This window comes from Onychostruthus taczanowskii, unplaced genomic scaffold (genome assembly GCF_017590055.1).
Source record: "Onychostruthus taczanowskii isolate IOZ18803 unplaced genomic scaffold, ASM1759005v1 scaffold11, whole genome shotgun sequence".
NCBI classification, from domain to species: domain Eukaryota; kingdom Metazoa; phylum Chordata; class Aves; order Passeriformes; family Passeridae; genus Onychostruthus; species Onychostruthus taczanowskii.
Window position 1 is genome coordinate 13,978,545 of NW_024497629.1, and position 144,179 is coordinate 14,122,723.

A 144,179-nucleotide genomic window follows, 5' to 3' on the forward strand; every position below is an offset into this window, starting at 1 on the left:
ATGGGGATTCTTTTTCTTTTTACTCCAAGAATGAAGGGATTCAGAAAAGCTGACTATTTTTGCAGCTTTTAATTTAAATTACTTTTTTTTCCTCCTATCTGCTACTCATGAAAAGCTCACAGTATTTTTGTGTCTCTGCATAACACATGGTATCTTTAAAGAGTGCTGAGCACCAGAGGGAAGATAATCCTACTTTTACCCGAACAGTATGCAGGTTAAAGGTAGATCTTACCTCAAATTACATCCTATACTCCTGTGAGTGGGCCCCACTATGAGCTGGTTTTGGGCGGCATTCACCCGTAGAAACTTGATTTTCTAGCCTAGAGCTGACCTCTCTTCAGTCAGCATCTGTAGGAATCAAACCAAACCAGTCAGATAGACTGCAGGGCTTCCAAGCAAATGAGCACATACCAGTTGGCCAGGCTGCACCTATGTGTGCTCTGCCATGTATTCAATTAAACATGAAAAAAGAACATAGGCATTTTGTCAGTTCCCTGCAATCTGCCCTTACCAGTTGGTACCACAATCACAAATTTTTAAATAAGTAGGCACTCCTCAATGACTTCCAGCTGTAATAAATGGGTCTCAGAAGGACAGAATAATTTATTCTGAGTTCTTGAGCCTTGAGCAACAAGTTTAGTTTGTTACACATCACATTAGACTGCCACACAGTCCAGGTTGCTATAGGGAATTCCATAACAAAAAGAATTGATACATATTCAAATAAAAACATCTTTAGTCTACTCTGCAGCCAAGGAAGGCAAAGCCTATTCATAGTCTCCTGATACTAGCTCAAAAAACCATCACTTTACAGACAGAAACATATAGACTGTTTTCTCATTACCACCCATCAACAGCAATGACAGCCTGACTGACAGACAATTTCAGTATTCCCCTAAGCCCTCTATCCTCAAACCAATACTTTACAGGTTCAGCATATCTATTACAGCAGGAAATATCCAGTTTATTCACAGGCATTTGCAATGCTGACCATTTTGTTCAAAAAATGGTCCCAGCATGGGATGTTTTACAGTGGCTTTCCCATCATGTGGAACCTGTAACTGAAGCCTGCAGCTTTTCACTGACATCTTCCCCAAAGGCATGTGAGCAATCAGGGAGATGCAGCCCATCTGATCTCTGTAGCTCCTTGTCAGAGGAGGTGACTGGTTAACACAGCTCTTCTAGGTGTCTAACCTAACCTGTGATTAGATTCAATTGGTCTAATATGAATGGTAAGATTAGGTAAGATTAGATCACTCCTGCACTTTCAAGGTGTCGGGGTCCGCTGTTATGTGTCTCTGCCCCGACACGGGGAAAGGTGGTTCTGGGCGGCCACGATTGCGAAGGATGAGTCTGGACTCTTAGATTTTTGGTCTTTCAGTTCTGTTTATTATCTCTTATCTACAAAGTTTTTCTCTCTCCCCAGCCGATGTCTGCTCAGCAGGACAGTCAAGTGCACTCTCCCCCGCCCACAGGGCGGCTGTATCTTTTATAGTAAAAATTACGTGTGACATATTTACCTTTATTACCCAATACTATTCACCCGTATAGACAAGTGCACTTTCACTACGAACCAATCTCCAAGTGCCAACATCACCACACAAAATGGAAGACATGAAGAAGAAAGAAGAACACAGGACCACGCCCTGAATCCTCCATCTTGCCTTCATGACCCCCTGTACCTATTTTTCTAAAATTTATATTTCCTTCCATAAATGTACCATTCACACCCAAGAAGCTCTCATTTCCTCATTCACAGGTTCTTCTCCTTTTGATGGATCGAAATCCAACCACCAAACCCTTTTGGCAGCATTCCAGGGTTTCCGAGCCCCCCAGGGGCTCCCCTGGTGTCTCTGCACATCCACAGTGATGTGCTGAGATCCCACACAAGGAACTGTGCTGTAGAAGCAGAGCCAAAATGTTCATCTGGATCTGATGATCTTCCAGTAGACAGCAAAACACTGGCTCAGGGAAGCACTCCTACAGGAATTTTACCCAAAAAGACATCTATTACAAGGTGGGAATTGTGACTTAGTGCTCCAACTGGAAGAAAATTTCAGTCTTGGCCACTCAGTGGAAGGTTTCATGTGCCAAATATCCTGTGTTATGTTCTGATCTTAGAATTTTCTTGGAGTGTATGTAGGCCTATAGCTGCAGAAATTTTCTGAAATTATCCTCCAGTGTGACACTTTTTCATGGAGTACAACAACTAAATAGCAGAGTGCAGGCCAAACCACTGGGCCATATAGGAAGGCTTAAGCAGGAATTAATTTAAATCACTATTTGCATCTAATCCCAAATGTAGGAGTTCAGGTATTTAATTGCAGTGCAGCTGTTCATGCCACTGTGCCAGAAGAAAAAAAGCATCAAGGTGGCTGGGAGAGCAAGGGCAGTATGGCCTCATGGGGTAGCACAAGGAAGAGAGGGGTGTATTTGGAAACCATTTGTATAGTCCTTCTGTAATCAGAAAAATAAGAGTTTGTAGTGGTCAGTCCTGCACTAAATCACTTTTTCCTTCTTCACTGCAAAAGTCAAGGAAAGGGACCCCACATGCAGACAGTGAACATCCTTCCTGTTGTGCCTGCTTGCTGGAAACAAGGACAGCACCGAAGCAGCTCCCAGTTCACATCCTGGCAACAGCAAGGCTTGCCTGAATACTTCAGCTCAAGACAAACACAACAGGATGTTTTAAGGCAACAAGATGCAAGGTACAAGTGCTTCTCTTCAGAACAGACTGTGCTGCTGAGAGGTGGATTTCACCCACCATCCTCAGGGGGACCAGACCTGAATCACACCGATGTAGCTGAGCACATCAACACCCCAGGGAATGACAAACTACTTCCATTCAACTGCTCAACACTAATTGCCCAAATACACACCTCTTACCAATGGCAACACACGGTTGCTTCTCATGTGTTGCTGCTCTCTGCTAAGAGTTGGACAATTTCATATTTAGTATTCCAAGATGAGTGGACAAAGGAAATAAGCAACTAATAATTTTGTCCTAGAGAATCTGGATAATTATATTTGCATTTGTATTTTTTTTAGAAGACCTCTGTAGCTGTGTCAGGTTAGCATGTTCTCTTGCAGGAACTCATTAATTTAAGAAAACCCATACCTTTAAATAATTTTTTACCAGATAGATGGAGAAATGGCTGATGGATCCAGATGGCTTTGTGATGCAGCTGTTTTCCTGCTGAAAGCAGGAGTAACAGACAAGACAGCAAAGGTTCTCAGCTTCCTTCCCTGCTGGGCTGTGCCTGAAAGTTTCTTTTATTTCTTCCTTCCTCTCAAGTGTTACTCTAGTTCCTGTTTTGACTAGGCTCTGTGTGCTGGTGTTTGTTCCTGTTTCCCTTTGGAAAGGAGCAGTTCACTGACTCCCCCCACGAGTGACAGCCCTGCCTGTGCCTTGGTGTTGTGGGCTCCGCCGAAGGTGCTCTCATTTCTGCCACACCAGCCCATAAAATACTCTTGCTCTGTCTTACAACTATTTTAAGCACAAGAGAGCTGCAGCTCTAGCACAGCTGGGGTGCTGGGCAGATTCATGGTGTTTTGAGCGGGTTGCTTTTCTGGTTTTTTGGTAGCTCCAAATCCCTGTCACATGGCATCTCACTTGCATTTTGGTGACAGTCCTAGCAAGAAAATAGGCTCACATTTTGATGTTTTACATATAGATATATAGATAAAACCCCAAATAATTATCTGTTCATATAGGGATATGCATGTGTATACATTTTCCAGGAGCTGTATGTCAGAGCCGTTGTTGATGTCCTGAGGTTCTGGATAAGTAGCACATGGATAGTGCCCAGGAAGGGAATCCACAAATCCTTAGCCTTGGAGCACTTGAGTTCACTGTCATTTAACCTTTCTGGCTCAGATCAGTGGCTCCATCCTCAGAGCGCCCTGAGGAAGGATGCGCTATTCGTGAAGTCCTGAGTAAAATTAAGCTGCAAGTTGCTCTCAGTTCTTTAGCTGCTTTTTACAGAAGTGCTGTCAGGTAAAGAAGTGGCTCTATAAGGTGAAGCAAGTGTGCTATAGGAAGTTCTGTAAGCTCTGCAATTGTGTATTACATTTATAAGATGCACAGCAGTGCTGTAAGGTGAACTAACTGGCAAGAAAGTTGCACTTGAATGGCTTGTGATTTCATGTTGGTCACAAGTAAAAAATACTGACTGGTTTTATGACCCTAAGTTGGGCCAACTGCATTGCTGTTTTTTGCAGTAGGTAATAAGAGTCCAAAATCAAAAGTTAACCTGAGATGAACAGTATGAAACATAGTGAGTGTCCCTTGTCAAAGACTATTTCCAAAGCCTCAAACATAGGTGATCCAGACTCCTCCAACATGATGATTGGCACTTGAAGACCATGACACTGAAGTAGAACACTTTGGCAAAATCTGCTGAAAATCATTGAAAAAGGTTTGTCTTGGTTTGTTGCTTTGCTTTTGTGGTTTTTTTTTTTGGTTTTTTGTTGGTTTTTTTTTTTTTTTTTTTGGTTTTTTTTTTTTTTTTTTTTTGGTTTTTTTTTTTGGTTTTTTTTTTGTTTTTTTTTTTTTTTTAAACACAATAATACATAAAATAAGAAAGTGAGCTTTTTTTTGCCTCAAAACGTAGCCCAAAAGGCTGCCTGTGGCTCTGGCTGGCCCAGCGCAAGGCCAGGGCTGCGCTGCCGGGCCTGTTCCCGGAGCCAGGAGCTGTGTCCCTGCCGGGCGGGCCTGCGGGGCCTGCCTCTCGCCTGGGCGGTGGGGATCGGGCCAGGCAGGCGGGATCACAGCGTGCACAGGGCCAGGCTGGAGCGGAGCTCCCTGCAGCAGGCAGCCAGGCTGCAGCGTGCACAGGGCCAGGCTGGAGCGGAGCTCCCTGCAGCAGGCAGCAAGGCTGCAGCGTGCACAGGGCCGGGCTGGATTTTTTTTTTTTTTTTGTTGGTTTTTTTTTGTTTTTTTTTTTGGTTTTTTTTTGTGGTTTTTTTTTTGTTTTTTTTTTTTTTTAAACACAATAATACATAAAATAAGAAAGTGAGCTTTTTTTTGCCTCAAAACGTAGCCCAAAAGGCTGCCTGTGGCTCTGGCTGGCCCAGCGCAAGGCCAGGGCTGCGCTGCCGGGCCTGTTCCCGGAGCCAGGAGCTGTGTCCCTGCCGGGCGGGCCTGCGGGGCCTGCCTCTCGCCTGGGCGGTGGGGATCGGGCCAGGCAGGCGGGATCACAGCGTGCACAGGGCCAGGCTGGAGCGGAGCTCCCTGCAGCAGGCAGCAAGGCTGCAGCGTGCACAGGGCCGGGCTGGAGCGGAGCTCCCTGCAGCAGGCAGCCAGGCTGCAGCGCGCACCCAGCACCGCAGGAGCAAGAGGCCGGAGCCACAGGCCGCGGGCCGAGCCCGGCCCAGCCGTGCGGAGCTGGCTCGCTCCCCTGCTGCTCGCACGGGCACCGGCGGGGCCGCTGGGCCGCAGTCCTGGCCACAGGCAGGCACAAGGGACGGGCAGGAGCTGCTCCTGCCACGGCAGGACGGGGGAGCACACGGGAGCTGTCGCCTGTCCTCCTCCAGCCACCCCGGCCTGCGGACACGCAGGGGCTGCCCCTCAATATGTAAACACGTGGAGCATGTAAATACACGGTGGTAACAGCATGTTATAAATGAAAAATGAAAAATAGCAAATTTTAATAAAAAAATATATTAAAAAAATTTATTTCGCGACCGTAATACAGTCTGACAGCCACCAATCAATAGGCCAGCGTATCACCCCCGGTCGGTGATATGGGTGGATGTGAATCTGGCCTCTATCGCACCAAATTCCCCTCGTCCACCATACACAAACACATTTTATTAATTATATGAAGCATAAATATGTGTATATATTTTGTCATGTAAATAATACATTTATATAATAACAGCTATGTAATGACTTATACATATATAATAATATACTACAGTATAGAGTATATTTGCAATGTAAGTTTATATAAGTAACATACATAGTCTTTTTATATAATATATATGTCATATAATAGATGTGTATTTCTATGTTTTATATTACTATGTTTTATATTTATACATTTTACATAATAACACGCATGTAATGTGCAATATATGCATTATATGCATTGTATGTACGTAATACAAGATTTGCATTGTTATTGTTAGACATAGTGCTATATGTATACATAAACCCCTCAGCTGAAATACGAGTGGATTTGTCAGATTTGGCTTGTGCCTTGCAGTGCCAAGCAGTTTTGTTACTGTCTAGAAAGACTGCAGAGTGATTCCTGAAGAGGAGGCACAAGGAGAGCCGAGGTGCCCTAATGTGCCTTTTTTAAAACTGCAAAAAGAGCATTAACACTGTGGTGACCAGCTCTGTATTTTAGTACTGGTTTTCCATAAATTGTGTTTTCAACTTAAATATATGGCTGGCAAGGACAGCATTATATGGCAGCTCTTTTAATGTTACCCCACTGTTGCAGGACATCCCTGCCTGACATATTTACCCAGATGTTTATTATTTTCTTTCTATGGATTGTGTTTAGTTCCCAGGAAATAATTCAGACAAAAATGAAATATTGAGTAAAGGTTTTCTGAATATGCCTCCTTCCCAGAGAGTGCTGGCTGGTAGGAGACTTCCCAGAGAATGGAGAGATTTATGTCCTGGGATAAAGACGATGCACATCGGCTTCAGAGCTGTGTGGCTGCCTCAACACAAACATCTGAAAATCTGATTATCTGAAGTGCTTGGAAAAGTGTTTCTTGCATGAATGTGCTCTTTCAGACTTTCAAGATAGCACCTATCACTTCAGTTGCCTCTTGCAGGAAGACATTACTGAGAATTCTCTAGAAAAAAGACAGTGATAGTTAGTATGCAAAGGATGGTGCAGGGGTGGTGGAGGTTTCAGATGGGAATTTGAGAAATAGCTTTGGGCAGCTGGGCACAGGCAGAAATGTGTAGAGACAGCCAAGAGCAGTGATTGATTTCCCAGTCTCCAACCACACCAACATTCATCTGATCGCACTGGTCTTTTTTTATTATGATTTATTTATTTATTTAGGGTGTGCTGTTCCACAGAACTGCTTTTAGGTGAATTTATGACAGCACTTTCAGTTTCTTCATTTAAATTGGCAGGAGTCTTTCTTTCTTTCTTTCTTTCTTTCTTTCTTTCTTTCTTTCTTTCTTTCTTTCTTTCTTTCTTTCTTTCTTTCTGTTCGTACTCTTAGAAGGATCAGAAAGTAATTGCACATAAAATGTGGATTGCTAAATAACATGTCCAATTTTTTCATTATTGATATTCAGAAACAACTCTACAACATAAGAAAAAATCCATCTGGAGAATTCAAGAGTTAAACACAAAATTATGGGGTTTGTAATGTTGATTTAATGGCAGATTTGCATGAATTTAGACCTTAATCCAAACCAAATAAGGCCAGCACCAGGACAGTCGTGGTCAGCAGAACTTCTCTGCTGCCTGTGGAGTGTTGAGGTGCAAATGATGAAAAATTTTATATCAGTTTTGATGCTGAAGGACTGCCTTGTCCAGTCATTCCCTCTGGTACCTCTGCAGGGCACTGACAAATTCAGTGGGGTTGAATCAGTGTGAGTAACATTTGAATATTTCCAAACTGATAGAGCAATGCTGGAGCTATTTAGGTTTGGAATATTTTGAGATGCCTTGTAGAGTTCATCCCACAAACTGCACTGCCTCCTGCTTTGTATTCTGTGACATCAGTCAGCTATTCCTTTGAAGGGATCTTATTAACAGACTCCCCACCCCCAAACTGTGATGTCTCATAGAGTCACGCTTCATTTAAATGTTTCTCTCTGACAGTCTGCCACTAAAGAGAGGTATCATTTGCTTATAGATTAATTACAAATTAATTACAGTGCATTCCCATATATTCCCCTGCCCTACCCCGAAGGGTATACCGCTAAGTGTAAAAAAAAAAAAAGCCTTTCTGAATGGGTCATTGTAGAGTTATATACTTAGTATTGCGCTAAGTGTATATAAAAACTTGCTGATGGGTTTTGTTACCTTGAATCCTTCCTATAATAACCACTCATCCATATGTTGCCAGTAGGTTTGACAGCGTGATGATGTGTTTATTATATGGGGGTGGATCTTGGCTCACAGTGCTGCCCTCGGACCACCTCAGAGGGTTGTTGTTACAGCTGTGGGGTGGTGGTGGGTGCCATGCTGGCTCTTCTCCCTGAACACACCCCAACACCTCCCAGTGATGTTGTAGCACCAGCACCAGCTCAATTGAGCATGTGGTCAGCCCTGTGGTTGGGCTGTAGCACCAGGACATGTGGGGAGGGTAGGGGTACATTTGCAGGCAGTCCCAGCCATAATACAGCAGGAAACATCTCTCACCTGGTGTTTTAACAGCTTGAGTTTGGCACACATTGGTGCCACTGAGTCTTACTGGGGATCGTCATTCTTATGGATGGTGCACAGTGAGGTTCTGACAAAAGAAGGCTCCTTGTAGGGAAAACTTCACTGGAGATATGGTGTCTCACTGCAGGACCTGAGACTTTTTGTGTCTCAGATCTCTTTTAGTTCATGGGTTGTTTCAACGCAGAGGAATTTTATAAGACTTGTGCTTCCATGAGGGACATTTCAGAGGAAGATACCTGAACTGTTAGAAATATTAAAGCAGTTAAAGAAATATATTGGTGACATAAGGATATGCACTTAAATCAGAACTTAGCTAGATGTTCTAAATCCAAATGTCCAAAATTGGAATGAAGGCCCAGAGTAAAGCAATAAACCAAGACACACTCTCTCCTTTTGTACACAGAAGTAATTCAAACACAAATCCATCACAGAAATCCTGTATCCTATCCCCTGTCCAGCTCCTGTGTATGGAGCAGGCTTTGGTCTGTGGCACTTGCGTATGTATGGGATTTGCAAAGCTGCTCCCCACACCTCTAGCCTTGGTGCAATTTCTGGTTCTGTATATTGTAAAGGAGCAAACTGGGGCACCACAGAAAGCCTGGCCCTCACATTTGTCCCGACCATTTCCTAGGGCTGCAGAACTTCACGTGTTCCTCCGTACGCTCTCCACAGGCATGTTAGCCAGCAGGGTGTGTTACATGCAGAGTTGGAGTGGGAGACCACAGCACACCAGAAGGAGCCTCACCCAGGAGCTTTTGCATCAATTTGGTAGCCTCTGACTTCTTTAAAGATATTTAGAGTTGTTTCAAAGTGACAAATATTACCTTATTCCTCATAAGTTTTTCCACATATGAGGCAGTTTTTTGGCATTGATATGAAGATGATTCATTTGTCTAAACCATTCAGCCTTGTTTTGTTCTCAGCTGGTATATGGGAGTCATATCCAGGCAGGCTCGCAATGAAGAATATACTTCATCTCTTGTCAAAAGGAGAAGTTAAATTTGCTAACGCTACAGTTTTCATAGGACTTAAAAGGATAAGCAGCTGGGGCTAAGAGGTGATCTATTTGCACTTGCAGGACTACACTCTCTTCCACTTCTTCATTTATCTTAAAGCAAAGATACAAGGGGTTGACCAAATCCTGACTTGTTCCTGCCTTGGGAAGGTTTCCTGATTTGGCAATAATTGTGTGTTTAAAAAAAAAAATTAAATGCAGGAATTTGCACAGGTGGGTTTGTGAACACATGCATGTAACAGGGGTGGTTTAGGACCTTGTCTGGAAATCTATCCTCAAATACCTTTCAGTGATAGATATTCACATTGAGGTGTTTCAAAGAACAAGGTTATGAGGCGCCAGAGATTACTTAAAAGGAACCATGAACATAATTTTTCAGAAGAGCCTCACTGGAGCAACGTGTAAAAATGATGTACAGGGAATCAAAATAGATCCTAAGGATGTGCTGAGCTCCAGACCTGGGTTTTTTTCCTAGTATGCTGCTGGCTGCAGGGCGGCTATGCTCACTCAGAGAGCTCATTTATACTGACTTCATGTTTTAGTGAGGGCTTGCACAGAGGAAATTACATTCACCAGGGCAAGGGCATGGATTGGATTTTACAGGTAGGATAAAATTATGCCAGTTCTAACAGCAACTATTTAAATCTCTCACCATGTCTAACTGCACAAGCTGACCAATATTTTCAAAACGCTGTCAAAAATAGTTTTGGTCTGATGTTTGCCCAATCCACTGAGTTTTTCTAGAGCTGGTCAGAAGAAGAGCTACATTTCAACAGGAGATAAACAGAAAAAATTGAACTTTTCACTAAGTATTCTTATCCTTTTTTTACTTGCATGTAAATTTGTGAAAGAAGTATAGTTTCTCTTCTATATTCATCTTTATGCTTCCCCCACACTGGTGCTATAGGAACAGTTCAGAGGAAGCCTGCATTAACATTTTGTCTCTTGATGATCAATAGGATATGAAATAAAAGCTCCACTCCTAAAAAGAAACCTGGGGTTTATGCTATTGAATTAACTTTACCTTAGGCATATAAAATATTATTTGGGTTGCATGATATTGAATGGTTGATACAGATAAATAAATCAGGCTACTGAATTGGACCATGTGCAACAATGAGAATAACAAAAGAAATCACATGTATTTCTATTCAAACACCAGAATTGGGCACAAGATGGACAAGGTGGCAAAAGTGAAAACTCCAGAATGGGAAGAAAAACAGTACTGAAAAGAATAGCATAAAATTACTATGCTTTTACCTAAAAAAATAACGGGGTGCATAGTTTATGAAGTTTCAGAGCACAGTGGTTATGCTAAGGATCAGAGATAGCTTTCCTCCCACATGGTGTGTTAAATGTCAGAAGTATGACTATCCCATGTACCCAAAGCTGGGCTCCTGCACCGAAACTGGGCCATCTTCACCTTCTGCTCAACAGGCAAGGTGGGGCTCATGCCATGGAGATTTACCTGAGGTGCCTCAGGGGAGGGCTTGCTGTGGGTGTGCAGCTGTGACCTCTGAGACCAGATGTCCAACGCTAAAGACTTGTCGTGGGTCCAGCAGCCCACGTTGGGGACATTAAACATGAGGTGAGGGAGGTGAGTGTAGGCGTGAGGCCTCTGCCTCCATCCACCTGCGTGTGTGATGGCAGACTTGCCAAGCTGAGCAGTCCTGCTGTGTGGGCCTTGCCTGGGCATGTGACAGGGTATGGCACTGGAGATAATGGAGGTTGTTTACCACTTGCAAACCATTTTCTACAGAGCACAGACAAAATCATGGCTCTATCTCAGAAATTATAATGGGAAGGAGAATTGATGACATTTGATACAATATTTATACTAAAGTTCAGTCAGTCTGTTCTCGGTGGTTAATTACATTTGGCTGGGGAGCCATGGGAAGAGTAGGGCAGATGCTAGGAGGTCTGTGGTTTAAAGTTTTTGTCCTCCTTTCCTAAGCTAGCTGTTCACCTACAGCCATGCTCCTGGTCCTGCTCCTGCTCCCTCGGTGTTCTTACACCCAGCTGTCCCACAGCAGGGACCTGCCTCATCCCCAGGCCTGCTTCTGGGGACACCTCTTGGGGCTGGGAGGTATCCAGGGCTGGGGATACAGTGCTCCTGGTTATGAGTTTGGTGCCACATCCAAGAGACACAGCTAAGACAGGTGCTTTGACTACTGGATTCTTCAGGATGAATGGCATCATCTGCTCCCCTCCAGCTGTGCATCCAGAGGCACCACCTGTTGAAGGATGAATGTGCTGGGAAGAGTTTTCCACTGTCTTGTGGGTCCTGAGTGATCAGGACTGTCCAAGCTCTGAGCTGATGGAAGCTCAGATATTTTGAAGTAGTTGCCTCAGCTGGAGGTAGTATCTTGCAGACCCACTGGGCTGCTCTGCATTGTCTTTTGTTCCTCCTGGCACTGTGGGGAGCAGAGGTTACTCTCCTGGCAGGGTACAGCTCATTTCCATGAGCTCAGGCTTTGTGGTACCTGAAGAAAGGCACCTCAAGTAGAAAGTCATGGCTTTGGCCTCAGTGCATGTACAAATGTAAGCCAAGCTTTGTTTTCCACCCCCACACCCCTAATATTATGGACCCTCTCCCACTCAGAGAGGGCAGAACAGCAAGTGATCAACTTTTCTGGAACATCTTTTACTAAATAAAACTGCAAACAGAATACCCATTTCCAGACAACCCTTGAAAGCACATGGCAGTGCAGCCATGCATATCTATGTTCCTGGATGCCAACCTGTGGCATGCTCCCTCTGGTGATCCTGCAGTATCAAGTGTTGGTTGCTGTGTTGGCAGGTTCCAGGATAACAGAGCACCCCTGAGCTTCCTGTCCAAACCAGCTGTCTCCAGCATAATTTTGTGGCACAGAGTGTGTATTATGCATCCACAAAGGCATTGCCAAGCAGGGTGGCCTTGGCTTTGCAAAGTGCTGTGACACAGAGCATTACAAGGCCAGCAAGAAAGAACACCTGCTTTTTGTGGGTCAGCAGAGGTGCCTTCTGCAGGCACAGTGTCCACTGTCAGGGCTGCTGGGGAGGTGGTCAGGTCTGTGGCATGTATCAGTCTTCCCCTCTCCAAGCTACCAGTTTGTTCACTCTTTCTATGCAGATCACATTTTCTGTGCTTCTTACTTTTGTAACTTTCTTCTGACCTCTCTTCACTTGTTGCACGTGTTCCTTGAAGGGTGGTTCAGATTGAGAAACAACAGTTTTGCTAGGTCTTCACCAGTGCTGGACGAAGCAAGAAGACTCCTTCACATACCTTCCAGCCTGCACCCCCTGTCCTGACATCCCCACGGGGCTGCTTCTCATCCCTGCAAGCCACTGCTGCCTAGTGCTTGCCTTGCTCCTCATCCTCTGTTCACACAGCTGATGCTGCTGCCAAAGCATCAAGTTTTGTGCTTGTCCCTCCTGAATCCCACTGAATCTGAGAGCACTTGGTAGGTTTTAGATCATTCTGAATTCTGCTTCTGTCTTTTGGCACCCGGAGACCTTCTGAGGTTGATGTTTTATGCATTCCCACTCACATACCATGAGTCATTAGTAAAAATATCAGGCAGCCCCCGTTCACAGCACTGTGCAGAAGTCCATTCTATAATTTTTTCCCAGACACTCAAAGAATGCTCTTCATTCTTTGTAGATTTTTGAATAAGGCCTGTAATCTCATTACTGAGGTTCATTTAATAGTGTTTTCCCCCAGCTTGCATGTGAGAATGACATTTGCCACCTACATTAGGATGCTTGCTCACCTTGCAGTGTTGTCTGAGAAGGAAACTGGATTGGTTGCACATGATTTATTCCTGATAAACACATTTGCTGCTTTTTATCCTCTTATTTTCTTGTGGGTTTGCAGATAGCTCTGATTATTTTTTGAGTACTGTTGAGTGGGTTTTGAGCACTACTAAGCAATGATCCTAGGCTTTGCCATTTGAAAGATTTTTGCCCTATTTTGAGTCTTCTGGGACCTCCGCCCTTCTTCAAGAACTTCAGCTATAACCACTAATGACTCTGTGACTTCTTCAGCGAGATCTTAAAGCACTCCTAAGGCAATTTTCTCAGGCAACAGAGACGGCTGTGGTCCATCAGAGTCTGGCACCCAGAGAACACATTGCCTGCATGGGGATACTGCCTGCATGGGAAGGGCAGCCACCAGCCCCTCTCCTGCTGCCATGGGCAGAGTAGAAAAGTGAAAAAAAGGAAATATTGTTACCTGCGTCTTGCAGGTGAGGAACTGAAACAACTGCTGGATTCCCTAATTGGACTCTAGTATAAAACTTGAGCCCTATTATCTGTAAATCCTCTCCCTTTCTCATCCTCTCTCAGTGAAGTGGATGATTTCAAATCCTTGGCACCAGTTCAGATCCGAGAGTGCAAAGCACATACAGTACTTTATTTACAGTGCAACAGAGATCTGCAGATAATTCAGCCTCAGTGATATTACACAATTACTTATAGATGCCTGTGTTGAAAGAAATGAAAATTATTATTTATTGAGAACTTCTCAGAAGTCCCTGGGATTAAAGAATGTAATAACATTCTATGTTAAACATTGTGTTAAGGGAAATAATACTTTAGTACATGTATTGGCAAAAGAATATTTCATTTAAAGGGGTGTTAGACTGCAATAAGTACAGAAAGTCCAACTTTAAAAGAGCCATGGTGATTGAGGTACAGCACAACTCACTTTTTAATCAAATACCAGGGATGACAGTGAAGCTCTAACTCTGAAGGTCCCTTCCCACCCAAACCATTCTGTGATTCTGGGATGACTGTGGCTTTGTTTCTTGGGAAAATCAAGTGTTAAGAGCCATGAATTTAGTTTGCTGTAAAAGTGAGTTGTTTGACCTGTGGCAGTGGGAGGTTTGACACTTAAGTGGATTGATTTTGTCTCGGATTCATCCTAACTAGCTATGGAAACATAAATGAGATGCCTGAATTAGGAGCACAGACACAGTAGGCGCCCTCCATGAGCAGTGGATAGAAATGTGTGCCTCTGGAGGGTGGACTGTCTCACCCAAGAACTGAGTAGCATTTGTTTCTCCCCTTTCTCCCCAGTGTCAATGGGAAGAACCTAAAGTAATTGTAATCCTACTTTAAATACTTCAGATGTTTTATGTTATGTCAGTTGATATACAAATTTCTTCGGTAGCAAAATAATGATGAATTAAATAAGACTCAAATGAGTATTTGAAGCAAATTTTACACAGAGCTGCACAGTTTTGAGCTGAACTTTCCTTTTTGATTGTTTGTTTGTTTGAGATTTGTTGGGTTTTTTTTGTTTGCAGATTCCAGTTCTCACCCAGAAATGATTAATTTTCTGCTGTTCCCTCCTAGCCTATGCAACAGACTGGGAAACTTGTTAAATTGCATTTGTTCAGCAGTTGAAATTAATTGTGGCCTCTTTGGGATTGCTGCATTGCATGGGCACCTCCTGATTTGGCCACAACTCATGTCCCAGGGCCAGCAGATGGCTCTGGTGGCCACCAGGCTTCACCCTGGCCCTCAGTCCACCTCCAGCCTGCAGCCTGCAGGCAATGGCCATCCCTTTGTTTCAGGGGAGCAGAAAGTGAACCATCTCTCATTAACTCATTGCAGATGAGGGTCATTTCCTGAAGGGCCCATCAAGACAGGTGGTTCTGGAAGGGACAAGAGTAACCAGACTGGGGACTCTGTTCCTGTAACAGGGAGATGGAGGGCAGGAGCTAGTGGGGTTGTGAATGAGCCTCATGCTGGATCCTTCAGTGCAGTTTTCTGGGTGCCTGCAGAAGGCATCCTGCCATTTTCAGGGAGGATGGTCAGTAGATACATGCCAAACTCCTGTCTAGCAGCTGCTGCTGTTGCTCAATGACAGTGCACATTGATGCCAAGGGCTTCATCTCCAAAGGAAATACAGAATGCCATTTGGGACCTTTTACTTCCCATGAGGATGCTCTGACATGGCATCTTCACTGCTCCTTTCATAAATGCTAGTCAGCCCTGGCACCTGGCAGGCTCCAGTACTTTCACCTCTCCAGTGCAAGCTTGCTCCTACTCGGTGCTGCTTCAGCTCTCTGAGGCTTCCAGGTGCCTTCATTTGAGAGGTGAGCCACAGGGGGTGGTCAGTTCCCAAATTTTGCTTTCCTTGTCCCATAAACAGCATCCTGCAGCTCAGTGACTCCCTCTGAAAGATGGAGCCTGGAAATTGTGCCTATGAATTCACTATCTATCTCAGTGTCTGTCTTCAATGGGAAACTGCTATCATTGGAACAGAATGTTTTTGCAGAGATAGGAATGATTTGTCTCCGCTGCCTTGAGCTTTCTGACACTGAGTTGTCCAGTCTATTGTCAGTACAGAGAGAAGCACTCATTAAATGGGAAGTTGTCCCACCTCTTCTAGACACCTCCTGAAGGGGATTAATTTTTTCTGGAGGTGTTAATTTTTTTCATGCACTGTGAACAGAACCTATGGAAATAACTCAGGCTGAATGTTTAATATGTAGTTTAGTGAAATAAAGGTGCAAAATCATACTCCAGTGTTGATATCCTATAGCAAACCTGGGCTTTTTAGTGCACTGCTCAGCAAGGAACTAATTAATGTGGGAGAGAAACCATGAAGTGGAATTCAAGCTGTATGATTTAAAAAGAAACAGCCAAAAAGTCTGCTAGTGACCCACTGAAAGTGGGTTTCTTTACATTCGTCCTCCTGTCACTTTGACATACACCTGAACTGAGTTGCCCAGCTAAACCACAGCTACCCAGAGCCTGAGTGAGTTGCCAGGTTTGCTCAATGGTTGTGGGAGCATTGGCTCATTACAGCCACCCTGGGATCTGTGTGGTCCCAGGCTCACTGCATGGATGAGATTTACAGCCCCTCTCACCCGGGGGGTGGATGCTGCTTCTGCTTCCCCTGTTCTTTGCTGAGTGATGCCATCCCATGCTGTTCTGCAAGACGGGGTCAGCTGAGGCCTCAGGGCCTTTTTTTTTCCATGGCAAGCAAAAGCAGGAAGATGCAGGGACACATATGCAACAGCAGAATTGTTACAGGAAAACTGAAAATAAGGTGGAAAGTGGCAAAAAACATTGCAGATACCTTCTGTGGGCAAACACTCACAGTGTTTATTTAGTTTCTCCTCTTGATTCTATGATATCAAATAAACAGCTGAATTCAGCTGGGGATGAAGCATGACAAATAATCCCTCAGGTGAGCTCTGGGGCTAATGAATGGGATGTAGCTGGCAAGTGATAGAAAAGGGGACTGCCAGTTACCTGATGAAAGAGCTCTTTGCCAGTGCTGTGCTGCAGATGAAAGCTAAGGCCCAGGGGCAGGTTGCAGGTTACTCAGGATGGAGCCAGCGGTTTGCACAAAACACTGCTGCAGAGTTCACCACCTGCATCTGAGCACAAGAGTCTGCTCCTGCTCTCTCTCCATTATGTGCACAGACAGACAGGCACACTGCGTCAGTCACAGCTCCACAAGCTTCAGAGGGGCCACAAAGCAGCTCTGGGAGCAGGAGACAGCAGTTGGGACAGAGATGTGGACCCTCACTGAAGGCTCAGCCATGCTCTGGTTGTCTTGGCCCAGAGAGGCAGCCAAGGGGCCCTTCTGCCATTGTTATTCTGCAGCTGAATAACACCTGGTGGAGCAGAGTACAGCCTCATGTACTTCCTTTTCCCTTGAGGCAGAGCTCACTTTTTAAAAGGAACTATGGCTCAGCTATGACAGGGAAGGCACACCGTGTTTGAGCTATTCCTAGCCAGTGATGATTCTGTTCAAGCTTTCAGCAATTTTGGATTTATGTGCCCCCATTCCTTTTGTGCCAAGAGTTTCAAGTTCCTGTAATCCATTACAGAAGAACAGAGAGTAAAGGACAAACCAATTTGTCATTTGCTTTTTTAAAAAAAGATTAAAAATCTTTTTCAGCAGCAGGGTAACTCTGCCTTGGCATTTCTTCCTTACTCTGGTTTAAATAACAGCAATGAGATACAGTCCCTTCCCCTAGACAGGAAAATTACAGAAAAATTGGAGAACCCTCAAACACTAGGTACCTAGGTACTTTGACATGGAAGAAAACCATCCCCATTCTTCATCACCTTCAGGTGCTGCCAGGTGCCAGGGTGGCAGTGCCCTCGTTAGGAGCTGTCTCTGCTCTCTGTATTGAGAGCTAAGGCTGTGAGCAGATTTGGCCAAACTTTCCATTGCTCGTGTCAGCTGAGCTGGATCTCACCTGTTGTTTGTTAATGGAAAGACATGGAAGCACCCACTAAGAGCCAATTCAAGCCCTCACCCTGCTTGGCATCCGACACCTCCTTTGACTACTCTGCAATGTCCCCCTTGCAGGATGGACCTCATCAGTGGCGTGCTGTGGATTACATGAGGTTCCTAAAACCTTTTTAAAAGGTGTGGATTAATGGTTTTATGCTCATAGAAAGGTCACTTTCAAGAATGATGCTAAGGAGGGGAAGAAATAGCTCTTTTTGGGCCCTTTGGGGCTGTTTTTTATGCTTACAAACACACCCACTGCAGACACGGGCACTGATTAAAAGTCAGCGACACTCCATAGCTCATGATTACACACAAAGTTGAAAGCTGAAGTGAATGTAGCCTTAGGAACCTTATTAATCTACTGTTTGATTAAACTACCTTTCAGCCTCCTTATTAAACTGCGATAGTTCTAGAAGAATAACAACAAAGTCATATGAAAGGCAAGACTGCTTGAGGGTGTTATTTTCTGTTGTCATTGACTACTCATAACTAGGAGGGGAAAAGGCATTTTATCCAAGGTGAGAAAAGATGTGACAAGCATTAATATCTCCTTCTGTTTGTTTTATCACTAATATATCTATAGGGAAGCACCATTGTACTGGGCAGGGAAAACCATTTCTCAGTTAAGTGTCAGTGGCCATGTTCCAATGGAGCCAGGGAAGTGAATGAACACTAACACACAGCTTTTCCACTGCCAAACCCACTGCACAACCTGCCATTGAAAAGGCGGTGCAGACACAGAATGTTTCAGGAAGGAAGCTCCCACACAGCGTCAATGCCCCAGTTTTATTTATTAATTTATTAATTTGTCAGTTACCACTACAGCAGCATCTGAAACCTCAGCTGAGGCCAGACTTCCATGAATCTGGCACTAGCAAAAATGCATGGTCTAAAATGAAGGGTTTCTGAGCTTGTTTACATTCTGTTCTCAGTCAGATACACAAATTAGGGGCTCAGCCCCATGAGAGCATTAGCACTACCTTGTAAGAAATGGAGCACCCACATGGTGTGCATCCATGATGGGTAAGGCAAGCTCATCTTCATCTTCTGGGCCTGTGGTATATTGGGAGATACACAATCTGCAACTCTAGAGATAAATAATGGTCTAGAGCAGCAGTTTGCAGAAAGATATTTTCCAGAAGGTGCATGAAATATGTCAGGCACTCCCTTTATATTATACTTCCCTTACTAGTGGATGAGTGCTACCTTGAGTGGCTGCCCTTAGTTGCCTGTCCCAGTGGAAGGAGACAGAAATCCTGCTTTAGATAACTGAGTACAAATATGTGAAAGAGCTTGAATGCTTTGTGATATTCACTAGCAATGCCACTTAGCACAGACAAGTCTCCAGTCTATGCTACATCTATTTGAAGAGTAACAACCATGTTTGAGCTTCTGGTTTTTTAATATTTTCATTTCTCTTGCCTTTAGGAGGTGGATTCAGGCATACAAATCAAACAGCTACAAAATCTCCTGTGATTCCTCCTCAAAGAGTAAAATAATTAACTTGATATATCAAGACATAATTCAGACTAGAAAAGTTACTTCTGTTAAAAGTGGATTAGTTGAGTTACGATTGTTCAGTATCAGGAGGTATTAACCTATATTTGCCTGATATTAGAAGTAAAACCAATCCAATAAATTTTATGAAATGGCTTTTAAAGTGAATTTGTAAAGAAGGTCTAATATTTACTAGCTTAAATAGTATTTCCACTTAAATATTCTTAGAAGCTAGGAAGGTACAAAGTAATTCCTGGAGGGTAAGTCCTCAAACATAACAATTTATATGCCAAATGAAATCTGTTGCTGGTGTTTTTTAAAACTAGGTAATGCAGCATTAACCTCCCAAAGCTCACCAGGCTCCTGACTTTCATCAGCATTCAATTGTTGATGAATTGCCAACATTTTTGAAGTAAAACCATATAAACAAAAGTACAAATATATTTAAAATGTAAATGCTTCTTTGGTGGAGATCAAGGAAAAGATTAAATACCTCACTCTGGCAAAGGATGTAAGGATGTTCCTTAAACCCCCTTTGACTTCAATAGGACATAAACATATGCTTGAAGTTTGGTGTGCTCAGAGCTTTGAAGAGAAAATTCACAGGCAGGTTTGGGAATTGCAGCATGGAGCAGTATCCTACTCAGGTTTTAGGAGCCCAGCCACATACTGAGCCTGCAGGCTTCTGTTCGATGTCTATAAACATGGCAAACACAAGAAAGGTCCAAATCCATGGCACACTGTGTGCAAGGAGTGGGAAAACTTAGCTAATAGGCACTTGGGAGGAAAAGGTTTTAGCTTGTCCTACTTGCCTGTTTGTAGCGGGTGCAGAGTGGGACAGGCTCATACAGCCAGCCTCCTGTGGGAGTCAGGACCTCCTGGGACCTTGCCAGTCCCTCAGGAGAGCGGGAGGAGGGAAGGTACAGTGCCACAGGCTCCATGGGAGCCCCTGTGCAGGTGCCTTTCCTTCCTCTGCCAAAGAGTGTTTGCTCTAACTAAGAGCATGACAAAAAGGGATACAAGACTTCAGCTTCCACTCATATTCTGGGCACCCTCCAGCCCATGGCTGGCTTCCAGACACGGGAAGGATGAGATGGGCATGTTGTTGTCACCTCCACAAGGTTTTGATACCTTGGTGCTCAACACACCCCAGCCTCACCTGGCTGAGGGAAAACCTGAAAGGTCTTCCAGGGAGTCACAGCAGTGCAAGACAAGGGCACATGGCTGTCTGTTGTGCCTGGCATGAGGTGGCAGATGTACTTCAGAAAACTGACATTTTGGAACAGAGAGGTGAGATACCAATGCCTACATCTTCTGCTGCATGCAGTCACAACTTTTCACATAAAGGTCATCTACTGCCCAGGCCCAATTCATCAGAAGCAAGTTAAAACTTGCCTGTTTTGCAAATAATTTCAATTACAGCTCCCTGGTGCTTCACTGTATGTTCCTGAGGCTCCTGTGGCCCCTACCTTTATAAAATCTCTCCACACTTAGTGTGCCTATTGCCTGTGTTGTCCTCCTGTCATTTTCACTGGTACTAGATAAAGCTTTCAAAACTACTCAAAACAATTCTCATGGAAAAGTACACATTTCTCGTGAGCATCATTTCCAATGGGAACATCTCAGTGGCCAAGTCATCATTTAATTTATTCTAGTATATCTTGTTAAAAAAATGTTATTGCACATAGTCTTCATCTAACAAAAGAGTTTGCATTAGCATAGTAATGGCCCTGAAAACAGCTAATGGTCTTACATTCATGTTGAATGGGAACAGAAAATCAGTTAACAAAAATGCAGCAGCCAAAAATCCTGTAATAGGTTAAAAAGCCATAATTATGGCATACTGAGAGTGGTGTTCGGGGGGGTCACACTATAGTCAGTCTCTGTGACTGAAGACTTTCCAGAGGTCTCATTCTTACTTTTGTCAAGGAGTTCAAGTATTTTGTTTCATTTCTTGTAGGTGAAAGCAGAAGATGGACTATTTCATTATGTGATTTTTTTTTTTTTTAATATAAACAGAAGCCTATATAAGATGGAGGCAATTTGTGACCTGGCACATTGAAAAAAAATTACCTTGTAGACACTGATTTTCTCATCATCTTCTAACAAAAGTTGTGGGGGGAGAATAAACATTTCTTAGAGAGGGTGAGAAAAAGGCAAACAGGGACAAGAACAATTAAAAAATAAAAACGTAAAAATTTCAGCCTGATTCAATTTGTAGTTTGTCATGTTGGAATGAGCAATCTGAAGAGTTCAAAATATTCAGCTGTGTAGTATGCCCCTTAGTGGTTGAATTTAAACACTGTTGACAGATGAAATAATTTTAAACACTGAAAACGGCCCCAAAATAATATTTGTATTTAGTAACCAAGAACAAAGGATTTTAAATGCTAACATATGCACATAAGAACCTACAAAGCCATGTTTACAAAAAACATAAGAAGCAGTTGGAAAAGTGCAAGCCAATAGTAAGAGAACTTTCCTGAATAAGCTATTGTACCAAACGAGAAGAAAACAAGGGAGAAGTAGTAGGGTAAGTAGAAGTTAGTAGGTAAGAAGTAGAAGGGTAAGAAGGTCAAACTCAATTTCTATTTTAATCAGAATGTGTATTATGAGATGAGTTGACTTTGCAGAAGAATACAGCCAGATATTGAAGTGTGCAACGGAACCCAACCCAATATTTTTACTGACACGTTCTAGAAGAGAGAGTTTCTGCACAGCTATGAAGTTACCTGGTCTGGAGCCATGGGGCCTTCCCAGCACCATAAGGCTGGTGTGGCCTGTGGCCATCTCTGCTGTGACAGAAGGCTGCCAGCTTGTGTTGCAATACACAAACACTGCTACTCAAAAGGCATCAAGAAATGTTTAAGATTCAATAGAGAAAGCTAGAGTGCACAAATTCTGTAATACCCAAATGTACAGTGCAAGGAGTCTATGGGAGATTAATTCCTTTTGTTCTAACCCTTGTCATGAGGAATTTATTGCTTCTAACTTCTTCTTTGCAAAAACAGTCTTTGCATTGGAGTCATTTGCAAAAGCTGCAGCGCAGTGACTCTCCCAGAGCCCAGCACCCACGCTGGTCTGTTTACAGCTACTCTGAATGCAACTGTATTTTATACCTTTAGATCTCTATGTGTACACTGAATAACAAAATAAATCCATAACATTTACTGAAAGTTTGTCTTGTTTGGAAATCCAATGCTTCTGAGAGCAGTTATTTCTTTTCTTTCTTGAAGAAGTCTGCAGTCCTTCCATCTATTTAACTTTGCATGTAGAAATCACGGCTGCAAAGTGTCTCATTACCTCCACACGGTAACAGCGGCAGCAACGCCACTCATCAGCAATATTGACATAAGCCTGGACTTCTGGGGTCACATCCCACCACAGCCTAAGTGGTCAAGGGGAATCTTTTTGTTTGAGTTAGCTGGTGTGTGCTATAGCTGGATATGCTGATCCCAAACACTCCCAGGAGCAATGCTGCCCGCTGCAGCGCTGTGTCTGACGGGTTGATAACAATCTTTGCTGCAGCTTGAGTCTGAGGGAGAAACAGAGCAAGTTACAAGCTGATTCAGCTCAGTGCAACACAAAAGAAGGTCTTTGGAAGCTACAAAACATGTATTTTTTCCATTCCATTTAACAGGGTATGATTCTGCTTTCCACTGAAGAGCATTTCACACAATCTATTGCATGTTTTGGAAACCCTCCCTTTTCCTCAGTTTGTAAAAGACAGGACACATTTCTTATATGATTTTCCTTTCAGTTGCTGCTCATTGATTTTGATGACTTTAATGGGGTTCCCTCTGGCTACCTGAGAGGGAGAGCTCAGTCAAGTGTGGAGGCTTAGGCATAAAGGAGAAAGAACTTCCTTATCTGTAAATAACAAAGATCTCCTCCTTCCAACAGATTTGCTACTAACACAGGACGTTCCCTTGAATGTTAGATATTAATTTGGGAAACCAAGTCTAGAAGGGATCACTAACATCCTTTATGACCTCCACAGGTAGCACCAGACCAAACGGACAAATTTTGACAAACAAAAATTTATATACATTTTGGCACTTTGAGTTAAAATACAACATGTGTGTTTCTTGGTGCTGCATTTGGTTTCTTTTTTGATAGTCTGATTTCCCAATGTTCGAGAGGTCAATACTGACTGAGGTTTCCTTATCATGGCCAGGAAGCTGGCTGAAGTGCTTCACTGATGGGTCAGCTGAGTCACATCCTTCTTTCCATTAGCATTTTCCCACTGCCCCAAACACACAAAACCATTGCAAGAAAAAATTATGGAGCAGCAGTTTCTGTTTAAGCACTGCAGAAGAATTAACTCCTTCCAAATATTCTGCATTAGGTATTCCAGCATGATACCAATTATCAAGAAATGTCATAATTCATTTGCTTTTCAGCGAGGATTAATTATTTTGAGTCATGTGAGTTAACCCGCAAGAAACCAGCATTCCATTGCGTTGGTCATACAATAATTTGAAATAAAATCAACCTGATTAAGAGAAATACAGGTATTTTTAAGATTAATTAAAAAAAAAATTCATACCTGCAGCAACCTTATATACCCAGGTGTCATTCTCCGGAGAGGAATAACCATGATTTCAGAGTCTTCGTTGAATTTCAGCCCCTACAGTCCTAGAACACACAAAACATTACTAAACCCCAGGCTGTTTTACAAGTTGGCCTCTTCATGAAACATAAGATTAAGCCTAATGCAGTTTCCTACAGTGCCAAAAGCACCCCAAGAAAGACAGCATGCAAACATTTCTGGCTCACCTGATGCTCCTTTCCCTCGAGCCCTTTCCATGCTCTAGGGCCCGGGGTATATAAATCCCTGCTCCGTTGCATAACCTGTCACATGGGATCTGTCTGCACTGCTCAGGTGTTGCCAGGGCTGCAGCCGTTCTGCCTGGGGCCAGGTATGTCTTGCAATATTGGGAAACTCTCTGGGAATGCCTAAAGCTCATTAAGAGAGCTGACCTCCTTAATAAGAAAAGGACCTAAGCCTGCTTTATAGATAGCACTGGACATAGGAAAAGGAGGTCATTATAGCATTTTGTGTCGCAGAGTGACAATGCAAATAGGATTGGATGGTGTTTATATAACTTAAAGCATGTATTTATACCCACAGGATGACCTGACTGGGTAGGAAGCTTAATGCAACCATGACCTAAGTTCAAAGGATGTGCTAATATAACAGGGCTATTTGGAGACACGTGTAAAAATAAGTGCTTTCTTTTCTGATAGCATTCCCTTTTACTCAGCATTATGCATGGTCTTGTGCATTTTTCTACTGCTAGTTCTTTAAAAATACCTAATCTGATACTTACTGATATTACTACATTTTGTTAACTGTGATCTCTTTTCAGTGCAGTGTGCTTGAATTCAGTTCTATCCCTGCAGTCAGATAGAACACTGTGTGAGAAATTGTGGTAAAAATACAATCTATAAAATTAATTTCTCCAACTTTGAGTAGTGTCCATTGATAGACCATGCTAAGAAAGCTCTTTTTTCCATTTTCAATATATGCAACCTTGCATATAGATGGCAAGGCAGAATTTGACTCCAATTGCATTCCTGCTTCTGAACATGCAGGGTAAGAATCTTCAGGTGTTGTAAGTCAGTAGAGCACCAATGCGCACATTGAGCCCACACCAGTTTTCATGAGAAGTGTTCCAGAGGTCAGTGCTGACTTGCACCCCTATAGTCATGCTATGGCAGCTTAAAGATCTCTGAGAAATATTCCTGCTGGAAGAGAGCAGAACATAATTCTACTTGGAGAAATAATCCATTCCAGGTATTCCACAATGATGCCACTTCCTCATATTCCTTTCAGCAGATGCCTAATTAATGTTACATCAAGAAACGTGCTTCTGTTTTATTCCAAGGCTCTGGCTTACATAGGACACAGGGGGCAGTTCTCATGTTCCTTTCACTGCACCATGTTTGTAGCACACCAGCCCTGTGGTGCACCAGCACCAACAGAGCAATGTCTCATTTAAAAAAACCCAAACCTTAGTTGAACTCATCCTGTAGCATCAATCATCATCATCATCAAATCATCACAGATGCTTTGGGTTAGAAAGAACCTTTGAAGGTCACATAGTTCCAACTCCCCTGCCACAACACCTTCCACTAGACCAGACTGCTCCTAGCCCCATCCTACTTGGCCTTGAATATGTCCACAACTTCTCCGGGCACTAAAAGCAAGAGATTGGGAACCTGCCAATCTGTTTGTTCAACATTTTTTTATATATATATGCAACCTTCACAGTGACCCCATGCTGAACCTTTCACACTGTATCCCTGATCTATAGGAAATACTGAATTAACAGGAAGTAATCAACATAAAATTGGGAGCTGACTAAAGTTAACAGGAATCCTACCAGTACCTGCCCTTCATAATTTGGGATGAAAACCTATAGCATGAAAAGTCAAAGGCCTTTTTCTTGTCTGTCACTGTATGCCCATGCCAGCTTTCCCAAACAGTCAGGAGAGGGCCTGTGCTTGCTGCCCAGAGAAGGACAAGGATAATGACGCAGTCTGCCTTTTTCTGGAAATGCACAGAACACTGAGACTTTCCTTTAAATTTGCAGCCTTGCCTACATTCAAAGGAAAACCTCCTTACTGAAGGATCAGAGTTACAGGAGCTGCAAAATTTCTGCCATTTTATGTGTAACTCTTTCCATTCAGAGAAGGGCAGGGAGATTCCAGTGACACAGTATTCAGGGGAGAGCTTTCCAAACAAGTTTCTTTGTGTAGAAAATAAAAGAGAAAGGAAAGAATATGCTTTGGCTGACATAGCTGTTTTTAAAAAAGATCTCTTGGCCATGTGCAACACAGCTGAATTGTAGAATATTTTCTGTAATTGCAGATGTTACCAGATTCTGAATAACATGCCCAAGAACTCTGAAAGAATAACCATCCTAGGCTGTTTCAGGAGAATTTTGATCAAACAAGGGATTGCCTCCATTCCTTTTGAAGTCCAAGCCTCTGAGAATTGAGTCCTGACTGCCAGGATGCAGAGATGAATGTGTCCCTTCTGGACCACAAAGACCTCTCCTGGCACAACCACAGGGAGCCCCGTGCTGTGCAGGCTGCTCTCTTCATTAATCTACTAATGCCTCCCCTGCCTGATGGAGGCTCTGTTTTCTAATAGGCATCAAGAAGCTAAGAATGCAAGTGGTATGCTGACATCCTCCCCAATATTAAAGACAAGGGATACTTTCAACTCAGCTGTCCATATTCACCACCTTGTGCTCTACTTCCATTAGGAGGACAAATCAATAATGAAATTACAAGTTTCTTTGCTGTAATCCAGTGCCTTTGGGACCATCAAGGGTTGCTTCCTCAAATGCAGCAGGAATCAATCACAGAAATAAATTATTTTCACACTCTTAAAAGACCCTTCTTGACTGGCACTCCCCAAAAAGCTTTCCATGCTGCCAATGATCAGGTCCCTGCCTCTCCTGAGTGTGGAGCAGGGACTCTCATGACAGCATCACCCATGTCAGCACTGCACATAGGGCTCTGGCCCCTGCTCTTCTGGCAGATTTTGAAGCCTGTGCTGTTGACCACCCTCAGACAAATGCCTCAAATTAGACAGTAATCATTAATGGACTTGTCACTTTCCCTATGTGCCCCAGACTTTGTTAGGTTCTCTTTCACAGGCAGCTGATCCTCTTGACAGCTGCGCTTTATGATCTTAGAGGTCTTTCCCAGCTTTAATGGTTGTATGATTCCTGCATCATAAGAATCTTCTTTCAGATCCTTAAAAATATTTTATCTTAAAATCAGAGTCATCTTCCCAATTTTCCTTGTTTCCTGTGCTCCATACAATGATTCTTATTTACCAGCTAATTTTCCCACATACTTCCTAGCATATTTATTTTTATCCTGAAAAGGGCAGCTACATCAGCATTTCCCTCTATACTAGCTCCAGCACTGGAAATTTCTCTTCAGGAGAGGGTCCTATCCTGCTTTCTTCTGCTCATCAGTTCTTGCTGTTGGAGACCCTTTTGGAATCTGGAGTAGCAATGGTGTATGGCACTCGAGATTCTGGATGCTAGCAGGCCCTGATCCCACACACACAGGAGTCCATTGCCTACATTTACCCTTTTTACACTGCTTTCTTTTTCCCTCATTGCTTTTTTTTTTTTTTTTTCTTTTTTTCCTTTTTTTTTTTTTTTTTTTTTTTTTTACCATCTACTTCTGAACACCATTTCAGCCATCCTGCAGCAGAGGGAGGGAAGAGTAATGCAAGATCAGGCGCATGAGTTAAACCACAGGAAGAGGTGGTGGAGGTGCCCAGGTGAGCAGCCCCCTTGGGCCTCCCCTCCAGTGCAGCCAGGTGACCAAAGAAAGTCCCCTGCAGAAAGGACACAAGCCCCTGGAGCTGCTCAGACTGCTGGTGGTGGCTCCTGCAGGTGACACTGATACTGCTGAGCTGTGTGCTCTGCTGGGGCTGCCGGGGACACCGACTGCCACACCCTGCACATGTGTGGCCTGGGCCCCAAACACAGAAGGAAAAGCAGGGACCAGGCAGGGGATTCTCCTGCTGCCACACTCAGTTCCTAAGGGAACCCACCACAGTCACATTAGTGGCTTTGCTGGGGCAAGGTTACCAGACTGACAAGGCGAGAGCAAGCATGTGACACCACGGAGGGGACAGTGCTGCCCCAGGGGTGGCTGGGGTGAGCAGCCCTCAGTGCCAGGGGAAGGCAGCTGCACGCCTGCAGACATGAGGAGGCTGCTGGCAGCCCCAAGGCACCCCAGGCAGGTGGCACATGTGCATGTTGGGGACACGCTCAGGGGCTTGGGGCTGATGTCTCACTGTTACTGCTCCTACCTGATGGGTACAGACTGCAGGCAGAACACTGCAGGGCACTGCCTACGTGCAGTCACAATTCTGAACAATAAACTGGTTTAAAGCAAGTCTCTCTGCTGGCTTTGAGGGCCATTAAGCTTGATTTACTCAAGGCTCTCTATACTGATACAGGGGCAGAATTTTAAAAGAGCATTTCCCATAAAGCATATACCATTTTCATTCTATACCTGCCGAGCAATATGACATTTGGAAGTCATAATTTTGACAACAATCCAGATATTTAAGTAAAGAAGTAGCTTCCAAAATTCATCATCCTTAAAAAGTCCAGGCTGAAGGAGTACATGGCAGAATTCTGAACCTACCCACAGCTTCCACTAACACCCCTTTGTGCAGGATAGGAGTATACATAAAGTGCTGTCACTGCAGGCAAATCGATAAAGTAAACCATATAAAGAAAACAAACCACCAAATCTTCCTCAACACACAGCTGTATGACTAATGCTAGGCTTTTTGACTTTAACAGTTATTAGATCTGAAAGCATGTCCTTGCAAATAATTATGGGCATTACTCAAAAATTAGAGCTAAGCTTAAAGTAATTTTGCCTTAAACAAAGGTAACTAAACTGCCAGCTCTGTTGGGGTAACAGGGCTGGGCACTGTTAGGTTATAGAGGGAAGAGACAGTCCTGCCCCAAAGAGCCCAGAGTCTGTGGAGAGGCAGACGATTGCCACCAGTGGAAGGAGCACAGGGAAAGAAAGAGAATGTATAGCTTGGCATGCACAGCGATGTTCTCAGCTCACAGTCAGACTGTTTCCAAATTTTTGTAGGCATTGCAGCAAAACACGGTGTAAAGGAGGGATGTGAAGATGATAAAGGAATTTTAAGATGGTAAGGGAGGCATGGAACAGGAACAATGTTAGTTGCATTGTTGAGTTACACAGTAGTATCTTCACAAAGCACAAAATCAAGGAGATGTATTGGAATACGTTGATGACAGAAGTAGGAAATGCCATCAATAAAAGAAGACTGCAATGCTGTGTAGATGAGCTATAGACTGCAGAGTTCAGTCCTCAAAGTCATCTAAGGTTACAGATACACAGCAGCAAGAGATTTGTGTTGCTGAGGCTTACGGAGTTACCATTGAAGTAGCTTAAACTATTCATTTATTTCCTGCTGAGCATTGACTCCTGCACTTCCCACAGCTCCACTGCCAGCAGTCACTCCTGTGTTTGCAGCCTGCCTGCCCACAGTGCTTTGATACCATTGAGGGACAAAATAATAGAGACTGACAAAAATGTCATAGCAAAATAATAGGGAAAAAATCGAATTCATTACAGCTATGGAGAAAGGAGAAATTCTTTCATGGAAGCAAATTTTATCAGAAATTTCTGCAATTTGTGTGTGTGAGAAACTACAGGGGGGAAGATCCAGAAGTATTTCCTAAGCAAAGGTAGGTAAGCATTTCTGGAAAAGCACAAAGGTACTGCTCCAGAAAAAGCACAAAGGTAGTGCTCCAGAGCTTACCTGGAACCCAGTTCTGTAAGCAGGGCTGGATCTCTCTCACCTAACTCCAGATAAGGCTCACACAGATGCCTGCCTTGGAACTAGTTGCTCTCAATTACCATTCTCATTTACCTATTTCAAATGTTTATGTTAAGATCAGGGTGCATACTGCTGGACAGACTCATCTAGGGATGTTACTCTGGGAAGGCTCATATCTAGCAGGCAGTGAACAAACTTCCAGCACAGGTCCAGAGTCCCAGTTAACCTTGGAAACAGTCAGTAACAGAGTTCCCTTTTCCTCACAAGTGCAATGCTCTGTCCTGCCATGTCCCAGGATTCAGCACACGCACTCTGTGAGCAGGGAAGTGCACTGAGGGACATGCAATGCAGTCCTGACAGCTTGTGAAGAAGGTGGGCATCATCCTTTAACATAAAGCTATTTTTCAGCTACCAAGACGCTGCTGATCTGATGTGGGAAGCCTATGGCACTCCTGTGGGTATATCTGGATACATGAGTTGCAATACACATCATTACTTAATGTCACCATCCTATTTTCTGGAAAAATCCCTTCACCAGAATTTCTCTCCTGGGAAGCTGAGAAGCCTCAGAGAAAAAGGAAAGCAATATTAGCTCATTTGCTTCTCCTGTGTTTTGCTGCTGTGGAATGTGGTGGGAAATTGTTTATCCAAGAGGTGATTGTTTCATTGGTTTCATGTGAATTGTTTTTACTTATTGGCCAATCACAGCCAAGCTGTGTCAAGACTCTGGAGAGAGAGTCACGAGTTTTTCATTGGTATCTTTTAGCCTTCTGTCTATATCCTTTCTGTATCCTTTAGTATAGTTTAGTATAGTATTCTTTAATATAATATAGATAATAAAATAAAAAATTAGCCTTCTAAGAACATGGAGTCAGATTCATCATTTCTTTCCAACATCAGGGCACCCCGAAAATACAAGAACTTAAGCCCACATGCACTCCTCTGACTGTGTGCACCACTTAGCTGTTTTTAATCCATACAGTAGATTATTTCTCGCTCTGAAGGAGACATACAATGGCTGCTGTTTTGCACAAAAACAAGGCATTAGGCTCTTTCCTGTGAACAATTTCCCATCTGCTTAGAAGCAAAGAGGAGCAAGCTTGTTAAGGTTCTCTCATTCTGCTCTACTCCCCAAAGTCCACTAAAATGGGTGTCTACATCACGACACCCGCCAGATACTGGCTCCCATGCCAGCATGAACATGTGTTCCTGGCTGGCCATCCCTAGTGGGTGTTTTTCACTGTGAGAGCTGGTATGAGAAATTTTGTTACAATGTGTGACAAGAACTCTTCATGTTGTGTCCTTTGCTGCTTCTGTGGCTGATGAGACTCAAAGCTGGACTCTCATACTCCATGTCCTCATAGGCATCCCTCATTCCATCTGCAGGGACTCATTCCAAGTCATGGCAGGTTTCATCACAGCACCCTGGATATCTTCTGCATCTTGATACACAGTGCACAGATAATGACCTGTGTAACCATTGTAACCTTCTCACTGCACATACACACACAGCCCAGGGTCTTTGGAATTTGAATTTGTTTGTAAAATGCTGGACAGATCATTCCCAAAAGTGCTGTATTGCTGCTGGGAAATTTTATCACGAGTAAAACTGCCCATAAGCAGATGCATATGCAACCAACTATTGCACAGGATTCTCTCTCCTCGTGTGTCTCCCACATTGCAACCCTGTTACACACACGCCAAGTCCCGAGGGTCACACAGGTGAGAGAGCTTAGGAAGCAGCCTTCTGACATGAAAGTCCAGGTATTTGGGTATGGCAAATGGGGATAGGAGGCTGGGCCTTTCATTCAATGCCTGTGAATGGCTGGATGGCTTGCAAAGAAGCGCCGTATTTTGTGTGTGTGAACAACCCTAACATACAGCATGCTGTGCCTTTCTGTAACTTAGGGATATGTTTCATTTGTTTCAGAGCACAGCCACAGTATGAAATTATGGGTGCAGTGGGCATATCTAGGGTATCAGGACTCTGGAATAGGATTCATTCTAAGAAGGATTCATTCTAAGAAGACACAAATACATTCAAAGCGTGACCACAATTTTGGTTCTAATTCTAAAGCACTGTTTTACAACAGAAGTACAACTTCAGCCAGTCATTTCACTGGTACTTCTCCGTGCCTTTCAAACAAAAGTTTCAGACAATCAAAATGTCTAAGTTACTATATTCCACATGGCTTTATAAACTGTGAGTAATGAATTCTACAAAAGCACCTGTTCCACCTTCTAAACAACCCTGTACAATCTGTTTGGAGGGGCTGGAACTTTTTCTACCTGTGATCACAATTTAAATGAATGTAGAGCTATTATGAAAACGTAGAATTTTACTGACATTCACCATTCCTGAATTAGAAAATGTGTCTAAACATCCAGAGGTTGTAAAGTCTTCCATAGTGGTCTCCTAGGAAATTTTCTTACATTTAGTGGCAGTGGATGCCTAGGCTGGTAACATCCAAAAATGGTTTCTGATTTAGAAACTGGAAATGCTTTGATTAATCCTGAATATATTTTGCAGAACTCTGTGTGTCTCCAATGCAACAGGCTAGTGAATTAGTCCACCAAAACCACAAAAGGTCTGTAAATTCCCTTGTAAGACTTTAAACTGAAATATAAGAAGATATAAATTACTTGAGCTTTCCAAGTTTGACAGAAAATCTTTCAAAGCTTTAAATTAAATCACATAGCTTTAGTGGGAATCTTGCTAGCTGAATTTTTTTTCTTGCATGCTTTCTGGTATGTTCCCTTGTTTTGGTTCCTTGCAATTGCCTTCACATTGCTGATTACACGGGGTTCCCACTCCGTACCATCTGTTGTCCAGTTTAAATGTTCTGGTCCCTTAAACAGACATCTATTAGTTCTGGCATGGCACTGTACAGCATAGTTGTGGCTATTTAACATTACTGGTAGTCTATTTTGAGGCGTAATCCTGGCAAAGGTACATGTCTTATGTTGTGAAGTCTCAAGGTGAATACTGCAAGTTTCTTTCATCAGCTTCAGAACAGGGTAAAAAAAAAAAATCTTTGCAATAAATATGAAATGAAGCATGACAAAGACATTAGTCCAAAGAGCACACTTCTATAATATTTATTTTTTCATTAGGTGGTTTTTATTCTTATGTTGCGAATGTCTGACTGTGAGGCCAAGCAGAAATTACTAGAACAGAATTCAAATAATCTCTGAGTGGAAAACAAAATGAGGGTCAGAGCAGTGAGCATTTGCACTTAAGTAGGATCCACTGGACTTAGCCTGGAGTTCTCTCTTCAGAGATCACGTTTCCCAGGGCACAACCCTAACAGCTCACTAGACCAGATGGAATTCACCTAAGAGCTCTAAACCAACTGAAGGATGAAATAACCCCACTGGGAGCCGCAGTGTGTAACCTGTCCCTGGGAATCCTCTGGGTCAGGGGATGGGAAGGTGGGGAAATGACTAATTGTACAAAGGATTCCAGGGGTGATCTGAGGAACTACAGATGAGTGAACATGATGCCCTTGTTCAGCAAATCAGTAGAAGCCACATCAAGGAAGAGAATGAGCAGACACATGGAAAAATATATTGGGAAGCACTCCATTAAGCATCCGTAAAAGAAGACACACTTCATAAACCTACTGGCTTTTTTTTTTTTTTTTGAGGAATTGGAAAATAAGCAAGCAAGGTGTATTAAAGCACATTTTTACAACTGGATGGAGTAAAAGAAAGCTCTTAAAAAGGAAGTGTCATGAGCTAAGAAGATCCTAATTTAAATTAACGAGCAATTTAAAAATATGAAAAAAAAGTAGGAATATGATTTTCCCACTGGAAAGAAATCACCAACACAATCCTTTGGGACTTTTTGGCAGGATCTGTGCTGCTCAGCAAAGTCTTAAATGACCTGGAAAAGGTGATGAATAATGGGAGAACAGAGACTGCTGATTCCATTACAGTTATCACAGGGATTAAAATCAAAAGCTGACTGTGCAAAGCTGCAGAAAAGCACCATGATCATGCACAACTTGAGATAAAATGGCAGATAAAATTCCACATAGGATATCGTGGAATGGTGGACATAATTACATAAACTGATAAGATCTGTTCATAAATTTAAAAAAAAGATACCATGAAGATGTCAGCTCCTTACCCAGTGAGGGGTCAAAAAAGCAACTAAATTATTTGAAAAGGACTAGAAAACAAACCAGAGCACACTTCAACAAATATGTGGTGAACCAGCACTTTTAATAACATGGGCAATTTTTTTTCTCTCATCTTTGAAAGGATGAAGAAGATTTAGAAAAGTTACAGGAAAGAGCAAAAAAGGTACAAAGAGAAGTAGGAAAAGTTTCTTTACGAAGAATCTGCAAACAGGCCTCTTCAAGTTGCATGTGTCCTTCCACTCTTCTTTCCTGCTTCCCTCCTCTCATGTTACTGTGTTGTTACCAAAATTTCCATAGTCTTCCCAGACAAATCAAGGGTCAAAATACAGGTTGTTGGGATTTTCTCATCTAACTCAGAAGGAGTTTCCTTCTCCAAAGCTGAAAATGAATGTAGATTCACTGCACTAAGATACAAAGGTTAAAAAAAAAAAAAAACGATATCCTTTGAGATTTTACCTCTTTCCTGCATCACAGACTTGTCGACAAGATTTTTATGGATTATCAGACATTGACTTCTCCATTTGGATGCAGAGAGTGCTTTTAGAGCAGAGCTTCTCCATGAGTTAAGAACTGCTGTGGTAGACTCTCCCACCTGGAAGTTACTTTCAGAGCTGACTGTAAACTCCCCCTACTTCACAGCTCAAAGAAATCTCAGTCCTCTGCTTTTCCCTGATGGTGAGGTGGTAGCACTCTTTAAGCATGTTTCACTCTTACCTGTCATGTATGGGAAGCTGGAGTCAACTTCATTTGAAAATCGGAGTACAATTGCCAAGGGGTGCACATGCCCGGATTGCTTCATCTTCAAACTTAACTTCTGACTAGTTTTGAGTCGGATGGAAAATCACTCCAACTTCAGAGATGTGTTCGTGGACTTCCACTCATTTGAGTGAGACAGACAGTTACTGAGCAACCCCCTGCTTCAGTCCTTGGATCATACCTATTCAAAGACCTGAGCATTCAGTTCAGGAGGAACGGGATTCATGGGCTGTGGGTGGGAAGCTGCCCTTTGCATAGGTTCTACAAAGACTTTCCAGGAAGTGCAGATCAGTGCCTTCCTATGAACTTATACACAAAAGCCTTTTCCTGCTAGAGATGATTTGTTTTTCACAGTGTCTGTAGAAGTGTCCAATTATACAGATTACACAGATTTCTCCTTTGCTTGGTTCCTCACAGCCTGAAGCACTCATCTTCATTAACTTAGTGTCACATATTTTAGTGAGCATCAGAAACCCAGTGGAAGGCTGAGTGTAGCACTGTAGAAAGAAGATTGCTAGTCACTATAAAAATGCAAAGCACAACCAAGAGAGGGTGCTTTAATTTCAGATAGACAGCTGTAAAATTGCTTAGCAAAGATAGTTGGAAATTTGCGTGTACTTCTTCCCAATTGCAATGCAGAGGTGAATGGCTGTGTACTGATAAAGCCATCTGTCTTGTGGGTGCCTGGAGGAAGCCTTGCACCAAAGCAATATTGCCAGTTTTACAGTTAATATCCTGGTGCACAATACTCTTGAGCCGAGAGCTGGATTGCAGACATTTCTGCCTTAGGGCACCCCAGAGCACAGCACCCCCGTTGTAATGACTCTTGTTCAAAAGCTCAGCCTGCTGGATTGGCAAGGGGATGAGGAATGCTGCAGGGCATAATGCATTGCCAGCACACCATTCCAAGCACTGAGATAATACTGAGGTCCATGGACTCAGATTTGAAGCCAAAGAAGAGAAAGAACAACTATCAGTGGAATGCTTTGGTTGGGTAGGTTTATCAGGTGGTGTGCATATCCTGGAGTGCTGGTTTTGACTGGGGTAGGGTTAATTCCCAATAGCTGCTTTGGGGCTGTTTTGGATTTGTTCTGAAAGCAGGGTTGATAATTGTGTTGGGTTTGTGTGGCCATGTTCTGGTAATGCAGGGGCTACAGCAGTGGCTTCTGTGAGCAGCTGTCAGAAGCTTCTTCCATGTGCAGCAGAGCCAATGCCAGACATTTCCAAAATGGAACCACTGCTGGCCAAGGCAGGGCCAGTCAGGAATGATGGTAACACCTCTGTGATAACGTCGTTAAGAAGGCAAAAAAAAGTTATTGCACAGCATAATAACAACAAGAGAAGAGCAGAGTGAAAATACGTAAGAGGAACAGCCCTGCAGACACCGGGGTCAGTGCAGAAGGAGGGGCAGGAGCTGCTCCAGGCACCAGAGCTGAGATTCCCCTGCAGCCCGTGGGGCAGCCCATGGTGAGGAGCTGTGCCCCTGCAGCCCATGGGGATCCACAGGGATGCAGAGATCCACCTGCAGCCCATGGAGGAAACCACACTGGAGCAGGTTTGCAGTGGGACTTGTGACCCTGTGGGGGACCCCGGCTGGAGCAGCCTGTGCCTGAGGAACTGCATCCTGTGAAGAGTGACCTGTGCTGCAGCAGTTTGGGGAGGACTGGTGCCTGTGGGATGGCCTCACATTGGAGAAGCTCATCGAGAGCTGTCTCCTGTAGGAGGGACCCCAAGCTGGAACAGGGGAAGGACTCCTTTCCCTGAGCAGTAGGAGAAACAACCTGTGATGAACTGATCATAACCCCCATTCCCATCTCCCTGCACTGCTGGGGGAAGACGTAGAGCTGGGAAGGATGGAGGGGTGGGAAAAAGTGCTTTTAAGATTTATTTTACTTCTCAGTATCCTGCTGATTTTCTTAGTAATAAATTCATTTAATATCCCCATGTTGAGTCTGTTTTGCCTGTGATGTTATTTGATGAGTGATCTCTCCTGGTCCTTATCTCAACCTGTGAACCCTTTGTTATATTTTTTGTCCCCTGTCCAGCTGCAGAGGGGAGAAAGAAAGAGAATTTGGTGGGTGCCTGGAACCCAGCTGGGGTCAACCCACTACAGTAACACAAGGATATTTCCACTGTTGCTGAGCATTGCTCCAACACTCAAGGCCTTTTCTGTTCCTCACCTCATCCCAGCAGTGAGGTGACTGGAGGTGCAGTGCTGGGGGGGGGGACAGCTGATCCCAGCTGATGCAGGGGATTTGGGGTCATGGTCAGTGTGCAAAGCTGGGGGAAGGAGGAGGGGACCTTTGCAGTGATGGTTTGTCACTGTTACACATGAGGGAGCCCTGTTTCCCTGGGGATGGCTGAACACCTGCCTGCCTGTGTAAGTGATGAATTCATTTCTTTTGTTTTCCCTGTGCATGTGGCTTTTGCTGTACCTATTAAACTGTCTTTGGAGTGTCCCTTCTGCTCTTCTGATTCTTTCCCCTGTCCTGCTATCGAGCAGAGGGTGCTGAATGTGGTTAAACCACAACACCTGCACATTCACAAAGAATGACAACAATTTATGAGCTCAGGAAAAAAAAAAAAAAAAAAAAAAAAAAAAAAAAAAAAAAAAAAAAAAAAAAAAAAAAAAAAAAAAAAAAAAGCGCAAAATCTGGCCTAGTTTGGATTTCCAAAATATAGTTTATGATTTTTGTATAATTTTAGTCTTTTTTCTTTGGTCAGCTTCAAGCGAAATACCATTCAAGAGACTGCTGTACAAGGCAACTATGAGTTTGGGACATCAGTGATTCCTGTGATTGGCCTTGCACAACTGGAGCTGCACCAAGGTTGACAGAGAGAACCCATAGTTACTTCTCAAAAGACTAATGATCCTTTTGGAAATACTTGCTCAATGTCATCTCATCTTTGTGACTTTTACTTCCCAAGTTTTCCACTGCTCTCATTTGAAATTAAAAGTCTCAGGTTACCCATGAGAACGCTGTCAAGCACAGAGCACTGTGGGTCTGTGGCTCACCATCACAGCCTACAAGGGAAAAGCTACACTTGTGTCTCCTCCTCTCCTGTTCACACCACCTCAGCAACCCACTGCTGCCTGCTGCTTGCCAGGATCTGCCCATTTTCAAATTCTCACCCTGTGCTACCTGCAGGGTTGTTTGAGATCACTTCTCATTTTGCAAGGCCTTGCAAGTTATGGAAAAAAGTTCACGGAGAGGGGACTTTTAGAAACACAACAATCAGAAAAGTCTTCATGCCTCAGGCAGCCTGACAAAGACACCTGAGCGGATTTGGCTTGATAATGAACCTTGATGTTTTTTGGTTATGGAAAAAAGAATCAGACTGCAAGAAAGGATAGTACCAGGACATTTTGACAGAAATACTGCTTTTGTCCCCCTAAGACTTCTAGGGTAGGGGAGAGTTAAGGAACCTTTTGGAATCCTGCAAGGCATTGTGCATTAGCAGTGAGCCAGATCCTGGGAGCTGAAGGTTCTATGCTGTTCATCTGCAAGGTCTTATACAGCCACAGCTCAATTAATAATTGTGATAAATCCTTACATTGATCTTATCTTGGGGTTTAGATAGCCAATGCTGATACTGACATTTAACATGCCTGTGCTGCAGCCTAGGAATCTGCTCAGACAACTGCTTCTGTAAGGAACTGAACATTTACATATCCCACTATAAAACTGTGAATGCAAATTCACAATCACACTTCTACATCTCAAATGTGTTTTATTCATCAGCAGTTAATGAACTCATTGCAGGGATCTTTCCTCAATTACCAGCCAGAAGAAATGCAACACAACAGATAATACAAACAATAGACGCCTTTGTAACTGAAACTGTGGATCATGCCTTGCAGGAAAAGAAAAAAATATTAATGTTCCCTTGATGTTTAAAAATAAGGAATCTTACACAACCACCATTCTTAACTAATGCAAATCATTCCCTGCAGAGCAACAAATTGAAAACACCTAAGATAAACTTGAGAGGCTATTTACTTTGAATATTTTTCAGCTGTTCTGCTTCCCCCTAAACATATTTTAAAAGACAATTTTAGAGGGTTTTTTTTGTACAGTGTCTTTAGTTTGGGTTCTTATCCTTATCTGAAAAACACTAAATCATGTTTTTGAAGAAAACTGAAGAAACTTAAGTTGTTGACAACTATTACATCTAGTGCCACATGACTTTCTGATCAAAACAAAAAGCACATAATATAATAAATACATGTTAAATACATTAGAAATCCACTAAATTATTTCAGTTTTCTGTTTTCAAAAAGAAGGCACAAATATGGAATCATGACTGAATAATGTTATTTCTCTTTGAATCCCATAAAGATTAATACTAGAAATGAACATGTTTAGCATTTTTACTGATGATATGGAAGAAAATGTAATCATTGCTGGTAAAATCTGCAGCTGTCACAAAGATTAGCAGATAGTCAATACTAATGAAAGCAGTACAGGCACACAAAATGATCCATCATTTACTAATCTAGACATACTAAGAAAAAAAAATTCAAGTTAATACACCCAAACAGAAAAACTAACATTTACAAAAATGAAGTATGGAACCAAGTACTAAAGGATAACAATAAATTTCATGAGTACTTCTCTACCATTAAAAATAATTTAACATGGTCTTCCTATACAATTCTGTGTCAAGAGGTTGATTCAAAACCAATGAAACAGTGAATACAAAAGTCAGCACTTCTGAGATTTTAAATGAATGCTAAGTTTCTGTGCTCAGTTCTAGCAGGCTTGTTCCCTAAATTGTGGGAAAAAAGGGGACACAATGTATGAGGGAGCCACAAAACCAAGCTGGAAGCTACAGAAAATGCTTTAAATCAAATAGTTTAAAGAGATAATACTTACAGTGACAAAAAGAAGGTTGCCTTGTAGCTTGATTAAAAAACTTTCACAGAAAGTAGTGGCTAGTGAGGGACTACTTAATCTAGTGAAGAAAAGTATACCAAGAACTAATGGCCGAAAGTCAAATCTAGACAAATTGAAATTTAAAATAAGGCACATGATTCTAAGCATGAAAGTGATTGAGTACTGGAATAAATGACTAAAGAAGGGGCTAAGTCTTCATTCCTTGATGTCCTTAAATCAAGCTGGCCTGTCTCTGTACATGACTTGCTTTAGCAAAAACCACAAATTTTGCCTTCGTCAGACTGGTCTTCATCCTGAAGTAAAGGGAAAATTTATGACCAGAGATCTAGATGGGGTCAGAGAAGATAATCTCATGTCCTTTTCAGTCTTACTTTCCACGAATCTATCAATTTACTGAATGAGTATAGAGAAAAAACTTTCTGACTTACTTTTGCCATCTGGATAACAACGTGATCCATAGCAAATTGTAAATCATACAGTAATAAATGTATGTCAGAAGCCATCAAGATGAATATATTCTTGCAATGCCTTCTAATTTAGAAATTTAGAGTTATTTAATATTTTACACATTAATTTTATTCTGGGTAATTGAATCAAGGTGAAAGGGTTAAGCAGACAGGCTAAATGAAACACTGTGCCATGTACTTAGTTTAATATGGTTGGAAAAATCAATGAACTTTGGTCTGTCAGCTTGCAATCACAGATTTAATTGAATAACATGTCAAGTATTTTAAACTGTTTACGAATGTAAATAGAATCCAGCACTATAACCATGGTAATAAGCCAAGCATCTTTCCCTGAATTCCAATCAGATTTGAACATGACCTTCATTTTAAGCTCCCACATGCCAGAGATCAAACAGTTATCATTATGTTTACAGAGTTCAGTGATTACTCACTCCTGTGATTCTCAAGAAACCATATTTGGTATTGATTCTTTCTGTAGCATCCAGGTAATGGTTGGTCAGTTTGATATTTCTAGCAATGGTTACTCTTTCTTTGAGCATTTATAGTCACTTCCACTTGATTATTATCACTGGAGGGGGAAGGAATCACACAGCAAACTTTTACTGAGTCTGCCTGAGAAATGGTGGAGGCTTAGTGTACAATCACATGCACAAAGGGAACAAGAACAGGAGAAGCATCTCCTCAACTTGTGTTGTGTGAACTCCAGGCACAGCTGTACAATAGCTCTTTACCCTTTTTCTCCCTTCCCTTTTTATCATTCCCAGGCAGTAGCTTCCCACAAGAAGACATGAAAGCGTGAAGGAGAGGGGGTCACAGCCCTGTCCAAGCTGAAAGAGCTTGCCACTGCAGACCAGTGTCAGGAGTAGGTAATGTTGTGGCCATGCAACATGCATTCTTGTCCTTTTCTCAGGTGCAGTAAATGATCTGTTTTTTCATTCGTTTTTTCTTTTTCCTTTTTTTTTTTTTTTTTTTTTTTTTTTTTTTTTTTTTTTAACCAGACCCAGATGCCTGCAATGCAGATGTTTTTATGACTAACCTATTTACGTTTTCATACAAGTCAACATAAAGCACTAAGTTCTCTCATTGGTACTATTGTTCCAGTTCTAAAATACATGTCTAGCAGCAGTCAGTTATATCCAGCTATTTAATCCCAGTAATTAGGAAGTTCTTTAGGATAGGCAGTTCAGATGGTAAAAGCTACACTGTAGACATCTGAAGTCAGAAGGAATGACTGCTTGTTTCCAAGCTCTCCTTAGCAAGGTGCAGAAGAACACTGCCTCCAAAGCACCTGCTGGGGAGAACCAGGTCCTCACTTTACCAGACTGATCACGTGTGCAATGTAAAATTATGAAGCCGCTTTAAACTATCAGCAGCCTTGCCCACAGGTTCAATCACGTTCTCCATTGTAGACAGCTCAATTACATTTCCTGAGCACACTGTCATCTCAGAGGTGATGGAACTGGCTGCACTGGTGCTGTGCAGCAGAGCAACCCTGCATCAAACTGCTACTGATTTAGGAGTGGAGAAAACAGCAGAGAAAACAGGGAGATTGACGTGGGAGTACACAGACGATAAGGCAGCATTAGTCAGCACAACAGGCAGTTGTCCTAGCACCTTACTGACCAGGCTTGGGGGTTTGGCAAAGGTTTTGAGCAGAATCACAACAAAGCAGAGCTTTAAAGAAGGAACAAAAGACAATGGAAAGATTGCGCTGTACAGTTGTGGAAAGCACTATGGGGAAAAAGCACAAATGTGTAAATCTCAAGTATGGCAAATGGGTGATGGAAATTAATACCAGAGGCTGACAGGGATGGAGGGATCATCTGTGCACTGAATGAGGGATGGAGAGGACTGGCAAAGATCTTGAAAGTGAAGAAAAGCAGCCCCTATTTGATGCAACCTATAGCAGCATACAGCTGATGCAAAAGAAAAGTTCCTTCTGTTTTTGTGTACTCCTCTTCAATCTTAGATTACACTTTTTTTTTGTCCATTATATATCCCCAAACAGGATGTAGCCTTGCAGTAATATTGTAAAAGAGAACTACAGCTTGCTTATAGACTTTATCAGAGTATGGAGTTCATTAAAATGACTACAGACTACTAATTATACAAAGTTAAGCACTCAACTTAGAGAATAGCCTTATTAAAGCTATATATTTGACCTTCATTGACTATGGTGCATATGCAGTTTCAAATAATCATTGAATATAGTTTTTTTACTAGATTCTTAGAGACAGTAAACAAATACAGAATCTAAATTTCTCTTCTCTAAAATATGTATCTCCCCCTCCCCTCTGGCCTGCATACATTGAACAGTTTAAAAATACATACAAAATTTACTCAGATGCAATGCAGAGGATATAGCAGTAAAAAGTGAAGCTTAATTAGCTGCATAACCACATGCAATACAGCCCTCCTTAGGAGGAATCCAGGGCTGATGCAATTAACTACAAAACCTGCACAGCTAAAACCTGAGGTTTCCCTAAATTTTAAATGTAAGACATTTTCCCAATCCTACAGATGGCCATCTTTTGCACTACCACTTTCAATTATTATACCCAATGTGCAGCATACTGTACATGCATAACACACACCTCTTTTCACTCCACGTCTGTGGACTGGTTTTATGATATACATGGCATTATTAGTAGGTGAAATAAGTTTTCTTTGGTGAAAGACAGCTTAAAAATCTTCTGTCTTCATGCCGTCATTCACCATTTTTTCCTTGGTTTTTTTAGGTTTTTTTTCCTAAAGTTACTTTTTTCCCCAGATTTCAGACATTCAGCCTATTGAGTAGCAACTCCCTACATGAGTGCACGAGAGAAAAGCCAGCTGTCATGGAAAACACATTAAGGAATTTATAACTCTGCATGACTGTAAAGCACTACCTAAAATATTGCACCAATTACAAGGCAGTAAAAATCTGTAACATTAGAGATTGATTCCCATATTATATATCCACAAAGGAGAAAAATTTAGGTCTTACAGGCAATTTTAAGAATAAAACATGTACATATATAGAGGTAATGGCTTTGAACTCATACTCTTGCATACAAGTGAAGTGACCAGCTTATCCACTACTACAGACGTCTCAAGTGACTTCAGCCCCTGTGGTCTTCCTTGTACATGCTGGTAAGGGACAACTGCCTCTCAGAGCAGATTTCTCTCCCACTGTGCTGCTGCTCCTTACTTACTGTGCACTGTTCAATAATGTAAACCAGAAAGTCAACCCCTGAAAATACATGAAGATTACTTTCCACCTGATCCTTAAACTCTTCCCACTCTTGGAGTCCATGTAGGTTTTAAACCCAAAATCTTGAAGTTCTGTCTTCACAGAAGTTTGAAATATGCTAATAATAGTGTATGTGCAGTTTAGCCAGAAGTATTCTGATGCAAAATCCACTTAAAAAACTCTTCTATGTTTCAGTAATTCCACATGATGCAGCACATTCATTAAAAGGAATGATGCTGAAGAAGAAAAAAATTCAAGGCCATCTCCTTTACCATTTATAAGTTTAGCATGAAAGTCTAAAGGGATAAATATTTCATTGCTATGCTGAAGGAGCCATGTATAGTGAAATGAAAAAGTGTTCACTTGTGGATATTAATTTAAATTTTTCAGTTTTCGTATCTCAGCCACATTGTGATACCGCTGCTTAAATAAACCTGAGAAACTGTAAGGAGATTGAGCACCATTTCTTTAGAGAAGCCATGTAGAAGAGTGACTTGGTATTAAGTGTGATGTATGAGATCTTTTTGACTGCAAACAGAATGTCAAATATGCACCTGCTGCCATTTTTAGTACACTGCCTAATTTAAATTACGAGTAATGTCCATTTCTTTTGCTTTTAAACTAGATCTTTCTGGTGTGTTCTTTTGTGCATTGCTTTTAGGTGTCTTCATGCATGTTGCAGATCAGCACACCACTGTCTGACACATTTGTTTCAGAAACAAATACACTTACGTAACTGCATTTATCTACAATGACAATCTACGATTTATCTTCTTGAATTTGGTCCAATTTTCTAAACTCTTAGCATACTTTAACCTCTTCATAATCCCTGTTAGTGCAACTGTGGCAGGTTTGGTAAGTGTGAGATTCAGCTCCTCTCACACACAGGTCATGTGCAAAGACACCAGATATCACTGACTAATTGGCTATACTCAGAAAATGCTCCTGGGCTTGCTTAGCTGGGGCCAGCTGGTTTCTGAACAGAATGTAAGGCTCTTACAGTGGTGAAAGCAAAGGGGAAAAGACAGACCGACAATAATCTTTTATCCATTATTATCTGGTTCAAGCAAAGTACATTTTTGACCTGTGAACTTTTACTCACTGGAATAGTACAAAATTTTTCCCTGCTTTAGCAGTGAGGCTGCACCAGATGATCCCACTGTAGGGATCCCTTCCAATCTTACCCATTCTGTGCTTCTGTGAAAATATTTCTGGTTGGCAAAGATATTAAAATCTGTTCATCTATATGTAGCTATTCAAAATTCAGTTTAATTTTAAAAATCACTTTATTATTGATCAATCTGGTCTAGTAGAAATTGTCCCTGACCATGGCAGGGGGGCTGGAACTTGATGACCTTTATATCCTTTCCAACTCAAACCATTCTCTGATTATGAGAAATAGCCAAACACTGAAAGAGAAATAATAAGTAAGAGAAATTAAAGCAATAAACAAGGCTGTGACATGAGTGCCTGTGAGATGAGTGTGTGAACGTGTGGTAGTGTTTTCCAGGCTGGACTTGCTGGTGTGCAGGAGAGCCACAGAGCAGGCACAAGGGCCCAGGACCCAGGGAGGGACAGGACTCTGGATGTCCTGCTATTCAAGGGATCAAAGGGCTGTGCAGTCAGTCACATCTGAGTGTTGTGTGTGTGTCCCTGAGCTATGTGCTTAAGTATTGCTACTGTCTGAACCTGGAAATGTGGAAACTGGAGTTACCCACACTGACATCCAGATCTCCAGGTACACTAACCTGGAATCCAGATGAAAAAGAGAAGGAATCTCCAGGTCTTGGGATCTACTCAAGGCAGCAGCCCTATAACCTCCCTCAGCACAGTCACTCAAGGAAATGCACTCAGAAAATGCAGACACTACGGTATTTTTGTGGTCCTAATTTGATCTCTTTTGTACTTACATTTCAAAAGTCTGTCTTTGATTACATGACCTTATTAATTTTTTTCATGTTCAGTGTTTAGGACAGATGATGCTTACCTAATGAGTTGCTGGGTATCCTTTTTTGCAGTTTTTAGGCCTCATTTACTGTGTGACATTCAAACCATAAAGTGAGGATGAAGTGATTAATTTCCCATGAGCCAGTTAAGAAGAGTATCTAGGTGCTTCACATTCAAGTGATGTTTTCTTCTTTCTCCAGATGTGGGACTGAGGCACACAGGATCTCAGTGAAAAGTCACAGCTACAGTTCAATTGTTACTGCAATTCAGGAGCATTAAAAGAGGGAACACACTATTAGTTTCTCCTCTCAAAGTGTGGTTTATACAACTTTCCTACCAGACACAAACCAAACTCAAGTTCTTCAGAGCTGCACAAAGCCCCTTAGCCATAAGAACGATTTTTCTGCACCTGAAATAATTTTGTGTATTACCAAACCCCTTTTAATTTCTTCAATTAATGAGGAAGAGTTATGATTTTACTTTTGTTACAAATTTTGAGCATCACTAAACCAATGTTTTGCAATGGGATACATCAGGCAATATAATGAAACATTAAAAACAAAGCAAAAAAACCCATGCAATGTTTGTATAGTCTCATCAGTAGTGTATCTCCAAGCACATGTCAGAGAAGTTAAATATGTTGCCCCTATCTTACCGATGACAAAGCTAACACATCTAGATGTAAGACAGTTTGCTCTGTGTCACCTGTCAGATGAATGACACAGCTGAGAGAAGAGCCTCTCACAAAGCACTTTTTTCTTCATTATTCCAAAACATGTTACAACCATGGATATTACTTACTGTAGTATCTACACTTGGATAAATTCAATTGTAGAAATATTAGACAGCAGTAGACAGATTACACAGTAATCACGGAGAGAGAACCCAGTACCACAACTTTGAAATCAGTGAAACCCATTGGATTGTAACAGGCTGAGCCATGGAGTAGTTCTGAAAATGCCTTCCAAGTTTCTGCATAATTCCAAACAGGACCTACATGACCCACACGACACACACATAGAAACGTATCTATGTCCACAGTTTAGTAGTTTATTCAGCAAAAATACATTCCTCAGACATAATGTTGCTTAGGTTTAAGTATAAAAAAATATAGTTCTGTTTTCCAGGCAAGCAGATATACAAAAAAGTCAAGAAATATAACTTTCAGAAAGGAATGATAAACTTACAAACAAAAAAGATAATACTATACTTCTTAAACAAAATACCAGATAGAGACTTTATCATTCCAGTCAAGTTCCTTATCCTAAAGGGAAATGTACATATTAATGCAGCTGAAGACTCAGGCCATACTCTTGACTAACCCATAACAAAAGTCACACTGTAGTTATACCTTTACTGTCTTCTGGAGTTTTTGTTCATTTACCTTTATTGTCCTTTGGAGTTTTTGTTCGTTTACCTGAAGGTGTAGAATGTGTATTGACACTGCTCTTCCTGAACAATTGCTAATTGGTTAAGAGTCTGTATATTAAATTTTAATCCTGTGCATATGGACACATGGATAAGGCTTTATTTCCTGTTCTTCACAGGAAGTATATCTGTAATCCAGTAGTGAAACAGAGATGTGGCTACTTTGGCATGATCTGAAACAGAGAAAACACATTCCTCCTGAAATACCTCCATGACATTTCTGAACACAGCTATTTCCATTCAATATTAATATTTTAGTAAAACCAGTGCATATGCTGGAGCTTAAAGACTAATACCTACAAATTTCTATATAAGCAGGTGCATTTTAAGAGGTCAGTCATTTGTATAAGACACAATTTTGCTCATATACTTTGAAATTTCCTATTTGTTATGATTCAATAATTCAGAAAAAATGAGATTGAAATGACATGATCATAGGGGCAAGGCTTCTTTCTGTCTGGAGAGTAGTTTCACAGATCATTATTTAACCTACAGTAGTACCTGGAAGCCCCAGTTAAGAATGAGTCATATTGTACAGATAGCTGCATTAAAGCCTCAAAATGCTATGACTCCTGTCTTTGAATTCAGAGATTACCTATGTGACTTCATTAATTTTTTCATTATAGGATTTTCTGCAGTACTTATCACATAATAATCACATTTAAGATGATTCTATAATGATTCTATAACATTATACTAATACAGTTTTCAAATTTCCTTTTCTTTGAATGCTCATTTATTAAAAAAAAAAACGTGTAAATTTCATCATTTTGGGGTCTCTGTATATCCAGTCTCTGCATTGTTGGCACACAGTAACTATATTTATTCTGGTCAGCAAAATGTACCTCCCCCTGCAATGAAGACTTATATAAATGACAATTCTCCAAAAAAAGGCAGTTAAAAGAAGATTCTAGCTCTGCCATGAGTGATAATTTCCTAGGCAACAAGGGAAGAGTATGTTTGAGATTTGAAACCAACCAACAAAAGAAAAATGTTAATAGATAACAGACTGAAGTTGATGAGCAGAAGTTCATAAATGAGTTCATAAATTAGGAGACAATGACTTTTTTTTTTTTAATTAGATCACCTATGCTTTAATAATTGATGTGAAATGGGAATTAAGCAGACCTCATTTGCAAAGCCCGTTTCCAGCCAGCAAAGGGAGCATTACTTCCAGTCACAGCTCTTCTCCTTTGCCCACTGCACTGTGGAGGACCATGAAGGTCTCTGGCTTCCTTTTGCTAATGGCCATGGACTTTCTATCAGAGCTCAGCAAAGCCCCCATCATGAGAAATCCATGTCTATGTGACTTCTAAACATTCTCTTCCGTGCACATACGGAAGATTTTTGGTAGAGGTAAGTACTTTTTGTTAACGACTACCAAATAAATGGAACCAGTAACAGGGCATTTTGTTCTCTTTTACAGCTGAGAACAATGACACTCTAGATAACCATGCTCACATGAACATTCTTGACCAGCCTCAGCTTTGTCTGGTCATTCATGTACAAGGTCAAAGGCAACTTGACAGAGCATTTGAAGCACAAAGTACAATGTAAGTGGATGGAAGATGACAACTAAACAGAACAACCAGTACCTCTGAACCACAGAGATTTTATTGCTTAAGTATTTTTTCTCATTTAAATAAAGAATTAAAAGATAATAGCTAATGTTAATTATTTGTGTGTCTGAATCTCCTTAGTATTTCCTTTTCCTGCAAAATTTATCAAACCCTACCATCACCCTTGATAAGAATTTCTTCGATATGACTGCAAAAATTGGGATCTAAGAGCTTAAGATAAAACAGAAATTTGTTTCTTGTTTCTTTTGGATACATTGTGATTTTCAATCTGAGTAACAGCTAAGAGATGCAAAGGAAATACCAAATCACAGTATTGAACTAGTGCTTTTGAATTTGTAATCTGCAGACCTGGAACAGCTCATGGCTTTATTCTAAAGCACCCTTATCACCAGTAGGCATAAGCTTGCCAAGAGGGACTTGGTAATCCCAGTGGACATTTGGATGAAACCATAACATCCATATAGGAGGAAATAAAAGACATAATGGTGTGGATAATTTGTAACTTTTACTAGTGGAGAATCTGCACTTATATGAAGAGATGCATCACTTCTTATTTTTTTCTTATGCTTCCCTTCCTGGAATTAAAGATAAAACTGAACAAAACATAGCACCCATTGCCTCCTTGATGATGGCATATAAGTAGAATCATAACCATGGGAAAAAGGGTTAACATACTGTTTCTTGAACTACAGGGAATAAAATGTTTATTTTGTAAAAATAATGCAACTTCCTAAAATCAAGGGTTTTTTTATCATGTTAATATGGAATGACAAGGTAATAAGACAAAATCACAAAATAATTAGAGAATACTATTATGTACTGTGTATTTTTAACTTCATAAACAACCCTAACTTGTCTTTCTATAATAAGAACTTGAATTTGTTGATACAACAAAGGGTCTATTAACAAATTCAAGTTCTTATTATAGAAAGGTATTATATTACAAAGGTCTTTGTAACCTCTTAACTTTCATCACCAGCTCATTGGGAGTGAAAACTAAAATATAAAAAACCCACACTGGACAAGATGACCTGATTTTGAGCCAAATGTACAGAAAAAGAAAAATAGTATAATTAAAGGTCTAATTCAAAGTAAAATTTCAGAGCATTGTATTTTCATTCACTAAACTTCTGGAATTGCAAATAGAATGTATTTTTTAAAGTCTGCTGAGGAAACTTAATGACTAGCAGGTGCTTAATTATCCTTTAATAATTTATAAGAATGTATTTTTCCTCTTTCTTATGTTGTTGTACTTCATGAATATCAAATAAACAACTATAGTTACACCACTGTGAACTTGGAATGAGATTAGAATTGAGCCCAGAGTGACAGCAGTTACTAGGGAAAAAATCAGCTGGAAGAGTAAACAATTCCAGGCTGTACCAGCAGAAACATTATTGAATGTTAAAAATCACTCAGAAAATTTTCTTTTGCTTTTTCAAGTGATGAATACATACATTAGAAAATTAGGGGTTTTAATTTGCTTCTGTTTTTTCTCTTCATTTTGACATTTCTGCTATCCAAAAGTAAACAGAGCAACGTTTCTCAAGGCTGCAAAGCCCAAAAGAACTCCAACTGTATTGTACAGAAGTTAGATAAGGCCTGTAAAGAATATCCTGAATGTTGTCACTTCAATTCCATTTGGATTTAATCAAGAAAAGCTGAACTAGTTCAATTCAATAGTTCATTCAATAAAGGGTAATAACATTTTCAAGATTCCTGCTGAGTTCTACTTGGTTTGCACACATGTATTACATCCAATGAGACTGTGATTGTAATTAAGATCAGAGATTGTAGGCTTGAAATGCACAGAAGGATTTCACTCCATGTATACGTGGATACTTCACATCCATCAGAACTTTAAGGGTTGTCATACCTCATATCTACTCTTAATATGTACTTCTCTAAGAGCATCCTTTTCAAAATATATCAGATCTGAACTCCACAGGCAGGAATTCTTTCATCTCTCTGTCCAACACACAGCACCCAGGAGGCTCCAGTCTAGGTGAGGATCTTTAGCCACTATCATGCTGTGAATTATTTAATGAAGTTACAAGCAGATGTCTCTCCTTTGAATGCTGTTGCTAAGCCTCTGATGGCTACAGTCTTAATTACACTGTTACCACACTGCTACCATCTCTGCTGTTACTCTTCAAAAGACAGAGTACGACCTAAAATGGTTGAGATTCTCTCATGCTGTAGCTAACTGCCCTCAACTCTGATTAAATTCTTTGGGAGGCAAGAAAATTCAGCACATCTTGTAGATTTTTGTCTGATGCTGAAACACAAGTTCTAATGACTGGTAGCAATGACTGTTTAAATGAAGACTACATGAAAAATGAATCATTATACCTCATGTGGACTACATGCTGATCCCACACTTACTTGAAGAACTATTAACTGTACAAGAAGAGACTCTACTAAAATTATAGGGGTTGTAATAGAGAACAGAAGGAGCCTGTGCCTCAGGCATGAAAAAATTTAGTAACACAGTAATTTTTCTTTTTATGAATGACTTCAGAATAATATTTGTTATAAAGAGTAAATTTTGGCATTATCAAGAGTATTTTTTAGAAACTTAAACCAGATGTTTATATTTAAACAAAACAAAACGGTAAATCAAAGTTTAGCTTGCAAAGTCTGTGTATTAAAGAAATCACGTGGTGACCAGGAAGAAATAAAATAATGAGTTTTATTGATTTTTATGCATGTAAAATTAATCCTTAGCTGGAGGACTGAAATCTCCAAGATAAACAAGTTAATTCCTGCAATTTAAAAAGTCTGTCATGAGAATGTATTAAAAATATGCTTTAATTATGATTAAATCTTAAAAAATTTCAGATTTAAAAAATATTGGTTTAAACCCTTGAATCATGTCATATTCTGTAGTTTCTGCAAAGTAAGAAAAGCTTCTATATTGATTGTAAACAAATGGGAAATAGGGATATCACTGTATTTTTGGTGGGAATTATGTCTTCATATCCTGTATAAGCATATATTTACTATTACATCATTATTTACAGCTTCCTAATTAAAAAAAAAATAAAGCTGTGTGAATTGTAATTCACACAAAATATCAGTGTGTGAACATGACTGAACAGTACCTACCAGGAGACATCATAGATTGTTCTTGGAATTGTTTCAAAGCATCCTTCAATCTCTCAATATCCTGTAGCAATACAAGGGATTTCAGCCGATGCAGATGAGTCACATCTGAGGAAGAGATGGTGCGAAACTCAAGACATTGTAAGAGCTCTTGGGCAGTTGCTGAATTTACAGTAGCATCTCTGCATTGTGATTTCTCTGCAAAGACAGTTAGAAAACTATGTTAAAAATATTCAGTGAACTCAGAGAATTTTTCTAATTACAATTTTTTTCCTAAGATAGCATCTTCCTTTTTAGCACAAATTACAACTAAATATCAGGTACTAAAGAGTAACTTGTTAAACATTTTTTGTTAAATATTAAAACAATGGTAAAGCAAAAACAACAAAAATCAGTAAGTAAAAAGGACAATAGAATTCATAATGACAGGAATGCAAGAAGAATCAAATTATTTTCAAAGTTAGCAGAGAAAGAAGGTGTGAAGAAGAAACTGTACTGTGGCCAAAGCACTGTGTTTTTGCTTCCTACACACTGTATATTATGAACTGCACAGACATTTGGAGAAAGAAACAACTCTGTGGAACTACTGCAAAGTACTTCTGGAGGCAAACCACTACTTTGTTATTGCCCCTTTATGTTTTTATTTAAAAAGCAACTATTGCAGCATGCAAGACCACAGAGAAAGTGACGTGTAATGGGTTGACCTTGGCTGGATGCCAGGTGCCCATCAAGGTGCTCCATCACTCCCCTTCCCAGGTGACAGGGCAGAGAAAATGAGATGAAAAACAGCTCACAGATTGAGATAAGGCAGTTTGCTAAAAAAAACCAAAGCCACCAAAAAACTCAACCAAAACTACCAGATGTTTGCAGACACATAATTAAAGAGGAAGAAGGGTTTATTCTCTATGTTTCACCAGCAAGTGATGTTCAGCCACTTCCTGGGAAGCATGGCTTCAGCCCATGTAGTGGCTGCTCTGGAAGGCAAACATTGTAAAAGAACAAATGCCCCAGTTCTTCCTCCCTCCCTTAGCTTTCGTATCTGAGCTGATGTCACCTGGTATGGAATATCCCTTTGGCTAATTTGGGTCAGCTGGCGTGGTTGTGTCCTCTCCCAGGATCTTGTCTATTCCCAGCCGCTTGATGGAGGGGAATGTTGGAGAGACAGCGCTGATAGGATGCCAGCACTGCCCAGCAGTAGCCAGAACTCTGGTGTTTTATCAACACCTTTCCAAAGCACTCTGAGGGCAGCTGTGCACAAATGAGCTCCAGTTCAGCCACACCCAATACAACTGTTTATACAGCATTAAACCATGAATTCACTCTTTCATTCCATTGCCCCTTTAACCAGACTCCCTTTAATTCTTTTTTTTTACCAGCAAGACACCTGAGAAGTACAGAATTTTCCCCATTCAGATTTTTAACATATGTACTAGAAGTATATTCCAATGTGACCATTTGAAAATGCAGCTAAAAGCAATGCCTTCCAATTTTATCTAAAAAAAATTTGGGAGTGTTAAAGTCATTCAACTAGAAAAGGCAAACAGCCTAATGCCAGGTCTATATAAAAATTAGGATTTGCCTAACAAGAAAGTTAGTCACACTCTGATTTATAGATGTCATATCTCATCTGTAGAAGAAATTCCTTTCAACTAAGAGTTCCCCTCTGTGGATTCCAAGGTCCTCACTGGCTCAACACTCCAATCTGCTGGTTTGAAACTAGAGCCAGTCAGTCAAACACTACCAAAACCTGAACTTGACTTGCAGGAAAGCTGCAAGTTCAACAACACTTTCTTAAAAAATCAACATGCAACACAGCTGTGGACAATTAATCAGGTTTCTGTTCTGGGTCATGTACTGACGGCAGAACTTGAAGAATTTGCAATCTTGCTTGGTCACTACAGCAAATGCAAGTAGCTTAGCTTGCATTTACTTAGCCATATGGTGAAGTAGTAAAATTCTTAATTTTGGAGATGGAAATACCTTAGCCAGAAAGTAGGATAGATTTCAAATGCTAGGCTTAGTATGAAGACCTGATGCAGCAGGAAAATTTAACGTTAAGCAAAGAAAATTCTATGTATTAATCTTGAAAAAGTTAGCATGAAATCCCTGATGTCATCTTAACAAAGTTTTTACAGTAATTCTGTAACCAAAAGATGAATTTTATGGTACTTAGAGACTGACAGCACTGCCTCAAGATGTACTAATACAGGTAGGTAAACTATTTAATATTCTCCATTCAGCTCCACAGTGACCAATGAACATTGGATGGACCATTAGGGATAAATCCATGCAATTCTTTCAAAAAAGTACTAGGGAATGTGCATTGAGCATCAGTTCCCATTCAACTTGTTCACAAGCATTTTATGCCAATATACTTTCCTAGTGCCAATAGTATCTTCCCTGTTCTTGTACATACTGTTTGTCTAGATTTCCTTATAGAATTCAAATAATCTCCTGGGACACAGAGCATTCAGAAAAGTAGATTGGTTTAGAGATACTAAGCATGAGATACTAGTTTAGGATAGCAATTGCCCTTATCTGAAGTTCTCTGAAAGTAAGTAATCCTTCTGGATGTTTGCCTGCTGAGGGGAAAAGGAATTTTAACCACCTGTCCAAAGCGCATTTGAATGTTTATGAGAAGAGTGAGGAACATCATGTATATTTTTAAAGACAGAGGACCACAAGTTTTTCTATGGATGTGAATTCTTGCATATTCATGTACAGACCACAAAGTGGGACAAATAGTAGGTACTCACATGCCTTACTTCTTCTCACGTGCCTCTCTTCAAGAGAGACACTTCTTTAGTAGATTTGTCCCATTTTACAGCAGTAATAAATGCATATCCATTTTCCCCTGTGTGGTAATACTCATAAAAAGAAACGAGAAAGAGTGGTACATACTGTCAGTGAAATAAATTTGTTGTGTTGCCTGAAGGAAGTCCAGAATGCTATCTGCCTTTTCACCTATGTCTTTTAAGCCTGCTGCTTCTTCTTTGTTGCTTTTGTCAGGCTGATATGTAAAATCCACACTGGTAGTTTTTGTTACTAAGCCAGCTGCTTTCTTTTTTTCTTTCTGTCGCTTCTTTTTCATTTTCCTCTTTTTGTTTTTGCTTATTTTGGGACCGTCTGTTTGCTGCAGCTGTAAATTATCTTGAACAACAGTCTCTTGCATTCCCAAATCTGTTTGTTCTCCATGGAAATTACTAGAGATTTGTGAACTGCTCTTTTGTTTCTTCCTTCGAATGCGCTTTCTCTTGGTTTGCCCTTGATATTCCTCTTCTGCAGATTCAAAAGAGACATGAGAGCTGTAAATAAGAAGATCTGTAATAAGCATTTTAGAGCTGCATACAATGAAATATGACACCCTTCCAAATTCTGGGATACCTGAGTGGCTCTAACCTTACTTTTATGCTTACAATGTCTTTTAGTACTACAATGTCAAAGTCAACTTTTCTGAATGCATTAAAAAGACATGCTGTTTCCCCTTCTGCTTTCAATAAAGACTGCATCCTCCTTCATGCTACATACTTTACATCCCATTTACTTTCTTAAGGCAGATAATATGGTTCTATACAGAGTGAGGTCAAAAGAATGCCCAGTGCAAAAAACTAGTATGGGCAGACTGGGTGACATGACATAAGAGAGCCCCCCAGAGTCCCACATCACCAGTTGGTAGAGTTGACCAAGACCACAAGAAGAATGTGCATAATTTAGAATAAAAGATGATCATGTTTATATTGATGATATCCATTCATGACAGTGCTGTGCTTTAAAAACACCAGGCATACGTTTCTGACTCATCTCTTTTCTCCTCCTTAAACATTCTCCTCCTTTGGGATATCTTACTGCTAGCTCAGTTTTGCACATCAACTTTACAGGAAAAGCATGCAAGGCAACAGTGACCTTGGCAAGTAATCTCTAATCTCTTTAACAGCCCGCCTTAGTTCTGCTCCCTTGCTACGTTATCATTTCCTTACTACCTAATTCTTCAAAAGCCTCAGATGTCACAGGAAATAAGTGCCTCTTGCTCTTCAAGACAGCTTTTGTGCTTCTTTACTCAGACTTAACCCTATATACAAAGCCCAAGTTCTAAAGTAATCTTTGACCCTGATTACTCCTCCCACATACTCACTTCTGACAATTAGCCCCTCTAGCACTAGCCAAAGAAGATTTGGCTGGAAGCAAAAAACTATCTTGCCTCTGAGTGCACTGCTGCTGAAGTCCATATTCATGTCTATAAAAACTGCTGTCTAACTAACTGGAATTCCCTTATTCATGTTCTAACAAAATCCCCACACATTCAAACATCATGGATTGCAGAATGCCAGTTTTCTTTTATGTATTGAGTTTGCATGCCAAGATTTTGGTCACAGGGGCTACAGTGGTGACTTCAGTGAAGAGCTGCTAGAAGCTTCCCCTATGTCCAGAAGAGCCAATATCAGCCAGCTCCAAGATGAACCTGCTGCTGGCCAAGGCAGAGTCATCAGTGATGGCAGTAATGCCTCTGGGGTAACATAGTTACTCATATATATATAAATATATATGTAACACATAGTTAAGAAGGGGAAAAAAGTTATTGTGCAGATGCAATTGCAACTAGAGAAGAGCAGAGTGAGAATATGTGAGTCAAACAACTCTGCAGACACCAAGGTCAGTGGAGAAGAGGTGCTCCAGATGCCAGAGCAGATTCCCCTGCAGTCTGTGGTGAAGACCATGGTGAAGCAGCTGTGCCCTTGCAGCCCATGGAGGTTCATGGTGGAGCAGAGATCCTCCTGTTGAGGACCCCCCACTTGAGCAAGTGCAGGCCTGAGGGAGGCTGTGACCCCATTGGAAGCCACACTGGAGCAGGCTCCTGGCAGGATCTGTGGTCCTGTGGTGATAGGAGCCCACGCTGGAGCAGGTTTGCTGGCAGGACTTGTGACCCCCCAGAGGACCCAAACTGTGCCTGAAGGGCTGCATGCTGTGGGAAGGAACTAACGCTGGAGCAGTTCATGAACAGCTGCAGTCCATGGGAAGGACTCATGCTGGAGGACTGCCTCCCATGGGATGGAACCCATGTCAGAGAAGGAGAAGGACTCCTTTCCCTGAGGAGATGAAGAGCCTCATTCCCCATCTCCCTGTGCTGCTGGTGGGGAGGAGGTAGAGAACTGGGAATAAAGTTAAGCCTGGGAAGATTTGGGGGAGCACAGAAAGGTGCTTTTAAGATTTGATTTTACTTTTTACTATCCTGCTCTAATTCTGATTGGTAATAAATTCAATTAGTTTCCCCAAGCTGAGACTGTTTTGCCCATGACAGTAATCACTGAGTGATCTCTCCCGGCCTTTATTTTGTGAACCTTTACTAATATTTTCTATCTCCTGTCCAGCTGAGGACAGTAACAGAATGGCTTTGGTAGATGCCTGGCATTCAGCCAAGGTGAAAACACCACATTCTAATTTTTGCTCTATAAAGTTAAAACATTAATCCTTCCCTCGACCTATACCTGCATTCTTCTAAATTCCTTACAGTGCCCTGAGCCTAGTACTCTTATCTGGATTTACACCATTCTCTTAGGGTCAAAGCAACCTTGCTTGGCTAAGGCTGGTGTGATACAGGAGAAACATCTGAAGCCTAATGCTTGTTTCAGAATGATATGCATAATCTCCTGAACTGTCTCAGACATTCTCAGTGTGTTTGGCTTTCTCATCACTCCTCCCCCTAACCAGCCTTTGTCGCTATTTTCTCCATGGTTGGAGGCCCTCTCTTTAATTTCTGTTTCTTTTTCTGTCTTGAACTCTGTCAGCTCTGAGCCACTTTCTCTTTAAATATCACTACAGACTTTTAGTTCTTTAGCTGTCAGATGACTCACTGCAAAGCAATTTTCCATACTTTCAATGAAGAAGGCTGCATAAAAATAAATTTGCTGTATTGTAATTGAACACCACAGCACATTAAAGACACGCCAAACGCCACCCTGGACCCACAGTGTGGAATGTTTCGCACCCATGCTATTTGAGCTAAATATCTTTAAATGTGATTTAGACATATGGGATGTGGGAAAAATAACGTCTGTGTCATCCTGAAGGCATAAAATATCAGAACTGAAGGCAGATATGAATGGTGAAAGATGCTATAAACAAAACATCGGTGTTTCATCTTGAGATCTAATTTGAATTTTCATGGAAGTATTTGTGTTAAAATAGGTGAATTTCACTGCAAATATATATACATTGTTTTGCAAAATTTCTCAGCCCTCTGATGACCTGAACAGCACTGTTTGCTAATAACACTACTTTAATCTATGCTCTCAGCAAAACAGCCTAACTTGTTCTTTAAGCATCTGAGGTCCCCAAATCTCAGTGAAATTACAGCATGGTGTGCAGCCAAGCACCCTTCTTTGGTTTGAGATTACTTGAAAAAAAACAGGGCAGAAGCCAGGATGGGGCTTACGATAACCAATGTTTTGAGTCAAATCCAAAAGTTTCCTTATCCTAAGTAGCTCAGGAGCTCAGGAGAGCAGAAGGCCTGAAGAGACCACGGTGAAGCTGTCAAAAGGCAGAATGAATATAGTCTTCCCATGTGTAGGTATTGAGATAAATGCCTGACTGGAACGAAGCCAGAACTATGCTGACTTTCCTCCAACATAGGAGACAAATACAAGACTCTGCCTAGTTCTCTTGAGGAGCTAGAGTGGCAGTCCTTTAGCAATTTTGGTTATTCTTTGCCCTGTATTCTAGTATCTGTGTAGTATCTACTGTTCCATGTGTGGGAGCTACCAGTGATTCAACATCAGGAACAAATGCAATTAGATGCTTATGAATGCAAACCAATGCACACAAAAGGGATTAATTCAAACAGATCGCTGGTAGGGGTAAAGTGAGCTGTTATCAGCTCAGGAAAAACAAAAGCCATACCTGTGCATCAGCATGGAAAGCTCAATGAAAACATTTGCTCAGTTGGCATCAGTGATCACAACAGCTAACACCTCGTTTGCATACATAAGAAAAGAGATGGAAAATAACAGGAAAAATATTCCAAAGCTATTACATAAACCTATTGTACTATTCAAGCTTGTAGTGCTGTGTTTCTTAGCATAATTCCAGAACAGTAAAGTTTTGGCAGGCAAAAGGAGGACTCTCACAGAAGTTAGCAGAGAAAGAAATTCCAAAAAGATTTGTATGATTTGACTTGAAAGAGTAATAAAATAGACTTAATTTCTGCCTCCTCATGTGAAAACAAGATGACATCTGAGCTGTTTCACAACCTAACAGAAGAAAGTAAAACCTTTTTTTTTTCACTAATGGTACAGTTTGCTATAGATTTCCCATGCACGTGGCATGCAGAGGAGCCAAGAGAACTGCTTGTTCATATAACCAGCAAGGCTACCTGATTACAACAGCCATGCTAAAATATAAATGAAAGTTATACAAGAAACATACACTATAAAGTTTATGTCACAGCCCACACAATGACCTTAACAAATGACATATTCAGTGGGATTCGCCTCCCACAGCTTTAGCTGCCTGAAAATACTTAGTGCATACTTAGACCTATGCTCCCTCTGATAACCCAAAAGACACTTTCTTCTTCAGAAAGCAGTTTATCTCATCCTAAACCAGCAGGGATAGAAACGCAACCTGAAGGACTTATCTCTCTCTCTCCCCTTCCATTAACCACAAAGGAAATGGAGATGATGAGCTCTGACTAGATGCTTGCAACACCTGAGAAGAATCAGTCTCTTTTACGGGCAATATTGGTACACAGGAAGGTGTTTCTTAACATGAGTCTGCTCATCAGATGATTTTTACTAATAAACAAAATCCACTATTTTATAGAAAACCCCAAACAAGACCCAACTTTTGAACTTTTCTCTATATTTCAAGCCAGTAGGGAGGCCTGATAAAATTTCAATAGATACAAATTTGGTTCTAATAATTCTTCCCACTGACAGAAAAGATTTGTTATGACAAAGCCAAGCAATTCTAAAAAATGCAAGGAATATACACTATGCAAGCAATCTCAGTATGTTGAGTAAGTACTTATGCAACAATGATAGGAATAGCTTTTGAACCACACTAACTCTAGCCACAGCTATACCTACAGCTTGCTCTAATTCCACAACAGCTGATGATACTTCTCCTGTTCCATATTGGTCTGTCACCTCTCTTCCTCCTAAGACCTACCTCTGCTCCACAAATTGCTTAATTGATCACATAATCTAATTAACCAGGAGCAATTGACTCTAACCTGTTTAGTCTGCACTTGGTGCTCCTTCACACTAAGCAAAGTGTCTTCCAGATGGAATGCACATATACAATTTCCAGTCACAGTCTCAATTTCACAGGCATTTCTTTCAGCCTTAGTAAGAACCCCTTCCTCAAGGACTGTTCAGAGTTCTTCCTTTTTGGCATAGATTCCTTTTTGGATGCAGTTTACCACGCAGGTGGACAGTCACACTACCCTGACTGATAGTATGATATGGAAGTAGGGATGAGCAGCCTCAGAAGGTAAGTTAGAACAAAAAGAAAAAGTAATTTTCTAACAGCCTATCTTATCTTGTCTGAAAGATTTAAATGTTTTCTCCATTCAAACTCATGTTTCTTTAACAGAACAGAGGTATAAGTATGTCAAAAAGGAGACTTTAAATGAAACAAGAAGACTCTGTTTATACATGCAGCTTACTGAACTGTGATAATAAAAAGTCAGCGCAGCCAGTTTCTATCTTCAAAAAAACCCAGAAAACAATGAAAAATAATAAAAAACTATTGTCAGGAAGATACCCAATAAGCTAACTATTATTGAGTTCTATTATATTAGGAAGTTACTTTGTATTCATCATCAGACCAGCACAATGAAATTAAATATGAAACTTAACACAGACTAAGAGCTGACTTCCTCCTGACTAGACTAACCATCAGCATGAACACACTGCTGGCAACTCCATGATGGAAAATACAAGCTTCCTCGAGTTTATCTTTACTATTTCAGTTCCTTCAGACAATGACAGATGGAAACTTTGTGAGACAGCATCCTATAACACAGTGAAAAATCGGAGGTTGATTACTTAGGTGTCTGTAAGTCTAAGGGATACGAAGTTCCACAGTATGCAAAATGAAGTTTGCCAATGAGAATAAGCTGGGATTTTTGAATGCTATAGATTTTTTAAAATCAGGTCCTCCCTGAATATTATAAGAACAAACTTTTAGAACAGGGAAAAAAAAAAAAAAATGTATCGCATACTGAGGGAAACGGAGTCAAAGAATATCCACTCAGCTTGAGGAATCCATATAATGTGCTTATCATTACTCATGTATGGCAGCTGGCTCTCCTGCTTAAGTCCCATAGTTGGCTGTCTGGATGTTGCTCATTGTAATTCTGTAATTCTGTTGGGTTTTGGTTTTTTGGCTTTGGGTTGGTTTCTCTTTTCAGATGAAACAGGATGTATGCCCTTCAGATTTTTCAGCCAGTTTAAGCTCTCTTCTTCTCCTTGATACTGGATGAATCTTCCATGGTGTACCATGCAGTCAAAGCAGAGAGTTTAATTTTGGTTTAGGATCTTGTAAGGCAAAAACCAAATGTTATTTTTAGTGCCAATTAAGGTATTTGTAGCTGCAATTTGACTAAGAGCAAAAAGCTGTGGCTGGTGAATGCAATAATATGGAATGGTTCATTAGAATAAAAGCAATACTGCAAAGATCTCAGGACACAAAATGATGTTACTATTTTTTCCATTCTTTTTTGGGGAAACTGCTTCAAATAATTTGAAATCAGAGAAAGAAAACCCATTTAAAAACTTTAGAACTTCTATTAATGTGCAACACTTGTAATGTTGTAGAAAACTGCAAAAGACTGGAAGCTGTTTATGACTAGGACTCTTTTATTTTTTCATTCATACTATGCTTGTGTGCTGACAAGTCAAAAATTCACATAAAACTGGCAAATGTTGCATAAGTGTTGCCTACCACAAAGGAGTATTACCTCCTGGATTTTAAGCAAATCCAATTAATGCTAATGACAATAATCACTTAAAGGCAGATACCACTTTCTGCATAAGTCTTCAATCATAAATGTTCACCTGACTGTATCTATAGATGAATTTCTCTTACTCATCAGTTTAGTCAAATTCCTGCCATAGGACAAACTGTACTTGGTCACATCAAACAACTACCTACTTCTATATAACACTGCATTCAAGAAAACGTGAACTCTGGACTTACACAGAGGTGCAATAATGGTTGTTCTTTTGCACTTTTTACCCTAATAATTGCCATAATTTTGCTTTTTGATTGCTGCTGAGTGCTAAAATGTTGTTTTCATGGTTATTCATCATATTGTAAAATCTTACTCTTGCTTGGTAACAGCCAGTTCTGAGCTCACCATTTTGCAGGTGAATTTTGACTGGTTATTTTTTCCTAAGTACATCACTTGACAACTGTCTAAGATGTCTGTCCTTTTTGACAAATCACTCAATCTGGGATTACACTGCACCCAACTCTAGTCTTTAATGTGGACGATATCCACACAGCCATCAAGAAACCTTTGGATATCACTTCATTCTTCTTACCTGACCATCTATTGAACACAAGCCTCCAGCTGTGACTTCTGTTTTGAGAAGAAGTCACAGCTTCTCTTCATCTACTTATCTATTCTGGGGCATTCTCTTCATCTGCTTATCTATTCTGGGGCTTCATCTTTCATGTTATGTCTATGTGCCCCCTTTGGAGAGGAGCTTTATCAAAAGCTTGGTGGAAACTCAAGGAAACCACATCAGCTGTAGCATGATCCTTATCCATGTATTTCCTACATCTTCAAAGATTCTAAAATGTTTGTATGCTTCCTCTTTGCAAACCTTCTGTTTATCTGTCCAATTCAGATCACAGGTTATCAAGCATCCACAAATATTATTTTGCATCATAATTTGTGCTGAACTGCCTAAAACAAACAACAGGATAAGAGGCTTGTTGTTCCCTGGATGATTTAAGAACTGCTTTAAAAAACTGGCTTCACACTATCTAACCTCAAAGTCTCTGACCATAAGGAAACTTGAAAAGCATGTATCTATGCATCATTGTCAGTAATATGGACAATTTTTTCCCTTAAATTCTTTTAGAAAGTTTAGGTGAATAAAATCTGGTACTTGTGATTTTATTTTATAAATTTATTTTGTTGCACGACCATTAAATCACTTCAATTTCACATATCCTTTCAGAAAAGCCAGGAAGAAGTGCTGCATCATGGGATTCTCCATAGTATTTTTTCCACAGCTAACACCAATAAAAAGGATTTATTTAACTTCTCTGAAACAGGCCTCTCTAAGTACTCATTCTACACCAAGATCACTGGCTCAAAAGAGTGACAGACACATTGCTCCTGGTGCCTCAAAAGTAAGACCTATTCAGTTTTAATTCTATATAACATTTGCTCAAACACTCCCTCGCCTGTCTCACCACATTCTTACATTTAAATATGTTTAATACATCATCTGGGTGTGAATTCAGTTTTTAAAAAGACACCTACTACTTTCTAACAACTTCCTTTACTCTGTTGTCTGGCTCTGCTGTCTTTCTCTTGCTTTTTCTCAAGCCTGTCACGACAGGTGGTGGGCGCTGGCCTTGAATATCACATATGGTGTCCTTAAGTAGCTTTCATACCACCTGGTATAACTTCCTTCTCTTAGCTGACCTTTTTTAGGTTCTTTTTAGTCAGTATCTTTATTTTTGTGTAGTGTTCCTTCTTGAATTGTTGTGGATTGCTGTTTGTTTCCTGTTGTTTTTACAGCATGTTGAACCCAATGGTCGCTGTTGTGATGTGCATCTTGTGAACAAAACTCTATGCAGGATAAAGTCAAGGATGTCATTTCCTCTCACAACTTCACTAACCAATGTCTTGGTTATTTTATTGACTGTGTCTAAGATCTGAAATTTTTCACAACATCCTGATGAGACACTAAGGGAGAAACTGAAGATCCCATTACTGCACTCTCTGCTGCTTCTCTCCTCTTTCAGCAGTGAGTGTACCCAATCCCAGCTGGATACATGATCAAACAGAGTCTAAGCTTGCTTTTCTTTTTGGTATGTACAGTCAGTCCACACACACACACTGATCTAAGGCATCCAGGAGATATATGAAACTATTTTAATGCATAAATTAATTTTAGCAGTAATGTTTTGGGCCTTCTGTCACTTTATGCAGAAAGCTATCCTTGATGAAGCCCCCAATATTTCTTAGCTAGAAGTATTTCTGATACAAATTCTGTACCATTCAATGACAGAATTTTTAAACAAAAGCAAGTACTTTGACCTTTTAGTGATCCTTTATTGCTTTGAATTTCAAACTTACTGTGTTCAGTAATTTTGGCATTTTGGGGTGATGTGCAAACAATCAGACTCAGTCACCATTATTTATAGGCATATACAGCACTTTTCAAATAGGCTCAGTTGTGGTCCCCAAAATCATTAAGAAATATGTTGACTCAGTGAGGAAAATAGAGTAAAATCACAAAGCTGAGCATACTCACATACAAAAAAAAGACAGATTCAATGACAACCAGTAACTGTTTTGAAGGCTAGTAAATCAGAAATGCTCAGCCACAAAGACTAATTGCTACTAAACAGAGAAATCTTCTTAGTCTTTGGCTAAATAAGATTACATCTCTGTATTAGAACAGATAGCACCACTATGAATGGGAGGGGGAGATTTGTAACATTAATATTAAAAAAACTGGAAACATTTTAAACACCTCATGTCACATTTCTATTTTAAGCAGCTCTGTTTTGATTTTTTCCAAAGGATATGCAAAATAAATTATGAAAAAGTGGAACATTTTCTTATATACCAGTGAAGAGCAAAAATAAAAGCAGAACAGATCTGATCCAAACCCACTTATTTAAACCAAAAAGAAAGTCTAAGAAGTCTGTAGTAAGGTTACAAGCTACCTGTACGTCTTATTAGCAAATTCAAGATTCTTAAGGTTTCACTGGAATGCTGGGTTTGAAATCACAAGGAATGGTTGTTCAGTTCCACTCCTGATCCCTTCATAAAAGTAATCTTTCATCAAGTGGGATAACAGGCCACACAGTACAGGTTTCTGTCTTCTCAAAAACCTGGGATTGTGACTTTGGTAGGCAGTTCCTCTGTTCACAGGACTTTTTTCATTCTGGAATACTAAAGAGCTCACAAAAATCTTACAGCAGGTGAAATGATCAACCTCAGGAATGCCTTTAGGTTCTGTGAAGACAAGGGCCAAAGCACTGGCCTCTTGGAAAGCAGTTCTGGGAATGGGGGGTCCTCTGGATGGAGACAGCAGATGTCTGGCTCTGTAGTGGTGTTGGCTACTTCTCTGGCTGGGCAGCATTAAGGGAGACTGCAGGTGGTATTTTACTACTCACTCACCCCCTACAAGGGGATACATGCTATTTAGGACTTCACATAAGATTCATTTCTGCCATTAAATTACACTAAAGCCAGCAGAGAGAACTTCCACTGTACTAGCAAGTATGGTGACACAAAAAGTTGACAGAAGATCACCAGAGAATAGGCTGCAAACAGCTCAAAATAATTCAGGGCTTTCCATTTACTTGGCTTTTAACTTAAGCACTTTACTTCAAGCAAGTTAAAGTGTACAAAATTACTGCCATTAAAAGAAAAGGTATAAAAAAGGGAAATATAAAAACCTTGTAAACACATTTGAACTAACAGATATATAATCACAATGGAAGTTTATACTGCTTGTAACATAACTGCTAGAGGCACTTCCATTTAATAGAATTTATATATTACTATAAGAACGTATTTAATACAAGAGAAATGCCAGAGTCAGAGCAAAAAGGAAAAGCATTGTAGGTCACTAGAGAACACATTCAAATAATTTAATCATTATACTTTTACTTAGATGTTTTTCTGCATGTAAGTTCTTTTGCCAGAAGAACATGTAACACTATCTCTAAAACTTTTGCTGAAGTTCTCTATGAAAGTACATATGGTTTTATACTAAACAAAGTGTGAAGATTATTTCAAATGCTAACATTTCTGATTATTAGTGAATGTTGCATACCATTATGATTTCTAGATATATGTCAAACAAAATACTGAAATGGAATTTTTCCTTGAGATGACTGATTTATACATCTAAATTTCAAGCAATCAGTAAACCAATTTACAACTTGAAATTAGAAACACACACATAAATATATGAAATAAGGAAACACTGCATATTGTCTTTGATAATCTTTCATTTTTTCCTTGATCTATTCTTCTTCCCTTTCAGAGGAAAAAAAAGAATATCCATCCAATGCTGCACAATCTTTAGCACTAAAGGTTCCACCTGTCAATAGCGTATTCAAGATTATAAATTATATTTATAACAATAATAAATATTATACTTATATTTATATTATTATTTATAATTAGATAATTATATAACATATACATAATATTTACAATTATATTTATATAATAATTTTATTATAATTTATTTATAATTTATTTATAATTTTATTATATATATTTATATTTATATTTATAATTTTATTATATTTATATTATTATTTATGCTTATATTATATTTATATAATATTTATAAATATTATATTAAATATTTATAAATTAAATACTGTTTGATTAAACACAAAAAGCCCAAGAGACAGTCAGTAATGGAGTGTATTGGGTTTGCATGGCCAGGTTTTGGCAGTAGAGGGGCTACAGGGGTGGTTTCTGGGAGCAGCTGCCAGAAGCTTCCTCCATCTCCAGCAGAGCCAATGCCAGACAGCTCCAGGATGGACGTGCCCCTGGCCAATTAGAAATGATGGTAACCCCTCTGTGATAACAAAGTTAAGGAGAACTAAAAAAAAAAAAAAAACAAAAAAAACCAAAAACCATAGTCACAGTTGTAATTGCAGCCAGAGATAGTGGGGTGAGAACATGAGAGGAACAGCCCTGCAGACACCAGGGTCAGTGCAGAAGGAGGGGCAGGAGCTGCTCCAGGCACCAGAGCTAAGATTCCCCTGCAGCCCGTGGGGCAGCCCATGATGAGGCAGCTGTGCCCCTGAAGCCCATGGAGAACCACAGGGATGCAGAGATCCACCTGCAGCCCATGGAGGAGACCACACTGGAGCAGCTGGATGCCTGGAGGAAGCTGTGACCCTGTGGGAGGCCCGTGCTGGAGCAGGGTCCTGGCAGGGACCTGCAGACCTGTGGAGAGGAGCCCACACTGGAGCAGCCAGTCCTTGAAAGATTGCACCCCATACTAGAGAACTGTTACCCATGGGATGGACTTATACTGGAGAAGTTGATGAAGAATATCTCCTGTGAGGGGAACCCCATGCTGGAGCAGGGGAAGAACTCCTCTTCCTGAGCAGCAGGAGATACATGTGATTAACTGACCATAACCCCCAATTCCCGTGTCCCTGTTCCCCTCTGGAGAAGAGGTAGAGTTCAGAAGGAGGGAGAGGTGCGGGGAAGGTGTTTTAAGGTCTGTTTTTACTTCCCACTATCCTGCTCTGATTTTTTTTTTAATAATAAACTCAAATAATATCCTCCGATTTGGAGGATGTTTTGCCTATGACAGTATTTGATGAGTGATCTCTCCCGGTACTTATCTCAAACTATAAACTCTTTGTTGTATTATCTCTCCCCTGTCCAGGTGCAGAGAGGAGTGAGAGAGAGACTTTGGTGGGTGACTGGAATCCATCTGGGGTCAACCCAGTGCATGGAGGTAAAAGCACAATTTTCATCAGAAAGTGCTACAAAGGAGAAGAATACCAAGAAAGTCTGGCATTTTTTCTCAGGAGGAGAAAAGCTGGCAAAAAAAGACAAAATTAAAAATACATCCTGAGATGGAAGAACTCTATCACTGGTTTATTACTTAAAGTCTATCCCACTTATCCTTATTTTTATTTCTTAAGGAGCTGTAACAAATTAGTATTTCTCTCCTCTACAGTGTTCATCTATATACTAAATAAAGTACTGAACAAAGAATCAATCACTTCTTTTCTCTGGCAGATGAACAAGAAGGAGAGACATTATGTTCTTTCCAGTAAAAATGCCACAGTTCAGCTAAGGTATTAACTGCTGTGTAAAAGCTACCATAATGTTCACTCCCTTTCTGGGTTCACATAAAAAGAGACAGGCTCCTCCAAACTGAAAGTTTGATCCTAGACAGACTTTATTATCATCACTTACTGTAATATCACTAGGTGCCTCGCTCTTCTAATTATTCAAGCAGTTTAGTAGAGTATTCTCATATGCTTCAGTGAAGAGGGGAAAAAAAAAATCAGATCTATGCACTAATGTGCTGTACTGCAGCAGTTCAGGGTACGAAGTGTTACAAACCTGCAGAGCAGCCCTGGAGCCTGAAGCAGTTGCTGCCTCTCTGTGCTGATCTATTAGCACTGGCTCAATGCCAACTACATTACTATATGCAGATTTTTGTTCATATCTTTATATGCTTGGGCTTTCACAGCAGAATATTTGCTATTTTATATACCTTGTGTTTGACAAGTGCCTAGATCTGAGCATTCAATAAAGTCGAGTTCTCTGAGGAATGACTCTTAATAAAGGTGCACATTTAATTCTGATATCTTGTCTAAAAGTTAACGGAGAACTGATCTAAATTTGTCAGTTACAAACTAAGGTTTTTAGTATACTGAATGAAGGCTGGAAAAGACTATGGGCCATACTTGAACACTGAGTATTACTTAAGATGTCTTCACTGTATTTGCTGGTTCCTCTGGAAAGCTAGCTGAGTAACTAGATATACAGTTCCTGTATTTATTAATAGCCACTTTGCGTAAAGTTTTACAGCAAACTGTATTTTTTATCAACTCAATGTTGCTGCATGCTTTTTTAATTTTTGGAAATTTATCTTACATGCTATTTCATAATGGGAATAACAAAGCATTCTATATGTGAGAAGACTTGCAGTAGACAGTATTAGCTTTTAACTTCTCATCTTCAGACAGACCGTGACCAAAAAATAGAACAGAGCTCTTTATTTCTCCAGACTCACAAAAGATGTGTCCATTTCTAAGTACTCAAGAAATGCTGATATACTACTCAAATAGAGTGCATACCTAAATGTAAAAAGATTGGAATGGTTGGTGAACACACTGCAAACTTAAGCCATCCAGATAAGTACTTAAGTTGAATTTAAGACAGAAGCATGGAAGGCATTAAGCTCATTGTGCATTAAAGACTCATCTTTTTTTATTAAATGTATGTTAGGCTCTCCTTAAGGTGTGGCAACCATTTCAGGTACATTATATTTCAGATTTTTGCATCTAGCTAACCTACTATTCCAGCTACCAAACCAAATATTTTATCTAATATTATATCTGGCATTGTGATAGTGCAATGGCTATTTGCCGCTGAAAAGAAAATTAACAAAATAAATTCAATTGTGTGGTTAGCTGTGCCAGGATGCTGATATCCAGTACAGTGTTGCACTCACATGGTGGACCTGTTCCAAAACCACTACCAACATCTGCTGAGAGTAATATACTAAAAAATATTTGAATGGCAGAATTCCTCTCTAGCAGTCAGAACTTTAGGTTATGTGGCATTTTTCATCCAACTTTTACACACCTTAAAGTTTGACTTATCAGAAAATTAGCTTATGTTGTGTTTTCTCAAAGATCCTAACACTTATGAATTCAGCTTTTAAATATTCTTTTTAAGAAAAGGCAACTTAAGAAACCCTTTATTCGTGTTCATTCAATTAGATTGGTAAAAAACTGGTATCATCATCCCAACAAAGCAAAAACAGTTGCATAAAAGTGTTTCTGCATTCTCTCCTACTCTCGCCACAGCAAGATGTGGAGAGAGTTAGTCAGAAACAAAGAGCTTTGAGAAAGTAAGGTCACCCAGTTCTTACAGAATAGTACAGAAGCAGGCAGAACACAAAACTTCACCTGTCATTAGACCAGCTACACCAAGACTAGAGGTTCAAGGCTATTGTTTAAAGTATCTGCATTAAGAAAAGTAGTGTCAGATGCTGGCAGTGTCCCACAGGTCAGTGAAGGCCTGTTCCCCACTACAGCCCTACAGAGCTGAGCACTCAGCTCACTGCAAACTAGCAGACCCAGTCATGTCTGTGCTGTGCTGGTTACACCAGCCCAGAGGATGAGCACATTCAGATTTCAGGAGAGGAGTCTGTGAGATACAGCACCATCAGCTGGATAGAGCCAGAGATGCAGCTGTTGGAAGGGATTTGCTTTCTGTCAGGGGAGACTGCCTATTGGCCCTAATGCCTCCTCTACACCTGCACACGGCTGATGCAGCTGGGAAATGGAACTATTGGTACAGAGATGCAGCAACTTCGTTCAATCATAAGCTGCTCAAAGCAGCTGGGGATCCTTGGAATGCAATTCAGATTGTCTGCACTACATTTTGGCTAGATTATGGTAATAAATTTGTGTACACTGGTATTTCTATCTTTTGCTATAGCAATATCCATTTTCTTCAGCCCTACACAGGTGGCTGGAAAGAGGGTGAGTGAGGCTGATGCATGGCATGGGCAACACACAGCCTGTAATACTGAACAATGCTGAGCCTACAGTGAAGGCAGGAGCTTCCTTTCTCTCCAACAGCTTACAATACAAAAGGCTCTGGTGGAGTTTGCCCTGTTAGTGCTTTGAACTCTACTTATAAGCCAATTTCTCCTTACAGGGATAAAACGGAATGAAAATAGAATGAAACTAACAAAATTATTTAGCAAAGCTACTGTGAATGGGAGACTGATGGAAGATAATTTTCAAAGCTTCCTTGGCACAGGTTATAGTTGCATTGAGGGTTGTTCAGTACTTTCAAACTGCTATCTGTAATCTTTGCAGAGGGCAGTAATCAAAAGCAAAGGATATGAGATCAAGAAATTTCCCCAGTGGAGACTAAAAGCAGACAGCCTACTAGAAGCTATATCAATGCGTGGCTGTTATGCCTACAAGTTGCCATTGCAACTATTGCTATAAAAAAAGAAAAACAATAAAATGAAATCATGAGGTATGCCTGATTTTGACTTTGAACATGAGACAGCAGCATTTTACATATGTCATACAAAATACTTGCAGAAAGCTGTGTAAGAAAAAAGACAATACATGGTCAATACTACACATATTTTTTTTACTGTCTTAATTTTCCTTGTCCACTCAGCCACACTAAGTCCCTTCATGCTAGAAACAAACGTTCTACTCTGTTTTTACAGTGTCCAGAGTATTTGAACACCAGGGTAATATGAACGCAGAGTTCCTATTCTTACAAAAGGCTTTCCTCTTCCCCTGCTCTCTATTTTATTTTCAATTTAAAAACTGAAAATATTGCATTGAAACAAGTCTTGTTAGAAAGAGTAACATGGGTCCTCACAGCAAGAGGATGAGCCAGGGTCACCTTCGCACACATAATAATCAGTAAGTGTGCTGCCTGTCAGTGGATATTTGGCTCTTAACATGAAGGACAGCAATATTTTGCTGTGGTTCAATACCAACAGGTTCATAGGCAATAGCAGCAGTAACAGAGCAGTGGAGATTAGAATTTCGCACGCAACCAACTACACAACTGATAACCAAAATTAAAATATAATGTGATCAGAAATTTCCCAAGATCTACAAACCAATTAAATTTCCAGCTTTAACATGTGAGGAACTAAGATTCAGAACCATGAAGCACTTGCAGACAGAGATCCAGCTGCCTTCTGCCCTTCTCCTTCATCTAGCCCCATAATGACTTCATTCTGCTGCTCCATGAAGATTTAACTACAAAAGCTTAGGTCTTGATTACATTTTTATTATGAAACAAGGAGGTGAAAGTAGTCAAGCAGTGTCAGATTTCCAAAGTGTTGGGTTTCTGCTCAAGTGAAGCAGCAATTTTATCAGAGTTGGCTTTTTTGCTGGGATCTGAAGAGCTTGTTGGTGCTGTTCTCTATTTATTTTCCTTGCCCATCAGTTCCTTACTGTCACTATGACAACAGAAGCCTGTAACACAGCTGCAAGGAAGGAGAAAGGGGGAGCATGCTCCAGCTGAAGCGGTGAAGTGACTCAGCCAGTAAGGAGCAAGAAGAGGAAAATGATGTTCACTAGGGAAAGAGGAGAAAATAAAAAGCCACAGTGCCTCTTCTTTCTCTGAGACTCCTCTATTATAGCACAGGATGCTCAACAAAAATATTTGTCATCACTGTAATTTGAAATAAAACAAAAAGCAAGAAAACAAAAGTCAGAGGTAACGGCCCTAATTCCATCTCCTCTTACTATGAATACTGTTGCCTAAATTCAGAACCTACTTTAATCAAATTACTTTCAGACTTACGGATATGTAACGAGAACAGATTCCTTCTGAGATACCAACTGTAGCACAAAGGAATAAGAAAAGCTGAATGTCAAAGAACTACCACAGAATGTGAAGGAAATTACCTGAGTCAACATGTCTCATTAAACATGAACTTGTTGGTGAATTCTTACCCTGCTTAAACACACATCTCTCCTCTGGGATCCAGCCCAGCATCCTCACTACTTTGTTAAAATGGAAAGGCATAAACCTGATGTATTGGGTCTGCATAGCCATGATTTTGGTGGTGGGGGTGGGCTACAGGGGTGGCTTCCATGAGAAGCTGCCAGAAGCTCGCTCAGTGTCCAGCGGAGCCAATACCTGGATATGGAGCCATCCTGATGGTCAATCAGAAATGGTGGTAATGCCTCTGTGATAACCTAGTTAAGACAAAATCAAAACAAAAAAGTTGTTGCACAGGTGTAATTTGGGCCAGAGAAGAGCAAGATAAGAACAGCTCTGCAGACACCAAGGTAAGAATTCATCCATGTTGACTCAGGTAATTTCCTTCACTTTCTGTGGTAGTTTTTTGACCTTCAGCTTTTCTTATTTCTGTGTGCTACAAGTGGTGTCTCAAATGGAATCTCTTCTCATTACATGTCCAGAAGTCTGAAAGTAATTTGATTAAATTGCAGAAGGAGGGGCAGGAGGTGCTCCAGGCACCAAAGCTGGGATTCCCGTGCAGCCTGTGGTGCAGCTCAAGGGCATCCACCTGCAGCCTGTGGAGGAGCACACACCAGACCAGTTGGATGACTGAGAGGGGCTTGTGAGCCTGTGGAGAGAGGGGCCCTGCTCCCAGGCTGGAGCAGCCTGTCCTTGGAGGACTGCACTCTGTGGAAGAGTGACCAATGCCACAGTAGTCTGAGGGAAGCTGCTGCCCATGGGATGGATTCACTTTGCAGCAGTTCAGAGAACTGTTCCTTGTGAGATGGACTCACATTGGAGAAGTTTGTGAATTTCATATCTCTAATTCAACCTGTTTAGCCTGTGACAGTATTTGATAAGTGATCTTTCCAGGTCCTTATCTCAACCCATCAACCCTTTGTTAAATTTTTCTGTCCTGTGTCCATTGCAGAGGGGAGTGAGTGGCTTTGGTGAGTGTCTGGCAACCAGGCAGCAGCAACCCAGGTTGCTATGCCAGGTTTAGGGGTATGTTATTTTCTTTATTACAGCAACATATAGTAATGAAAGCTTATTTCAAAGGTAAATTTTGTTATTGAAATACTTGAGGCTTTTTTAGAAGCATGCAGAAACTAATGGAGGATCTAAATATGTACTTTATTTACAGTTACAAAAATATAAATCAGGGATCTTTAATAAACCATTAACATGCAGCCATAGCAAAAGTAAAGCATTACCAGTGTATCACATTGCCATGTATTCTTTTTTCCTTAATACATTTTCAGCATTTACACCCTTTCCTATCACCACACACAAACTTGAGCTAAATATCTGGGGCAGAATTCTTTGCCATCTAGCCTTCAAAGCCATCTTCCAGAGGTTTTTTTGGGAGTTTGGGGTGGGGGGATGTAGCAGGCACAGGGCCTGCAAGGCCTCTTTGGAGGTCAGAAGCCTGAGCTAGGAAATGCCAAGTCATGATGACTGGGCCTTAGAAGCCCCTCTCTTCCGCCTTTCAGACCCTGCTTATCTCTCTATAAGCCTATAGGTCACTTTTCCCTGACCCTTTCTATTGGACAGTTTTCAAAACCTCTGTAGGGTATAAAAACCCCTAATTCTGCCTGGTTCGGCAGAAGAGCTGTCACTGAGAACCTTCATGGGACACCCCTAATAAAGAATCCTGCGGAACCTTATACAGCGCTCCTCCTCTCTCTCCCTGCGTCTGCTGCCCGCGGCCACAAGCAAGCCAGAAGAGCTGATAATCACACAGAGCTGATAATCACTAAGAGCTGAAATTGCATGAGCTTGCTTGGCTGCCTGCAGCTAGGAATGGCTTTGGAGATCAGACTAAGTCTGAGCCTCCGCTGAGACTATCCTGGCCTCGGCAGTCCACCGGGCGCAGCCCGGCTGGAACCTACCGGGAGGGGGAAGCTGTGTGTGTGTATGCTTGTTTTGTTGCATTGTTTGTTTGTTTTGATGAGGTCTACCAACACGTTAATGTTAATGTCAGAAACTATCACAAAAAATACTGAAGACTTCAGTGACATTAAAAACTCATGATTTGTATCATGCATTCGGTAATAGTCCCATATGCTTGCGAATATACTGGCATTTGGAAAATGTAAATAGTTACAGATAGTGGTAGTCAGAAATTACTGGTTTCTACATTGTATATAAACCTAAATTAGTGAGTCATCCTTACAACTTCAACTGATAGCCCAGTCTCATGTTTAAAACTCTCAGTGGACAGCAGTGATTTTCTTGGTAAATTCTACACTCACCTTCAGGAGGTTCAGACTTGTTTGCTATGAAATCAAGAGAAGTGATTACTCCATTCTAGCTGGCTGCTTCATAGAGCACAGAATTTGCCTGCTCCAGGACACTGGTAGTCTGGAGATGTTTTCCTAAATGCCTACCCAAGTTACACCGTAAATGTTTATAATTTGTATCACATTCAGTACCCTAGAAATATTTCCAAGAATATGGCATCACACTAGTCAGCTTTTGCAATGCAAGTACATCAACAAGCATCTTCTTGCAAGCATACACTTAATTCCTTAAAATTAAGTGTGATAAAAGTTAAACTCATAACTAGAATTCTTGACAACTTTTAAATCAGGTATCACTTTAAAAAGGAAATCTTCTCCTGTTCAGATAGAAAAAAATTTAAAAATTTCCAAAGCAGTATTAGAGAAGTTGATTTAGGTCTTTCCTAACTTTTAATATAATTCCAGTGATGCAATCAACCCACAACAATGTCAGTGTACATAAAAACATTAGTGGATCTAGACTTTTGTTTTTTCTAAAAATTAAGCCAGATTTAACAAATTATTAAATACTTTATCTGACCTCTGGAAATAAAAGTAGTTATTTAATCCTATTCAATTTCAGAAAGAAAACTGTTGTGATTATGTCTATTAAGGAATGTTATTGTATCTATCAACAAATACAAAGTCTGCCTCAAGGTCAAGAGGATATTGAAGATAAAAACATCTAAGTACAGAATTCTTCAGCTATGGCTGTCCTACATCTCTACTTGTTTGTGGCATCTTTCACTGTAACTGATTCCAAAATGTCAAGTGCACTTAAGCTGAAGAAGAAACAGACTGTAGAGAAGAAAGTTTCTTAACCTCACAGACATCTCTCCTTCCGAACTATTGATTAATCTCTAAACACAACAACGTTTTGAAAAAGCTCATAATAACAACCTCAACAGAGGTGTCATTGTTACTACAGTTTGCTTTCTGATGATGACATCCACATGAGAATTCCTGAAGCTGTTGATGGCTCAGAAAAATCTGCCATTCACAAACTGGGAGCAATATACTGGTTTCTGTAAGGACAAAGCTAAACTACGGAATGTTACCACATATAATTTTATCATGCAAAGATATATTGTTTTAATACTAAACAGTGACATCCAAACTGGCAGATAATTAAAATTGAAACCAAAATTAACTAGGGGAATTAATCAATAAAAATTAAAAAGATTTAGCCTAACTATTAGAAATACAAAAAAGCCCAAACTACTATATACTCCTTCCTTGCTGAATTATTGAAACAAATTTTTTGTAGTAATAACTCTTTCACAGTATGTTTTCAACCTGCAAGTCCATGCCACCCTTACTAGAAATGGAAAGACCCACGCTAACAAATCTAACAAGAGAAGGAAAGACAAGTGAAGCTCAAAGTAAGAGCTATAAAAGTAGCTGAGAGCAGAACAGTAAAACTTTTTTTTTTCCAGCAAGTCGTAAAAAACAATCTACACATCTGTATATCAATCCCTTTCAGTTATTTATGCTATGACTTGAAATATGATTTGGTTCACCTGTGTAGCAAACACTGGCTATTGTACTAAGAGCAGTACTGCAGCATCTTTCATTATTCAGGTATAATTAATGACGTAATGAATTAGACAGGATTTTTGTTCATAAGAATCCTTTAGCAGGCTTGTTGTTCTATTAAAATAAGAACAAAACTGGAAAGAATTTTATTATTTTTAGTTTGCAAATGCAGAATACTTACTCTGAAACTGCCAGAATTCCCTCAATTAATCTTGTTATAAGCCTTGGATATTCTCACAGAAGTTGCCACAAGACTCTGGACAGCCAATGCAGGAGCAGCTGACAGAAGACATTATAAGACAACCAGATTTGCAGGAGGTTTTTCATAGCTTTTTCTCTCAGATATAAGATTCAGAAAAGCAATTGTAAATGTTCTTAAACTCCTTTGTTTTCAAGAGAAGTTGAGTTTATTTCTTGTTGAGTTCTTTCCTGAACTCTTTGGTTTGAAATAAGTAACATTGAGTACTGTTAAACATTTTGATTTACAGTTAAGAAGCCCTATGCAAACAATATTTATTGTAATATCACTAAGATAACTGTATATAGGAATAAGCTGATTTGGAATTAAAGCAGAAGACTTTTTAAATTAACTGTTTCTTGTAACTTTTGTCTACTGTCACACCCTGTGATTAATTTGGAAACATATCTAAAACACTGATACTTTATTAGTTCAAGGGTAAAAAACCATAAATACTACATGCAGTAGTGGAGTTTACATTTTTAAAAAGATGCTGTGAAAAGTGTGATACCTAAAAGATCTACAAATGTAACTGAAGGATTGAAGTAAGTATCTTAGAGCAATGCACAAGTGAACATGCTTAATCAAAAAGATTGATGGTGACTTGATTACTGTGCTTCTTTGTGGGAAGAAAATACTGGTTAATAGAGGCCCATCATTTTAATGGAGGAAGGCAGAAAAAGCAATTTTCAATTTTTTAAAAAAAAATTTATTCAATAGAGTGAGACCAATTAACTGTTAGTGCTAGAAAGCCGTGGAGCCTCTGTGACATCTTTGAAATGTGAATAGCTTTTTTTTTGGTTTGGTTTCTTCTAAACTCAAAGTGCTGAGTTCAGCACAGGGTAAGATCTCTCCAACAGGTACAGAAGATTAGGTTAAATGGTCTAATGATTCCTCTGGTTTGAAGGCTACAAAAAGATTCATAATGTTAGAGTTTCACAACTGGTGCTACCTATCAGTGAAGAAAGTTTGCTGCTGACCTTAGCTGCTTTAAACACATTGCTCCCTCGGTGTGCTTCTGTGAAGTATCACATTCCCGACCATTTGCCAAGAATGTTAGTAGTCAACGCATGATTCATAATAGCATCTCCTTAAAAACAAACACAGGCTTAAGCACCATTAAGTCTTCCTGAAATGGCTGCCTTTAAGCGAATCAAGATGCTACAGACATGTAAGAGACTACCTGAATTTTCTTCTCCCCTTTTGCTCAGAAGCTATTCAAGACATCATTAATTTCATCCTGACATAAACCTTAATGGAACTAGCAGTTTAAACAACAATAATAATGGAAAAACCCAAACTTATTTTAGAGCTGATGAGAAATTATTTTATTTTATGGTTTTAATTAACTTCAATTTTTACACCACTTCTCAAAACCAGTTAATGTTGAAATACATATTTTACTGACTGAGTATTTCAGTCTTCCATACAGTAATTTACCACAAAGGAATGTCAGCCATGGCACATCCATTCCTCTTGATGATCTTGTTATATTAATTCAGATAGAGTCATATTTGGCTTCTTTAATTTATTGAGAGGACACAGCAAAATCACAATGATGCATAACTGAAAAATTATAGTCCTAAAATAGAGTCATATTATTTTCATGAGACAACAATGAAAATTTGATAAACAATGAAATTAATTTTTGAGACAGATTATTTTTGGTTGAATTTCCACATCATTAATTCCCCTTAGTTCTGGGTTAAAAAAGGATGACACAGGAACCTTTTCTTACCCAGTACATAAACAATATGCTTACATTTTTAGGAAATACAGTGAAAGATTATCTGTTGCCATACAAAATATATCATATAGACAGTATCAGGATTAAAACACCAAATCTCCACTTTATGGAGCTGATCCTTTGGGAATACCTGGGACAATTCTAAACATAACACATTTATTTTATATATATAAAATATTCATACATACAGTCATGCATGGACCCTTTTTTTCTTCAGTGTCAAAGGTTCTCATTAGAGCTTTCCTTTATCCCTTCAAAAGATATAAATTTGGGATATACAACTAAACCTAGGTGAGCAAAGTAAGTAATCCATAGTGTGATTGCTTAAAATGCTCCTTTAATATTTTATGAGCACTGCCTGAAATCACAGACTTCATTCTGCAATAGATTTTGTGTATGCTTAAATGACATACACGAGTAAAGTGAACCATGTCCCCTCACCCTTGAAAGATCAGCACAGATCCCCAGTTGTGCAATCCTTATTTAGACAAAACAAATAAGGGTCTAAACTGCAGCAAGAAAGATCTATCATTAAAGGGTTGTGAAACACTAGAGCAAGTAAAAAAGGGAATGTAACAAAAAAATCTCCCTATAATGAGGTTTTAAAAAATAATTAGACAAATACCTGGTAAGACTAACATCTATAGTATAACATCAAACCTACCTTGCAAAAGAAGCCAGAGATTAAAAACCTTCATTTCAAATTTGGTTTTTCTTGATTCTATGAGAGTGCAAAGCCAAGTAACAAAGCAATCCAAAAGTAAGTCTCCCAGAATTCCAGATACTTTGTTAACTGTTTAAAATGTGGTTAAAACCCAAAACTCACTCGTCCTGAACAGTGAAACTGGGATCAGCTAAGAACATTCTCCATCCAACAGTTAATACTATCACTAAGCAACACCAGAACTCTAGTTACTGTTATCATGGTTGAGTACATTTGTTTTGAAATACTAATGGAAAATATTAAATCTAAAAAATGAGCAAATAAAGCCATTTTTCAATACTTTATCCACTGTAAAACCAGCCAGGTATTTATATGACTCTAAAAAGAGACAATATAACTCAATCCTAAATTCTGTTCTGCTTAACTGCTTTGCAATGTGTCTAACATCTAATTATTATACTGTATCACTGCAACATCTAATATGCACCACACATAATCTGATTTATTCATAGATTTTAAACAGCAGCTGAGTAAATTTGCCACAAAAGTTCCATGCTAATGCCAAAAGGATATATCTCGGTTGCAGCAGTGTTCAGTATGTATGCTAGTGTTTTATTTAAAAGCAACTTAAGCTCCTGCATAAAACTGAATTTACCTACAAAGTATTATGAAACTTCATTTAGTCTTATCAGCAAAACACAGAAGAGGAAGAAGCATTCCTCTAACATCTGAAAGAAAAGTACATGAAATAATAAACAGAAATTATATAGCATGGAAGGAGAGAAAAGATGTTTCAAGATCAGAATAAGCAGCTTGAATCTGACATGCTGAGAAAGAGAAACCCAGTGAACTGTCCAAAGACAGTTCTGCAACTAAACAAAATTAAGGGTAACCTAGAAACAGCTTCTGGATTCTAAACATGAATCCTATGTAACTGAGAGGAGTGCAAGCTAGAAGCTCTAAATTAGAACATCTTCCCATTCATAATCCAAAAACTATCAAGATCTACTCTTATCTTACTCTGATAAAGTTACTTCTTTGTTACTCAAAAATGGTCTTTAATTTAAACCACTGTACCCCAAGGAAGAACATTGTTGATGTGCCCTCAGTCACCTTGTATTTTGCTTCAATCCCCTCAGCTACTTTGGTAGCTTTCCTTGTATTCAGATTCTGACTGGAGCTCAGAACAGACTGTAGACCAAATATCCAAGCTCAAAATTCACTCCTGTGGGTATTGTGTGCAAAGCCAAGCAAAATTTGCCTTTCTATATCTGCAAGTTATATTTCAGGTTTTCCTTGCATTTAAGGCAATCTCCAGGCTGAAACTGACACTGTAGTTTAATAACTGCTGCTTATCAGGTGTTTTACTTTAGCTGCCTTACCTGGGTATTTTCTTTGCTATAGAACATCCCTAGTGGTCAACAGGGATACACAATTCTGGACAAACATACATCCACAGGAACACAGTAAGTAAAAAAACGAAGTTAATTTGTCTCGTTTAAGCTTGGGACTTCTTTCTAAAGAAGACAGAATCAACTGAATTCTGGTAACGTCATTCAGAAAACCATGTATTTAACTGAGGTCAACTTAGAATCCACTTTACAGATTCTGTGCTTCTTCTCTTGTATCCTTTGACAACATCAAGTATTGTTTCTGAAGTTATATGGTCACAGGTTCGCATCAGAAAACCTTTCAACATTAAAGGATTGGTATGTCCCCTCTACCAACTCCAATGATGAATACCTGTTCTGAGAGAGGCAAATTTGAAAGGTTCTTAAGCCTTTACTCAATTCCTCAGCACATCAAGGGTAGATGTAGTAAAACAGTTTTATCTAACATTTATCCTTAAAAATAATATGACTGTGAGCAGGCATAATTTGAGTATAAATGTCACTTGAGTGGGAGGAGCTAAAGATTTTGTCCTAAGTTAGGTTCTACGTAACTTCAGTAAGATCTGTGGCACTGCCTGGCTATCACCAAATACTGAATCTAGTCTAGAAACCCCAAATGATGGAAATGAACCCATAGGGATGTACATCCTCATTTTGCTTATGTTGCAAAACAGTGACACCCACTGGCAGCAATGGTTTAAATACTTCATTGTTGCAGTCTGAATCTACTTGATAAGAGCTGCTAAGAAGCTTCCCTCCTCCTGAAAAATTAATCACAGTAACAACCATAAGAACTCACCTGTTGAGTCAGCACTACTGCCAGAGTTTTCAGAAGCTGCATTACTAAGAGCATCTGAAGTAACTGCAACATAACCCTCTGGAGGAAGATCCACTGTGTAAACTCTTCTTGGAGACATAACTGTATCGTCATTATCTACAAAAAAGAAAACCCAAAGTATCTGGCTCAATATTGGTCTCACTACAGATTTTCTCAAATGTTTTCCCAACTACAGAAATAGGTGATCTTGAAAATCCTTAGAGAGGGTCAGCTGAAGAACTGAAATTATCCTATGACCAACAGAACAAATCTTGCAGCATCTACAAATAAACAAATACTCCATGGGTTAGTTCTTTACACCAGAAGCATTTCTTTTTCTGTTGTATCACGCAAATCTTCTCCCCTACCTTCAAAAGAAGCTTCCACTTACAGTGATCTTTTAAGAGAGACTCTAACGTTTTTTCCCATTCAGCGTGAGCAGACAATTTCTTTCAGAGCTGCTTCACAAAAGATGATGGCTGGCTGGCTGGATACAAGCTTATTAAGAAGTGACAGAAGCAACAGGAAAAGAATCACAAAACTGTGGTTTGTCCATTTGCACACTGGTTAGTCACAGTCTATACTTCTCTGAAGGATGCAAAGATAAAGGAAGTTTGAAAGTCACACTTGACTAAGCCTCAGCAGTGCCTGCCCCTGAGGACTCACCTCCTCATCCTGCTCTACTTCTTTCTGGGGCAGGAGGGGAAGTGCCAAGGGCCAGCTTTCTAACTATTTCATTGCACAGGAAACTATTTGAGTTGATGGCAGCAGTCTGGTTTTGTATTTTGAAAGGTATTTAAAAGTATCTACAAGAGCAGCAGTAGAAACCTCATTTGTTCACCAGACAAGAAGTGACAGACACATCTCTGCTCCATTTACACAAAGTCAGACCATACTTCTGCGCAGAGTAGTGACAACAACACAGATCAAAGATCAACCACAGAAAAAAGCCTTTCCAGAAGGCCAGGATTTCAGGGTATCTCCAGATGTTGCAATATAGTTTTAGATGGCTCGGTGTGAAGCTTTTTTAATATTGGATTGTTGGACTTTTTTGGTTCTGTTTGTTGCTGTTTTGTTGGGTTTTTTAACACTCAGACAGCTCCATAAGTCAGCAGAGACACAGCACTAGTATTTCCTTTTTGGGGGCACTGTGTCTCTTTAAAACACAGAGCAAGCTATTAAAATCATATCCAATAAAAACATTTTTGGCAGGTAGACACAATCAACCTCCTTACACCACAAACTTGTTAGAAGATCCCAGATGATCTAAATCAATCACTGAGGTGCAGCTATGTGCAACTACTGTTGGACTAACTCGTAAATATTTAAAATGGGGTTGCATCTGATAGATCCCTAATGAAAATTACTTCTTAATTTTTAATATGGAATTTAACTATGCACTGATGTGCCTCAGACAGCCTACTTTGAAAACAAACTATATTTCTGAACAGTCAAAGTACTTCTGAAAACACCACTGTTGTTTTCATCATGAGGGAATAAATTTGTTTTGAAAACACATTATAATAATATAATATTTTTCTTGAACGAGCCAGAAAGTTTCCAGTATTGATAATACTTACTTAGAGGGATAATAAAGGGAAAGAAATAAATAATAGAGGAAGATGAAGAGCAACTATGAGCTTTGGAAAAAATCCATTAAAAATTAACATGGGATATTTCTTCAGCAGATCCCTTCCATGTAGATGATGCCAAATCATTGAACTAGCAGTACCTGCATTTACTTTTTTCTCCCCCATCCAGGTTGATTAATGATGAAGTGCTAATTAGTGACAGTTTAAAATTATAAGGATGTATAAATGTTTAAGTTATTCCCTTCTGAAGGATTTCAAGTTTGCCCTTTTTTCCATTTTTATTTAGGCTTAAATATTTATTTTTTCTATATATATTTAGGTTTTTATTTTAGGTTTTATTTAGGTTTTTGTAAAACAAAGATGATCAGGAAAACACTAAACTTCATCTACAATAGCCTTGAAAAATTCAAATATTTTAATCATATAAGCAGTAACTATACTGAGATAATAACCTCCCAGACAAAATAGTTACACATAACAGAATTTGAGGGACCATCTGTAACACACAATCCTACAAGGAAGAACAGTTACAAATCCTTCTATGGAAATGAATGATGACTCAAGACTATTTTTTATTTTACCTCTTTAAATGGGAATCTCCAAATTACATATTTATTCACACCAGCTGCATCTTTAACAAGCTTGCAAGCTCATAAATCAAGAATTAGTCTTCGCTACTCTTGTGCAAGTGTGTCAAACCAAACTGTTACCATATCTACATCTGGATTTTTGCAGCCTGGGGCCAAGAAGAGAGTCTCCTTGGGCCAAGAAGAGATGGGTTGGTCAAACAAAGTCAAACAATGATGCAAAGAAAACGGCTGAGCTTATAAAACTGTGACATAAAGAGGGTTTTTTGATAAACAAAAGTAAACAGATATTAAAGAGTGCTCCCTTTTACCAGTTAAAAGTCATTAATCAGATTTCTGAAGTTTTATTTTATAAAAAAAAAGCTTCAACAGCTAAAGTTCATTTACAATGCCCCAAAAAGAGTAAACCTTTTTCTTTAAGGTAAACCAAGAAGACAGAATAATTGTTTTGAAACTGTCTTCTAGTCATGCTCCCCACACAGAGATCCACAGCATGTAACTCAGTGTGGTGGTTTGTGCACAGAGTAGGGAAAAGCATCTACAACATGCCATTACCAACATTACATCTCCAAGCATGTCAGCTGCTTGGCCAGCTACGGTTATCTCACTATCTTACTACAAACCAGTATCAGATCTTTTTAGAAGGAGCTGAAGGTAAAGCTTCCAGCCATATAGAATTGTCAACTGCCCAGTCAGTCAGGCATCTCAGGTAGCCACTGTATTTTGTTAAGTTTATTTTTCAGCATTTTTAAACTATCCCCTACTTGTAGCTCAGAATGGTGGCACATAGCACTAGCACAGTTCCCAGATTGCCTGAACACCAAGCACACTTAGGCACACCTCAGACACAGACATGGCCAGAGCACAAGTTCAGTCTTGGTCCCTAGCTTGCTGCAAGACTAAATCTTGGACAGAGACTGAATCACTGTGAGGTTCTGGGCTGGGCTGGCCCTAGCTAGCAGCCCAACACCTAGCCAGATACTCACTCTGGAGCCTCAGCAGGCTGATGGTGGTGTGGCATACAATGGGGCGAACAGGACTAAGAGAGGTGATGGGACAACAGCAAGGAGATCACAACTACAGGAATCTTTCCTCACTGGTTCTTTTCACTCCCAACTTCACCCCTATTTCCTCTCACTGCAGGTTAACTCACCCAGTTCCTCCAGAGAGACAAAGCAGTACAAGGAGGTAGGGGTAATGTTTTGAAGTCTCTGCTGTTCTTTCCTTTTCCCCCCCATGGGCTGCCATCCTTCAGGAACATTTACTCAACAGCAGAGTACCTTCTCCTCCACTGACACCTAGGCTTTCCACTGTTGCCACTCCTTTTAGTTCCCTCCTGTCTTGGGATTGTTTTCTCATTTCTTATAAGAAATGAGAAAACACCCTAGGGTGCCCCTGCCTCAGCTGGGGGCTCAGTTGTGCCCTGCACTGGGTTGGCTGGAACTGCCTGTGTCCAGCACAGGGCATCCCTGGCCTCCCTTCACAGAAGTCCCACTGTCAGTGACTGGACAGGACCCTGTAAAATTTTTCAATCAAGACAAAAATTTTGTCTTACCTGTGAAGTGCTTCTCTGTAACTCAGAAAGCTTTGATAACTCAACCAAGTTAAGTTCCCACAGGGCAGAACTCATAAGAGCAAACAGAGAACCCAAGTCAAGCTAAAAAATCCTGCAGCTCCCCCTTCCCCACAAACAACTGTAAATTAGACCAATTTTACCAAGATTGTGATCTTTTCCACAAAATTACCCCTTGGAAACACCCAGTTATCACTTTTTCAAACAGATTGAAAGAGTTCATCCCCAAAAATAGGTCTTTATAGAAAAGTACAGTGTCCTAGTTCTGGCCAGGACAGTTAATTATTTTTTACAGCAGCCAGGTGCAGTGGCACATGCCTGTAGTCACAAGCTGCTGGGAAGGCTGAGCCCACTTGAGTACTTGATCCAGGAGCTCAGGACTGTCCTGTGCTGTGCCCAGGGGTCATAGCCAAGACACCAATGTTACTCAGTACCTCCTTAGGTCACCTCCATGGGCTGGGGAAAAGGGACTCTTGCTTCCAAGAAAGGTGCTCCTTTTCAGTCACAGGGAATGCCTGTCAGGCAGAAGAGCCGTTTGCTATTGTTTTTCAGTGTCCTGGGCTGGGGTGAATATTTTGCATGCCAATCACCCTCTCTTTGTACATTATTGTTATTAGCATTGTTGCTGTTACTGTTTGTTTTCTTATCTCATTGTTGTTTCCAGTAAACTGTTCTTATTGTCACCAATGATCTCTGCTGTTTGTCTCCCAGGGGAGAAAGAGAGGGCAGCAGCTGATGGTTTTCTTTTTAGTGAAGCTGATGGTTTTCTTTCTCTAGTGGGAGTATGAAATTTGAGAGTACCATTTCTAAACCATCCTACACAGAAAATGAGGAATTGATGCTGAATCAAATACAAAGTCTGAGTATTTCAGTGTCCTACCCTCTACAAAAGTCATTACTGGTAGTAGGCATTTTCTGTGCAGTGTTATAGTACAGATGACCAAGAAAAAATAAGACTTGAATGAAGTCTGTTATTTCCCTTAAAAATTTTGTATTAAAGTATGATTTTACTTAGTATGTAAGCCAGAATATGACCCTGTTATAGCCATTCCTCATTTTTATTGCATACAAGTGAGACTACGACCCCAAAACTCTGACAATTCCGAAGGAACATGAACACCTAGTTATCTGTACACAATAACCTTCCCCTTCATTGACTAGTAAGACAAGCATCTGTAAAGACAGGACATAAACCCTGGGCAAGAGTCATCTCCATCAAAAACCTTCATAAACTGAAGTGTACTAAAGGTGGTATCAGTGACTATCTGAACACACCTTGAGTGTCCTCCTCTGTGCTACTGAAAAATAAATATTTTTCCTGTTGATCAATGTGAACACATCAAAATGTCCTTCAACAGCTTGAAAAAACCCAGTGAACCTAAATACCCACTCAATGTATACTCATACCCACAATGTATACTCATTTTTATTCAGATAATATCAAGTTCCTGGACATCAAGCTATTTCAGTCTATAAGGTACAATAAAGTAACCTCAGGGACATGAGGTGCTACATTATGTACAAACAAACTCAGTTCCCAGGCTGACTTAGCACAGCCTTGTTTTCCAGTCTCACACACGCTAGAGTGCTTTACACAAAGATAGAAGCTTTTAGTCTTCTGTGCAATTGGAAAGTATGGTCCTTTTCCTTGGAGGGTGGAATCCTCTACTGCTTGACTGCAGTTTTCAACAGTATTCTCTCCCTCAATACTAGAGAAGTCACACTGGGTGAAAAACAAAAGAAAAAAAAAGAACAGATGCTACCAGTCACTATAACTCTACCTCATTATCCTTACTATATTGGAATAAACAAGGGCAGTCACTCATGCCACTTGGCAGAAGATGAGATACATATTCCTTCCAAAGATTCTCCGTAGTTTTCTAAATACAAAAAAAACATTTTCTGAATGACTTTCGGATAGCCAGTTATCTCAAAGACACTGTTATTACTGTCATATATTTTATTAGCACCGATATACGTAACAGAACGCTTTCTTCTGCGAAGTTCAGAGTTGTGGAATTTTATAATTCTGAAGATGTCTGCTATTCCTTATGGAAGGACAAATTCCCCTCTTTGCCAAGTAAAAGGTCAAAGTTTGAAGTTCTATTCTAAATTGCACAATTACATACATTTAAACAATAAAGTGTAGAAGAAAAAAGTCTTCTAATTAAAGAGATGCATGTTGTCCTCCAGCTCAGAGAATCCTTAAGCAGCAACTGTTGGAGAACATTGTGGGGAAGCAGTACAATACACTTATTCCAGTCCTCTTTTTTTATAATACTGAGTCACAACATTGTGCAGACAGCAGTACTGAATTTTTTGATTTACCTTAATTTCTGACACTTTATTCAGTTATGTTTACACAAAACCAAGTCCACTGTCCTTTGATATTCAAGCAAAGCATGTTTTCACTTCATTCCCAGGGTGTTATTTTTTAGAGTCCTAGCCATATTACAGACAACTGCTCCCAGTTCTTAAAGTATATACCACTTGTGCTTGGCAGCATGTTGAAACTCAAGTTAGTTCATAACTACTTCCCTTCTGACACTTCACATTCCCAGAAGTTCTTCAGTTCATTGAAAAGAGAAAGTGTAAATTACAGAGGATACTAGACTAGAGCACTGAAAGAAGAAAATGAAATGAGAAAATCCTCAGAAGTACTTCCTCATTATGGTGTTTTCCTTCAGCTTGTTGAAAACCAAAAATTTCAAAAGGAAACTGAGGTCAATAAAGACACTTTACAAGGCCCAAACTTGGGACGGCAAATTAATAAAAAACAAGGAACAAGCAATTTCCCATTCATTTCCCTCACTACCTCCCATATGTACACTAGGGTCTTAGATTTAGTTTATTTTTTAGACACGTAGAAAGGCTCTATTATAGCTCATTTTATTGGGGACGGCACTTACCATTGTAACTCAGCTTCAGTTTCACTACATTAGGAGTAGCAGACATTTTTTGTCACATAGAAAAAACTGATTAAGTACAAATCCTTCTAACTCTTGTTCTCACTCATGATTTGGGGAAGACGTTTTTGCTTTTTGCCTAAGAGCCATTAAAATATCTACATTTCCTTGGAAAAAATAATGAAGACTAAGCATAAAAAAAAGTGAGACTGAAGCATGGAAGTACCACTGATCAAGGAAAACAAGCAACAGAACACTTTTCAGACATGAATCTGACTACAAGCAGATGGTGGAATTAAAATTTTGCTGTTTTGTTTTCTGAAAGTTGAATATAGGAGGTAATGATGAAACAAATTATATAGCTAAATGGTATATGTGTCCCATATATGCCCTGGTATATGACTATGCAATATTTTGATTAGATGTCAAAGATTTCTAGCTGTATAAACAGGAACATAAAGATATCTTAATGTTATGCTAGTACCCAGCTCAGTTACTTCTCCTACTGAAGATCTTATTTGTTTAACACACTTCTCAAAAGCCAAATATATCCCTGTTAATCAATCCTTAAAAAATTAAAAAAAAAAAAAAATTGCAACAACATTGAATCTAAAAGGCCATGCCTAAATTGCAATTATTTAATTATCCTCACTGATGAAATGATTATGTTATTACTGGAACGTACCTGAAACAAGACCAGAAAATAAACAGATATGCTTATAAGAGTAAAAGCATACAAAATTTAAAGTTTTAAAGCTTTTGCCCCTCTAAACTCACATTTTCGATTCCATAACTAGAAGCTACTGGTAACAGTCCTTCTCATTTGTGTAAAAAACAATGCAAAGCACAAAATATTATAGAAAAGTATTTGCGCAGAATATAGTTCAGCACTAAGCACACATTATAAACATTTCCACTTTTCAAATGTTAGAAGGTAGAGTTGATAGGAAACGCAAGCAGAAAGTAAGCTTGTGCAACAGCAGAAAATATGGGATTTGACTCTGAATAACTATGATTTTGACAAGAGCAGCTTAAGTGATAACCTCCCCAGTGTAAACTGGAGCAGGAGCAGTGTCTCACACAACCCGTTTTGTCACCAATGTATTGAAGATGATTTCTAACAAGGAGTCAAGGCGGAGAGCAGGAATGCTAACACACAATTATTATGCTGCAGTTCAATTCAATTTAGTCCTAGTAGCCATCTCTAGGTGAAACAAGGCTATTTTATCAAGTTCTTAAACAAGCCATTTTTCTGTTTCCTTTACCAAGATAATGCATTTTCCTGCAGTTGACTAGTTTAGGTTTAAAGCTTGTTAACACTTAGAACTAAAGCTGGCATTTTATCCTCTATGCAGGCAACTGCTACACAGTTAGATGAGCTACTAACAGAGCTCAGTTAGCAGCCTACAGAGGCCTCACAGAGACCAGCAACTCTCCCTATGACAGCTAAGCTGCTTGCAATGAGCATGTAGACGAGGAGGAGTTAACATGTATACACAAGAACACTGGAAAAGGAAGGAATCTGTCAACCAGCAGCAAACAACCCCTCCAAAACCCAGAAAAACATTGCTATAGAAACTGAAGACAAGAGAACTGTTTCTATCACAAAGAGAAGTTACAGATATTATACACACAGCCCACTCTGAACAGAGAGAAGGAAGTTTTTTGTTAGCTTGTGGGATTTGGATTGGTTGGGTTTTTTAGGCTGGGTTTTGGAATTTTCTCCCCTTCTCTCCTAAACCCCAGATTTCTACATTGCCCTAAAGCACAGCTATACTGGCTTGTAAAACTGGCTGGGCACCATTTTTACCACAGCCACCAGGGTTGGTAACTTCAGTCACATACTCTGCTCCTGGATACATCTGTCCCATTTGCACAGCATAATAACACTGTAATATACCATGCAATGAGAGAATTTTTAAACCCTTGAGAAAAGACTGTAAGAGCGTGTGACAACACTTTATTGTATAATAATTATAATCTCCATTGCTCTTTAGCTTATTCACAATAGACAGCTTTTCAAAGCAATTAACCAAAGCAAAGCTGAATTGTTTAACAAGTCTCTAAAGTTGTTTATTGCATTAAGTACTGCTAGAATTTAATTTCTCAACCGTGAGCACTTCATCAATTTGATCAACTAAAAAGCAGGGCAGTTCATGCATATTTTTAAGACAAGTTTTGTCTTCTAGGCATTTCTGTCACTAGCTTAAGTTTTCTACAGTAAAATGGCTGCAAGAAGACAAGATTTGTATGATGAAGGACACAGTCCTGGTGCCTAGTGATGATTTAAATGCAGTACACTGTCAGCATCAATAACTTCAGTGGAACAAATAAGAAGGAGAACACAAAATATTCACACAGCTGCACTGAATTTTGACATGAATTCCTCACATAGGATAACAGTGCTGGGATAGGTCACATTTGATAAGACATTCACATTTTTATTTAATGAATAAGTAGTAAATTGTGTTTTGTCTATTTATAGAGCATAACATGGAATCCAGCTTTTTTAGAAAACTAAAACCTATTATTACCAATAGCTTAGTAACATTCCTCACTATTTTACTGAAATAAATTAAGTAGAAGGAAAGTTTAAGTTATCTCCACAGGATCCAAAACTCTGGCTAGGTTCTCTGCATTTCAAATTCCTTTTTCAGAATTAGGGAAAAAGCAAAAATCATAAGTGGCACAGTACAATTTATACTGACATATATTAAACTTAAATGCAATTATCATCTTTCAGCAACTCTGAAATTTTCATTTTTAGATGGAAGATGCTAAATACTGATCAGTAAATTCCAAGTCTTATAAAAAGTAGTTATAATTCTGACCAAGAAAAAGGTCAGAGACTAAGGAGGCCATTTCCTCATACTAGGAAATGCTGAGGGAGCTAGGCCTGTTCAGCCTCAAGAAAAGATGACTGAGAAGGGACATCATCAATGTGTGTAAGTATCTAAAGCATGGGGTGTCAAGAGAATATCTCCAGGCTCTTCCTGGCTTTGCCAAGCAATAACAGGACAAGAGGCAATGGGCAGAAACTGATGCACAGGAAGTTCCACCTGAACATGAGGAAGAGCTTCTTTACTGTGTGGGTGACTGAGCACTGGGACAGATTGCCCAGAGAGGTTGTGAAATCGTGTGCCATGTGCTCTAGGATGACCCTGCTTGAGCAGGGAGGTTGGACCAGATGACCCACTGTGGTCCCTTCCAACCCAACCCATTCTGTGATTCTGTGAAAAAGCCAATTCTACAATTTGCAAATCTCTAGTTAGAAGCATGCATGTTACTTTTGAATATATACTACAGAAATATTAGAAACAATTACTGATGTTTTAAAAAATCAACAAAAAAGTAAAGAAATCACAGAACTGCAGACCCTACGAGAAACATTTTTCACTACATTAATCCTTGTTGCAAGTAGATCTGGCCCTGACAAAAGCCAAAAACTAACAAAACCAATTCTCGGGACAGAATTTAGCCAAAGCCCATAACCTTGTGAGCAATTTGTATTTTGAAATGCTCAGTCTTTTGCCAGATACTTTTTTTGTGATACAGCAAGTTTTAAAGCATTTTTAAAACAGCATATTCACAAAATATCCTTTGTTTATGGAAAATTTGTCTTATTTTAGGAGCTTTCAACTCTCCATTTGCTCTCTTTTAATGCTTTGCCTTCCACAAGAATCAGGTTCATTACCTGTGTGGAATTTTAAAATGGTTTAAGGTAATAAAGATGGTAATCTAGATCCTCTTTAATTTTATGCTGAAGTAGGAAAAAAACCTTTTATTACATCTTTTGAAATTATAGCTCTTACAATGGATTAATCAAGTTCCTTAAGAGGACAAATATTTAGAAAGTATTTTCTTATTGTTCAGGGGGATAGGAATCTCTGCTTTGATTACGTTTATTTTCTTACTAAGTATTTTGGTACAAAAGGGAAAAGAAGTCTGATTTAGGACAACTATAATCCAAAGGGAAGGTATAACTTACTATCTATGCCCTAGAAATAAAATTCTGCACACAGGCAAGTGCTTTGCTTTGTTTTGTTTTGGGTTTGCCATTTGTTTGGTTGGTAGGCTTTTCGGTTGGCTATTTCTTTGTGTTTTTGGGTTGGGGGGGGTGTAGGGTTTGTTTTGTTTTTTGTGGTTTTTTTTTTGTTTTTTGTTTTTGGTTTGTTTGTTTTTTAAAAAAACACAAAATTTTTCTTTTCAAGTAGAAAAATATAACTAATCTTCTTCTTTGGAGTCCAGAAGAAGCATGACACCTCCACATGTTTTCTCCATGCCTAACAGAACTACCACCTTCCTGAAGAAAACAAAAATACCATTCAAAAGGCCTCTCTACAGTTATAAAGGACAGTGTCCCTCAGAAGTTGCCTTCCACCTCCAGTTATTCTGGGTCTTATTGTAAGCTCTGGCTCCAGAACTATGTGAGGAGCTTTATGGGATAACCTGTTCTGATACCAAATTGTTAATTATCCAAAATTAAATGAGAAACAATCGTTAACATAGGTCCTGATGTTCCATTTTCTCTAGCATCTGAACTTCAATCTGGTCTCAAAAAAAGGCATGTAAATGTAAATATTTACAGTCTATAAAAGTATGGTCTTAAAAGCCTGCATCTGGAAGGACAATTGAGACATGCCCATAAAATTTCAAGGCAATGCTGCAAACTGCATTCCAATAAAGATCAAAATCTCACAGGTGGAAGGTTGGTGGCAGTTTAGCTCAGACAAATTGGTTATGGTGTTTTCACAATCTGAGAGTAACTGTTAAAGGCAAATAAGGTAATTGTGATGAGCTTTACAGTAAAATCTGTCATTTAATGCTAGAAAATACTTAAGACTAAGTCAGTTTATTTTAAAAGAAATCCTCAACTTTTTATTGATGATCATTTTTAGTAGCATTTTGTAGAACTGAAATAATACATTTTCAAACTAGGAAAGAGTATCTACAAAAAACCAAATCCCTTATTTTCCACTGTTTCTTCCAATTAGTCATCTTTGACTACTTCTACTTAAATCATCAGCTGCCTTGTAGTTATGCCCACAATATTTGGTCTGTAAGTAAGAAGTCACTTAAAACAGTTTATGATCAAAAAACTCAATCAATGCTTTTATGTTTTTCTTTCACCAACGCCACAGAGTTTATAGCTTAAACCTTCTACCTATCTCTAAACATGTACTTTCAGTGTCCAATGCTATAAAATCACCACAGGTAAGTGCAAGAGTTCGTTCAATTTAAATAAAATCACAACCAGAAAAGAATGGCTGTGTGTTGGTTTTCCAGATGGGTAAGTGATTTATCTTTTTTTCTTATGAGTTCATCACTTTAAGGCTTTTTTAAGTACTTATATGTTGAACTTGAAACAAGGCAGAACCCTTTCTGTGCTACTGTGGCATTTGCATGACTCCAACAGATAACAAACTAGGTTATAGATAACAAACTTAGTTATAGTTTGCTGTTAATTTCAAGAACAGCCTTGTTGCTCTGCTGTGAAAATCCTAAATATAAACCTGTTCTTTTTACTCCATGTTTCCTATCCCATAAGCTATATTTTCCCTGTATGAGGATTCTGAATAAAAATTCTTTCATTACCTTGAAGAATATTGCAATAGGAATCAGGTATAAACAAATCAGAGGAGTTATAAATCACAAAGTAAAATAAATGCTCCCCCTTACCTCCCATTACAGTGTGAGTTTTGCCATAATTTATAAGGGATTGCATATATTCACTACAAACAAAGACAGTTTTAGCTTAAGAAATTACTCTATAGTTGGGTATAATTAGGACACTTTTATCATAGAGCAAATAAATAGCCTGCTACTTATTTTGAAAGGACCATTAGTTACCAATGCTATCACATATCATTGTACAGAATAAGTTTAATGCTTTATCAACCTTTTGAAAATATGCTTTTCATTATTGACTACACAAAAGAAGTACCAGAAGTACTAATCTTGAAAACTGAGTATAAAACGGAGAACTACGGAAGTTAGAATTTCTATGCAACCTTGCATTACAGTGATGATGTGCTCATTTCACTTGGGGTAGAGTTAATTTTCTTCCCAATGGCTGGTACAGGGCTGTGTTCTGGATTTGTGCTGAACACAAGGTTGATAATACAGAGATGTTTTTGTTATTGCTGAGCAGGGCTTGGATGGCCTTTCCTCCTTTTTATACTGCCATGCTGGTGAGGAAGTTGGGAGTGAGTGGAAGGAGACACAGCTGGGACAGGTGACCCAAACTGACCCGAAGGATATTTCGGATCAATTGATGCACACACTGACACATAGACTCGGCATACTGGCTTGACTTCAGACCTGCCTTGTCACTATTAACTTGCCTGGTGTCACTGGACTGCTGGCTGAACCTGGTTACTGTGACCAGACCTTCTGCTGCTCTTTGCCAGGAACTGTGGGATTGCTTCCACAGTGATGACACAGATCCTGTGCCTCTCTTGTCCCAGCTAGCCTTCCTTCATCTTCCCTTTGCTGCTCTCCCAGACACATCTGAACTCAGTCCGGCATCCTGCCACATTTGCTTAGTTTTCTGCATGTCAAAATAAGCCATTCTTGTGCTTTGAGAGGTTATTCTTAAACAGCTCTTTAGAGCTCCTTTGCAATTCAGACTAATCCTCTCATTAATCCTACCAAGCAGACCCCTGAACAAGACAAACATCTGTTATTATGTAGCACACAGTTCTAACCCTACTCATTCTGCTCACTTCTTTCTGGACATTACTCTCCTGCCCCAGACCACATCTACAACCAGTTCTTCCCTGTGAGCAAGTAAGGATAGCTGACCATCTCCCCCTGAGAAAGCTTTTCATACTCTTGTCAAACATACCCTCATATTTCAAGCCAGTTTAACAGCATTATAGTTATGGCAAAATCTGGTTTTAGATAAATACAAAGCAATTCACACTCATTCTATACTTGTGCACAGAGCCTTTTACCCACAAGTAATACCACAGCAACCTCAATTTCCAGCTCCATCTTTTGGCATACCATTCACATTCTACAACTTTTTTTTTTTTAAAATAAGGATTTTTACTTACCTGTTCAAATATTCATGTGCCATGTTCATTGCATAAACACACACACATCATAATGCTCTTTTCCAAGGAACTAATACAGTCTGAATGAATATTTGCCTTCTGAGGGATCTGTGTTCCCCATGGGGTTTCTGTTGCAGCAGGAGGGCAGGATCATGTATTCTCGCCTATCTTCATCTGCATCTCTGACAGCTGAGCAGAGCTATACCAGTAAAAGTCATTTTATCACTATTTAAGGTATTAAATACCACTAGGTATTAAGTACCACTAGCCCTAGTACTCAAATTCATCTGTTGGTATCAATAGATGAAAAAAAGGACATACTATACTGTTCTGAAATAAAGCAGCTATATTTAAAAGCATATTATCAGAAAAATGACAACAGTCTCACCTTGAAATGATTTGCAGGGTGTATTAGCTGATGTGCTAGCATCTGCTGATGAAATCTGAACATTATCCAAATTCTTTTCTTTAGATTTTGAGCCAAGATTTTCAAGAACCACCTCCTCTTCCCTACTTGAAGTCTGAACAAGAGAAGATGATGAAGTTTCACCATAGAGTCGTTTCAGTAATTTCGCCAAGAACACTGCAGGGTAAGAAAATTTTTTTTAATAGGCAGAAATGCAGTGTTTTAAAAATACTTCAACACTTCAGAAACCCCAACAACTAATTGATATGAGACAGTTTCCCTCATGTTCCATGGAAGGCTGTTTTGAGTAGTCTCTACCTCTCATAGGTGAAACTGAAAATAGATATATTTAAGGTCAAAACTTGAATCAGAAAAACAGCTTTAAAACACCAGAATTCACTCGCAAGGTTACATTTAAAGCCTTCTATTTAACAACATTTTGGCAATAAATTAACAGTACATTTACAAACTAAACACACATTAATTTTTAAAACAAGAATCTTTCTATGCAAGTGTCATAAGGCTGCTTAAAATGCAGGTCTCTTCTGGCACAGAGGCACCTCAATTGAATTACTCATTAAAATCAGTAAACTACAACGATTTAATCACACAGATAGACCAGAAGTAGACAGCAGCAGAAACACATGGTAACCAGTTATTTCTACAGAATTATCAGTATTCTTATACGCCTCTTCTTCTTATGGGCCCATTTCTGATGACACTGACAATCTGCTACAAGTTAGTCAAATGCAAGTATCATTTGATTAAAGAAATATATGCAAATAATCTACTCATTAACAAAACCATTACCTTTTTATATATACATGTACACTTCAACTTAAAAAGACATATTAAAGTATTAAGTATTACTAAAAATTTTTACCTATTGCAAAGCAACATCTCTAGTTTCACAAATTCTATTCAGTCAAGTGTGGGGGTGGGAAAAAAGACATTGGAAAAAAATGTTATCTAAACTGCAACCTCAGATTTAATATACATTCTGTGGACACTACACAAGCAACCTGCTGCAGACTCATAATAAAATAATTCTGCCAAGAGAAAAGAACTTAAATTGTTTTAAGAAGAATGCATCCCACTGAAGCTTAGCAGAAAAACATTTTATCGTCACATAACTTGTCCATAAATTACTTCTCAACTGCAAAAAGCCCTTCATCCTTGAACCACCAGTCTTTGATAGACAAACTGTACCTCCAGTGTACCTTGGCAGCTATGCTTTCTCATGTAAGTGCTCAACTACTTGAGAGAATGCTTTGCTATGGGCGATGATTACAGTTTCCAGATATCCAGACATGAACGAGTGACTGTGCATTTTCGTGAGGTTCCCTTGCTAAGCTAGTCTACAGCCAGAAAGACAAAAATCCACAATTCTCTCATCTGCTAAAGAAAGTAGATGGAAATAAGCAGCGTAATGAGACAAAGTTAACTGCCTTTTGCAGATCTCTGACTCTTAAACAAGTTATCCAAGAGGTTTATCCTGAATCCTTTCCCCAGGTGCTGCTACTGACACTACAGCATTTCAATAAACTACAGTACAGCCATTACTAAATGTCATGGTTTAATGCCAATAGGCAACCCAGCTGCTTGCTCACTTTCCCCCACATGGAGTGGGGGAAAGAACCAGAAAGATAGGATTGAGGCCATACATGGGTTGACACAAAGATGGTTTAATAGGTAAAGCAAAAGTCATGCACACAAGCAAAGCATGGAATTCATTCATCACTTCCCGTGGGCACGCAGTGTTCAGTCATTCCCGGGAAAGCAGGGCTCCATCACATACAATGTTGACTTGGGAAGACAAACATGCCCCACTTCCTCCTTCTCCCAGCTCTGTAGGCTGAGTATGACACCATATGGTGTGGGACACCCCTTGGGTCAGCTGGGGTGAGCGTCCCAGCTGTGTCCCCTCCCAGTTCCTTGGGCACTCCCAGCCTCCTCGCTGGTGGGCTGGGGTGAGGAGCAGAAAAGACCTTGACTCCATGTAAGCACTGCTCAACAATAACAAAAAGATGCCTGAGTCATCAACACTATTTTCACCACAAAACACAATGCCACAGTAGCTGCTATGAAGAAAATTAACTCTAGCACATCCACAACCAGTACACAGATTAATATTCAAGCACTTCTACTGAGAGAACTGGTCTTCCAAAGCAAATGATCATTGATGTACTGATAAATCTAGGTATGCAAATACATCTCCAAATCTGCTGAGAAGAGCAGCCTCCTCATAACTACACTGTATTTTATGCTCCCCACCTTGAAATCTGATTTCCCTAGTCATCTCTCCCCCCCCCAATGACATCACCATTTCCATCCCATTTTTAAAATTGAGGGACTACATTCACACACAATAGCATTACTTCAGTAAGCAAGATGAGACCTGCTGTGATACATTGATTCCTTCTAATTCCCATGGCGAGCTCTCCCCATCTTTAATTCCTTTGCTTGAGAAAGGAAGCTGACAGAATGCCTGCCTTGGAGGGTATAAATACTGAGGAGGTTATTTTTTGATAAAAATCTCTTTTGCTCAGAAAGAAGTATCTAGATCAGGAACAGTGATAGATTCACCAAAGCAACATCCACTCGGCTGGAGTTTTCAGCAGACATTGGAAGAAGCAGCAAGGTGCGGAGTGAGGGAGCTCTTTACTGCCACAAAGTTTTCACATCTGTGTCAGAGCATCTCAGCACTGACATAGGTCATCTCTTAAAATAATTAGTTAATTTCCAATAACCATAACAAAATAGAAGTGACAAGTGTCGACACGTAGACATTACAAGGACCTAATCTGAAACCTGATGTATTTCAAGCCTTCTGAAGACAGCAGGAAGCAATGAATCCCACAGTTCACCTTCCTCAGGTGAATGAAGAATCACAGAATCAGCTGAGTTGGAAGGGACCCACAAGGATCGCTGAGTCCAACTCCTGTCGCTGCACAGCACCATTCTCAAGAGTCACATCATGTGCCCAAGAGTTTTGTCTAAATGATTCTTGAGCTCTGTCACACTTGGTGCTGTGACCACTTCTCTGAGGAGCCTGTTCCAGTGCCCAAACACCCTCTCCAACTTAATCCAATTTAAACCTCCCCTGACACAACTTCAGGTTATTCCCTTGGGTCCTGTCACTGGTGACCACAGAGAAGAGATCAGGGTCTGCCCCTCCTCTTCCCCTCACAAGGAAGCTGTAACTGCAATGAAGTCCCTCATCAGCCTCCTCCAGCCCGAAGAGACCAAGTGACCTCAGCTGCTCCTTGTACGGCTTCCCCTCAAGATCCCCCATCTCTGTAGGTCTCTTTTGGAAGCTCTCTAATAGCTTAACATCTTTCTTATATTGTGGTGTCCAAAACTGCCCCCCAGCACTCAAGGTGATGCCACCCCAGGGCAGAGCAGAGCAGGACAATCCCCTGCCTTGCCTGGCAGGTAATGCTGTGCCTGATGCCCCCCAGGACAGGGTTGGCCCTCCTGGCTGCTGGGGCACTGCTGGCTCATGTTCAACTTGTCAGGACCAGAACTCCCAGGTCCCTTTCCATGGTGCTGCTTTCTAGAATCTCACTCGCCAGCCTGTCTATACAGCCAGGGTTGTCCCATGCCAGGTTCAGAATCCAGCACTTGTTGAACTTCCTATGGTTGTTGATTGCCCAGCCCTCTGATCTGCTGAGGTCTCTCTGCAGGGCCTCCCTGCCCTAGAAGGAGTCAACAGCTCCTCCCAGTTTTGTATTGTCTGCAGATTTGGTTAGTAACTCTAAAATCGCCAGAAAGTGCCAAAAAAACTGACTTATTTTGAACTATTTGGAATCCTAAGTATATTCTAGTCTGAATAAAAAATAAAATAAAAATCTGCCTGCAGCCCAAAACCTGAACAAAGTAGTCCTTAGTATAAATGAACAGAGAAATTAGGCTCTGAGGAATACCCATTTTGCTATCCTCAGCAGATTTACATGCTCCAAAGCAGCACTCCGTGTTGCAATTAGCAGTCTCAGAACTGAGCTACCAAAACATTTTTCAGAGGACAAAAGAAGCTCTTTCCAGAAGGTTTTATCACTGCAATTGAAAAAAAGATATATTGTGTGATATCCACAAGCATTGGTTCAATCACAGGAGAATAGTCTTGCCTGATGTTATGGAGCAGCTCTTGCCTATTGAAAACCTCTCCTTAACCTGATGTCTCTGGTACTATTCAGCATCAGAGATCAGTCCATTTGGTAAGAACTGCTCAGACCCTTAAAAATAACTACCCCTAAAAAGAAAATTAGCAATAAAGGAAATTCAAGCAAAAATATCTACTACCAGAAATGTATCTTAGAGTCTCAAAATGGAGTAAGACTTACTCTCACCATAGCCATAGCATAGTCAACTTAATAACCATATGGTTATTTCTTAACAATGTTTTCCTGTCAACATAACTGATGGAGGAACTGTACAGGTTCATCTAGTCTTTTGATTCTGATTAAGCTTTTCATTTAATTACTTTTTTTAAAATCACTTTCCAGCTGAAAATGTGCAGCACTGTTAAAATATTCCTGCTGTGCATTGAGCTGAAGAAACTCCGTAACCCTTGATTTTCCAGGAATTCTTCAGTGACAAAAATGAGAACAAGCTGCAATAGGTACCAAACAAGTTCCATGGCTAATTCTTGACAACTCATGTCTGGAAAGAGTGAAGTACAAATACATCAGAAAACTGAAAAAGCACCAGGTGTCTACAGTTTGACATCACATAAAGAAAGCAAAGCGTAACTCCAAGAAACACAACGCAGAACACATGCTGGCTACTGATACAAACTGTGAACATCCATGACCTTCCTACTACTAATTTTGCAAAAAGAGTAAGGAGCCTCTTTCAAATAGATGAATTTTTGGCACCTATGTATTAAATTGACACCTTGACTGAATTAATATTACATACCTAAGCAGACAATTCACAAACACACTGAAATGGCACTGCAGATTTACAAATATTCTGGGACTGGAAACAGGACTTAGTATGACTTAGAACTCAGTTAGGACTAGACTGTAACAAAAGCACACTGAAGAACTAAATATGTTAAGTTCTGAACATCAGAAATGTTCCTCTGCAACAACAGCTTCCTCAAAAACATTTCTGTGGAGAATGCTTGCCACACACTTTTGGGTACTTGTCATCCATACTCTAAGTACCCCCACCACATTTCTCAGTTGGTTGCCTCCTGCCTACTTAAGTGGAAGCTGGGCAGCAAGAACAAAGTAAAACAGCATTGGGAGCACTGAACTCTGCGAAGCTTGCAAGTTGCCCTACTTGGTCTATTTGTCTCTCCTACAAACAGAAGCTTTCCAAAAATGGAAGAATCAGGAACTTCTTCTAAAACCATCCCATGTGCAAGATGTGCTAATATGCTATTTCTGCTACAGCAGAAGGAAAGATAGTACAGCAGAATGGAAAAGGACGGAAAGAGCAGACAGAATGATAATCCTCATGCAGAACATATGGACAAGGCTTCATTAAAATGTTCAGTTCATCTCTGTTAGTGAAGAATTGCTCTCCAATATTCAAATAGATTTAAATCCTTGAAGTCTCTTATTATGCAAGTATCAGATCTCCTATGAAGGGCACAACAGGACAGTTACTTTATAACATGATCATAAAAATCACAGAACTGTTAAGGCTGGAAGGGACCTCCAGACATCACCCAGTCTAATCCCAAAACTCAGAACAGGATCAACTAGAGCAAACTGTGGAGGGCCTTGCCTAGTAGGTTACAACAATCCCATTGCATGGATCATCTCCTCTTCCCTAATCGTGGCTGGACACTCTTGACCAGAGATCTTCAAGGAAACCACCTGACAAAGAGTGACTCTTGAAAAAGAGATGACTGTGTTTATCAGCAAAAAGCATTTTAGAAGACTGCTACAGACAGAAAATGTTAGCTAGACTGCTATTCCTACCAGCTAGCAGGTGGAAGACTGATGATACCTTCAGGCCAGTAGTCATTCATTCCTTTAAACAATGCCCCACAAAGCTTACTTTTCGTTTAACCATACAGGATAGTTTCATAGTTTGAGTCTTCTGGATTCTTTCTGAAAGAGTTACTCAACTGGCCAAACTGATGAACAAAGGTTTTTGTTCTGTGTTTATCTGGCCTAACACAGTGATCCTTGGGTCACGGCTCTGCAAGCCTCACAAAGACAAAGGCATTCCGTTTGTATTTCAGCCACCAGGGAAAAATTTAGTCTGAAGTTATGACGCCTGATGGCATGCAAGGTATCCTGTTTGGCTGCAGATTAAACACTGCTCCAGAGACCTCAATGTACACAAGAAACCAGTTCTGCCAATGAATCTCCAAGTGCCCAAGATGTACTCAGTAGAGATGATGGTGCACTGAGTACAGGCCCCTGTTAGAGTAAACAGCAATCAATACACAGAACCTCCAAGGATAACTGAATTTATTAACCTTGACCTAAACCTACCAATACAAGCAAAAGACACACACACACACTGACCTTGGAAAAAACAAAACCTCTAATCATCAAGTCTCACAGCCAAAACAGCACAAACAAAACAAAAAGGAATCAGCTGAAAGCTCAAAGACCCCACACCATTGCTAGAAATGGCAGAGACCAAATGCTTGGATTAAGTCAAGAGAGCTTGTGTATGTGCACAACATATTCTAGTCCTGAGGGAAATGAATAGCTATGAATAGCTAAATCCTCTGAGCAGGATGACTTAGCTGCAGAAAAGATCCCCAGATTTGGGATACCAATTCAGCAACTACCAAAAGATTAAAATCAAGGAACAAAGAGAGTAATTAACCACTATAAAACATTCCATAGCAGCTGAAGAGGGTATAATTTCCTCACCCCCCTTCATTTTTACCAAAAACATTTGAGCTATGCAGGGATATGAGAAAAAGAACAATGCAGTGACATGGAATTACATTTTGTGTAGCTTGACAGTTCAGATCATCTAAAAGGTGTATCTAACATCTAAGATGGGATGCTCTTGTTCAAGTCAGGAGAAAGAAGCAGAAAATGTGATTTTCTTGCTATCAGCAAGGTCAGTTTTCCCAAGAGTGACGTATTTCCATTTCACCATGGATAGTGCATGCAAACCAAAGCAAAGCACTGTAGCAGTATCATGGGAATAACAGAATTGATCTTTCCAACCGGGGAAAAAATAGTAAAATATGTGGAATCCTAGCTGTGATCAAAGTACAGTTTTACGTACACAGGGACGGGTACAGTATTTTGCTTTGTCTTCCCAGTCTGCAAGCAGTCCTCATCCTGCAGGCGAAGCTATGGTAACAGGCTCTTACAACAGCAGCTAAAGGATAAAAAAAGGATAAAAAGGCAAGGACTGCAAGATCTGCAGCAGAAAATTCAGGCTGAGGCTGACTCAGTCTTTCAAGAGGCACTTGTAGACAAACATAGAAGCTAACAGTTTACAAGATCTTGTGTTTAGTCAAAGAGGAGGCCATTCTGCAGATCATTGACAATATCTTCAGTCTCCATTCTTCAGGCTAAAATGCATCTATCTATGAATTTATAGTCCTTCCTTCCAAACAGCACTGCAATTTTATGACATACTTCCTTGAGGAAGACACCAAGTAATTTTTCAGCTTCGTATTTCAGGACAGAATTCACTAGCATCCTAACATCAGAAAATGTACTACTCCATCTTGTCTGAAGTCTGAATGACTGGGAGAAGTACTTTTACACACCTACCTACACTGAGACCCAAAAACTTGCATCTCAATACTTTTAATACACTTCAAAACACACTATGAATTATGAGGAACTCCATCATTCATATCAGGGTTTTTTCCAGTGTCTTATCACCTTTGGCATAAGACATACACACAGAACATGTTTGCTATTTGGATTTGAAAAACTTGACTGTTTTCAGGATTGGGCCTTTTTCTTCCTCTCCTTACTAGATTAAGGAATCCTACATTATATAGGAATATATTTCCCATTGGAGACTTCCCTACAGGTTAGAAACCTTGATTCTGAAGTCTCTTTTGGCCCAGAAAGCAGCCTCAGCCTCACACACCTTATTTTTAACTATTCACCTTTGTCAAGAGAGCAATTTTTTTGAACAAAGGCTGTTCATCCCATTTCTCCCACAAGCTATGATGTTGTTTGTTGTGAGGTTTTCCTGGCTTTGTTTCTGAACTACAAAACTCCAAATTGAGACTGAGTAGAAACACCATGGTGAAATGCTGATATCACAAATTGATTATTTTAAACTTGACTAGCTCCTTAGACAATCTTCTAGTTCTACAAGACTTACAAAACTTTAGTGACATCTTAAACAGAAAAATTTGTACAGTTCTTTACAGGATGTCTACACAAGGTGGGAATGGTCCTCTTTACAAGTTTACAATTGGTCTCATTGACATTACACATAACAGATGGTTTTAACAGCTAAAGTTATGCTTACATATTTAATGGTGAAAAGAACCCACATGTACTATTTGGGAATGAAATAATGGAAGGATTTAGTTGTATCCAAGGTCCAAAAATTCTGTGCTTGAACTACTAGGTATCAGCTGCATCTCAATATGATTGTTAACCAAAACGTCACAGGGAGCTGCACAAGAAACGCAGATGCTATCATTTTATATCTAGTGTGTAATAGTAAATTTCACAATACCAAGGTTTGTCTCAAGACCACTGACATTATTCTCACTGAAACAGCATCTATTAGTCTTCAATATCCCATTAGACAAAAAAATCAGATGCTAATTGCCCTAATTTTACACCTGTTATATTCTTTATTACAGGTTTGAGAACCACAGTGGGAAAAAAAAATCTAGTTTTGTGCTCTAAAGTAGTAGTTGATAAAATATGTCTCCATTTATCTTTTTACTTAGCATTACTTTTTATAGCACATGGAAACCCACTTTGTTATCTAAAACTCAGTAATACAGAATTCTCCTGTCTGTGAGACAACTTTTGAATAGCTGCAGCTTATTTATCATATATCTTACTGATATATATCTTATATATCAGTAAGACTGAAAGATATGAAAGGAAAATATAGTGATTAAACACCCCATATCTATGTTTTCACCTAATTAAGCAGTTATTACAAAGGGAGAGTTAGTACAAAAAGAGATTGACCGGTGAGCTTCCAGACCAACGCTGTTCATAGCAATTGCAGATACAAAACAGTAACTTATTGCTACAAAAAGCCAACATTTATTTTCTCTTCTTAGCTTAAAAGAAACTTACTCAGCTAGACCAAGCACAGTCTCTGTCACATTGCAGTTTCAAATGAGTAAGACTGGTGTTACATCTGTCAGCAAATTCTACATGACTGTGTAGTTCAACAAGAATCTGACTAATAGATCATGCTATCCTGTCACAACAAAGGTTTTAGAGATCTGTCAGTAGGCCACCTTAATTACAGCTACAAGCTTCTAGACATCTAATAAACTTGACAGGACAAAGATGATAAGAAGCTACATAATCACAAGAACACCAGGATTTTGTTCTGTTGTTCATAAGAACCTCATCTGCCTTGTAGTGAAACCCTGCAAAATGTGTATTGCTACTGCAGTCCTAGGAAAACAAGAGCATCTTCACTATAGTTTCAATTTGTGCACACTATCCATCTTCTACAAAACTTAAAAATACGTTTCTCATACTGCACCATTATCTTTTTCTTACTTGGCACAATCAAACAGACCTCACTGAAAACACCTAAGGGTATCTCATACCCCCTTACCAAAGTTCAACTTTGGTGACTATTATTAATAATCATAATTCTGGCCACTGAGTTGAGCCAACTGTAAACTACAGCTGCACAAGACAGGCAGCCAGGAGGGCCCACTGTGCTCTGGAGGGCATCAGGCACAGCTGGGCAAGGGAGGGGAGTGACCCTTGGGGATGGGGAGTGCACCGCTACAGCCCCATCTCAAATCCTGTGTGCTGTTTTGAGGGCTACAATATAAGAAATATACAAAGCAGTTAGAGAGCACTCAAAAGAGACCTACAAAGATGGGGAAGGCCTTGAGGGGAAGCCGTATGAGCAGCAACTGAGGGCACTTGGTCTGTTCAGCCTGGAGGAGACTGAGGGGAGAGCTCGCTGCAGTTACAGCTTCTTGTGAGGGGAAGAGGAGGGGCAGAGCCTGATCTCTTCTCTGCAGTCACCAGTGACAGGACCCGAGGGAATGGCCTGAAGCTGTGTCAGGGGAGGTTAAGGCTGGGTATCAGTAAAAGGTTCTTCACCCAGAGGGTGTTTGGGCCCTGGCACAGGCTCCTCAGAGAAGTCTGACAGAGCTCAAGAAGCATTTGGACAGCTTGGGCACATGGTGTGATTCTTGGAGATGGTGCTGTGGAGGGACAGGAATTAGACTCCAATAATTCTTGTGCTCCCTTCCAACTCAGTGTACTCTATAGTTCTATGAGACTTTTTTCCTCTCTCTTCACAACAGATTTGGGCAAGGGAAGGGGGAGGGCTGTGCACGTATAACATCACTGCTCAGAGACCAATCTGAGGCCAACACAGGTGTAAAGTTTCAGAAAGTTTAAATCCTACGTCAACCTAAATCTGGATGCAAAGAGCATATGGCTAAAAGTGAAGATCGAACTATGCCACGCACTGGCTAAAGTTAAATGTTACAGTAAATTATAGTGGTAATATGGAAAGCAGACATCAAAACAACTGAAAACAGTAAAAATCAATACAATCAGCAAACACAAATAATCAGCAAATAATAAATCAGCAAAACACAAAAAACCTGCAACTCAACTGAAGAGAAAAAAAAATTGCAAACACATGAGAAGAAGCAAGCTAAAATGAAAGTTAATATACCAGTATTTAAAAATCAAACCATGAAATTGGCAGGGGTAGTATCACTGGCCACAAAGAAAAGTCCAACAGATTTTGTACATTAAGTATTATTCAAAATAAATCTTCATAAGGTCATATTATGTAAAACAAAAATTTAATTGAATTTCTAGACAGCTTTCTTCAAAGAGTAAATATATCACCCTTTGCAGTGATTTCAACATTTGATTATAACAAAATCAAGCAACTTCTCCAAGCACCCCTAATATACATGTAACAGAAATCAATATTACACCAACCATCCCATCATGAAAAAGTTCTGGAAGTTCCAATGCAGCTGAATTTGTCTTTTCTTTCTAGACATATATGGAATTTTACTTTAAGTCATTAGCCAACCCATAGAAATCCAAACTTAATGAGAATAGTTTTCAACCTTTTGATCTAAGCACAACTGAAAACATAAGAAACCACATATTGCCATAACAATCTGTGCTGGTTTTGGCTGGGATGGAGTCAATTTTCTCCATAGTAGCTGGTATGGGGCTGTATTTTGGATTTGTGTTGAAAACAGGGTTGATAATACAAGGATGTTTTCGTTGAGCAGTCTTAAGGCCCTTTCTGTTACCTACCCCACCAGTGAAGAAGGCTGGAAATACACAAAGAATTGAGAGGGGGCACACCTGGAGCAGCTGACTCAAGGGATATGCCAAACCCTGTGTTGACATGCTCAGTATATACAGCTGGGGGAAAGAAGGAAGGGGGGAATGCTCAGTGATGATGCCTGTCCTCCCAAGTCACCATTACAAGTAAGGAGCGCTGCTTTTCTGGGGAAGGCTAAACTCCTGCCAGCCCATGGGAAGTGGTGAATGAATTCCTTCTTTTGCCTTGCTTGCGTGGATTTTGGTTTCACCTGTTAAATTGTCTTTGTCTCAACCAAGTGAGTTTTCTCACTTTTCCTTTTCCAATTCTTTCCCTCATCCCAGTAGTAGGTGAGTATGTGAGTGGCTTTGCTCTGAGGTAATAAGTTCCAGAAATCTATTTTACAACAAGAGCAAACCTAGTGTTGAGTGACAGACATTACACACTGAATGTTTAAAAAGGCAAAATAACTACAGACACACATTAACAGCACACACCACCACTGCCACCACTTTTACTAAATAACACAGGTTCATACACCTGCTCCTAAATACTATTACTCCCTAGCATGTCTAAACAGTCCCACCTACCCTTGTGGACCATCCTATCCCAATGCAAAGTATGTAAGAATTGCTCGATAAGAACAAACCAACCCAACACCAACACACTCAATCTCCTGAAAAAACCCCAAAACCCCAAACAGCCACTCACACAAAGCACAGAACCCTCAAGACCACATCATGCCAGGCTCTGCTCTCTGTGAGCACACGCTCCCCTTGCAGACTTTCTAAATAGAAGGCCATTGGGTGTATAATTTCTGCTTCTTTCGCTATTTTTTTGGCATTTCTCCTTGACTGCATTTCTCATCCAGGCATAACACCAAGGTCAGCAACAAAACCTTTTTTTCCCTGCTTCTATAAAAGGTTTCAATGGCAGAGTCAAGTACACTTAGTCTAGTGTAACTTCTACATTTAATCACAAAAAAACCCAGCTATTTGTAATTTAGCCAACTACAATCCAAACAGAATTTACATTTTGGTAAGCTGTAATACATCTCTGGTCACATTTTGGGGGGGAGAAGCAAGATACTTCTCACAAAAGAAAAAAAACAACAGCAGGCATCAAACTCCATTTGTAATTAATATTTCCCGTACTGATAATTATATATGATGAAAGAAAACATACCCACTTTAAAAAAAGGTGTCTATCTTTTTTTTCCCCAGTAGAACATCAAAGTATTTGCCAAAAAATTATGTTGAGTTTGAAAAACAAAAATAAGAAAAGGATTTGAATAACCTCAAGATTTCTAAAAATTTCAGTGCTTCTCTGAAATTAGAAAAAGGGAAGAAATGGTGTGCTTTTCTGCAAGAATTAAGATGTTTAACATGTGATAGAGCCATTTTTTAAAAAACCCAGCAAAACAAAAAAACTCCAAAACTATGTCTCGTTTCAACAGCCATTATAATCCTGCCCCAAGTCATCTGAGAGATGAAAATAGCACTCCTTGAAGCAATATTCTCTGTGTAAAACCATTTGTCACTGACAACTATCAAGTGTCCACATTTGCTTTCCAGTTTAATCTCTCCAATAGGAAGTCTCCTGTTGTCCCACTAGATCATCCCTTGTAGAGCACAACTTTTCTATCACTTTTTACTAGCAATTATATCAGTAATGTACACTACACCTGCATCAATACCTTAGCTCTACCCTTCAGCAGCTGCAACATGACTCTCTATACAGCCCTTTACGCAAGCGTTATTTTGGGGTGGCAGAAACTTTCAAGAATGATGACTAAAGCTTTCAAGATGCAGTTGTCGATGTTTAACAGACACAAAACAGGAGTTCAGCTGTCCAAGACAGGATCAATACCTTGCTGATAACACACAGAATGACAGCAGTAGTACCTTTAGCCCTGTCACAAATCACTGGTACATGAGCAAGTGAAAGACAAAAATACCCACAAAAAACTAAAAAAAACAAAACCAAAAAAAACCCAAAAAACAAAAAAAACCACCCCACAAACAAACAAACAAACAAAAAAAAAACAAACAAAAAACAAAAAACAACAACAACAAAAAAAAACAAAAACAAAAAGAGGCACTTTCTCAACTACTTCTGTCACACCATTTCCTGGCAGAGTGAAGTGCATTTCACTTACCTGCTCTACTGGCTTTTCACTATTTAGATTCTCTTCACTGACAATTAGACCCACGACCTACAAGCTGTTGACCATCCATTTATTCTGTATTACAGCCCAGTTCCAGGCAAAAAAAATAGCTTCATTGTTTCATTGTTCTAGTGTAATGCAGACAAAAATCTGACTTCAGCATTTCAACATACTCTTACAAAAAGCCAGCACAACTAACCTTAAGGAGAAGCAGCACAAACTTCTTTCCCAGCTCTTTTATAGGACACCTGCCCTTTCAAAAATACATATAATTTCACAATAGAAAGTCAACAGTTTTCATATATGCTACGGGCTGCAGAGGTTGATCAGACAAGGTTCTAAACTCTTCCAGTTTTCTTACTTCCTCCCAGGGGAGCATGTGACATTCTTGTATTTCTCACTGTATTTTCTTCCCAATCTAAAGTCAAAGCTCCTTAGAGTGGCTGAATAAAACATGAATGATTTCCGACTTCACATAGTAAAGTCAGACACTCAGCATGATCATTTTAGCTTTCTCTGACACGCTACCAAAACAAGTAGCTCTTTATCTGACCTTCAGTTTTAAACAATTTGAGAGCTTTAGAATTCAGTTCTCCCAGTCTCAGCTCTAGAGCCATGCATTCATTCACAAGTGCATGAACTCCCCCTTCCTAACTCGCTTTCTTCCAGAAAACATCAATTTATAATTCACATCTCCAAAGCGTAGAAGCAAAACAGTTACTCCTCCCTTCCTCACAAGGAATCTGTATCTAAACCACAGAAAACACTACTGTGTATTTAAAACCTCCTTCAAACGATCTCTACTTGCATTTGGCCAGCAAATAGCTTACACGTTAACTCCAGCGATCAGTCTCACTCTCAAATTGTTATCCTCCCATGAAGTATTCCAGTTTCAGGATGCTAGAACTGTGAAAACGCAAAAGCCAAGCACAGGATGCAAGCATTCTGCTCTCTCACAGCTCAGCTCTACGATACCCCTTAAGAACGAGATATTACTTATGGAACACCTGTATTTTGATTATTGTGTTCTTCCTGTGCCGTGTCTTATAAAACATTTAGATAAACAGAATACACTGAAGCTGTGCTTGGACAGAAGAAGGCTTTTATCTTATTTTTTGCAAACACAGTACCAAACCTATTTCAGAGGCGAGCTAAGTCACTTCAAGCTGAAACAGAGGGTCACTAACAAGAACGCATGTATGTGCGTATTGAGGGAAAAAAGGTGTCATGTTAAAATACTTTTTGATTAGAGAAGTAAATTTTATTTACTCCCTCCCTACCCCAGGCAGGAATACGCGGCAATAGAACCCGCCCCGGCCCCTCCGAGCCAGAGCAGCTGGACCGGGGGTCGGCAGGGCTCAGCCCCGGAGTCTCCGCGGCCCCGCGCACCCAGAGCCCGGCTTCTCACCACCTTCCCCCGCGGGAAGGGCGCCGAGGAGCGGAACAAGCGAGTTCCGCGGCGGCAGCGCGGTGCGCCCGGGCCGGAACACACCTCGGCTGAGGGCGGCTGAGGGCAGCCGCGCCAGGGGCCGTCACTGCCGCCCCCCGGCTCCCTCCGTCACCAGCCCCGGCGACAGCACCGCGGGACCGACCACCCCCCGCGGCACAGACTCACCGCTCCTCCTGCTCCCGGCCATGGCCCCCCCGGGCCCTCCGAGACGGCCCCACGGCCCCGCGCCCGCTCCCCTTCCTGTTGGCCGCCGCGCCTGTCGGTCCAGGCGCTGGGCGCCGCCATTGGCGGAGGCTGCGGCAGGGCGGCCCCGCGCCGAGCGTTGGCCCCGCCCCGGGTGAGCGGCGCCGGGGGAGGCTGGGCGCGCGCCGCTGCTCCCGCTCGCGGCGTCTCCTTAGTCCTGACCCGCCGCAGCCCGCACCCGCCGCGTTAATAATGCACTAGAATGTCAGCGCTGAAAAAGGTAGGGAGGGAGGTAGGGAGGGAGGGGAGGCAAGGGAAGGGGCCGCCGTCGGGGCGGCAGGCGCGCCGGGCGGCTCGCGGGGCGCCTCCGCACAAGCAGCGAAGGGTGCCGGTGCCGGTGCCGCGGGTCCGCGTCCCGACCGCGCCGTCGGGGACGGGTGCCTGGGCAGCAGCGGGGGGCGAGGGCGCGCCAGCCGCGCCGTCGGTTGTGGTGTCATCCCCATCACCGGTGCGTCCCGGCGTCGCGCTGGCCCCGGCGCGGTGTCGCCGTGGCGGGGGTCTCGCCTCGGTACAGCCCGGGCAGGACGGCTGCGCGGCGGAGTGCCCGATGCCTGAGCGGGGCGGCCGCGGTCTGGCACCTTCCCGGGTGGCCGGTCTGGTCGGAGGGAGCGGCGGGGAGGGGGATGCTGCGCGTGGAGCCGCAGTGCTGGGGCGATTTAAATTTTGGCAGCGCGTGATTCTGGGGCTGCCCCGCGAGGAGGGGCCGGGGAGCCGGGGCTGGCGGCGCACCGCCGCCTGCTCCCGCTCCCCCCTTTCCCTTCCCGGCCGCCGTGCCGCCCTGGGGACGGTGCGGGTACGTCGGAGGGGCCGCGCTGCTCCGCCAGGCTTGTCCCAGTCCTCCGGAGGGACGGCCCGGCCCCCAGGGGCGGTGGGGCGGCAGCCCAGCAGCCGAGGAGGGGCGGGCGGCAGGTGAGTCCCGCACGTTCCCCGCGCCGCGGGTGCGCAGGGCTCGGCGCGGCTGGAGAGTCCGCGGGCGCGCAGCCGGAGCGCGGGGGTGGGTGCCCGGCGCATCTGCTGCGCTGCCCTCGGTCACCGAGGAGCGATCACGGGTGGCTCTCGCCACGCAGAGGGCGGCGTTCGCGGGCGGGTTGGCTGAGCGCCTCCGCGGTCCTTTGAAACACCGTCTGCCGGAGAAATAAAATAATTACCCAGTGTCATAATGAGAGCGCAGCGCGCCCCAGCCCGCCTCGCCTCCCGGAGCGGGGCCGGCAAACCGCCCGGCGTCCGCCACCGTCGGGGCGGGCGGTCCCCGGCGGCCCGACCCGAGCCGCTGCTGCGGGGCCGGTACGGATCGGTCCGGGGCACGGGACTGGGGAGACCCTTCCAGCCGGCGGAAGCTGCAGAAAAGAGACTTTCTTTTACCGCCCCGCTTTCTGTCGCCTTCGTAACCTAATTCCTGCCGCTGCTGGTGTCCCAGTTCTAAGATCAGTGCCGGTGCCGTACAGCTTGGCGTTTAGCCATAAATCCATTTATAAGTGCTTCGGCCTCAACTTCCCTCAAACTTAAAGGGTTCTAATTTACGGCGACAACCTACTGCTTGTTTCCAATTTTGCTTCGTTACGGCACATTCTTACACAGGCTTAGTGTGCCTTGGGAGCAGGTGATACTTGAATCTCTTCCAGATTAAAGCGCTGAGAATGGGACCAAGTGCTCCCGTCGCCTTAGCTGGTGTGAGCCCAAGATGACGGCTGTGAAAGCAAGTGCCCTTCTTAGCGCTGGAGTGTTTTGTAGCTATTTCTCTCAGCTTCACAGCAGCAACACAAGCGAAGCAGTCACTAACAAAATTTGAAACACTGGATACCTCTATCCATTTAGGTGGTAGACGACTGCAAGCAGGCATCCTGCGAGGAGCAGTGGTCACCTCAATGTGACCGAGTGCAGATCCAAGTGCAGATGATGGAGAAGTCTCATGTGGAGTCTTAGTAACTGAATGTTTTGTACTGTGGGATGTGTCAAGGGGGCATACTGATGGTACTGGACATTTTAAAAAGCAGCTCAGGGGTAGACCAGAGGATGAATGGTAATATTTTACAATGCACGTGTATTTGAGGTATCAGCCATTCATATCTCTAATTTGTTACATTTCCATCTTTGTGTTTTATCTGCAAACCAGGTAGAATAGGAAGAGTTGAAGTTTTATATTTCTGTGCTTTCAGCAATATAGCAATACTTTCAAGTAATTTCCAGATGGCTTGCATAAAACCCTTTATTTCACAACTGCAAGTTTTAATTTTACTGTGTGCAGATATTTTTAAAGTGCTAAGCTGATAATATCATTTATGTTTCAGAGGTTCTTCCCCCATCATTTTGCACGCTTTTCAAAATGTGTGTTATGTGGTTAAAATGGACCCAGACAATGTTTAATAGTTTTATGAATCACAATGTTATACATTGGAGATTTAATTCTGAGTGCTCAAGGCAGACCGTATTATGACATAATATTCCTAAGTTAAAGAATGCGTTTATTATGCCATTGTTCAATAACACATGTACTAAAATCTAGGATTGTCAAATAAATTTGTTTATTTTATTTTAGATTTTTTTTAAGCTTTTAATTTAATACTATAAAGTGCTACTTGCATTTAGTTAGTCATATATCTGGTTTGCACTGGAATGGTATAGGGCATACCTATAATAACTTTTTAGAATTTCCAGTCCCTATGAAATGAGTTTAAATTCCTGGTGCAAATTGAAATTACACTTAGAGTGAAGTCATAAGTGCTTTAAGCAAGCATTTAACAATCAGCAAACACAGACTGCTCTTGACAGAGGTGTTGAGGAGAATGTGTTTTGTACGTGTTTTTTCTATGTAACGCGTAAAATCACAGTCAAATCCAAGACTTATGAATCAATGGTAATAACCACAATGACTTAATGGGATTGGGATTTCATATTTGTGTATGGCAGGATCCCACAAATATTAATCGTGATACTGTTGGCAATGCCAAGCTGTTGAAACAAGAAGTTACCAAAGCAAGATAAAAATTTCAAGGTCCATTGTGGCGAACCAATAGGTATAGTCTAAATTAATTCCAATACATGAAATAACTTATTTCAATAATAATTGGTGCATGTGATATAAGAAACATATCCCTGATTAGAGGGATTCATACCTGATCCCGAGGAAAGCTTGCATGTCCAGTTTCCATTGTGTCTGAACATCAAGCAGTATTCTGCCCAGAGGGTGCCCTCTGCAAGCTCCCCTGAACATTGCCTGTCCTTGTCCACTTACCATGTCACAGTTATGAAAGGGTTTTTTGACAGCAGATGTTCTAATAGGAAATATTTGTAGATGCAGTCTGGATGTCTGAATTTCAGCTTGATTGTGAGCTTTGCCTGGCTAAATTGTGGACTTGTGAGTAATTATTGGCATGGTTTTTTTGTGCCTTAACAAGGATAGTAAAATCTATTTTACACCTGCTTTTGGCAAGAACTTTTTTTCCCTGTTTGTAATTACACATAGTCAAAGCAATTTCCTTGTATAACTACGATAATCCTATGAGAAGTTTTAGTAATAAAAAGAACATAGCCCCTCAAATAACCTGCTGATTTTTTATGAGGTGTACCACTGGGGGCCCTTTGAATCTGCATCAGTCAAACAAAAACAGCTGTTTTGGTTCTACTCCATGAACAAGACAAGTCTTATTTGCTGCTTCACTTAATCAGTACAGTGAATTTGTTTATATCTAGCCATGCATGGTGAATGAGAGGACCACTAATGCAGAAAGTCAGTGTTAGCCCATCAATTGTGATTGCATTTAAGGAAGACTTTCAGTTCTTAGAAATGTATTACATGGGCCAAAATATCCCATTGAATTGAAAATGTTCTGTTTGCTAAATGGGTAGTTTTGTTTGAATAGCTACAGGAAAAAAAAATATACACATATTAGTTCAGTTTGCCTTGCAAAAATTCCTAGTCATCCACGAACCATATGGCTTTCTTACCTCTAGTAGAGAAATAGCTCTCTGCATGGCAGATACAGTATGTCAACAGCTATGATCAAATATAAGTAGAAGTGGGCATGGATGAATCAGAATCTCTTTTAAAGTAGACTTGTTGGAGAACACAACTTCCCATATTTCAGTCCATATATATCTCCATTATAGAACTATATTTCCCGGAACAGATTATAGTTCATCACAACTACTTTCTGTTGGAGAGGCTGAAATGATTCATTACAGTAAAATAAGTACTCTTCCCATGATATTTATTTAGAAAATGTCAAGTAGCAGTTTATTCATTTAGTACACGCTCGGTTGTGATGAGAGGATGGAAATCACTGCAGTTAGATTTCTCAATCAGTGTTTCCACGCATGCATATATATTTGGTATCACTTTGCTTTTATCTGTTTCTCACTGTACTCTCTTAAATACTTCTTTTGTGCATAAAATTTACTTATCTTCCATGCATTTTCATTCCATGTTTGTTGCATTTCTCTGTCCTTGCCAGTTTTGAAAATGAACAGCAAATAACTTCCAAAATGGTATTGGCCTTAAGCCCTCTAATTTTTTTGTGGCTTTATAAGCATGTATTCCTATGACTAAAAGACTAAAAAGACTTTCTATTTTTGATAGTAAAGGTAGCATACACAAGCAGTTAGCAGAAATACATGAGGTATACCATAGATGAAGGCTTTCATCTCACAAGGGGAATTAGTGTCTGTTATCTTCAGGAGATGCTGCAACCACTGTGTGTAGATAAATTGACAGTAGTGGAACATCTCAAAAATATGATCAAATGCATAAATCCAACAAGACAAAAATCAGTAATTTAGAGCTTTAGACTTTGCACAAATAATAGAAAGGGCTTAAGTATACTCTAGAGCTTTCTGTCTATCTATAGCTCCCCATCTTGGATCCTTCATTGCTTCTCCTTCTCCATGCAAAATTCTTTTACCACTCTCAATTTTGCATCTTCCATCTTGAATACTCTCTTTAAAAAGTAAATTTGTTATGTCAGAAGAAAGAACAGCATCTTAATGTTGTCAGATTGACCTGATCTCATTTTGAACACAAAAGTTCTTGCATTTCAAAGTGTATTCTAGAAAATGTAAAGGTTAAATCTTGATAATGATATTGAAAGCAGTTAGGAAAGCATAAAACTAAGGCACAGATTTAAGGAGAAATTGAACACCACTCTAGTGTAGTGGTCAATTAGGGTGTCTCTGATATGTATTTCATCTTGGAAGCTGAGAGGCTGCTTGAGCAGTGTTCAGCCTCTGGCATGCTGCCTTTCAGAGGAAACAACTTCTCTGCATTGTCCTGGAGAGGCAGCAGGTCAGTACTGAGAAAAACAATCCAAAACTATTTTTATTATCTTTCTGCTTTAATTGAGGTGATACTGTATTTTCAGTAATCCCTAAGGTGTCATGAGTATGCAAATTAATTGTTTAGGCTTGTCTGGAATCTACTTTGCCTTAGCATGAAAATTTTTTTTTAAATGCTGATTTTTCATGAAATTTATTTTGTGCATTGCAGGTCAACTGAATAAGTTTCCTGTGATTCTTTGCTTCTTGATGGCATGGCTTGTATTGTGAAACTTTTAAATGCCCTAATAATGTTATACAAATTACATATCATAAAATATCACCAAAGTCTCCAGCAATTTTCCTAGTTTTGCAACTGGATAAGCTGGTGACTTTTCAGAAAAAAACAGACACAATATTATTAATGATGCAGATAACCAAGTTACCCTTAAAGGAAACTTTGTCCAAACCATTTCACTCTCATGTGGTGGCTTTTAGAGCTCATGCAGCTGCAGGAATACAGAAGTATGCTATTGTATTATTCTGTGCTTTTCTGGCAATGAGGAGTAGAATGAACTTCTCAGCTTTCACGCCTGCCTTCTAGTTTCACAAGTAGCCTATAAAAATAACACTGAACAAATAGCTTCAATCGCCACAAGTGGGAGGTTACTTTTTAACCTCTTTTTTTCCCCTGAATAGCAGACCGTAGTGAAAGAATCTCAAGTAGTTACTACACCTTTTCTTTCTATTTCTTATACTCCAGGGGAGCAAGGAAAAAAACCAGAGGATCTTCCACTTCCCCATTCTTGTTGATTTATGGATTAATAACTCATTGGGATATAAAGCTACAGAGCATAAACACTCTTATTCTCTTGAATTTGTCTAAGCAGAGTCCAAGTAAGATAAAAGAAAATGGTTTTGCCTCATTCATGCAGAGTGAAAATTCTTTCCAAAGAGCATCAGTATAAGGCCACCTTTATCCTCTGTGCAACAGCAGATTTCACTTAAATGAACACATATATTCTTTAGTTTTAGAATTATGATAACAATTATCTTCCCTGATGAGCAGAAAGGAGGACAATCTTGGTTTTATTCCTTTCATTCACTTCTGTTGATATTGCAGCATTTCAAATCCCGCATAGTTGAAGCTACCTGAAAAATCTTTTTTAATGCTAGAAAAGGAAATGTATAGAAAAGGAAACGTATGTCCAAATGTCTCGAAAAAATGATGTGTCTGTGTCAATTCTTAACCAGGCTTTCTCATGATAGCACAATGCAGAGGAAATAACTCATAGACTTAAGAATGTGTGGGTTTTTTTAATTGGGATATGAAGACCATCACAGAAAGAAGAAGCCGAGTGTCAGTGAGAAGTATTAATATCCTCCAGCTGGGAAGATGATGGGCTCCCATTGGTAAGAATGACACGACTTCACCTTCCCTCTGGAGGAGAGCTCAAGCCCCTCTGATGTTTCCAGCCCTTTCTGGCAGCAGGACATGAAACTGATCTTGTCTTTGATGGCAACTTGTGGCTTTGTTATCTAGCATCTGGCCTGGTTTTGGGCTATTTTGGGATTATCTTTGCCATAATGTTTTACTTAAAGGTAAGGAATTGAAAAAATATGATCATTAAGTGTTCCTGCTATGCATTGTATAAATGATAACATTATTTTTATTTGAGTCTGAGATTTTGATCTCACTCATTTGAGGTTCTGTTGACAAGTACTGTCACTTAGCTACTATAACTTATATTCATACCACAAAAGTCCAAATATAGTTTTCAGAGCTAGATAAACTATTGGATTTAAGAGAATAGCTTCAATATGTAATAGATTCATTTTAAATAACTAGTGTAAATGATATTTTTCTTAGTAACTTAGCAGAAATTTAAATATATTCTTTTCCTTTCTGGAATTTAAATAAATGGAATAACTGGAATGTTCTTTCCTTCCCCTCAAGTTGTAGTAGGCTGAGAAATCAAAATGTTACATGTAGCTTAGGCATGGCTCCTTCATAACAGTTTATTGAAAATCCAATTTACTACAATTTCTAGATGAGAGTGATTTTGTCACAGGGTCCTGTGATTTATAGCATTATATGCAGAAAAGGCTGCAGTACATGTAAGAACGCAGCATTGCTTTTGTTGCCAGTCCTGAAATGCATTGGATTCTTAGTGCCTTCCATTTCAATATATGTCAGTTCTTACTCATTATGCAAGAGGTGAGTATAGCAAGTGCGGTGTTTCAGAAGAAATTACTTTTTATGAAGTTGAAAAGGGATGCAATTAGTTATGATATAGTGTACTTTTATAATAATATAGACGGTAACTATTTTGATAACAGTTTTCTTAAGTGATAATTTGTAATGCACTCCTCAAAAATACTAACATGACACTCCTAAGGGAGAAATCATTTCTGTGATACTTTTCAGTCTCATCTCCTTTAGTAAAATGATGCATTCTTACACTGCACTGACCTTTCTCACGAAAAGTTTGAGTTATCTACACTGGAAAGTTTCAGCTGCAACAAGATTTAGAAAGTTATATGTTACTTTATGAATTCAAAGGCACATAGTGACATTTGAAAGTAAGGAAATAGAGGACCAAAGTATTAAAACAGATCTAAATAGTAAATTAAATATTTTAAAATTGTTATTTTTATTTTCAAATTAAAAACTGATAGATTAATTTTGGATGCTTCACAGAGTTTTTCTGTTTTTGCCCCATTAATGTTTCTCTACAGCTAAAATAATTTGTGAAAGGGGACAAATCAGTGGAAATATTCTTATGTTCACCAGTAAAATACCTCATATAGTAATGTGTGTTAAGTCTCGAGGTAATTTATAGTGCAATTAATGTTCTTTTATATTGTTTCATTTTGAATTATCTTTTTTTCCATGTATTTTTTCCCCCCTTAATTACTGTATTTCAAAATACCGTTTTCATTATATGGTGCTTTTTGGTACTATGCATACCCAAGTAAATGTCTCATCTGATATATTATTATTTTTATCCTACAGTGCTTATGATTTAGAGCAGTGTGGAAGTCTCTCCAATGCTTTTAGCTGTGAATAAGTTATGCAGCACACTTACTTTGCTAACCAGTGTCAGTCTCTGATCAGTTCCCTGGGATTTTTCCATTTCTTTTTACTTTCCAAAATTGTCATGAATTGCTGCTCTAAAAGTGACGCAGAAAAGCAAAATACAGAGCTGTGAAGCTCAGTGTATGCTAGGCTGTAGAATAATGCTTTGATCAATAAAATGGAAAAGTTTCTCCTATATATCACATTCAGATGGCATTCTCTTTCAGGAGCTTTCCTGGCATGTTTGTGAGTAATCTTCTATTTAGTTGCACTCCTGAGTAATGTAATACATTTTTCTTTTTCATTTTTTTAAAGAAAGATACAAATGCCTTTTCTGAACTTTGTTTAATAGAATATTTTCTCTGCATTTGTTAATTTCTTTAAATTGCACACCATTATTTTAAAAAATTTGTGGTATGCTTCCTAATTGGATGGAATTTTGTTTAAAATTTACTACACAAATGTCCATTTGTTACTCCAACATGGACACTGAAGCTTAGCAAAGTAGTGTGATGCCTGATAGTCACAAGAATGTGTAAAGCCTTACACTCTGATTACAGCCTGGAAATGAAATCTAACACTTTGCTTCACTGCTAGAACAATCAGTGCTCTAGGTGCAGCTTGTTAACATTTGTGTTTTCCTGCGCTTCATGTTGCAGTCTGTGAGCTGGAGGGTGAACAGAACAGGAGCAAGCCCAGGTTAGTGTTAAAAAAAGGAGAGTGACATGGAGGGGTTTAGGGATGCATGTGGTACTGCTTGGCAGCAGAAGAAAAGAATACAAATGATCAAGAATATAGATTAAAGAGTCAGAATGTAGCACTGGAGAGATCCTAATAGTGCAATACAGGAGATGACTGTTTTGGTTGCCTTTTCTGGTTATATGTAAAGGGAAGGAACAAACTTCATAACATCCCTTTCCTGAGGTATCACACACATTTTAGGAACTGCATCATTCAAGATTGATAGACTTCAATGTTTTCATTAGTATAAGAAAAAATTGCATGGACTATACGTAAACAGACTTCAGTATTGCATAATGTATATTGATATATAAAAATTGATAGAAAAGGCTCAGCTGATATGAGGTAGCTGCCAGGATACATTTGGATTGTTCTTTACTTGGAAAACAGATTGCCCATAAAATAGGGTAACTTATATTAAAAAAACCCCAACAAAACCCAAGAAGACATTTACTGAAAGAAAATATTATTCTGCTATTAACTTCATTTGCTTAATGCTACATAATGATAAATAAAATTTGTCTCTCTTTTTCAACATCTTTCATGGGACTGATCCAAGTTACCCTAAAGAAATATCTTACTTATTATTATCACTAAAATTAGCCATGAAAGTTGTGCTTCTCTTGACCAATGGGACAAACTTTTCCTGTGTTTCTGAGTTTAAAGCACAAGGAGCAAAGTATTCTTGGCAGCCAGGCTGTTCCTGTGTGAATTCTCTTCTGAAAGACATCAATGTGATCATTAGTTGTCTTTATTTTTTCAGAGCAAAACATAAAATCCTCCAGCCTTGTACTCCCTTCATAAATATGTCCAGCTCTTGTAATCACTACCACTGGTGAAATGTCATCTGAAATATTTGCAAAAAGTACCAAAATAAAGAGCAATGTATGTGCATGCAAGATGTCCCATTTATGAAGGAATGATAGATACACTGAAATACTGTTCCAAAAAAACCTTACTGATGCATTTTATTAAAAACTGTATCCATGAAAATTTACTCTTAACTGTCCAGTACTACTGTTTCTTTGGCTGTAGCTATTAGTCATGTAGTTTGGCCTAGAGGATTTTCTGATATTCTTTTTGACAGATTTTTTTCGTGTATTGTTTTAACACAAATCTGTTTCAATCTTTATATGCCATAAACCTTTTAGAAAAATTCACTGTATATATAATCAACAAATTGTGATTATACCCAAACATTTATATATGTTCCACAAAGGAGAGTGGAGAAAGAGAGAAGATTGCAGACCAAACAGTAAGTTTTCAACATCTTTAGTGTCCTTAGATTAGAATTTTAAGAGTAACTTAAATATTCCCACTGAAAAAAAAAAAAAGGTGATTAAAAGTATAACAAATAAAAGTGGAAAGCCAGAAGATAATATAGAATTAAAGATACTGCACAATAGCAAAGTAGTATTGGTATAGTCATTATGAAAATGAAACTAGTAATAATTTCACTTTTTTCATATGGAGGCAGTTAATTGTTCATAAATATATGAAGAAACTCATGAACTGAAAGATGAAAACAGTGTTGAACTGATTCCTGTAAAAAATGAAATATGATAAAAGGTCATTTAGTGGTTATGTATACATTGTTTTTTCCTCACTTGTGACTTGAAATTTTTATTTGGAGGTGAGCGAAAATAATTTCCTGGAATGTTGCCTGTTGTCACCAGGAAACAATATCTTTCAGAATTTCCTTGATATTAACTTCTGTTGTTGTTGTTGTTCTTTTGGGGTTTTTTGTTTTTTTTTTCACAGTGGGGAACTTGGAAATTTCAGCTGGTGCTGAAGTGATGTATATTTGTGATTTCACATAAAAATATCTTCCATGTGTGTTTGTGGCTGAACCTGGGCCTTCATTAAGTTTCTTGATGCAGTAAAAATGCTGGCTGAAACCTCCTGTTCCCACTTGTGGTTTGGTCACGATGGATATTGCATGCTTTCTTTTGCACAATGGCCATTTGCTTTACCTGTGCTTGATTCCATGGCGTTGGAGTGTGTTGGGGGATGAGGAGAACACAGCATCCTCATTTTTGACAGGAGGCAGCAATTTGATAGCTCTGGCTTACACCTGGGACTAAATGCAGCTGGGCTCCCTTTAGTGCCCAGCACCACTTCAGGTGCCGTAGCATCTCCAAGGTTCCTGCACAGCCCTGGTTGAATCCAGGTCAGGGGCACCTGGCACTGCCCAGGGAGCACCAGCTCCCCAAGGTGGCCCTTCCCTGTCACTGGGGAAGAGCTCAGGGCCACGTTAGGGGCTATAGATAGTCACACTTCTGCTCTTCTGCCATGGCTCCAGAAGAGTCTCATGTAATCCATGGGCTCTATCTGCCAACAGATACAGGTCTGCACACCTCAGGTAACTCAAACTTTACATAATAATACCAGGTGCCTGTTTGCAAATAACTGAATCTTGCCCAACACCTATGTTGCCATTGCACCAAGGGGAGCTCTTTAAGTGGCAGTACCTGGTTGTAACCATCAACTTTGATGAAAAAAACTTCAGTGGTAAGGCAAATTTAAAACTAATGGATCCTCAAGATTTAGATGCATTTGTGTTTTTTATTTTATATAATAAATGAGCACATGTAAAGTGCTCTTCAGATATGCTTGGAGAGCACTGTGCTGGCTATGTGCAAATTTGAGCTGTCAGTTGCTCAGACTTCAGCTTATTTGTATTTAGTTTTCACAAATTAGCCTACTTCCCAGTGAAAACCAGCCATCTGAAGTATCTGAAATGTTTTAATTCAGCCATTTGATTTACGAGTGAACAAGGAAGGTATTGCCTCTGAACTCAGACCCAGTTTTTAGGTGCCAGCTGGCAAAGGCATCCCTAAGCACATACCTTGCTGTGAGCAGGGTTTTGGGTTTTAGCATTGCATTTGGGCTGTGTAATACTTCAGTTGTTTTCACTGTAGTCTTCCACAGAAAAGGTGACTTTTATATATTAACTCTCTGAGCAAAATTTTGATGAGCATGGGCATTTTCAAGTCATAAAGATCAAAAACTGCCTACAAGAAAAGCTGTATTTTTGCCTTCTCTCTGTTGTTTACGAACAAATTATCCATGTTCTTATCTTTTCTTCTAATGTGAAACTGGGAAAAAGCATTTTCTTTCTGTTGTTGCTTCTGTCAGAAAAGTAGCCAAATACACCAAAACACTGAGGCTGATGGCTGAAGAGAGAGCATCACCAAGTTATTCTGCAGTTACTCAAGCTGTGCAGTGCCCTTTGTTTGATAGCCTCTCCTTCCATCAATGACCACTGATGGTGTGCCAGCTGCCTGAGACCAGACAACACTGCATGGAATGCCACAGTGGCTCTTCCCCTGCCACTGCACTGCTGATGGATGTGCCATCTTTGGGGCTTGTGGCCAGCTGTAAGTGGGGAGGTCCATTCTTCTATGGTGTCAGTGAGTTTTCCGTCTCTGAACTTTCTGCAAGCTGCCCCAGTCACTGGCATGAGAATTGCTGGAGTACTTTGGGCCATTCCTCTACTGGCATCAGAGAACCCTGAAGGAGAGGCCTGGGAGAGAAGTGGCACCTGAAGATCTCTGCTTTCTCCATCCAAGATGATGTCTTCAGGCCATACTGAAGCAGGGCAGCATATTGCATTTTGCTGCCAAACCACAATTACCAGCTCCAAAGCTCACCCTGCCACTGGAACACTGACCTCTCTTCTGCAGTGTTTGGGAAGAGCGCAGTCAGCAATCCTCTCTGCTGATCTCCACTAAGGACTGAGAAGGGGGACAGATTTGGTGTTTATCCTGTACAGTGCTGCATGTGCTTTTCCATCATTTTTAGAAATTTCCTTTGAAAGAGCTGACAATACGTGATCTATTTTAAATAGTGCTTCAGAAGATTAAATTATTTTTGGTCTAAGTGAAATCAATAAGCAGTTTTAAATATAAGACATTTTTTAATAAGCAAAAAAATATCCAGTGACCCTCAGTATTTATTGCATGTCTTAGGCCTGCTATGACAACCTTTATTAGCTAATTAATAGCCCCATTCTGTAGAGCAGCTTACTAAAACCACAAAAACCTCACTCTTAAGTCTTTCAAAACCTCACTCTGAAGTCTTTCAAAGGCATGAGTAGTAATAGGTACAGGTGTGGTGCTGTCTCCTTTATTTCAGGCTTCCCCTTCTCCTAGGATACCTTTCCCTCTAAGTCCTGGACCTTGTTCTCCCTGTCTTCCCTGTGTGCATCAGGAAGTCTTCCAAGTCCTGCTCTGTGTAGCCCATTGTTAAGTCAGGTGCTGGGAAAATCTCAGTTTGCATCTTCCTTGCCTGCAGGTTACAAACTCCCCTGTCCTAGCAGTACATGGTTGAGCTCTGCACATGCTGGGCTGTGTAAAGCGATGCTCCTGCCTTGCTTATGGAGATCACCATTCCTCTGCCCCTGCTCTCACAGTTCAAGGTCTCAGAGCTGATTTGGTTTCCCAAACAGGGAAGCATTTTAAAATTTTTTATAAAAATTAATATAGCTCTCCCATGCTAGCTTTTTCCCCATTAATGCTCTCTTTTTACTGTCTCCTTGCCTACTGCTATAATTTTAATGTTGGTACTTTCATTTGTTATGTTGAATATTTTCTGAAATAAATATGAACATTGCTTGATTTGTGGATAATGCTGGTCCCTTATGTATAGTACTGGGAAATGTTGCCTAGCAAATTCTGTGACTCTCAATGAAATATATTAGTTTCTTCCTGTAATTTACATCCATTATTTCTCACAGTATTTGATGTATTTTACGTGCTTTTGTGATGCTGACTTTAAAGGAAAGTGAGATGGGGTCAAGCAGACTTACAGATTCAGTTCTTTCCTTGAGACTTTGTTGCTGGGTATGAGTTTAATCTGATTAAATGTGCATCTTGTTGCTGCTCCATTGGGACAGTAACTAGTGGTTACTGGAACATCTTGGTTCCCTTGGTGTGGAGAGTGGAGTAGGTTGGGCAGCCCTAAGTGGAGATGTAGCCTTGCCCTGAGGCAGGTTTGCTGCATCACGCCTGGAAAGTGCTGCTTGTGTCAACACCAGAGCTTGGGATGACTGGCTCAGAGGTGGATTTCTATCATAAAGGATGTATATAAAAATATGGTGAGTGTTGTCAGGAAAATCTACAGGTAGTCTTTTTTTCCATACATTTAGGGAGAATTTTGCCATACTATTAAACAGGTCTTGAAAGAATGAATCTCATGATTGTAGTTTCTCACTGTTGCTAAAGATGCTTTTAAAATAAGCATAAATATATCAGAAAGAATTGATTTCTAATTAATATGAAGTTGCAATTGAATCAGCTGTTCTCATGCCCTGAATTCTGCAGAAAGTTAAAAATTGTGTCCTAACACTGCATGAACTTTGAGTTGCATGCCCCATCTCATGCACACTTTTTTTTTTTTTTTTTTAAATCTTCATAGCAGAAAAAGTCTAGTTTAGTGCAGTTCCACACTGGAGCAGGGCTGGGGTACCTATCTTCTCTCTTTCTCTCTCTCTTTCTCTCATCTTATCAGTAAGTAAATTTTTGTCAGATCTCCTGAGATGGTTGCTGATTCTATTCCTTGCTCAGCAACAGGAGGTTAAGACATAGAAAAAGGCTGTTTTGGAGTCTATTTGAAACATGCCAATAATAGCAATTGTTGGTAATGAATCTATTCCTTATAAGTACATGACATGCTCCTCCTCTCTTGTGATAGAAGCTTTAAATGTTGGTAGCCAGGAAGTGCCAACATTTTGATTGCTGCCTGTAGTTAAATACATAAAAATATCAGAGGCATAAAATGTTTTGGAATAAAAAAAAGCAAATGAGTTGAGAGATGGGGAATATATGGGAGAGGCAGAAGTGTCTGCTTGGAATACTTGCTATTGTCTTTCCTTCAACTACTGCTAAGAGAAGTTTAGCAGTCACATAAGAAATGGGTTTGTGTTGCCTCACCAGATATGTTTGAACTGGGGAGTTTGATCTCTAAGTTGGTCCTTGTAGCAAGATTTTTCATGTCTAGATAGTCATGGTGCTCGTTTTAAAATGCTAAAAAGTGGGAAGTTCTACAGTGACATGGAAATGCTGGCTCCATTCATGGTGTTCTTGGAATGGATGTGTTCTGCATTTGCTTTGTTGATCTACTGTCAGTTTGTGAAGAGGCAACTCTGTACTGTACTACCTTTAACTTATCCTAGAGTTAAAATAACACAACAAATTAAAAGTAACAAAATAATCTTTCAGAAGAACAATTCTTGTGCATTTTATTGCAGCTGAACTTACTTTGGCATTTTTTTGAATCAAATCTGCTGCTGTCCATTAGAATGTTAAACAGAAAATTGCCATTGAAACTGAATGTTTAGTCAAAAGTTATACTCCCATAACTCTGCTAGCATAAAAGAGATAAATTGTCAGTATACATAATGCACATCATTATACACATATCCATTCTCTTTTTCAGTAGCAGATATTATTTTAATTAAATGAAACTATTATTGTTGGGATTTAAAAGCAGAACAAGCAGTTCTGTTTGCTGCACACACAGCTATTTTTAGAAGCAGTCACAGAGTTTATTTCTACCTGAATCAATGTTAGAAGATTTCAACTGAGAAAGCTGGTAATGATTCAGGGTAAGACTTCAATTTATTTGTATATAAGAGTAAAAAAATATGCATAACATTCTAAAATGTAATACTTTTAATACTGAAAAAAGTCTTAATAGATATTGGCATTGCTCCATATGAAACTTCTGTAAGCCATCCTAGTCCTAGTGAGTTCAGCACCATAAATAGGCACATGTTCATGCAAAAAAGAAACAGCCTCTCTGTTGCCCTGTAAGCATGAAATCAGATAGATTTTTTGTGGTTCTTTATTCCAAAGACTTTACAATGGATCCCTAAATACTTTTATTAACAGAAATTTAGCATTTCTTTGTTCCTCCAAAGAGCCTGTATGCTTTGTGTTTGAGCCACATAGGTAGGTTACACCTTTTGTGTTCAGCTGACTTCTAAACTGTTTTCTGTTGCTTTTGATTATTGAATAGTTAGCTTACTCTAGCTCTGCAGGACAAGGAAAAAGAAGATAACTGTTCAATGCAGATATGGCTATTCTCCCTCCAATTCTCATCAACACTCTTGTTATTAGTTGTGTTTTAAGGCTGTATAGACATGTTATACATTCACAATTTTCTATCAATAAAATAAGAGAAATAATTAGTTTATCAATTACCTAAATATAGATGTGGTACATATCTATAATAATCATATCAATATCTATATCATATTTAGGCATAGATAAATAATACTTTGTAGGAAAAATGACCATAAACTTTTCTCTTCTGAACAATGGTAGCCTGTGTGCACTGTCACCATTCAGACAGCGTACTCTTTCATCAAAATGTTTCACTGCATTTTTATGAAGTTCGTGTGCAACGCGTGTTCCTGTTTTCAACCAAGCTATAAAACACCACTGCCAGCTGGGGTTGTGAGCACCACTCTTTGCTTCCATCACACTTCTTTTCACTTCTCTGCAAGCTTAAAGGGTTACTTTAAAAAATTACATTCTTTATGACCTATTGCTCTAATCAGCTCTACAATCTAGTCACCAATTCTTAGGGTAGCATTTATGTCAGAATCTACAGATGATACTCAATTCGGGATTAAGATATCTGAATATAGTTTTCTGCCTCAATCAGACATCTAATGCCTTTTCAAAAACTTTTAACTCTCAGCTACTGCACTAAAAGACTCCAATCCTTTGATCCTGTGTGATATCTCGCAACATCTGCAGAGCTCTGAGTAAACAGGTAGCCCCAGAAGTCGGGGGGAAGGCATTAGAACAACAACAACAACAACAATAATAATAATAAAAACAATAAACACAGTCACCTCTATTTATGTACTGACTCAACTCCTATAGTGGGATCTCCATGCCTAAGATCCCACTATAGTGCATGAAGATTAATCAGTACAGCGACAGCAGCTGAGAAATTCAGCCGAACAGCCTCTGTGTGTGTATTTCAGATGCTTGAGGTTAGCTGACCCACCTGCACGGGGTAGAATGTGTGTTGTAGGATGTACAGAGGGTGTACGTTCTTTAGAAGAATGCCTGGAGGTCAGGCACTGCATCTGAGAGCACCAGCAGTGACACCAGGCACTGGTATGCAAGTTGATGAATTGAGCCTCAGAGTATTTATTATCAGAGGCACCACTGCCTGTACTGGAGTCATAGGCACTTTGGGAACTGTAGACACCAGTATTTGTGCCTCATGGATCTGTGAGCTGAATTCTGCCTTGTGGAGGACCTGGATATTAATTCAGCATTTTCTTTTTTTGCTTGGCTTTTTGCCTGTGGTACCTCAATGCTTCATTGTCACGTATGTACAAGAAATTACTAATCCATCAACTAAAGAGACCTGTTCCCGTAAACTAACATTCTCTGCTCTTTGGCCTCTAAGTCTTATTCAAGGCTTTGACTTGAAATCCAAATATTCTGTTTGCAACACCTTCTGTGCCTAATTAAACCTTTAAACAGTCATCACTGATTTTCATGAACCAACATCTGTAGACCTTGGACTAAGATTGGCAGGTCATGTCTACATGCTTTTTAATACAAGCTTTATTGAGCTTGTATTATCAAAACATTGCTTCAGTATTATGAAGTTCAAATGCTTGAAGTGTGCAGCAATCTTCCCACCAGACCACATCCATGAAGCCTCAACAGAAGTTGGGGGCTGAAGTCAAACTATGTAATAATCACAATAAGACCTCACAATTTTTGATCATCAGAGGCTTTAAATATGTTTTTCAAATATTTAAAAAGAATGAAGTTCATACTGTTAGTTTGTGCCCGTGTCTGTGAGGATAAGTATGGGATTAAAAAGAAGCTATGAACTCTTCCTGAAACCTTGTGTAAATCATTCAGATTGTCATCTCCTGTCTTAGGTGGACAGTAGTGCTGAATTCAGTGGGGAGCTGGGGAGTGATGCTAGCTGTAGGTATTGCTATATGAATTGACAAGTGTAGGGGTGTTTTTACAGCCAAAAATAATGTGAATTCAGTGGGATTCAGTGTACAATTCATATTGACGTTTATCAAAATGTGTGGAATTCACAGAGTTGCAGATGTCTCCATCTGAGCTTGTTGCCCTTGCATTTCTTTACAGTCATTGGAGGTCTAGTCAGTGTAAAGTGTAACTAATCTCATTCTGAAGTAGGTGTCTGAATAGATCAGACTGACTGCAAAGGGTGCAAGGAGGTGACTAGTTCAGATGTAGGAGAACTGAATCTCATCCTACCTGTTCCGTGGGCAAAACTGCTATGATTTTGCCTTTAAAAATATACATTCAACTTTACTGAGCCACAGTTAGCATACCAGATGTATAAGTGTTTCAGAATAAGTCTGTTTTAAGCATTCACCACAGATTGTCATACGAGAATTTTAATTATAAATACAAAATAATTATTTATCAACTTACACAAATACAAGGGCAACACCTATTATGTTTGTGTGGGTCATCTGGAGCAGCAAGCAAGGCAAGGAATAAGGTTTCACAGTGGAGGGCTGAAAAAATTTTCTAGGACTCCTATTTCTAGGACTTCCTAATTTCTAGGACTTCTACATTCTTCCTTAATATGATCTCTTGGAACCTTGTTCAGATTTCTACAGATCTGATGCAATGATGCAATACTTGGTAACCATACGTAACCATCCCTATCCCCAGCTGGTGCTTAAGGAAGGTGTGGTCTTCTACAGCTTGTGTGTCTTACCTGCCACTGTGCAGGTGACTCAGGTACCTGCACACCCGAGTGTCTCAGAATGGCACTGGACATCATATATGGATATCTTGTGTCAAGCTTCATTTATTTGTCAGCTCTTTACTTGCATCTCTTACAGTTACCCTCATCTTAAAGAAAATCTTGTTACAAACAGAAATTGGCTGCATTGACAATTTCAGAGCAGGCATAGATCATCCACACTGGAACTGCACACAGTTACTGACCTGAGTTCTCATTCTAATTATATGTAGTTTTTTCTGCTCTGTTTCTTTCACAGTCGTGGATGATTTCCCTACTGTGAAAATATATTAATATTCTATAATAGAATATTTATTCTGCAGCAATAACTGGATATTGACACTCACAAATTAATCCAAGAATTATCTTAGTTGATTTTGACACTTTTCAAAAGACTTGGAAACAGCTTCATATTGGAAGAAAGCAGATCTATATGAGATCTTATAAGGAATGGTAATTCTCAGCCAGCTTTTACTGGTAAGGAAAGTCTCAGTAATGAGCAATACAGCAAAAAATCACCCACTTCCAAACAAACAGATAAAGGAAAATACACTCCAAGCCTCCTCAAAAAAAAAAAAAAAAAAAAAAAAAAAAAAAAAAAAAAAGCAACTCAAAGCACTAAGAGACAATCTATTATACATTAGTAAATATGTATGGGACCTGCATCATTGTTACTGAAGTGAATAGGTAGTTTGATGCTTTATTTCTTACAGATTTTTTAAAAACAATGCTATTCACATGCTGATCACACAATTTACTAGGAAATTCTTTGAAATTCCATTCTGTACTCAATGGTAGATTGTTTAAATATGAAGAAGAAACAATATGTTGCTAATTCAAATTAAAATCAATGAATATTTAAGCCCTATGTTTACTCTGAACCTACAAGCTGGGCACTGTGGGCTAGCCACAGCAGCTGGAAAAGAATATTAAGGGATTCATGTGGTGTTTTTCCTAAGGAATAAATATCCTAGTGTGGCCAGTCAGGCCACAGATCTCAGATATCCAGAAACCTGCTCAAGTGCTACAAGGCACATTTCTAATATCTTAATTTTAAAATTAATCATAAAATTTTAATGCCTAAATTTAGGAAAGTTCAATTTTAAGCTATGTTATTTGGGAAGGGGAAGTTAATTAGTTTCAATCTGGATTTAGTACTGACTAGACTGCCCTTAATCTTGCTAGTGAAAATGCCATGCAAGACAAAAGGCCAGGAGTGTTAGCAATCTGCCAGTCAGGAACTTTGCAGGGAAGTGAAATTATAAATGGTGGGAGTTACAGAAATAATGTGAGTCATGCTAAGAAACTGTGTGTATCTAAGAGGAGCAATGAACAAGAGTGTATTTGCTCTACCTGTAGCTACAGCACAGCAGCCTCATATTCACCATCCCCAACAGGAACCAGTGTAAATGGCATAACTAAATAAAGGGGTGGGAAAGCAAACTGGAAGCTGGAAGGGCATATCTCCTCTCATCCAAAAGCTGTGAAGTTACATGAGGGTGATGCTCTGCACAACCTAATAAATCCTTGCTGTGTCTGTGAACAAATGTGCAGTTTTTAATTATTTTTCTTGCTCCATTTGCTGATGAGCATAAGGGCTTGGCCAGGGTGTATCTTAGAAAGGTAACTCATCATGCATATTCAGAACTGACATGACTGGCATTTAAGAGATAACTGTAGGAAATTAGCTCATGTTTCAAATTGAGCATGCAGAAAGGAACCTTTCTGTTACATTTAGCACCGCTCTGAAATATTTTGTAAAACTTCAGTGTCCGTAACATCATTGAGGCTTATTAAAACTTCATATACAAATGCCTTTTTTGATTAACCTATCTTCTCAATTCAGGCACTTTGATTTTTGCAGGGGAAGATTTCATCTTATGTTTGTGAAGAAGCTTTTACTTGGTAAAGGGATAAACACATTGGAATTATGGTATATTATATATTAGAAAAGATGTAAGTAAATAACTAAACAGAGGGTAAGCTGAGTTGCCTGTTGTGTGCAATCTGTTGCAGTTCAGTAGTTTCTCATGCCATTAGTGAGGTAACATAATGCTGTGATGGTAGTACTCAAAAATACAAAGGGGAGTTGTGTTCAAAGCCACAATCCTGTTATTTATTTCAGTGGGAGTTTTATTATAGTCCATATATGAATGTGGTTTGTTCTTTCATTTCTTAAAATCTGTCAAGCAGTGCTGTCTCTCTTCAACAAATATTTTTAGATCAGTCTTATTAAATGTTTTAGTTGCTTTTATGTAATTGCTTTTGAATCAAGGCATTCCTGTCCTAAATGGAGAATGAAAAGTAGCCTAGCAGTGAAATCCTTTCACTCGCTACTCAGATTTTCTTTTTAAATTTACATTAATATAATAAGAATATAAAATGCAGATTTTAAAATCCAGAATGAATAAGAGTGTGGTAAAAAATAATTAGAAGTGTGAATAGCTATTGTAAAAATCAAGAGTTGACAAAAAAACCTCACATTACATGAAAGATAGGGAAGCAGCTCAAAAAATGATCAGATTATTGAAAGAGCTTAATGCAGCATTAAGCTTCATCAAATGAGATCTTCCATTCTCTACAAAACCTTTCATTGTGGCTTCTGGATCTGTTCCTCTTTTTGCTCTTTTCCATTTTTGCTTGTTTTACTTTATCATACTCTAGTCATGCTTTTAATCATCCATTTGTACTTCCCTGCTCTCATGTCCACTCCCTTGCTTCTCAACCCTCAGGACTGAATTGTGCCTTTGCTTCTGGGAACTTCTCTTTGAGCAATGCTTCTCAAAGAGCCCATGTGTACTTCCAGAATCCTGACTGCTGGAAACACAGCTCACTACAGGCCTAGTATTTAATTTGTTTGTGACCTGCTGTAAAGTCATGTCAACTTTAAAAGAATGAGAAATTGACTTGAGAAGGAAGTGAGAAGCCAGGAAAGTGATGGACAGACATGGCTACTTTCAGAAAGGCTCATTCTACTGGCCTAAGCTTTGAACGTGCAAGTGATTTCATTCATATAACACTTGTATTGATTTCTATGTGTTAGCTGATCAAAAAGAATTACTTTCCTGAAGTAACATGGAAAACTGAGCTCTTAGCACCTATTTCACAGAGTGATCAGATGCAGCTTCTAGTCAGGAGGATCTGAAACCACTGACTGCTAAAAGCTGGGAGTGTACATCCAGAGAAGGGGCATTCAGTTTCTTCATTTTTCTAAACTATCTCCTACTGACTGTGGGTGAAAGCAGGGCGCTACTGTTACATGTTACATGGGCTGTGGGTCTGAGCTGGTGTAACTATTCTTGGCTTAATCTCCTAAGGTTGTGCACATTTGACCAAATCCCTAGTAAAATTCTTTATATTTGCATTAGAGAAACTGCATTTCTCTTGTACTGTCTTGGATTTCTTTGCAAGTATCAATTATGTGTAGGGGCTTACAGAATTTAATTCTAGTCTTTAAGAATGACTGATGTAAAAGACTACCAGCTTCCCAGTCAATAGCTTTTGAAAACTGCTCATCAGCAAGGCAGGTAAATTATCAAAACTACTTTAATTAAGGTATCCCATGTAAGCCTTTGGCTATCAGATTTTTGCTGTCTAAATATGTAATTACATATCACTATCCCTTTACAGATTAAAAGGTTATTTCTGCTTTTAACTTTTCAGGTGGTTTTATGGAGCATAGATTTGTTTTCCCTGTTAAATTTTAGAGACTGAAATAATGTCTTTTTCTTCCCCCTGAGAAACACTGGAAAGTTTTTTGCTTGCAGTTTCAATCTCCTCTTGCACTTTGAACTAAGGACTTGGTGAATCTCTTCTGAACAATTCTGAATGGATCTTAGATGTTGGATGTGCTCGTGTTGTTTCATTTATCTTGTTATCTGAAGTAATTTAATGTCCTCTTGGGTGTATGTGCAGCCAGAAGTATGGCTCCTATTACTCTTAGCAACACTGGAGCTTCTTTATTCATTAACATGACTTTATGTACAAGGTGGTGATTTTTTTTTGCACTGAATGCCTGAAATGGGAGCCCTTCTGGTCATCAGTCAGTCATTGTGTAATTTAAGATTGTATCATAATACATATTTAGAAGTGCCAAATAAAGACATTTCATGTTTCCTGACTTCCAACTGCCTGACGTGAAAACCTCCATTATTTTATTTTCATTTACATTTTAGAACCTCCTTAGATTTTAAAGTGGTTTTATTTTTAAGAAACTTTGCACAAATAGCACAGTTATTAGCTACCATATGCCTCTGTCACTCATGCCTAGAAATTACATTTATCCAACCAGTCTAGTTAGACCAATCATGGGGAAAAGATGATTAATAATTGGGAATGGTGGAAAGGACCTTCAGCAGTAGCAGTACACAGATACTTGAGTGACTTTGAGAGACAGTGTACCTGTATGACATAGTTTTACTGTGTTTCTTTTATCCTTATTTATTCTTACTGCACTAGTGCATAAGTGCATATGGAGAAAGGTCCTGATGGCTTTTGTTTCTCACAATCTGCGTAACACCGTCAAAAAACAAGTCCCTCACAGAGAAGTGTAGTGTCTTGTCTGAGGTCACAGAACAAGGGCCTCCTCCAGGAGACAGCACCACGGCTGACAAGGCTGTACAGCTCTGCTCCAGCACACGGCCCGGTGAGCGGGCGGGAGGCCGTGGAAGCTGGAAGGAAGGGCTCCTCTTCTTCCCAGAGGCACACAGCTGCCGTAGTGACATGCTGGAACACACGTGCTCCATGAACAAGAATGCAATGAAAAATTACTCTTAGCAATACAGTGTTTAGGACTGAAAAAGATCACTTGGATCGTTGAGATAATGAGGACATATATCTCATTGGACTGATTTAAGTCCCAGTTCTGTTTATTGTTAGTTATTTTTATTTTGTGTTCTTATTTTGTATTCTGGAAAGCTTTCCATATCTTTGCAACTCCAAGGGGTTTAAAGCAATCTAAATTTACTTCTTACTGTATCAGTCAGCAATCCCCTTCCTCACCTAGCTCAATATTCTCAGGATGTTGAAAGTCTTTGCCTAGGAAGAAGAAGACCAATATTAAATTCTTACTGTGCATAGATTTAGTGCCTTAACTTAATTTGTCTTTTCCACATCACCGATCAAGATAAAAGACTATTAGCTCTTTTCCCTATTCTTCCAAGGATATCACTCTTAACATGAGAAGTGTTTTCAGGAACTGAGAATTGTTCCACATAAAATATCTATGTTATCAAGTTATTGCTAGCCAATATTAATTCTAAAGCAATGTATACAGAGTAGAAAGCAATTGAAGAGTGTCACCAGGCTGACAACATTGCCCTGTGTGGTCTGATACATGGGTAAGAAATGCTGTAACACAGAAATATAACTGGACTTTTTTCAGGGCAAGGCAAAAAGTACCTTCATGATTTATGTATCTGTTAAAGTTTGCATTCTGCAGAAAGTTGTAAAGAGAATATTTCAAAGGAAATGGCAGGCATTTTATAGTGGAAATTAATAATACAATAAGGTTTGTTGCTTTTTCCTTTCCAGTGTCTCAGAATCCACAGAAAGATAGCATTCCATATAGCCAATACTTCTATTTGTGAAATTGCCCACTTACATGAATGGAGTTACCTCTCAAAGTTAGTGGCATGTTCCGTGTCACACACTCAGTGCTGCTTCAGCTTCCTCAACTTCACAGAGCACCTTTTTATTAACTCCCTCAAGGCTTTTCTTGCATAAGAATTCCTCTCCTGGACATCATGGCTGACACTTCAGAATCCTCCATCCCTTTTTATCTTTACAAGCAGTTTTGCTGGTAATTTGACAGGCCTAATTCACACTCTTATTTCTCTTGGGCGGGATGCATCACTATCAATAAATCCTCGTTCCTCACATATTCAGTGTAGTGTCTTGGGAAGTGCAGTCTTGTAGTTCTGTCATGGGAACTTGCAACATTTCCAAAATCTTTTGGCTTAACCTCTCTTCTTGTAGAACTATCCCCTCCTATTTGAAATATCCTCTCCTATCTACAAATACTCCATGTGGGATGGTTTTTCTGTTGCATGTCACATTGCATCCACCACCTGTGAAAGCGTGGGGGTGGCACAGATAGTGGCTTGAAGCGCTGCAGTGGAGCAGGTGCAGTGACCTTTTGTGCTTATGGTATGGGACATGGTTTAGGAACAGCACTGTGGAGTATAGAGAACTTCACTGATTCATGGAATTTCAGGCTAAAAGTGCTGCTGTGAGTATCTGAACTTGATTCCTGAATGTTGCTGCTGAGGAACCAATACACCTCACCCTATTGTTGCTCATGGAAGCTTGAAATGAAGAAGTCTACAGTTGTGGTTGACAGAGCAAAATAAGGTATTTTCCAGAACTGGTTACCAATGGTTGCTGTCCATTGGTCAGCAAAAAGAAGGAGCTTCCTACCTGAAATTTCATCCAAGAATCCCTGCCTCAAATCATCAACTTCTTGAAAGAAAAAAGCAGTTACTATTCTACAGACATAACAGGAAAACAAGTAGAAATAAAACAGGGGTAAATAAAGTAGGGAAATAAAAGAGATGTTTTGCTTTTGCTAACAAATTAAGATAATAATTTTAATAATTATTAAAATAATGAAGGAGTCATGCAGTGAAGACAATACTGTTATGAGCAGAATAGTCAGATGAATTTCCAAGTGCCATGTGGCCTGTGCTGATTAGGCAGGTTTACTAACTGACCAGTCAGCACTTTTTCGTCACCTGTTCTACATCCTCCTCTCCGTGCATAATCTACCATATAGGCAATGCAACAAGTACAGCTGTGTTCCACTTATCTTTTCTATATGTTACACACATTAAATAGTGCCAGAGGACAGCTCATGAATATAACATTTTCCACTGCTTTTAGTTTGTCCTTGCACTGGAGCATAAGAGGAGTTTTACAGTACACTTAGAAGGTTAACAAACCTGAGCTTTCACAAACCCTGAGGGTACTCCAAACTCAGTTTCCCATCACAAAAAAAAAAAAAAAGCCTTCTCACTTATACCATAAAACCACAATTGAACATCCCTGCAGATCTTGACTGCAGTAAGATTTCACAGAGACAAAAGCAATTTCTCAGGTAATATGGTCTCAAATCACACAAAGTATTGGAGGTTGCAGCCAGCATTTGGCTCCCACCTAGAAACCTACTGTATTTTCATTATGGTATAGAAGAAATTCAGGTGCTTCCTTTCATTTTATTTGAAGTTTTGAATTTAGGGCACATGGCTCTTGCTATAAACTCTGAAATGTGCCTATTTGCTTGTGTAAGAGTTGCTCTGCTTGTGAAGAGTTTCTTCCAGTGGGGAAGCAGTAAAGCAGGGTATTGGGATAGCATAAAACATGGTCAGGTATTTATCAGACATTTGATTCCAAGCTGCCATTTCAAGCAATGATTCATAGTCCTACCTTCTCTCCTGTGCCTCTCCTATTTTATTCTGCTGCTTTGGCTGTCGATCTTGGAGAGGGACAGATGCTGAACTTTTGCTCCTAAAGGGCTGTTTGGTCAGACCAGGAGGTCTCAGTTGAAGGCAGTATCCTTAGCTTGGTGTCCAAGACACTGAACAACAAATTTTCTGCTGAACCTGAAGTCTCAAGTGTGCCATACCTTGGGCCCAGCCTAAGGCTGTCTGACAGGACAGTCTTCCATCAGGAAGTCATCTGGATGACGTTTGGATCTGGCTCAGACCCATCAACCTGATCTATCTGAAAATGTCTCTTCTTATTGCAGGGGGCTGGCATAGAGGAACTTTCAAGGTCCCTTCCAACCCAAACTGTTCTGTGATTCTGTTATGTAGTTATGTTTTCATAAGCAGATAATTAGAGGTTAAATATTCACAATTATATGAAAACCTAATAGGCCAAATTATTCTCTGGGGTAATTCTGTTGTTTTTCAGTTGAGTTATATCAATATATGATTTGACCCAATATTTGCTAATAGGAGGGCTTATGAAATGCTAATTATGTTGGTCAAATTAGGGAAAACCAAACAAAGACTTCAGCTTTGTTTGTATGGTTAAGCAATGTAATTATGAATGCTGGAATTGACAGCTAGGCTTAATGCAGAATATTGAGCTCTGACTAAAACTGTAGAAGTGAAACACTTTGTTGGGAGTACATACTGTACGGAAACTGGAACATGTTTTTGGACAGCATCCCTGGCTTTGCAAATCAGATGCTAAGATTCAGCAAAGATGAGTCTTGAAGGTAAGGAATGCTTTAGCAGAAGAAAATTATAATATGTGTGTTAGTCATGGGTTACATTGGCCTGTGAATGAAGGTTCAGCTGGAATTATTTAAAATTGTTAATTTGTTAGTATATGAATGACTCTAGTCTGAATAAAATTGCCCATGTTAAAGGGGGAGCTGTAACTGTGATTCATTTGGTTTTGTATTGCCCAGTTTGGTCAAAGCCCAATCCTGACACCATATCCTAAGACATACCTATAGAAGAGGAGATCCCACACAGAAACAGCATTTAACAGCATCTTACATAACAAGATCACATTATCTAAGTTCCTATCCCTTCTAAAGCTCTTTTGTCAACAGTCAGTGGAGAGCATATAATGCAGTATATATAATAACATTATATGGTTATTTAGCAAAATATTTTAAAATAGATCACTATGCATTTCAAAGGAATCCTCTCAATAGAGCAAAGCATAATTTTCAAACTGTCAGTGCTTGATTGCAGGTTTACATTGAGATGTTTTTGAAATTACTAGAAATACCAAGAAGGCAATAATAAGTAGCTGCATGAAGATCTAGATACGAAATATGGAATGCCAAAACCTAAAATGTTTACTCTCTTTTGGTTCTTCTTTGGTACTTACTAAAATGGGAAGGAAGGCATTTAACAGAAGCAGAGGTGCTGCACTAGATTTTGCCAACCAACTGAAGAATTGTGGTTTATGCTGATGTATGGCTCTGCTGTAAAAATCCCTACAACACTCACCAGAGTTGCTAGTGAAGATGAATTATGTGACTGCTCTTCTGGGTAATATCCATTAAACGGAGTAACCACATTTCTCCTTACAGATTCTGATATACCCCTCATAGGTGGCAGTTATATTCACCCACTGAGCCTCCTACTCACTCATAATGCACCTTTAGCTCACTGTCAAAAATATCTCTGGACTTCAAGGGATTTATTTTTGCTCAGAAGGTATTAAGAAACAATTGGGATTCCTTTGTTTTTATTACACAATTTTTGTTAGAAACCAGTGTGGGGGAGAAAGATTAAAATACTAACCTTTGTCTCTTTTGTGAACAGTTTAAAGTTTAAGAGCATCTTTCTCTCATGGCATTATTACAATAATAATAGCAACAATAGTAATAGTTGATTTTGAATTACTTCATTTGAACCTTCACTGACAAGGCAGTGTAATCCATGACTAACAGCCATATTACAATTATTGTTAGTATTATTATTGTTGCTATTGAGAGTTTTTCAAGGACTGTATTACCATACCACAAAAAGGCTGGTGTTGTTTTTTTTTTTTAACAGATGAAGGTAGTCATACATATATATATATATATTATATAGACAGAAGAGTAGCAACAAGAAACAGGCTTTTATAGTCCTATGAAGTTTCTGGCCATGAGTCCTTGCTTAAGACTGGTGACACAGTTACGGAATTAATAGTATCTCTGTCCCATTTCTGGTCCCCCTGGAATGAGTCCTCCAGGTGTCAAGTCTGATGCCTAGTCCTGTGTCTGGATGTAAGCTCAGCCTTTAACCTACATTGTGACCAGAATCTAGGTGCCATTTCAGCTCTTACTGAAGTTATTCAGCTTTTAAACAAGTTGTGTGTGTGAAGGCTCCAGCTTCTCCATTTTGCTGTTCTTTAGCTATGTAGGCAGCATTTATCCAGTGAGACAGATAATTAGAGAAAAGCATTTTAAAGCCTCAGCCAATTTACATGTTTATCTGGTTGTCCATTGTCTTATGCTGCCCTGTGCAGATAAGTCAGTGACTTCTTTTACTGAGGGATCAAGGCAAGTAATTTTAAGAAATTAATTATTTTTAGTGAACAGTTCCAAATGTTTTATGGCATTTTTCAGTGATTTTGCTTTCTCCTCCTCTCAGTATCCTCACTGCTTCTTACCTCTGGGCTTGAGTTCCTTTGGAGCTAGTCCAGCTTGGCTCCTTCCTGACTCCTTCCTCCTCTCCAGACCTCTCCCACTTCCTCCGCAGTGCCTGTCCCTTCTGAGAGCCAGCCTGGGAAACTCCACTTCCCACTTTCATTCCTGGTACAGCTGGGACTGAACTTAGTTCAGATTGTGGTTGTCCATTCAAAAGCTTTTATTTTGTACCAAATGTCTCTGTTCCCAGCCAGTTGGCCCAAGAGTACACTGAGAAGGTGATGGCCAAGAAGTCTGCCTACTACACCCATTTGATATCAAGAGCTTTTAGCTGCTGCTTGGTGTCCATGGGAAAATTAACTGGAAGTGTTTATTGCACTCTGGTAGTCCAACTTATCAAAGCTGTAGTTTGGGCAAGAGTCAACATTCCTCTTGGACTATGCTTGCACTTACCACCAATGAGTCTGCTATCACAACACAAATTTGACTGTTTGGTTGGGAAAATGCAATATTATTTCATTATTGCAACCATCTGATTTAAAGAAAAGTGATAAATCATTGATGTACTTTTGAAAGAGTCAATTTTCAATTTTTTGGATTCATAAACACATCAATTTTACAATTTCACTATGGACTGCAGTCCCTTTGCTCCATTCCAGGAAGGATTTGTGCTGGTTTTTTTGTAGGTTGTTTTAGGCTGTTTCTTAAAGTCAGCAAGAAACTGGTGCAAGTGACATCTTTCAGCTGCCAGTTAAGTCACAAGCTAAGGTACAGGAGGACAAGCTTCAACTTATCTAGATGTTATAAAGCAATTTCCCAACAAACTGGCACTGCAGTGAAGTGCTTAAAATCCCTTTCAGCAACAATATGAAAATCTCAAGGGTGCCATTGCATTGCAAAAATGCTGGTAGAAGGATAAAGTTCCTCTGCGTTTTTTTCTCTCTTTGTTCCTTGCGGCTTCTGGTAGCTTGTGGAAATTAACAGGCTGGAATTGAGAGTATTGCTCCTTATTCTGTTGATACAGAGAGATGTGTCCTTTCTTTCCCAAGTCTCTGAAGAAATAAGAAAGGCATAAAAAGCCCACACTTTAGTGGGCTGGCTAGATTCAAATACCAGCCACTGTTGGCCTTTCATTGGTGTACAGCAGCTTTTGCAAGATTGTTTTGGGAGCCCCTCCAACACACAAATTTGCAATCTGCTGATACATATGCCATGGAGTTGAAAGTGTTTTTCGTTTATCAAGAACCTTTCAGAGCATCCTTATGCTTCCTGCACTGATTCAGGCTTTTGTCAGAGTTACCCCTTACATTTCATCAGTCTTCAGCAGCCAAGATGAGGCATTGCTAATGCTAGATACCAAATTCATTCTACAGATGAGCTTTCTGCATGGAGATATGAAATATTTTACTACTTTCATAATTACAGTGTCAAAAAATTAATGTTAAAAAACTTGTCATTATATCTAACCCAGACTGAAATGTAAGTACAAAGTTATGCTACTACTTTAAAATGTTGTCTTAAATGAAGCATTTCCAAACCATACCAGGGGCATGGCCTCCTTAGAGTGCAGAAGACAAAAGCTCTATGGTGGTTATTAAACCTACAGGTACTTTAAGAGTTAAAAGTTGGTCTCATTTTTTTCTCAGACAAGAAAAATAAGATAGTGTGAAGAAGTTTATATTTCAAGACCCTCTTCCTCATCTTCACTTTTCTTTCATTGCAAATGGGAACCATCTTTGTTGTTTTTTACAGAGTAAGTTAGAATTGTGGTGGTTTTGTGATGGAGACCATACCCATTGCAGGTGGAAATCTACACAAGAAAACATTGCTCCTTCTCCCTTTCTCTTATTTTTCTTAAAAGATCTGCATTCATTTGCTTTCCTGAATAAATGGTCCCAGATATGATTTAGCCGTTGTACTGTATCAGTAATATGTAATTAAAGTTTTCTGTTGAATGTTTTATATATGAATAAAACAATACTAATGAAGCCTCGTGAAGTACTATCAAATATATTAATACTGAACCCTAAACTAAAGAGACATTTTAAAGTTTTGTTCCAGACTTGAGAGGTGCTGAAACAACAAATAGAAGTTTATAGCTACAAGGATGAGCATCTTCCCTGATGCAAAGGGATCTTTCACAATGAAATAAAATAGTTGCCCAAAATATGTTGAACGTTTGTGAAATTCAAATAAGCAAGGAAAGCCTAAGCTTGTAAATTCTTATATTCTCTAAGTACCTCATCTACAGAAAAGATTGTATATGAAAAGACTAATTCTATTAATTGAAAGGCAAGGTTGAAATGACCCGATATTGTAGAAAATACACTGTACTTGCTTTATTATTATGAATTTTTACATTGTTACGGAAGTATTCTCTGCAGTAAATTTGTTGTAAAGGAACATTTTCAGTCAAAAGATGGTGGCTGTCCAGCATTCCCATCTGCAGCAGTGTTGCAAGCTCATGGGATCTCAATTGTGAGCAATAAAAATGTGCCTTAAAATTTCCAAGATGCTTACTAGCTCTTTTTCTAAGCTTTTCATCAATAAATCAATTGAAGTATAAGATGGTTACTTGAGCAAATGAGAAGGTAATGACTCAGTTTCACTGTATTCCTAAGAAAAAGATTTTTTTTTTTCAATAATTAGCAGTTTATAGCCAACGTGTTTCTCACACCAGCATGCTATTTCTTTCCAGTTTGGATAACTTTTGCTACCTGATACTTCTTTAGCCCTTCATAGACATAGTGCTCAGTAAACAGAATTGGAAAATATCTTCTGGCTTCTCTATTAGCAGTGAGAGCCCCTTTCAGCCCCTTTGTTACCACAAGTTATCAAATGGACAGAAAACTTTAGTTCACAAACATCACTGTTCCTTATTTACACTTCTCGTTTCTGACACACATTACCAAAATCACCCAGAAAGACCCTTTGATTTGTAGTTACACTTCTGCTTGAGCCACAGTCCAAAACAGTGCCCAAATTACTCTCTGGTTTGAAAACAAGGCCCCAGACAAGGCTCATGTAAAAAAATGAGCTTAAAAATATCAGTAATCTTTACATTAAATCTGGTGGTGGCAAAACCCCATTTAAGGATGAGATGTTTTGCATTCTCTTTCATCTCTTGTAATTTCAACTTCAAAACTTCTCATGCTTTGTGTTTCAAGGAAAAGTAAGCAACTAAGTAATGTGTCAGCTTAAAGTAACATAAAAACACCAAATGGGTGCATGTTATAGGGTTTAGTTCTTAGATGCAATGGTTGTATGAGTTACTACATATTCTTTGTCTTCAAAGAAAACTTTAAACAAATGACCCTCTAAAATTACATCTGTATTTTCTTGAATCAGCAGGGGGTTCAGTATCAAGCAAAGAATGTACACAGGACTGAATGCTCTCTTTGATTTATAGGTTTGTTCAAAAGCTTTGATATAAAAACTGTGGAGGAATTCACTGAAATCTTGACAGGTTGAAAGAATAAGAAAGTTCAGGATGAAGAACTGGCCATGCAAATGTCTGTGAGAAGTCATTCTTTATAATCTTGTTGAATTTTCCTAGTTTTTGATCCAAAGATTAATAAGTTGAAGTCAAGGTAAAAGTGGCAGGATTCTCTGTTACAGGAAGGATCTGTGTGCTACTCAGATAACGTAAATTAGCACACTCACTTTAAGGCATCTTTACCAATGAAGTACTGAGACACTTCAGGGAAACATCTGTGAAAGATGTGCACATTCCCATCCCCAGCACTGCTGTGCCTCTTTTTTGGTTCTGTCTCCCAAACGTAGAGTCTCCACTCCTGAGAAGCAGCCCATAGAAACTTTACACATATACCTGGGGCAAGAGAACAGCATTTCAGAACTGGATGCTAAGTAGCATGGTGAACCAAACAGCTCTTCAAGTACCTCAGTGTGAAGCCATGTAGAACTAGCCAAAGGGGATGCTCAGTGTCCTAAATAGATGTGACCTACATTTTAGACCTTCGCAAGATTTAGATACATATGGCAGGGACCTCCCTTTGCTCTGGATTTGGAAATACAAACTTCTCATATGGCATGATTACAACTTTCCTCTCTTTATTTTATTCTGAAGTCTTATGTTGAAGCAAAACCATCATGCTGCTGTGTTATTTGGTCCTGTTCTGAATACTGAAGCATTGACAAAAGGCATCATCTTCTCTTTATTTTCCCCTCATGCCTGAAATTGGTGATTGGTCTCAGCTACTTCCTGTGCTGAGTGCCACGATGAGTGGGGAAGCCCCACAAAATAAATCCAGTTTAAATAACCCAGTCGATGCAATCATATCAAAGTGAATCCAGTTTATAACTTAAAATAATAAATAATGATATAAAAATAATATAGATAAGAACATTTGAAAATTTAGCAGGGAATTACTAGTTTTGCTAACATTGCTCCTTGTGCTCCGAGCATGTCTCCAGCAGAGACAGGTAGGGACAGAGGTAAAAGAAAAGGCTTCCACAGGTGGGAAACATTCCTGACAGGACATGGGGAGCAGGAAAAGCTGTGATTGTCCTGCACCCCCCTTTCTGAGGGAGGCTGCAGAAAAAGCAGGGCTGGCTGTGGTTTGAATTGCTGCTGCCTGGGGCTGGGTTTTCTCACTCCTTTGCATAGAAACAGTCTGAGGAGAGTGTGAAATGCTGCCTATGAGACAAGAGGAGGGATGAGATTCTGCAACCCAGGGGCAGCCAGGTGCTAAATGAGCCTCTGACCTCTTCTCCACCACCCTTTCAGCCTGTCAGCCCCACTTTCTCTACACTTAGGTGCATTTTCTGCAGTGATTTGACCTAAAATCTGGTACTTCAGCCCAGCATGGAAGTCCTGCAGTACCTGGGGGGCGTTTAGGTGAGAGGCTGGTTGCTGCCACCTGACAGAGGGGTCGAATCCACCCTGTTGTCAAGTCTGTGGGTCTCTGCACTTGGTGTTGCAAGTGTGAGACAGGCTGAGCCCACCTAGATTGTCCTCCAGGTGAGCTCAGCTTCAAAGCTGCAGTTTCTGTACTTCTGAGCTCGCCTTGGGCTTCTTTTCCTACTGCTAGTAGAGATGGGTCTGTGGGCAGCACAGTTGGTTAATGCTACTTTTGTGATTTTCTACCCTTTGGGGTAGAACATTGCTATTAGGCATCAAATCCTTTGATATGTGTGTTTGATTTTTGCCACTTTGAAGCAAAATTCTGAGAAAGCTGAATTGTCTGTTTATCCTTTAATCCTGATTGCTCAGGTAAGCTGATGCCTTTTCTCTGTGAACCAACAGAGGAAAGCAGTGGGGAAATACACATTAATCAAGAATGTAGACCACCCTGGATAGATTAAAGTGGTGTTGAATTCTCCAACATCATACAAGCTGAGCTGGTATCTACAGTGTTTATTATGAGGGAAGATCAGCTGCAATTCAGTGTTGAGTACTGTCAGGCAAGTCAAACTAACATTTAATTTCCAAGTAGTACTAAAGAAAGTATTTTACCGATTTCCGGATAGGAATTAACTTGTTTTGATTTGATTTAATTTCATTTTGCTAAAGTAAAAGAGCCATACTTCTACTGTAAATCAAACTAAAGAGCTTGGCTGGGATTTAAATGCCTACATATCTACAATGAGTGTTTTTTGGCTGTGTTTTTGGCAGTTGCTACACTGTTGTGTGCTGCTCTTAAGAGTAGAA

The 144,179-nt window shown here is 39.8% G+C and overlaps 1 protein-coding gene across 2 annotated transcripts; it reads right to left on the reverse strand.

Moving 5' to 3' along the window:
- Nucleotides 1-45,984: 45,984 nt before the first annotated feature.
- ERICH1 (glutamate rich 1) lies at nucleotides 45,985-109,603 on the reverse strand. 2 transcript variants are annotated; one of them, XM_041420784.1, is made up of 6 exons: nucleotides 109,494-109,603; nucleotides 94,270-94,464; nucleotides 80,148-80,282; nucleotides 53,958-54,335; nucleotides 51,060-51,254; nucleotides 45,985-46,544 (listed from the first exon to the last, which is right to left on the reverse strand). In XM_041420784.1, exons 1-6 carry the CDS (start codon nucleotides 109,513-109,515, stop codon nucleotides 46,471-46,473), a joined length of 999 nt encoding a protein of 332 aa, XP_041276718.1. In that variant the 5' UTR covers nucleotides 109,516-109,603; the 3' UTR covers nucleotides 45,985-46,470. The 2 variants fall into 2 exon arrangements, with proteins under 2 accessions (XP_041276718.1, XP_041276722.1); XM_041420788.1 differs by lacking the exon at nucleotides 94,270-94,464 and having other exon boundaries at nucleotides 109,494-109,543.
- Nucleotides 109,604-144,179: the final 34,576 nt, after the last annotated feature.

What these genes read in the sequence shown, in the direction of transcription:
- ERICH1 (XM_041420784.1), bottom strand. Translation starts at nt 109,515, where the DNA reads ATGGCCGGGAGCAGGAGGAGCG. An exon ending in GGCCGGGAGCAGGAGGAGCG is followed by an intron (nt 94,465 to 109,493) that starts GTGAGTCTGTGC and finishes CTTACCCTGCAG; the next exon opens with TGTTCTTGGCGAAATTACTG. An exon ending in CAGTAGTGCTGACTCAACAG is followed by an intron (nt 54,336 to 80,147) that starts GTGAGTTCTTAT and finishes TTGAATCTGCAG; the next exon opens with AAGAGGAATATCAAGGGCAA.